Source organism: Strix uralensis, chromosome 1 (genome assembly GCF_047716275.1).
Source record: "Strix uralensis isolate ZFMK-TIS-50842 chromosome 1, bStrUra1, whole genome shotgun sequence".
In the NCBI taxonomy this organism is placed as follows: domain Eukaryota; kingdom Metazoa; phylum Chordata; class Aves; order Strigiformes; family Strigidae; genus Strix; species Strix uralensis.
In genome coordinates, this window is record NC_133972.1 from 59,615,912 (window position 1) to 59,760,090 (window position 144,179).

At 41.2% G+C, this 144,179-nt stretch overlaps 3 protein-coding genes and 2 long non-coding RNA genes across 11 annotated transcripts; 3 read left to right on the forward strand and 2 right to left on the reverse strand.

Annotated features, from left to right (window-relative positions):
• Positions 1 to 9,212: 9,212 nt before the first annotated feature.
• Positions 9,213 to 57,680, reverse strand: WDR37 (WD repeat domain 37). Of its 5 annotated transcripts, XM_074868122.1 has the most exons (15): positions 57,533 to 57,653; positions 52,070 to 52,101; positions 48,087 to 48,264; positions 44,481 to 44,577; positions 41,889 to 41,984; positions 41,655 to 41,719; positions 36,270 to 36,405; positions 34,794 to 34,865; positions 32,645 to 32,689; positions 29,328 to 29,404; positions 27,751 to 27,988; positions 27,082 to 27,223; positions 14,546 to 14,680; positions 13,768 to 13,882; positions 9,213 to 12,378 (listed from the first exon to the last, which is right to left on the reverse strand). In XM_074868122.1, exons 3-15 carry the CDS (start codon positions 48,222 to 48,224, stop codon positions 12,247 to 12,249), a joined length of 1,488 nt encoding a protein of 495 aa, XP_074724223.1. In that variant the 5' UTR covers positions 48,225 to 48,264; positions 52,070 to 52,101; positions 57,533 to 57,653; the 3' UTR covers positions 9,213 to 12,246. The 5 variants fall into 5 exon arrangements, with proteins under 5 accessions (XP_074724223.1, XP_074724242.1, XP_074724211.1 ...); XM_074868141.1 differs by lacking the exon at positions 52,070 to 52,101 and having other exon boundaries at positions 48,087 to 48,254; positions 57,533 to 57,680; XM_074868110.1 differs by lacking the exon at positions 52,070 to 52,101 and having other exon boundaries at positions 57,533 to 57,668.
• Positions 57,681 to 57,766: 86 nt separating this feature from the next.
• Positions 57,767 to 59,421, forward strand: LOC141943241 (uncharacterized). Of its 2 annotated transcripts, none has more exons than XR_012628899.1 (2): positions 57,767 to 57,893; positions 58,440 to 59,421. It is a non-coding gene; the product is annotated as an uncharacterized LOC141943241 (long non-coding RNA). The 2 variants fall into 2 exon arrangements; XR_012628898.1 differs by having other exon boundaries at positions 57,861 to 58,277.
• An 8,737-nt stretch (positions 59,422 to 68,158) lies between these two features.
• Positions 68,159 to 70,299, forward strand: LOC141943255 (uncharacterized). The gene is made up of 2 exons (XR_012628903.1): positions 68,159 to 68,210; positions 69,698 to 70,299. It is a non-coding gene; the product is annotated as an uncharacterized LOC141943255 (long non-coding RNA).
• Positions 70,300 to 71,853: 1,554 nt separating this feature from the next.
• On the forward strand, positions 71,854 to 78,227 carry LOC141943266 (isopentenyl-diphosphate Delta-isomerase 1). 2 transcript variants are annotated; one of them, XM_074868223.1, is made up of 5 exons: positions 71,854 to 72,085; positions 72,763 to 72,926; positions 73,869 to 73,961; positions 75,299 to 75,429; positions 76,338 to 78,227. In XM_074868223.1, the coding sequence occupies exons 1-5, from the start codon at positions 71,937 to 71,939 to the stop codon at positions 76,653 to 76,655; spliced, it is 855 nt and encodes a 284-aa protein (XP_074724324.1). In that variant the 5' UTR covers positions 71,854 to 71,936; the 3' UTR covers positions 76,656 to 78,227. The 2 variants fall into 2 exon arrangements, with proteins under 2 accessions (XP_074724324.1, XP_074724335.1); XM_074868234.1 differs by having other exon boundaries at positions 72,766 to 72,926.
• A 1,398-nt stretch (positions 78,228 to 79,625) lies between these two features.
• GTPBP4 (GTP binding protein 4) lies at positions 79,626 to 90,638 on the reverse strand. Its single transcript, XM_074868210.1, has 17 exons — positions 90,555 to 90,638; positions 89,650 to 89,820; positions 88,292 to 88,395; positions 88,078 to 88,214; positions 87,366 to 87,466; positions 86,895 to 86,987; positions 86,195 to 86,386; positions 86,045 to 86,110; positions 85,428 to 85,517; positions 84,871 to 84,981; positions 84,530 to 84,607; positions 84,370 to 84,421; positions 83,679 to 83,779; positions 82,589 to 82,786; positions 81,608 to 81,673; positions 80,343 to 80,477; positions 79,626 to 79,816 (listed from the first exon to the last, which is right to left on the reverse strand). Exons 1-17 carry the CDS (start codon positions 90,600 to 90,602, stop codon positions 79,664 to 79,666), a joined length of 1,896 nt encoding a protein of 631 aa, XP_074724311.1. The 5' UTR covers positions 90,603 to 90,638; the 3' UTR covers positions 79,626 to 79,663.
• Positions 90,639 to 144,179: the final 53,541 nt, after the last annotated feature.

Below are 144,179 nucleotides of genomic sequence, written 5' to 3' on the forward strand. Positions count from 1 at the left end.
TTCCTTGTTCCAATTCCCTGCGCAGCCACCTGCACCTGCTGCCACCAGCCCCAACGCTGCTGCTCCTGCAGAGCTCCTGGGGAATGTCGGACATGGTCCTCCTGCAGCACCACAGGGCCCTGTTACTGGTCTCCTTGCAAACACCACCTGAGCTCATATACTGATGGCTCATAAACCCATCTCTCTCTAGACCTCTTAGTTCTACCCAAATTCTTGTTGTCCTAATCTCTCCCAATGCTCAGCTGATGCTGAAGTAGAACAGAGCTGCTTCTCTCTAAGTTCTGCCTTGCTCTTAGTCATTACCTTTAGTTCAGAGTTTAGTTCTGGAATTTTCCTTTTTTTTTTTTTTCCCCACACCATCAATGAACCACCACCTTTCCCTGTTCAGCCAAACTAAAATGATGGTTCTGGTCACACCCCAAGTTACTGCAAATTCATTTCTTTTGGTCTCACATGATACAGCTGGAAATGTCATTCTCCTCTGACCATATCAGACATTTCCTTAAAAGCTCTGCAACATCAAAGGTTTGTGTGGTGTTTTGTTTTTTTTTTTTTTAAAGGCTGCACAACCTCACTTGTTTTCACTGCAGAGGCACTTTGCAGCTGCTTCCTCCCACCTTTCTCTCAGCTGTTTGGATGCCCACCCAATCAGTCCCTGGCAATTACAGATACTTGCTACCTTTCCAGACAAGCCATTTTTGTCCAGTGCCTCATGCTGCCAATACTGTTTGCAAATCCCTTGTTATTCTCCTCCACCTTCTTCTGTCCCCACGGCTCGTGCACAGTCTGGCACAGTGCAAAGAGCTCGTGTGAAGAGGTGGAAGGGGAAAGAGGGAACTTGTAAAGTCCTGAGGAGCCTGAAAAACATGAAGGGGAAGCCTCTGAGATCTGTGTGAGACTGTGAGCACCCTTTTACTAACTAATGGCTTCAGCTGTGGTGCAGGAGCAACCCTTGCCATGCCATGCTTGCAGGATGTTTCACCCAGTACTCCCTTACTGGCTTTAAACATTGTTAAGACTTCTATATATTATGTTTACAACAATGATATTGGGCTAAATAACCCTAATTTTCTGTACATCAGTCTCCAGAAGTACCTCTACCTACTTGTCTCTATTTCCTGCAGAGCAAAACTTAAGGATTTTGGATGGTCTGGCCTGCTGATACTCGTATTTTTCTCATGAATGCTGGCTTTATGTGGACCACAGCTGAACTCTGCAGGGATATGGCACTAACTAGCTCTTGGTCTTAAACTTTCCTTTAATGCACTGTTCATAGTTGATCTGTTTATAGCTGCTTCTTTTAAGACCCCACCAGTGTGTTTTTCAAAAGAAAATACTAGTTTGACAAAATAAATCAAGTCATTAAAAATGCTACTGCAAACACACAGCTGCATGAACATAAGGGAGACTGCAATTGCACAAGAAAAGGACAAGAAAAAATTCAGGGTTTAAAAGGTAAGATATAGGGGCCCGTTATTCTCTAACTGTAAAATCAGACTTTGCTACAAGGGCTGCCATGAAGCCCTAAGCACCAGGCACACAGCACCAAGGTTTTAATGTGGGCAAATAATGTCCAAGTATTGAGAGTTGGACTTGATAGTCTTTATGGGTCCCTTCCAACTCGAGATATTGACTGAATAGGAAAGAGACTGTAAACCCTTGAAGGCATTCTTAAAAATGCCTCTCCCAGAAAAAGAGGGACTCCTGGTCAACAGAAGTCCTAGGGAGGGATGGTGCACCACCAGCTCTGCAAACAGCTTTCCAGAGCCCATTTTCTTCCACCAATCCGGTGTAAAAACAGACTCTTTCCTCCTGATTTCTGCCACCTGAATCGTATGTTGCTGTCGAAGGCAAAGTCCTTTATCTCCATGTGGCTCCATCTCTCACTGGCACAGAAAGTTTCATTTTATGCCATTTCAGACACAGTAATTGACATCCAAGGTCAAGACCCTGTGTCTGCACCAAGGTAAATAAATGCTGTGCACTTGCTCTCTTCAAGGAAGTTGTATTTTCTGGTCAAAAACCATTTGGAGACAGAAGTCTGTATCTCCTCTCTATCACTGCCTTTTACACTTGTTTTTAGACATAGAAGATCCCCCTTGGTAGCTCATTTGCAGATGGGCTCCCAGTAGCATCCTCAGGTTAAGCACAGGAGAGATCTAACTGTAACATCACGATTTCACAGAACTATAGCATCAGTTTGAATGGTCAGAACCATATAAATACATACATTCAGTTTTGATATCCTCAGTTTTACTCGTAAGGGCAGGACTGTGGGGAATTTTATTTTATATACATAAATGTACTTTCAGCTAAACCTCCAGTTTCCTTTGCTATGGAAAACTTATGCTATGAATTCTGCATGAGTAAAAAGATTTTTGCAAGAAGAGCAATGAGCATCTGAAAGAAGGTGTTTATTCACTAATCAGTAAGTAGTTATATCTGGAACTGATGCAATGTAGCTTCAGTTTTCCAAGAGTAAACTCCGAGTAGCCTTATATAATTTGGGAGAGAAAATCATCTCTCTGGTTTTCTTATATTTCAGTAAACCATGCATCTGTATCCAAGAACTTTTCAGTACATTAATTCCGCAACAACATAAAATATATACAAAATTAGGGTATAGTTTTCAAAAACAGGCACCTAAATGAAGTTTCTAGATCCATATTTAGGCCCATGAATCTGATTTTCCAAACTACTAACCACCTGCCAGACTGCGCAGAACGCTAATAAGAGTTCAGCACTTCTGAAAGTTGCACCACTCAATGACAACATCCAACTTTTTGACAGCCTTCTGGCAGAGACAGTTTTTGCAAGCTTCATAAAACATGAAAGGCCAAAACAACATGTCCTGCAATTATCCACACTGCAAAACAATCTTAATTAATAATATCATCACTACTCCCTCTACCCTTAAACTGCTGTTGAAAAGTTTTGCTTTTCCCTTCATTTCTCCCTTTCCCCTGATGCTTTAATCCTGTACCTCAAGTTTTTATCACACTATCAACCTGATTTTAGTGGTGTTTGTTGTGTACTGTGTCAGATTTTACTCTTATTGTTGGGATTACTCACTGTACTATATACTAGCAATTACAGACTCAGAGGACACACACTGTTCCACTAAAATACTCAGGTTCAGTTCTGCATCTGTACAAGGCTGATTTTGGTGACATAACAAAGATTTAGATAAGGTTTAAAAAACTAACAAGAAAATTAAAATCAGATTTCTGCCTTTATCCAGATTAAGCACTTTGAGGAAAAAATATTCATTAGAAGTATTAAATGCTAAACCCACATAAGTTTAGAACATTAACTTGATGAAGTTAGCCAGTTGTTCTCTTTTCCATCCGGTAATGGCCTGAATGAAGGCACAAAATGCCACCTTTGTGTAAGACTGACACCATCTGTATTCTTAGGTGTGTATTTTCACCAAAAGTCATTGAGGCCTGCTGGAGTCAGAAGTTTGATTACTGAAGCCAAAAATAATCTTTTTACTTACTTGGATTTGTGAGGGAGTGTGTCAAATTTTGACATCTCAGAAAAGTGAAAATTTTAAGGAAAGGCCAGTTTCACCTTTCCCAGAACTAAGACCCTACTGAAAATATAGCAGTATGTCCATGATGTAATCTATACATTCTGATGCCTATATTTTGGCTTAGCTAAAGAGATTTTTTAGTCAATTCAGCCTAAATTGAATTAAACAGAATTAAGACGAGCATTTTGCTCTGAAGTCATGATCAAGTTTAAAATGCTGAACCTTTCTTTCTAGGCTGGCCACATATTCTCAAAAGGATCATGTAAAACAGCATCTCCTTCTTCCAAATCAGTTGTTCACTCAAGAGATTTCCAATCCAGGAGTGACTCCTAATAAACCACACACCCTGCTGTCATACCTGAAGTTTGTAGGATGGAGCTTGTTTGTATGTAACAACATACAAACAGGAGGTTCCTGGAATGTGTGGAGGATAACTTCCTCACACAGCTGGTGAGTGAGCCAACCAGGGAAGGTGCCCTCCTGGACCTGCTTCTTGTGAACAGGGAAGAGCTTGTGCGGGAGGTAAAGGTTGGAGGCTGTCTAGGGTACAGTGATCATGAGATGATCGAATTTTCGATCCTTCAAGAAACAAAGAGAGGGGTTAGTAAAACTGCCACCTTAGACTTCCGGAGGGCTAACTTCAACCTGTTCAAGAGACTGGTTAACAAAATCCCTTGGGAGACTGCCTTGAAGGATGTGGGAGTCCAGGAAGGCTGGACATACTTCAAGAGAGAAGTCTTAAAGGCACAGGAGCAGTCTGTTCCCGTGTGCCGAAAAACAAACAGGCGGGGAAGGAGACCGGCCTGGCTAAACAGGGACCTTTGGCTGGATCTCAAGAACAAAAGGAGAATCTATTGCCTTTGGAAGAGGGGCCAGGTCTCTCATGAAGACTATAAAGATGTAGTGAAGTTACGCAGGGAGAGCATTAGGAGAGCCAAAGCACAGCTAGAGCTCAACTTGGCTGCAGCTGTTAAGGATAACAAAAAATGTTTCTATAAATTCATTAACAGCAAAAGGAGGATTAGGGAAAATCTCCCTCCTTTACTGGATGCAGAGGGAAACATGGTAACTAAGGATGAGGAAAAGGCTGAGGTGCTCAACGCCTACTTTGCCTCAGTCTTTAGCAGTGGAACTGGCTGTTCCCTGGACACCCAGCCTCATGAGATGAGAGATGGGGAGAGGAAGCAGATTGAGGTCAGCACAGTTGAAGAGGAGGTGGTCAGAGACCTGCTACACCACTTGGATGCACACAAGTCTGTGGGACCAGATGGGTTACACCCAAGGGTGCTGAAAGAGTTGGCGGATGTGCTCACCAAGCTGCTGTCCATGATTTACCGGAAATCATGGCTAACTGGGGAGGTCCCATTGGACTGGAGGGTGGCAAATATGACACCCATCTACAAGAGAGGCAGAAAGGAGGATTGGGGAAACTATAGGCCTGTCAGTCTGACCTCAGTGCCAGGGAAGGTCATGGAGCAGGTCATCTCGAGTGCCATTAAAATTCATATAATGGACAACCAAGGGATCAGGCCTAGTCAGCATGGGTTTATGAAAGGCAGGTCCTGCCTGACAAACCTGATCTCCTTCTACGACAGGGCGACCTGCTTATTGGATGAGGGAAAGGCTGTGGATGTTGTCTATCTTGACTTTAGTAAGGCCTTTGACACCGTTTTCCACAACATTCTCCTGGTGAAACTGGCTGCTCGTGGCTTGGATGGGCACACGCTTCACTGAGTAAAAAACTGTCTGGATGGCCGGGCCCAGAGAGTTGTGGTGAATGGAGTTAAATCCGGTTGGCAGCCAGTCACGAGTGGTGTCCCCCAGGGCTCGATTTTGGGGCCACTCCTCTTTAATATCTTTATTGATGATCTAGACGAGGGGATCGAGTGCACCCTCAGTAAGTTTGCAGATGACACCAAGTTGGGTGGGAGTGTTGATCTGCTCGAGGGTAGGGAGGCTCTGCAGAGAGATCTGGACAGGCTGGAGCGATGGGCTGAGGCCAACTGTAGGAGTTTCAATAAGGCCAAATGCCAGGTGCTGCACTTCAGCCACAACAACCCCCAGCAGCGCTACAGGCTTGGGGAGGAGTGGCTGGAGAGCTGCCAGTCAGAGAGGGACCTGGGGGTGTTGATTGACAGCCAGCTGAACATGAGCCAGCACTGTGCCCAGGTGGCCAAGAAGGCCAATGGCATCCTGGCTTGTGTCAGAAATAGCGTGGCCAGCAGGGACAGGGAAGGGATCTTACCCCTGTACTCGGCACTGGTGAGGCCGCACCTCAATTACTGTGTTCAGTTTTGGGCCCCTCACTACAAAAAGGACATTGAATTACTCGAGCGTGTCCAGAGAAGGGCAACGAAGCTGGTGAAGGGTCTGGAGCACATGTCGTACGAGGAGCGGCTGAGGGAACTGGGGGTGTTTAGTCTGGAGAAGAGGAGGCTGAGGGGAGACCTCATCGCCCTCTACAACTACCTGAAAGGAGGTTGCAGAGGGCTGGGGATGAGTCTCTTTAACCAAGTAATAAGTGATAGGACAAGAGGTAATGGCCTCAAAATGCGCCAGGGAAGGTTTAGACTGGATATTAGGAAGTATTTTTTTACCGAATGGGTTGTTAGGCATTGGAATGGGCTGCCCAGGGCAGTGGTGGAGTCCCCATCCCTGGAGGTGTTTAAGAGTCAGGTTGACACAGCGCTGAGGGATATGGTGTAGTTGGGAACTGTCAATGTTAGGTTAATGGTTGGACTGGATGATCTTCAAGGTCTTTTCCAACCTTGATGATTCTGTGAGTGAATTCATCAGCTACTTCAGTGATCTCTGCACCATAGCACTTGAAATAGAGATTTTAATATATACAATTAAAATTGGGTCTATATAAGCAAGCACGTTTTTCCCCAAACAAGGACATTGAAACCAACAAGCCTATTCTTTTAAAAAGAATGTAAAGAAGATCTTTAACTTCCAGCCATTTCCATACCAGGCTCAGGACGTAAGCACATCCTGATATCCACATTTCCCAGTGAGCTCAGTCCCTGCTGCTCCTCCCTCTGCAGGCTGTCCCTGCCTTGTTCCCATCTCTCCTTTCCCTTCTCCTCATCAAGTCAGAGGCATCCACAAGACTCTGGCTCCCCAGGACACTTTATCCCCAGTTGACCAACAAGTTTCATCTTTTGGACATGCACCTCCTCCTTACCACTCTGCTCTCTTGTTCTACCTGGCTCCCTCAGCTGCCCCATTTTTATTCCAATTTTTCGTTCCATTTCATTATTCTTCCTGTTCCTCATCTGCAGTCCAAACACTTTATCACAGATTCACCTCTGTAGGTCTCTCATATGACCTTATTTCCTTCTCAAGTGTTGTGTCACCATTCCTGCATACACTAAGCTCCTTATCCTTAAGTTTGGATCCTTTGCCCATAACTCCTCTACAGCGTTTGAAATCATTGTCTGCTCCTCTCTGATGCCTTAAGTCACCTACAACACCACTGCAAATCTTGTTTGTCTCATCAGTTAAGGTGCACAGACTTGATTCAGCCTGCAGTAATCCCAAACCATTAATGTATGAAGCCTTCAGGAAACTTCATTATCAGAAATTTGCATTTGACCAATTAAAAAAAAAAAATCATGAAGATGACTAAAAGCACACTGACATCTAAGTCAGCTCCAAACATCAAGCCTCTGCTCCCAGCACAGGAAAGCTAGATGATCTCGTTCCATGTTGCTGTGCACAAGGATTTCTTTTCAGTGGTATTGTGCTTTGAAATAAACACGTAAGTAAAAATGTTCTACCCTGGGGAGAGGAGAGGATAACAAATACAAGTGGGAGAGGGGAACCACAAAAAAATAGTATTAAACTCTAAAGCAAACACCAAGTATGGCAAGTTTTGGTGGAAGCTGGTGGAACTGTGTAGTTATCAGCAGCTGGAAACAGGGCCTCAAGTAGTGTCAGGCAACACAGTTAATTAGCAGTGCTGTCATTTCACTGTGTAGCAGGTGCCAGAAAAAAGTTTCCATTTTCAAAATAGTTCAAGCCATAACTTTCTTTCAACTCCCTTCTATTGTACATGCTATCACAGACACTTTGCACCATTTCAGTTTTCCAGCAGAAAGTCTGAATGCTTAAATCCCAACTTCCACATGGCACGCTGAGCCACCCTTCAAAAACTCCCAAGCAGGTGCTTAAGCTGATAATTCAGGCACTTGGGTTAGATGCTGCAAATGCTCACCAGCCTCGCCTTTTCACTACTGAGAAATGGCACATCTTGGTACTAATATTTTCACTCAGAGGACACTGACAAGCAGCATCCACAGCACATCTGCAAAAAACCCCACTTCTCCAGTATGACACCTCTCCCAGTCACTGGTACATTTTGACCAGGATTTACAGTCTGAATTAAATGGGATTCCCCCTGTAAGCTCCTGCAAATTACTTATGTTCTGAAAACTATGACCTGTGGGAATTAGAAAAGGTAACAACACCACTTAAAAATAAAATATCACAAGGTTGAATAATTTTTCAGTGACATACTTTGGTCTCAGTGGAGCATTAAATAAAATTTCTACGCCAGTCTAAAGAGCAAACTGAGAGGCATGACAGAGTGGTTCCCCTGCAGCTCATCTTCACATTAGAACACAGATATCCTACCGGAACTACTTATTTCTGCACACTATTTACTCATAGGTTTTAAAAAATAATCTAGTATTCAACACATGCTCATCTTCAAATCCCCTCCCCCCAAAATACAAACAGAAATGGCCTTTGTAAAGGGTGTAGAACTTTGGTCATTAGAAGATTTAAAGAGGTTACAAGCATCAGAAGTTTAAATCAGTTGCAATAAGCCCTGACTTGATTTAAATCCCTCGGTTAAAATAACTAAAACCCAGGGTTTGATGTTCTATCTCAATCCAGCCCCTCACATCAGCTGTGCCACCTTGTAACTTTGGTCTTTTATTTCTGGTCCATATTGCCAGCGGCACTAAGTTTTCCAGAGCACTAGCTCTTGAAGATTCAAAATGTGGCAATAAGGGATCCTAAAGCACATTGAAGGAAAACATGGTATGCATAAAGCAATGTTCTGCACTCAGGTCCTGGCTAGGCAGCACTCCAGTGAGGCATCCGAAACCCGATGGCATGGCTTAATGTGACACTGAGCTTTTTTGGGATTTATTGCAACATTGCAAAGCTCTGTTTTGAATAATATGGGTGCAAGAAGCCAGCAACCTTTATTTTAACTTACAGAAAAACTGATGGTGGAGCTCCCCCACCAGAAAAGTTTTGCAATACTTCCACTGTATTCTAAACATATAAAAACTGGTTTAGATTTTATTTGAACTATAGACCATAGTGAAAAGCCACATGGACACTTTTGCACAATCTGCATAACAAAATGGAATTACAGATTTTTTTTCCACACAAAACTGGAGGACAGTATAAATGCAGGTCTGAGCACCTTTTCAGTCTATACACTTTACCGGCAGCACGACCATTTGAACTCCAGAAGTCCTACTGTACAGGACAGACTTGGCTTTCTTCCAGAAGAACTGTGCCCATCAACACCTTAGAAACAAACTTTTTAAGCAGAAAGGAATGGAACGTGGCTAGGAAGATACTCTGACTACTAACAAAGTGAAATATTAATAGCAACCTTAATGCAACAGAGAAGAACAGCAACTTGCAAAAAAAAAATTGTTGAATGTTTTAATGCATTTTGAGTCATAATGAAGAAGAACATTTTACATCTAAAACCAAATTAGCAGAATAATAAAAAGTGGTTCCACATAACTTATAAATTCTTTTTCCAAAAAGGTAGTTCTCACAGATTTAGGCAACAAATGTTTCATTCCAGATCTTTCTGACTGTATACACAAATTTTGTGGAAACTGATGTGCATTGCTTGAAAGACATAAAAGCTTGATTTTGCCCAGTGATGAGTTTTCTGTGAAATTCTGCACAATACTGAAACTGTAACTGCAACCCTCCTCCGTTTTATGAAATGCTGGACATCGTTCAGTGCTGAAAAACACTCTTTAGAACATTCAAAGCTATGAAATGTTTTCCACATGTTTAGTCAATGCAGTACTATTCACTACTACTGCTCATGTGTAATTCGCTTCACTGGGAATGGCAGCCTTGGCTTAACCTTCGGTACAGTATATAAAATTAAGCTAAGTGATAGTTAAGTGTTTTGCTGATTTAAGTATTAGCCTGCTCATAAGAACACGGCTCTAGCACCTTGTTTGGTTGATTTTTTCCAAAGTGAAAGCATATAATCTTCCCATTCCTGGTGCCAGAGGATGGTCCCTCTGGTGATATAAAAAGTTTGCAGCAATGATGATTAAACTGCATAGAGTCTAGTGGTCCTGTATTACATATGTATTAGAGAAGCTTAAACAGACAATTTAGTTTAGCAGGACCAAAAATCAGTGACCCTCTCCCCCACCTCAGGTAATAAAAGGACAGTCATTGCTCAAGATACTACATGCAGGCCATGCTGGAGAAACTGCTTCTACTGGCTGGAGAGACATTTTTCTCTTCTTTAAACAGCATCAACCTGTGTAAAGTTCTGTTACCAACTAAATGAAAAAATGAATTTTTTTTTTTTTTTAAGAATAAAACCTGCAACCCAACACCAAATGGCTTTACCCAAGAGTTAAAAACCCAGGGGGAAAAAAAAGTGAAAATAAACTTTGACACCATCCCTTAACCCTTGTTATCAGCCTTAAACCTCTGCAGCTGCCTTCTCCAACCTCACTAGTTTTGGTATCTTAAGATTACTTCAGTACAATTCTGCATCGCAAAAGAACAAAAAAAAAAAAAAGAGAAAAAAAACAGAAAAAAACAAGGGATCAAGCTACTATGATGACCTGTACTATGAAGACACTACGTAACATTCTCCATTAAATATCTTGAGCTTCCTTAATGTTACATTGCAAAACTATGTCCAGGACCTCCAGTTTCCCTATAATCACTCAATGACGCATTCATCATCCTATCCCATTGCACTCCAATGCCATCATATGCTAGTTACAGGAGAACCAGTTAACACATCTTAACGTCATTATAAACAGTGCCACAGAGGACATGAGCACAGCTATAGTTTCACAAAATCATAATCATGAGACAAAAAGTTCATAATACTTATCTTATGCCAACCCACCATAAACTCCACGACTGCCACTGTAAGAGTGCACCCTTGGCTTACCCTCACCCTTCATCTTATACTGTGATATGTCAGACAGTTAGGGGCAGTATCTCCCTTTAGCTAAAAAGAAGTGTCTGTCTGAAGCAGCCTCTGTTCTTTCAAAGACGTCAGCTGCCACCTGCATTGACATATAATCAGCAGCTGTGGTCTAACACCCCACTGCCAGTGCAAAAAAGGCTAAGCACAGTGAGGAGCAAAACCAGAGCAAAACCATTTGGGAGAAAGAAGGGAGACCTATGTTAATTACCCCCTTTTGGAACAGAATAGGGACTGCAGCAGCCCTTGCCACAGCTGAGAACAGAAAGGTGACAGATGATGTTTACTGATCGTATTGCTCCATTAACTTTAAGTGTTACTTATCTTAAGGATCACATTTAGTATGATTGTCTTTCCTCTCATGTCAGAGATAGTGCTTCAGCCAGAGACCAAAAGTGCTTTTTTCTAAGCTACAGAGAGATTCAACGCATCTTGACCAACATTCATTTTTGAGGTAGTACTCATTTACTTTGTATTGCTGGCTCAAAATAAAAATATGGGAAGTGAACACAATTAAAAGTATGCTCACTGTAGATATATTTAAAAAAAAAAAACAACAACCCAACCCCCAAAAAACCTATTTCCTTTCTGGGCAGATCACCAAAAAGAAGCAATCCTTCTTACAAAGGTCAGCTCACATTCACTGGTAAAGTCAAACTTTCATAAATGGTTTATAACAATAGCTATAAACTAAAGTGCTTCAAAATTTGCTTGACTAGATTTCAGTGATTAGAATCATAATATTCTGGACTTTTGATAGTATGAAATGCCATGAGATTTTAGAATCACTTTATATAAGAAGGGCAGAATGAGTATTTTTCTTTTAAAAAAAAAAAAAAAGTACAAAAAGCATTCCAAACAAACCTGGCAGTCTATACTCACTACAAGTTGCTTGCATTTTCCTTCTCAAATCTACTATTTCTCCAGTAACTGAAACAGAAACGGAGTTGAAGTTGCCCTATACTGCAGCACTAAAAAAAGTATTCCAAATCAGATGCAAACAGGGAAATGTTTACAATCATACAACTAGTGAAATTCACACTTCATTTCAAAGTCTTAGCCCTGCAGATTCTTTTTAACACAAGGCAGATATGTAGTCATGAAAAACGTAACAGACTGCTATACACTCTCTACATTAATTACGGAAGTTTCACATTTATGTCACAAATGTAATGCCCTACTGTGTATCTATTAAATGCTAAATAACTTATGAACATTTATGTGCTCTATGCAACAGTGAACATATTGACCAGTGGATGCCAAAATATAAAAGTTCATACACAAGACAAACTAATTTTAAAAAAATCACATTTTCTGTACAATTCATGCAAACTGTGCACAATGTGGTAACAAGAACAACATTTGCTAAAGTCTCCACTTAAGGAAGAGCTTTTACAGTGACAGCAGACCAATGTTCAGAAAAGTCTGCGAAAGTGTAGAAGTCCATGGCAACATAAAATGCAAAAATTCTTCCAGCATTTCATTTTTCTTGTAACAAAGCAGGGATGTTGATGTTCCAACCAATAGCCTGGCGATCAAATCCGCATGTGAAGAGGTTACATATTGGATGGTCCTCGCTCCATGCTGAGCAGCACACCATTCTTCTGTGGCCCTGTGACAGTTCAGGGGATAGCAGTATTACTTACAACGTATTTTGAAAGCTTCTACGTCAACTAGGTAGTGCAACTCAAAATGCAAACTTGCTAATGCTCACACTAGTTTCTATAAACAGTACTTGAGGATCTTAAAGGTCACTGTTACTTTCATCTGCAATGTAAAAATCTTTGTTATGATGAGATTCATTAATACCAGCGCCAGATCCATAATGACAATAGCACACAAACAGGGGCACCAAAACTTTTGAGTTTTCCAAGGTATGTTTGCTATCCAATTACATTTTATTTACAAAAGCAAATCAAATTTTGATTTTAGCATTTTTATTTATAAAACCAATCTTAAAATGCAGTACTTGCTGGCAACTACTTTGTTATTAACCTGCTGATTAAGCATCCATCACATTCATAACTCAGAAAGAATAATACTACAGCAAGAGGAATGTCATATTGAGGAAATGCAATGCCTTATCTATTGGTCAAATCTAACAGTAACAAAAACACCTCAAAGAGAATTCTGACCAACATGTAAGTTTAAAAAAAAAAAAAAAAAAAAAAAAGACTGCTATGATTTCAGTAATTTCAGCCTGAATGGAAATATTAAGGAAAAAAAAAAGAAAAATCAACACTAAACAATAGACTAAAAAAAACTAAGCTAGAGAAAGACTAAAAACGACTAAATGTCTTAAAACCTCTTCCTAAATTCTGGCAAGAGCTGCTGAATCCACCCAAAAAAGCCTACTGAAGTGGCATAATTCAATTAATTTTGCATAGTCTATTTGCCTCATTAGAGATGCTTGCCATGCCAAATAGCACCACAAATGCAGAAAATTTGATGGCTGCAGCAAGAATGGTTTAGTACATTGCAACAAATATCAAGAATGTACATGCATAAGCACAGAAGGAAAACAATAAAATTTATCACCAGATCATGCAAGGTGAGCTCACAAAACTGACCCCCACTTTTTCCCTTTTATGTTTCTTCATATAACAAATTAAACACTGTGTAACTGAAAATAATCCAAACATTAAACCTCATAGTGAGTCACTTTTCTGCCACAATTCATATCAAGATATTTAAACACATTTTAAATGCTCTTACACATTTTTTTCCATTTCACAGAGAACGCAAGCATTAGTTTCACTTTAAGTAAAGAGAAAAATTATTATGAAATCCACTTGAAACATCATTTCCAATTCCAATAAAAAATTCAAAATGTGTTACTTATTTCCATGTTGGTCATTTTCAATAACTAACAGCAGCATATTTGTATAGACAAGTGTATTTCAGGATTTGTTCAGCTTTTAAACTAGAGAGACCAAATCCTTCTTTTAACCTTGTATGAAAGAAGAACAAACATACTTTAAGGCTATAAATATTCAGTTACCTGTCTATTACTGCGAGGGAGGCGTGCTAATCGCACTCCTGACATGTCAAATAATCTCACTTGTCGGTTGTCATGTGGAAGGGCAATGATTCTTTGACCAACACATACATTAATCCTGCACAGAAGAGACAAAAGTAGGTTATGTACAAAACAGTGAGAGTGACAAATAGAACTTGACAATACAAGTTTAAGCTCATGGGAAGTGATACAGCTGAATTTTTCCTGAGTAGAATTCACAAGTGAAAAAAGAAAAAAGTATTAAACCATTAAGGTGTTCTCTATTGTACTAGATGCTCAAACAGCCTTAACATCTGCATCCTGTATAAAAAACATCAGAAAAGCAGTACTATGCATTTACTGAAAAATAATGACGACTACACCTACATTTTATAAAACCACTTCAGGCCTTTTTCAAAATCTGACAGATCTCAACTTTAATTTTAGTGACTAAAATTAAATGCATATTCAGTGAATTTCAGTTGGAAGGGACCTACAACGATCATCTAGTCCAACTGCCTGACCACTTCAGGGCTGACCAAAAGTTAAAGCATGTTATTAAGGGCATTGTCCAAATACCTCTTAAACACTGACAGACTTGGGGCATCAATCACCTCTCTAGGAAGCCTAGAGAGCTTGACCACTTGGTCAAGAAATGCCTCCTAATGTCCAGTCCAAACCTCCCTGGCACAGCTTTGAACCATTCCCACATGTGAAAGAAATTAAGAATTAACTAGGAAAACATGAATTAAGAAAAACAGTAACTCAGAGATCTGCTTACCTGTTGACTGCAGAATCTGTACGGATCGTTGCAATAGGAGACCTCATGTTTTTCAAATCCCAAACTTTTACAGTACGGTCATCACTACCAGAAACAACATTGTCTCCCACAGTGAAAACTGCAGATGTCACAGTGCTACACAATCAGGGGTAAAAAGAAAGACGTCAGGCTCTAAAGTTCTTTATTAAACTATCATCTAATTTAAAGGTCTATTTTCTATTCCTGTGTTTCCTTTCAAATATGTAACTTGCCTTTTTTTTTTTTTTTTTTTAACCCAAAGTAACCTGAAATATTAAAACTCCAAGTGGGTACTTTAGAATAAAAAAATATTCTTAACAGAAGCTGTGTCACTTGAGGCACACAGGGCTTGACTTGCTCAAATGCTAAGAAAAGAAGCCCAACAGTGGAGAGCCACTCTGGAGGCATGCCTCATATTCCACTGAACCTAATATGAGCTAAACATGTCCAGTCTTGAAACCTTAACTCACCTGTGAAGTTCTGTATTAATGTCCAGTAGGCTTATCAGACAACCAAAGCTGCATTAGTAGCATACAGTACAATTCTTCCTCTCAGGTGTTTTAAGACTAGTAGTCAAGTTCTTTTACTTTCCATCCAAAGACCTGTAGAACTACCTCAGGCATTTGTCATTCTCAGCACCGATGAGGTCCAAAATACCTGAGATGTAGCTAAAGCTATTTTTGTACACATACCCAAGCTTGCTGTAATATATACACAGAGCTTCCAGTATAACTCCACTAGCAATACCTACAGCAATATAATAATTTCTAATTGTGATTTCTATTCCTATTTTACAAGTAGCTAAAGTCTGAGAGTCTGATAAAAAAATGGCAAATAGTAGCAGTAAGAAGCATGACCAGACAGTTCTGAAAATTTTGCCCATTATGTCTGCAAATGTAGAAGGGCAGCCAGAGAAAGACTCCCAAGAATATTTCTAGTAATTGGAAGTGCAACATATTACTTTCAGAAGAGATTATATAAAGAATTTTATTATCTTTGTATTTCATACTTTCAGAGAACAGTACACTGCTGAGCTTAAATTACCAGTTCTCATGATGATGAGCTTTTCTTTTAAATCTTTTATGTATTATTTCATATTAACCAATTAAAGTTTTTGTACTACTATTTTCATTTCAATACTGCGTGAATTGCCAACTCAAAACCAGTTATTTTCTGCCCACACAATGTACTAACAAAGCATTTTTGCCTCTCCCTAAAATCATTAGGGAAGGCTTTTCAACACTGTTTCTACAGATTTGATTTAATGACCTATCTTGTAACTTGGGTCACGCACATCAATTTCTTAGAATCTAGTCTTTTTAATTTAAGTTGTCAGTTGTTACTGTCATTTTGGCTGTTCTGCAGAAATTTGAATTCATGTCCTATCTAAACTGCTGACTGAGATTAGTACTAGCCAGGTCACAATGGACCAGTTTATGCAAGCCTCTTAATATAAACTGACACCAAATTAAGTTTTAATTAGGATGAAGACCCACTTAATTCATGATACCAAGTTTCCTAACACATTATTAGAGTGCAGCTAAGCTACCAGGGAGATGATTATAATAAGAACCAAGAGGTCTTCACCTTATCTTCTGGACTTTATGAACCAAAAGTCAAGAAGTTAAAACATACGTGAAGGCCACAACTGATGAGTCTCTTTCATCAGGCACCATCACATTTGGGAAGAAAACTCATTCACGTAGTCACATTACTGCAGAGTAGGGTTGGTATGTTCTTTGCACCAAACTTGTCTTCTACCAGCCTGACTTCCTTTAAACTTACTATCTGCATTTCTCTCCTCACTAGTTCTTTATACAAGCTGCAAAATACCTCTGTAAAATGTTTCAAACTTTCACTGAACTCCATACTGGTATAGCTCATTTGAAACAATGTTTGCAGGTTTAAAATTCACTATTAAATCTCCATACATTGCACACACACTGGGAGACTTCCTTGTACACAACAGTGTAAGGAATTCAAGTCTTAGAAAATCGCCAGGGGAGTCAATATACAACATTTTAGTATTCTGCTACCAACACACAAATCTGATCTGTTTTCCCATCATCAATTTTATTCCTATTACAGTGGGAATATGTTGTGAAACTGTCTTAAAATAACCTTAGAATTTTGGATGCTTTTTTCCCCACAACTTTAAACAGCTTTCCAGCGTCTTTGATCTCATATTGGTTCTCCTTTATCACTTATCACTGTCAAACATAGTTAAATTTCTTTGAACGCACAAAAGTTTTTTCTTTCTTAGTTTTATCATTTTTCAAATGAAAACATTCAAAACTATCGCCATGCAAAAAGAATGCCAACTCCAGGTTTGCTAGACCCTCACTGCTCCTGTAAAAACAAGACAACTCTCAAAAGAAAACAAAATCTTCTTCTGTACTGTTTTCAGTTTAACTATTCAGATACTACTAGGTACACTAAGAAAAAGTTTGCAAAATAAAAATGTAATGAAGTTCTGCTGCAGCCCACTCTGGCAACCGGGCAAGTGATAGACAAAGGGAAGGCTGCCAGGATGTTTTCTGTGACATCTTCAAAGGTGTTTAGTGGTCTTAGTCCTCTGCCTACCCTCCTAACAGTTCATCCCTGTAAGGCACTGCAGGCAGGGATATGCACTATTTGCAAGCACATGTGACTAAGAAAACAGCCTTTTCCTAAGGAGCTTTGAATTCAAAGGCTAGATATAAAAGCGCTTTTTACTGAACCCACTGTTTATGATCAAAAATTTTGGTCGCAGTCCTAGATATTATGCTTTAAAAAAATGAAACATTACGCTTCTAGGGAAGATACACTTGATTCAGTTCTCAAAGATACCTCATTTTCCAAGTAAGATTGCAAGACTAGAAGTTTTAAGTAACTTAATACCAAGTCTAAAAAGGCCAAAAGCAGTATCATTCTCACAAACTTGACAATACTGGTGAGGGCTATCAACACTTGATTGTCATCTGAGTAAAGATCAGGTGGGGGTTTTGGTTTTGTTTTTTTTTTTTAAGTGGAACATATTAATACTTTAAAAAACACATACATTTAAATTCAAGAACATGTATAATACTACTGGCTTAAGAAAACATGAGCAAGTGCTGTGCTCATAGGTTTTCTTATGCACTATAGACCATGCTTTGTCTGTGCTGCTCCAAACTGGGCATCCCTTAAGGTGAGACAGATATATCTCTTTTCTTTAGTTCTATTTTTTACATAAGACAAAATAGCAACAGGAAGAAAGGCCACTTCCTACTTACAAACTGAAACAGGATTTCAGCCCAACTAAAGGGGGAAGGCGAGAAGAAAGGGAAGCAAGGTCTGTGTGGGAATAAAAAAATTGGCAGAGCAGCCAATACACAAATAACCTTTCGAAAGTATTGCCTCCCTAACCCCACCCATATCAGAAAAAATTAAAATATTTTTCCTGTGTTTTCATATGGCTAGTTTTACTTTCTGTTTATACTAGTCTTCAGTTTGTTCTAACCCAGCTAACACTGTGGTTAACATCCCCTTGGCTAAATTAATAAAAAGTGTCAACAAAAGATCATCAGATCCCGTGTTAATGGAATGCTAGAAGACATTAGGTTTTTAATAACTCAAAAAGATGACAGGTATTGTAGGACATTAAAAAAAAAACTGGCAAAGAAGCAGCAGTCTTATGACACTTCAAACCGTGGGTCCCACAGGGAGTTTGGTGCACTACAACTATTCTCCAGAAAAGCTTCAGCCTCCGCCAAACCCCAGTAAAACTCATTTATCTTGTCATAGGGAGCAGCCGAGCGTGAACTTCCAGCTGACAGCGTGGCACTTCCTCACCACACACCGCTGCCTGGCCTCGAACATCCTGCTCCCTCCGTGGGTCTCAATCAACAGAAATGCTGTTGTGCTAGCACTCCTCATTAGGCTGAACAGCTGTCTCCCCAGTCACACTGAGACACAAAACTGTTTTGCATAACAATCTGCTGAAATTTCACACATGGGGGGGTGGGGGTGTTGGGTGGAAGGGGTTGGGTGGAGGGGGGTGGGGGGGGAAGAGAGAGAGATGTTGAATATGTTGGACCATGAAATGCTGATGCAGAACCCTTTATGGCAATGTACCAAAAAAAAAGTTAACACTGCTCTTTCCATTTTGATTTGCAACCTATACTGGGATTTACCATTGAACACTGTGAGACAACATGTTTTCACACCTGTGAAAAGGCATCTACTCATAAGCATTAATCTGTGTGTGGGATGAAGTTCTGGAGAAAATGGACTAAAACAGAGCTTTCAGATAAATTTATTCAATGTATACCAAATTATAGTTAAGCAGAACATCTGAATGCTCAAATATGCCTCTCTCATTTTAAGTAGTAAAATTCAGGAACAAAACCTAAGGAAGCTCTATTTGGGACAGCATTTCCTGCACAAGGATTTAATTTCTTTTAGGGGAACAAAGTGTATCCCCACACAGAGCATCCTGCAGCCTGGGGGGAAGCCATGACCTGGGTTTAAAACCTCCAGATACGGACAACAGTTTGCCCTTAAAGGGCAATGGCATTGGCCACATGAGTCCCAGGGTAAGGAGCACACCAATACCTCCATGTTTGGTTGTGCATTCAGGTGTCAGAAGTGCTAAAGGCACTTGATTGCAGGAAGAGCTAGAAATTCCCAAACTCTGTTGTGGATTTATCTCCAAATATCAGTAGAGCTTTTTCCTCCAACTTGAGAAAAGGTAAGAACAAACCACGAAGGAATTAACACAGAAAGTGGAGGGGAGAATTCAGAGACAACTTAGCACTAAGAAGTCATTTTTTTAGCATTTAAATCAACAATGTCTATTCCAGAGATATGGTTTCATGACATTTAGAGAAAATTGCCAGTATCTCCTTTTCTCACTATCTGTCTTAAAATAATAAAATGACACAGAATTGAAAACAGTAACTAGCTTTTATGAGAATTATTCAATGGCAAGTTAGTAAATTAGTTAAGGTGCAGGTATTTTTAAAATCAATTCCATTACATTTATGATGGAATAAAAAAGGTCCATTTATCCCTGCAGTACTGCTGCATATGTTATGTAAGCTTTAGAACGACAACACGCTATAAAATATTATGCCCTACTCGATAGGATACAAAGAAAAGGCCTTTGGCTATGCTCTTTCGTGGGTCATTTGAAAAAATCCGAGCACTTTTTAGTGCATGCATTCAAGAATGGAATTAAGAATCTATCCATCTATTGTAGTGAAGCTTAAAGCACTCAAACAACTGGACACAGACTTACTGCCTAGATCTTTTTTGAAGTAACTGACAAAACTCTAATGGCTAACATTGAGTACAGTCAAACTTGGTATGTTAGATACCCCATTCCCCAAAATAAAATGCCTAAAGGATTTTTTTTTCTTTTAGCTTTTAATTTTAAGCACTTACTCTCACAGCTTAAGAAGTAGTTTATTCAATTTTTTATATTCCTTTATTAATTAGGAAGCAATTTTTACCATGAGGAAGTTCACCAATGACACCCGAAAATATTCAAGAACATAAAGGAAACAAAACTATCAAAGAATATTATAAACTTGCTTTTTTGGCACTTCAACAACTTCATGACAGTATTAAGTTGGGGAAAGGTTAGAACAGAAAATGGGGTATTTAAGTTGTGCAAGAGAGCTAAGACAGGTAACTTGGAGGAACTGAAGGCATGTAAAACATGCTGGTCCCAGCCTGTCCTGAAACAGATTCACAAAGAAGCTAAGAACATAGGAAGTTAGACAAATTCAAAGCTGAATGCTTGAGCTATCAGCTAATAAGGCTGCTAACAACTCTAAGAAAACTCTTGAAACCTTGACATGCTCTGTTACATCTATGTAATAAATGTAAACCAAAAGATTTTTATATATACATGTTTAAAAGCACAAAATTTTAAAAAGCTAATCCTAGAGCTTGAAGTCCATGCCATAATCTTCATTTAAAGAATATACAACACACAAGTGTGGGTCAGAACAGTGTTTGAAAGGCAAGTTTGGGGCCTTTTTCAATGAAATGCAAGAGAAAATAAAATTAAAAAAACACAGCAGACAGAACAAGGTAGGAATACTAACAGTAATACCAGAATCATCTAGTTAAGTAAGACTTGGGGAGAAAACACAATGTTTCATCAGAAAAACTTTCAAGTTCTTGGAGAAGCTGAACTGAGAGATCCACACATGTGAATGACTAAAGTATTCTTTGATTAGAAACAACAGAAAAATGGTGGACAAAGCATCACTGACGGCATGAATAGCTGAAGCAAGAACAGGACTATCTTGAAAAGAACAAAAGCTTTAAACTGGTTAAACTCCACTGACAGCATCCAACTTGTGACATTTTGTTTGGCACAAAAGACTCCCTTTCCTAGCACAGCTTTTAGTCAAAGGTGCAAAACTTACATTTTTAGAGCTAAATCTAGATATGCTTTAGCTTCACCAAGAAAACGTGGCTGAAGAAGAACACCTAACAGTAACCTTCTAATATTGGGGCTATCTAGACTAAGACTACTTTCTAACAGGGATATCTAATGACATCGCTGCCTGAAAAGGTGGCATTTCCCCCCCGCCACGACTTGGTCTTTCAAGAACAAGACAGACACGTATCATGGTATGAGAATTAAGTCTTCCTGAATAAAGAATCCAGGAAAGCCAGCTGACCTTGGCAAACACGAGTGTCCATGAAACTACAGCAATTATTAGTCTCTTGATACAAAATGCCATTTTAATACTAATTCCCAATTCGCTAAATGTCAGAATTCATCTTAGCATCCTAATCAGCTGCTGCTTAAGTATTTTTATATTTTTTAAGTCAGATTTTCCAGCAAGCATAGGAGTTTAAAGATGAAAAGTTGAAGCAGCGAGACATATTTGCAATTCTCTAGTTTGGGATGAAGCACAAGTCACCATCCAGCTGCATATTCAGAGACATACAGACAGCAAATCAGCACAATCTCCTACAGATACATAACCAGAGTGAAGAAGAAGGAATATGCTGTAGTCTGAAAGTGCTATAAGCCACTGTAGTGGTTTAGCCCCCGCCGGGGTCTGAGACCACGCGGCCGCTGCCCCTCCCCCACAAAGGGAGTGAAATACAAAGCCCCAAGACTGAAATAAGGAAAGGTTTAATACAACAGTGCAATAGCAACACAACAAACAACAACAATAACAGTAATAGTGATAGCAATGAACAGAGCAAAATAGCTACCAAATACAGCAGTTTGAAGCACGATGTACAAAACCACGAGTGCACCGAGCTCCCGCGCCAGGAAAATGTGACCTGCCAGGATGTGAGTCGGCATGGTATCTGAATAACCCGGCTAGAGCTCCCCCCCACTGCTGGGGAAACTTAACCCTATCCTGGTTAAACCAGGACAGCCACCTTGTTCAACTCTTTGTCAGAAATAATGTAAGATCCACTTTCAGCATTTCTTTCTCAGAGTTTGCCCAGAAAGTAACACAAAGACATAGATTCAACACATGCAATGCACATTCATGTTTGATGCACTGGCTCAATCTAGCTACAAAGATCAGTAAGTTTGAGAAGTCATAAAACAAACTTTGTAATTTTTTGTCTAGGTCAAAACTACCCGCTCTATTTTTATTTTTTTTTTTTAACCCAAAAACGTATTTAATCACCATGGCAAACTGGTGCATAACTATATACTGAACAATCAAGAAGCATCAAGAAAGGATATTCGCCTAAGGACAGCAACCCAAAGCTGCTTCTGAACACAACATTTTACTCTTTGAAGGATGGTATTTGCATGTCCAGACTTGGAAGTCCTGCACATTTTTTATTCGAGCATTTCAAGAGATAATGTGCCCAGCCACTGTGTACCTTTGACTATCACTAAACAAAACACTTTAATATTTACCAAGTAACTCTACAGCTACATACAAGCATCAACATACTACAAATATATAGCAAAAGCAGTATATGGTTTAAAAGATGTGTACGAATCCACTACCTAATATGCATTCTGTTGGCAATAGGATATCCATTTATTTCCAGTGCTACTAAATTGTCAGAACAAATGTATAAAAAGTACTTGACTGGACCTGTACAGACTTAAGATTTTTTTATTTAAGCTACAAATGGTAACAATTTCCAACATGAACATTTTAGAAGGCTCTGCACATCAAGACAAGCTTCAGCACATGCAGAGACACTGGAAGAGACAGAGAAACTCAAGCACATATGCAAGAGCATGTCAATGCCAGAGTTGTTCAACTAGGTCACCACACTGGAAAAAGAATGGCCTTCAGAGCCATTCAACAAGATACGGCTGTGCAGGGGTTGGCAAACAAAAGCAGAAGTGAAGCTGGAATGAAAATTGCCACATAGATGCCAGAATCATTTCACTCTTCAGAGCCAAATCTGAGCCGAACTTGGAAGAGTTCTAATCAATAACCTCTAAATTGAGTAATTTCTCAATAGGAGAACTGCTGTTGCTACACATTATCAAACATGTATTTTAAAGCAGTTTCTGCTGGGAAAAAGGTGTTGAAATTTGAGTGCCCAATATAATTTTGAAGGCTTTAACTCAGGAAGTCAATTTAATTAACATGCAACAAGGAAGAGTCTGTATGATAATATAAATGTAACCTTTTCCCAGGACTCTGTTAAACATCTCATAGAGGGATGGGACTGGGAATTAACAGCACTAGTAATATAAATTCCTACTGGCGCGCACACAAAATCAGACAATAACAAAGATTTATATTTGAGCAAAAATCAGTCTCACTTTCATACCTTTTCATTATTTTTTAATCAGTAGAGAATAAGTAAGCGAGACGAACTGGGGGCATGGCAAACCTAAAAGAAAATGTGACAAGATACGTGGGCAGGGCACAGGCAAAAAAGTCATGTACTGAACTGAAAGTTATCTCTCTGAAAATTGTAAACAAGCAATGTTTACGGATTTGGAAACTTTTCTAAGAAGATACAACTTCGAAAGAGACCTGAATGTACTTTGAAGACTCAGCCGAACGCAGGCTTGAAGTGCAAAAGTACTACCAATGTACTAAACTTGGTCTGTGGATATATAAATGTCAAAATATATTAGAAAACACACTTTGAGGCAAAATAAGTAACACAAAAAAAGAACGGGTAATTTGTAGAGAAGAAGATATAGGAAACTTTTATCATCACCTAAGTATCTATTAATATAGGAAACAAAGCTCTTCAAGATAAAATCCAGCAGCTAGAAACTGAAGCTACACCAACTCAGACTAGGAAGGCGCAAAACGTTTCAAAGGGAGGTTAACTAAACGCTGGGATGAGCAACTTACAGAATTTACCAAGGGCTAAGTCAAAATCTTTATCAGTGGAACAACCTAACATACAGCTGGCAATTCTAGTAAAATCACTTCCTACTTCAAAACAGGCATTAATGCAAAAACCTTGAGACAGATACGCTGATGACAATAGATTCCTTCTGGCCTTACTGGAGGAGAATTTATTTTCTTGGACTGTCCCGGTAGTAGACTACAAGAAATATTCTGCTTTTAATAAAGCAAGCAGTTACATGCTCAGAACACCAAAATAACAGGTGATTTCTTAGCCTACTTAAAATAATCTCTCATAACTGATATACACACTTATTTTGACAGTACATCACTTTATAGTACAAGGCAATGCACAGCAACTCCTTTCAATTTTCAGATGTCAATTAACTTTATAAAGCCATACTCTGCATATAACAAGATTCGTTAGACTCTCAACACATCAGCATCATTCTGTTGCATTTCTTACAAGATAATGTACCATTTTGGCTAAATCTTAAATCTAACTCATTAATGCCACTAAAGAGAGTTGAAATTACACTACCCACGTATGTCTTTAGTACTCAAACAGACACAAAGCATAAGTCTGCAAGGCACAAAAAACCGGCAGTTTCCGGCACATCTAAAGTCTCGATCCCCGCCCCCCAATTCCAAAACTAAAAATTGCCCTTGGCGGCTCGGCTCCCACGCCGATGCTAATTTCGCGGAGGCCGCGGCGGCCGGGCTCGGCGGAGCCCCCCGCCCAGCCTCTTATTTGCGCGGGTATCGGCGGGGGCCGCGGGGCGGTGGTGCCACCTGCTGGCGCCACCTGCCGGCGCGGGTGTGGCGGCGGCGCCGCGCGGCGGGAAGGCGGCGCCAGGCGGGCGGGAGCGCGGGCTCAGCGCAGAGCTCGGCCCTTCCGGCGCCGGGTGAGCTGCGGCGGGCGGGAGCGCTCGGCCGCGGGCTGGAGCGCTCGGCCCCGGGCGGGAGCCCCACATCCCTCCGCCGGAGGGAAGCGGCGGCCAGGCAGCGTCACCCAGGGCGCGAAGGAATGACACTCGAACGCCGAGCCACGCCTTGCAGGGGTCCGGTGGCGCTGCGGTCCCTCGTGAGGGGGAATCCCGATGGCATAAGATTTTGCGGGCTGCAGCACAATAAACACTGCGTGTCGGCCTCAGGATTGAGATGTCTGGCAACCAGTTATACTGGTTTAACACAGTAGGAGTTGATCTGGTGAAATAGACAGGAAAAAAAAAATAGCTGCTCTATGAGCTCCAGATTCAACAGGTACTACTTAGCAAGAGGCTGTTAAAACTTACAGCTGAGGACTTTAAATCATCAGTGTTAATGGCTGTAACATCCAATTTACACAACTGATTCCAAGAGCCAATCAAAATATTAAAAACTTGGCAAATTTTTCAAATAGACATTCAGGAAAGCCAAAAAATGTCTTGTGTGTATGTATTTTCCAGTCAACAGATAAAAGTTTATTCTACACTGCTTAAAGTGAGAAGATTGTTAAGAGCATCGATGAGAGAGTAATTTAAAAATATTTTGCCAATAGGCAGTACAACAATGGAGCAAAAAGAACATCCCTCAAAGTACGTCGACTGCAAAATACCAAACTCCCATCTCCGCTCTGACTGCATTCCTCAGTGAAATACTCATCTTCCGTAACAGAATCACCTCTTCAATGAAACAGAGAGCTGAACAACCTTAGCCATTAAGCAGTAAAGTCAGTTTTGAGACTCTTAATTAAGAGTGTATTCGGTGAAAAAGTCTATGTCAATACTAAAAACCCACACATTCAGAGAACAAAATGGAGACAGACGATACAACAGACAAACACCAATATGAAGACAATTAAAAAATGGAGTAAGAGTGTCCTAAAAGGTTGCTCAAGATCTATTCCATTCACAAAAAATAAAACTTTCTGACAATTTATAGGTCCCTGTGATAGAAGCCAAAATACCAGCTAACACCTTTTACAGTATGCACCATCACCCCAGATCGACATCATTTGGTCTCAGCACACATATGAAAAAACACTAATGCCAATCATGTTCCTTTCTCTGAAAAAGTGTCCTGGGACAAAGCAACTAATTAGCTCAGAAAAAAACGGAAGCACCAATAGACACAAAAGCTTCCACCTTTTACAAGTCATTCTAGAAAAAGTGATAGAAGAGTACAAAAACTGATGGCATGAAACAATTCTAGGATGCAGACCATAAAATTAAGCTTACTCTTCTATCAGGAGAAAATGGCTACTTATATGGGACAATTGTTGTGCACCAAATAATTTATCAAGCTGAGGAGTCCAGGGCAGCGGGGTTTAAAGAGGTTTTCCTTTATATATAGGTTAGCCAACAGTTGGGAAAATGAGAAAGTGGATACAGAAACTCAGTCATAATGCAAACTACATATTTGAATTAACAAAAAAATAGAAACATAAAGATTTGTGTTTATTGTTTTGAGCTAGGACTAACAATCATCTTTTATTCTGAAGATGGGATGTGAAATTTCTTTCTGAAACGATCAAGTTCAAACGTTACAAAATCTTAAAAAAAGATTCACTTCGAGTAAAGTATTTCAAAATTACTCCTGCATTTTCCATGTAACAAAGCTCTGATTAACAGAAGGGTAAGTCAACACCATAACATAGATTCTCATGACTACATCTGCCCACATTCAACAGTAGCCAGTATAAAAACTTAATTGACAACCAAAAATGTTACACCAAAACCACTGTTTTGACAGAACATAGTAATCATTGCCCTTACTTTAATTTCTAATTTTCTGTACAAATTAGACTCTTTAGCTTAAAGAGTAAAAATCAATCCTGCCTTTTTTTTTCCCCACTAGTTCCAAAGTTGTTTCACACTGAGTATCATGACAAGCAGAGGTAATCTGCCTGATCAACTACATTACAGCAATACCCCTAAACTACAGGCATAACCGATGTCAAAAACAACCTCATACCTTAAATTACCTTTAACTGTAAGGAGTTTTATCTAGACTTACCATATAAGCAATATCACACCAAGAGCCCTGGCTGCTGTTTTGGAAATTAAGTACTGCTGTGTTACATTTGAAGGAGGACAGATAGGGGTTTCTGTGAAAATCAGTCTCATAAAACAGGGGAATGAACTTAGTACCTCAAAAAGAGCACAGGAACAGTTTTGTTCAGATTAGCAACTGAATACATTTATACTTTCGGAACTTGTAAAAACCCGTGAAGGAACTGTCACTTACTCTGTGTGGCCCTGAAAGACATTCACAGAATGGATAGAAGGATCTCTGAAATCCCACAGACGGAAGGTTGTATCGCGTGATGATGTCACCACAAGACGTTGGGTGGGATGTGTACAACAATGTGTTAGCTCTTGGTCATGCCCTACAATCACAGATGAGAACATGTAAGGTAATGAATATAAGACTCTTCATTTCCACATACACTAGGAATGAAATGCTGATGATTTTTTCTTTTTTCCCCAAACAGTGTAAGAATAATAATCATTCCGAACTCTAATGTTAGTACTGCTCTAAGTGTTCAGAACTGTATTTAAAAGGCAAAAATCCCACTACTCACTTCACATCACTATTAAGTAGCAATAGGTTACTGCTACTTAGTATGCCATGAACACAGGAAAAGCATTTTACAAGAATTTGGCTACATACATTTGAAAACAAGTGCTTCATAGGATATATCACAAGGTCAGAAGAACACAAATTCATGCTCAGAGGATTAACAAGGCTGGAATTTTAGAAACCATTACAGTTTTGAGCAGCAGCTCAAGTCTTGTACACACTCAAATCGTACTCCAGAGAAACAACTTACTTTTCCCAATGTTTGGGTATCTATAAATAGTCCCACATATAAAAATAAACCACTGATTTATCTTTTTGTGAGTGAACAAATACCTGTAAGAGAATGGACAAGTTCAGAAGTCTCTACATCATACAGATTTGCTGTCCTATCCCACGATGCTGTCACAGCTTGCTTTCCCCCAACAAGCCAGTCAGCTGCTATGACCACTCCTTGATGGCTTTTGAGTGAAGTTAATGGGCCTCTGACAGTGGGACAATCACTAGAACCATCTCCGTCCCCATCAGGTTCATCTTTATCTGAGAACTCAACTTCATCTTCTCCAGACATTTGCTATACAATGCAAGAGAAGAAAGATTTAGAACAAATGGAAAGGAATGTCTCTAAGTTACATTTCACGGTGTAAATGCTTCCCAATCCCCATAATGTGAACGTGGGTAACTTAAGTCTGCAGAATCTAGCCTATTTAGGTATTCACTATCAAAAACTTAGCTGAGGGAATAATACCAGTGAGTTAAACGCAGTTTTAATGACTACTTCATTTTAAGACCTCTTCTGAACTGTTTAGCTCTGAATATCTGTCCCCTTTACTATGTGGTAAGTCTTTTATATTCCCCTCACTGTATTACCTTCAAGTTTCACTGCAGCACATGTATCGAGGGACTTTTTTTTCTTCCTTTAAATTTTTAAGAGTAGAAAGCATCCAACGGGACACTGACTAACTTAATCTTTGAGAAGGCAGTCATTTACAGCCATATTTTTATCCATTCGAATCAAAATCATGACATCAGTATTTGTCTACTGGTCAATACACTGTCATCATGCAGTGCTGATGTAAACTGGATGTAAAATAAATTCTTCTGCTAACCAGAAAGCATCGATCTCTGAACCTTATTTCACTTATGCAAGACAAATACACTTTTCTTTCATGACATTTGGATGTCAAAAAGATAACATTTATACCGCTCTTTCAAAATGGAAATGCCATTCGAATTTCCATTCAGAAATCTCTCTCATATTATACAGCCATCTCTTGCCCCAACTCAAGCTTACTGAGAAGCTCATGCTATAAACTGTGTTTCTCTTCACAATTTAGTAAGAGTGCTTTTAAGTCAAATACAGCATTTAACAGTCTGCAGTAAATACTGACTAAATAAAAGTCCGGGGACAACAACGTCTGATAGTGTGATAAGTGCTGGCAAGGGTCGATTAGAAATCAGATTTAAAGATACAATTATGTAAATGCCAAAATACAAGTCTTTACCGTCAATTTTCAGTTCATAGCAACTATAGCTAAATCAGGTGCCTCGCTAAGTTAAGCTACAAGAATTTAACTAAATTGAAAAGAACTTCATTATTATTTATGATTTATTACAAACAATTTTACTTGACAGTTCATTACTTAAACATTTATTACCTTGAACAAAAAGTCAATTAATGTACTTGCAGCTGCACATTCTATTCTGCACCACAGATCTGTGAAAACATGAAGTCTTTTTCGAAAGGCTGAAATATATCCGTTAAACTAAAACCTTAAAATCCCACCTCTTGTAATCCTGAAATCATGTAGTTTTTTAATAATGTTTAAATTTAACATTTAGTCTTATCATAAAACCTGTATCTGATGAAACTGCTGTGCAATTAGTTTGGTTGCAGTAAGTTGATATCTTACATTGCAGTCTGCAGTTGGCTGAGGTGTAGGCAACTGTACTATGTACCTCCAGATGTGAGCTGTCTGGTCTCCAGATGCTGCACAGAGGAAAGAGGAGAAAAAAGACAGAGAGAGGGAGAGACTAAATAAGAGCATTTCCATCAACCATAAACACAAGTTTAACACTAGTTTTGGCAATACTGTCCGAGTTGCATCTTTTCCTAACAGATACGGTTACGACCTTTTTGGTGAGCAAGTCTCAACATCAACAGTTGCTTTCCTGGATTCAATACAGATAAGAACATAATTCATTATACAAAATATAAGTAGCTACCAAATTAATCATTCCTACAGTGAAAACATCCACTTAAATACTACACATCAGAACATGACTATCACTGCTGGTCTAGTATGTAACATTTGAAGAAGGCATGTAATACATCAACAGATGCCATCTTTCCTTTGCTATTTCTTAAAATACTGGGGTTCCTCTTCATTCAATGATTTCTTCCATTAAATGTTTTTAGTGTGGTTTTGATGAGAAACCCAAAAGAGCAAGTGTGAAGCTACTCTGCTTCTGCCTTAAGCAACTCAGCTTAACTAGCACCAGTTTACAGCTCAGCAGGTACCATCTGATTTTAGACTTAATTTGGTTTTGAAATAGTCTCATCCATTATTAACTAAGGAGAAACTCAAGATTCTCCTTGTTGTGGACAGAACAAACATGCTCTAATACCTAGAGGTACAGTGTTGAGAGTTTTAGATTGAGAAGAAAAAGTTTGTTATGAGTATCCATAGATCTGGCAAGTGCAATGTACATGAAAGCACCAGGAAAAATATCTCAACCAAGTAAGAAGGCTAGAAGAAAGGTCAACCTTCTATTATTTCTGGTGTCAGTATTCTGGATCACGGAGGAAGATTTTTTTATTTTAAACAGTTCTAAATCAATCAAGTGACACTAAAAGAACAGGTCCCCTGAAAATGGAAATTTCAATGGAAATACTTTGCAGAACAACCTTTGAGAATAGAAGAACAAAAATCTAGCTACAGGCAGCTTTTGGTTGGTTGGTTGGTTTGGTTTTTATAAGGCAGTTTATATAGCAACATTGTTTATGGTACTGAAACAATGACTACACTTATCATATGAAAACAGAAAAATTCCAATGGCCAAACTTAAATCAGTTAAACCTAGATAAAAGGCATTCTACTCCCTACCATTTAAAGCAGTCACTGTAGATGCAGCAAGAAGCAGTGTTTTCATTTGTAACCTCATTAATAATTACCCTCATTTTACAATGGCTTACCTAATAGCAGCAAATTGAATCCAGATGTCTCTAATCCCAAAACTAGTGCCCTAGCTGCTGGACCATATGAACCACAGTATTAGCCACATTAGACAGTTTTCAAACCTGAAGCTGCACTGATGGTATTCTCAGTTCTGAAAACATCTTTACACTAACAGTCGACTTTTGAGCTGTTTTTTCCGTACACTCAATATCACAATATTCTTCTCCTTTACTTCTGGAAACATCATGTATTTCAAAAGGGTTAAGATAGAATAGAATAGACTATTACAGTTGGAAGGGACCTACAATGATCATCTAGTCCAACTGCCTGACCACTTCAGGGCTGACCAAAAGTTAGAGCATGTTATTAAGGGCATTGTCCAAATGCCTCTTAAACACAGACGGGCTTGGGGCATCAACCACCTCTCTAGGAAGCCTGTTCCAGTGCTTGACCACTCTCTCGGTCAAAAAACGCCTCCTAATGTCCAGACTAAACCTCCCTGGCACAGCTTTGAACCATTCCCACATATCCTATCAGTGGATACCAGGGAGAAGAGATCAGCACCACCCTCTCCACGTTCCCTCCTCAGGAAGCTGTAGAGAGCAATGAAGTCTCCGCTCAGCCTCCTTTTCTCCAAACTAGACAAGCCCAAAGCCCTCAGCCGCTCCTCACAGGACACACCTTCCAGCCCCTTCACCAGCTTTGTCTTCTCCTCTGGACACATTCAAGGACCTTCACATCCTTCTGAAATTGTTGGGCCCAGAGCTGCACACAGTGTTCAAGGCAAGGCCGCACCAACGCTGAATACAGCTGAATAATCACCTCTCTTGACCAGCTGGTCATACTGTGTTTGATGCACCCCAGGACACAGTTTGCCCTCTCGGATGCCAGGGCAAACTGCTGACTCATATTGAGCCTGGTGCTGACCTGCAGCCCCAGATCCCCTTCTGCAGGGCTGCTCTCCAGCCACTCCTCTCCCAGTTTATACTTGTGCCTGACATTACTCTGTCCTAGGTGCAGAATTCAGCATTTTGCCTTGTTAAATTTCATCCCATTAATCATAGCCCAATGCTCCAATCTCTCTAGATCCCTCTGGAAGACGTTCTGTCCCTCAAGACAGTCAGCAGGACCTCCCAGTTTGATATCATCATCAAACTTGCTAAGGTGCATTCAACTCCTGCATCCAGATCATTGATAAATATACTGAACAGGACTGGCCCTAGAACTGAACCCTGAGGAACAGCGCTTGACTGGTCAGCAGTCAGATGTAGCCCCCTTCACTACAACCCTCTGATCTCTGCCCTTCAACCAGTTCTTCACCCAGAGCACCGTCAACCTGCTCATCCTGCAGTTGGACTTGTCCAGAAGGAGGCTGTGAGGGACAGTATCAAAAGCCTTACTAAAATCCAGAAAAACTACATCCACCACTTTACCTTTATCCATTAGGTGGGTGACCTTATCATAGAAGGATATCAAATTAGTTAAACAGAACTTTCCTTTTGTGAACCCATGTTGACTTTGCCTGATGATTGCATTATTCTTTAAATGCCTTTCAATAGCACCCAGTATAATCTTCTCCATAATTTTTCCAGGAACTGAGGTTAGGCTAACAAGTCTGTAGTTCCCTTGGTCTTCCCTCACACCCTTCTTGTAGATTGGGATAACACTGGCTAGCTTCCAGCCAACGGGGACCTCCCCAGACTCCCGAGATGTTTGATAGATGGTCAAGAGGGGTCCTGCCACAACATCCACCAGCTCCTTCAGTACTCTGGGATGAATCCCATCATGCCCCATGGACGTGTGAACATTCAGCTGACAGATTTCTAAGTGTCTGTTTTGGAGCAGGTAAGAACAAATTACAATGATATGACAAACAAAGATGGAAAGATCTAGCTCTAATTTGTTATACCTTAAAATATAAAAATAAGTCAACAAACAAGGATACTGACAAAGCAGTAGGAAGAGGGGCTACAGTCAAAAAGATGCTAGCAAATGACACTTACTTTTCCATCATGACTAACATACTCAGCATATGAAAAAACTTTACGTACCTGTAAGAGCCACTTGCTCAGTTGGATGAAACTTTATCGAATTTACTGTATAAGACAAAGTAAAGTTTTAAGCTAGTATACCACAACAATTATTTCACAGTTTTATCATTAAAAGCACTGAAAAAAATCAAGATCTTCAGTTTCAAGTAACTTTTTGTAGTATAGCAATCTCTTAGGTGAGATAAAGCACAATGGTATTTTATTTGAGTACATAAACCCATGTAGTATCAAGGAAAGCAGCTATAGTTGATTATACAACAATACATGTTTTCTAGCAAGTTATTTCCTGAATCTAGCACAAGTCTTTCATGTTACATGGGATAAACAAACCACATTCAAATAATTGTGTGTAAGCTGACAGGAGATAATGCTCTGGACTTCCATAAAGAGAATTTAAGTATTCATAACTATTTCTAACATATTAAAACTTACTATATGTTACCATCAACTTTCTGATTATTGCTTAAGACTGCAAGAACAAATGCCTAAAAACCTAATGCAAATAATACAAATTAGATTTCAGTCATGCAACCATATGTAATCAAAACATGATTGTTTTAAAATAATCCTGCAAGAATTCTATCAGCCTACAAAACTCTTCTTCATTTTTTATTTCAGTGCATAACACTCAATTACTTTTCATTACTAAGCACTTTCATTTGCAAAATCCTTAAGCTTCTCTTCAACAGTTCTTCAAGAAAGAACTTAGAAACCATTTCCATCCATCATACAAGTAAAATAGATGCTTATATTGTCAGAAGAGTGTGGTGTAATGAGTTTAAAAAGATACTCCTTAAACTGTTCACACTGAACTAACTTAATGGTGCACCAACTGCTGGCACCCAACACATTTGCTCCATTTCAAATTAACTAGCAAATGTAAACAAGAAAAGTTTTACTAAATCAAAAATACTTTTTAAAAATATAATTTATATAAATTTATATTTTTGTATAAATTATAGTGTATATGAATTTTATATTTTAAAAATTTAGTTTACATATAACTGTTTAAATACAGGTTAGAGCTTTTATTATTTATATGGTTATCCAAATATGAATTTAAAAAAAAAATAGCTATCAGCATGAAAATACAAGTGATTGGAGATTTTAAACTGACTTTCTGAAGACTAAAGGTACCCTTCTCCATGCAGAAGGCACCTGAGATATCTGAACAAATTAAAGTGTTACCTGTTGTTTCTATGCATCTATTTATTAGTATCTTTATGCTGTAGGAGCTAGAAGTCATACAGCAGGAAAAAAAGTAGAACTCATGGATGAAGTAGCTGACCACTCTCTGGAAAACTTGTATCTTTGCCACAAAGTTCATGTGATGTGCTCTCTGAGTTACCTAACCAAACATACCAGGTCAATAACTGCGTTCCTCATTTTCTGGGTGCATGACACTACACTCCAGTGTATGATCACTCAATGTGCTCAACTCTCAACAACAAGGTAAAGCTATGGAAAACTGTTCCACCTTTGCTCTGTAAAACCCTATATTGTAATCCTTTGAGAGACAGAAAGGGATAATCAGGTGCTTGTCAAATTAGACACCAAAAATTAAGATTAACATCAAAAACACTCACGGCACCTCTCAAGCGAAGAAGGGCTTTAAAAACACTGTTTCTGAAATAGTCATAATGGTATAGAGGAGGACAAATGCCTATATTGAATTAACTGTCTTCAAAACAAGATTTTAATACTATGCAACAAATTATGTGGGATCACGTATTAAACAAAGAAGTGCAAATAGCTGTTCACCCAGCATCCATATTTTGTACCCCAAATATAACAGAGATCCTGCAATACAGCTCATTTCTGATCACATAAGCTTCTCTCGCTCTGCATATGCATGAGACCTCAGTGAGTTCTGACATTTAAATTAGAAGCGTTGTAATTGTGCCTGTAAATTTCTTTATATGGACTTGTTTATTCATTTAGCATTTACGGAACCGTCTTAATATGCCTCTCCAAGAATGAATCATATTACAAAACATTCTCTCTATGAAGATTAGTGGAACTTCACAACTGATTTGTTAATGATGTTGGCAAACCTGCAAGCGAAACCGCAACAAACATTTTTGTAGTTGTCCAAAACACATTTCCCCCCTGCACTGTTTCCAGTTTTCACAACATGCCCTTATCTTACCTGATCCAACATGCCCTACATACTTGACAAGGCACTTCCCTGTTTCTATGCTCCACAGCAAAGCAGTGTGATCTACAAAGATTAAAAAGTAGGTGTAAATATTGTTACAAACGTGTTTTTCACTTTTAACTGATTCAACAAACAAGTTATCTTTGAATGTAGAACGTACCATACGAAATAGATTTCACATGTAGAACAGACCAAATCCTCTTGATTACCACCCTATATATATAAAACGTAAAAGCTTCCTATCATTATAACTTAATAGGAATCTCCTCAAAAACGTAAAGGTGCTGTCCCAATTGGATTAATTTGCAGTAAGTATTGAAAACCAAATTCTACTTTTGATATTTTTCCTAATTTGGTTACACACTGAAGTTCAGAAAGAACACAGAAAGCATTGTGGTGAAAAAGTCAGGCAGTCGCTACAAACAAGAGTTGTGTGCACAGACTATTTACTTCCTGCACAAAAGTCCCAAATGCATTTAGGTCACTGCAGAGCACTACAAAAACTTACTTATAAAGGGAAGTACTCCAAATACCACTCCTTTATCCTGCCACACCCCAAAACAAATAATTAATATAAGTATTTGTAAGCGGGGAGAACCTTAATGTTGAATTGGAGAATGGCTGTTTCCAAGTTAAATCAGGACAAAGACAAGATGTCCCACACAAAGCAAAATGTGCTCCTCAGTGGGCACATAAAAATGGTAACAGTTCAGTTTATGATGCAGAGGTTTCTGGCCCAAAATATTTATGTTCAGTAAGTGTCTTCAGATTCTGTTCCAGCTTCAAAACACTGTCATTTCAAAATGACCAATTCTAACTGCTTATGGTTTATTTCCCTACTAATTTTCCAAAACCACACAAGCCCCTAGGTTGATTTTTGGGTCATAATAGCTTCAGTGACTTATTCATTAGTACCTGTTCCCTCTCAAGTGGGAAGAAAGGAATCTAGTAAGTTAGTACAAAATCAAAATTAAGATTTTTAGCTGCCCCTACATCCTTAGGCAAAAGCCAGATAGATGAATGTAAGGATACAAGAATATGCAAATTATGACTACATCTACAGCTTCTATAAAAAAAAAGGGTAAACAATACTATGATAAAAAGTCTGAGGGGATCTCTGTATACAGCTGTATAGCATTCCACATAAGAGACCTCTCCAAGGAAGCAGCTCCCCAACGCACCCATTTACACCATCCAACAGGCTAGAGCTGACTCTAAGGAGAGCGTGACCTGCGTGGAAGTTAACTAGCACATACTTCAGAAAGTTCAACAAGGATGCCTGAACCTTCTACAGGTTAAACACATTTCAAGGAAACTCCAATTTATGGATTCTTCAGCTACCGAACTTCTTTAAATCAACTCTTTCAGTGCGGAGCTAAGTATTCAAGTATACTTTCAATCTACCTTTGCTATAGCTTAGGGACTAAACCAGAATTTTCTAAAGATTCAAGCAACACAAAACTTTACCAGCAGATGCAGTTCCCAATACCACTGGTTGAGTTTTCGCGACACTGACATCCCAAATACCATCCCTGTGGCCAATATATTCCTTTACCAGTTGACAGATTGCCCTTGATGTTGTAGTTTTAAAACTGGATACAATCTGAAATAGCAGAAAGACCAACATATTTTTTTCCACATTGACCCAAGATTAAGTAATTATCTCACAAATACAAATAGATACTACCTTTTTCATAATGAATTTTTAGTGTTCTGACAGTTCACTGTTGCCAAAAAATTTGACGTTTGATGATAGGAAAATGAGTTTGGATGCAAACATACCTCTTATTTTCCTTTTTTTTTTAATAACATCCCCCTTTTTACAAAACACAAGATAAACTATTCTGTACTACAATAATGTAATCTTATTGGAGTAGTGAGTTGTACAAATGCAGTGTGCACTTCCCATTCAGTTTGGGTAAAGGAGTATATTTAAAAAATATCAAAACCCATAAAACCTCAAAACTTTCCTTGCCTATTCCCAAATGAGTACATCTGATAACTTAAGACGGTCCACGTTATCAGTGTAATGTCTTTGAAAAAATGTACTTATTACATAATTTAGTAAAATCCAGAAACATTCCCATTTAAAACACTCACTGCTGTTTTGCTTCAGAACTGTACAAAGCTAATCAAATCAATCATTAACCTGAGAACACATACCAGATTATTTGCATAATAAAGTGGGGTTTTTTAAAAAAAGGTATGTCAAACTCATCTAAACATCTGATATGTACATTCCCTCGAAGTCAATGCTATTAGGTGAAAACAGAAGAATTGTTAAATCCAAGTTGGTATGTGCATAAGTAATACCAAATGACAGGAAGGGAAAGTCTAGCAAAAAATGGTAAAACTACAAGGCACTACAGTACAGGAAGGCTGAAAACACTCAGTATGTACAGAAACAAACCAAATTGCAAAAATTGTACATTTTCAGTTAAAGTGGAGTGCAATATTGAAAAACCAAAAAAAAGTTTGCCTTGCTGGAATACTTCCAGAGGCAACTGAAATAGTGGTGAAAGATTACTTCAGAAAGCAAAACCACTGTTAAAAATACCTTATTGTTACCACACAAGTCTTGAAGTTCATAACTGTTCTTTGAGAAAGACTATCTGAAAAGCTTTGTTAAAACTGAAATAAAAAGACTTTGATTTATCAGTGTTTTCTTCTGCATGCAATTATGGGCAGGTATCTGACTGGTTAAGTCAACACCTTCAACACAAATCACATTAAGACTTATCTACAGCTTAGTAAAAGTTAGAAAATTAATTAAGTCTACATTTCAGATACAATAAAGTTAAAATCCCATTAGCTTTTTGGTATCAAAAAAAGAAGGTTTTAAGTATGTCATTAAAGCAAATTACTTCCAAAAAGGTTTTTAAAAGTTAAAGAATATCTGCAAGAGCATTCCAAATCCTGAGCATGTCAGCTTTCCAATGATAAAAATGAAAATGTTCTATTTTAATTCCAAAGTAACAGCTAATACGCATTTTGGTTTCATGGCAGAAGAAGGAACAATTATTATGGACGCACTGAAAAGAATATGGGTTAATGGTAAGGATTGTTAGTTCTGCAGAGTTTCATAGGCTTTGAATACAATCCTACCGATGCAGCCTTCACATTGAATGTAGTCCTTAAACTAAACGGAGTCATGTATGAGAAGTGGAACAGCAGAATTAAGTAAACAGTTAAGGACTAGTATAGTGCTCAGCTCAAATTCCAAACTTGAAGTTTTTCAACTCTCAGCCCCAAACTCAAACTATGATTGCATCCTATCTTACTAATGCTGAGTCAAATCCTCATGCAAAAGTTTTCTAGGAGAAACCATCTCCTAATCATCAACAAGCACAGATTTTCCAAAACTGCTGGAAAGTGGTTTCATTGATCGTTTAATGGCAAGGCTGTAAAACTCCTTTTGGAGTATCAGCTGTCTTGAATGAACACACAAAAGGTAAGAGTTCAAGAACACAGTCTAACACCAAATATTCAGATATAGATATTTATTTAATGCACACTTTTTCTACACATTTTTTTTTCCTTCTTTCTTTCTTTCTGTCCCTCACTTCACATACCAGTAATTGGATAAACTAGATAGTGCCTGGATTACTTCCTGCATCCTTAACCATTCATGAACAATTTTCCAAGAAAGTAAAGGAAATACTTAAATAACATGCAAGTTTCTAAAAAAAGGCCTTTGTACTGCAGGAAATTTTTAAAATAACTTCAGCAGATCTCTGATTATTATATACAAACACAAATGGGCAATCATATTTTGAGTGTTTCACCTTTCCTTCTCTTTCTTAAATCCATATAGTTTCATGTATTTCCTTCTATACAGAGATTTGTTAACACGGAAACAATTGTTTGTCATACAAAAAATTAAAATTGCAAATTGAAACACCATGAAAACAATTGTTTATCATGTAAACTATTGAAAACTGAATACAAATTGAAACAATTGTATGGCAAAGAAATTGAAACACCCTGTAAAAATGTCTCTTAAGCAGACAGGATACATAGAAGTAAGAATGAAAACGGTCAACTCAGGACCAGTCCAGCAGCATTACACTGTGACTGATGAACAGAATTTCCTGTGGAGCAACATTAAGCAGTGAAGTCAAAAACTACATCTTCCAAAAAGTTTTATTCCTTTCAACTGCTGGGTGAAGAAATACCTTGCTTTAAGAGTCCTTTTCCCGAAGGAAAACAACCAGAGATCCTGGAAGTTAGTTTACGAAAGAGCAAGTTACAACATTTCAGTCTATTTTAGGACTCTGCATAAACTGTTAATGTTTTCCTGAAGTCTTAACAACTGTCATAGCAAGGGATTGTTAACATAACATCAGCAACACGCATCTTGTTAAGATCAAAACATGAATTTCACACAGCTATTCCTGCATCTACCTGCAGTTAAATCACTAGATCTTGCCCATTAACACATACAAAAAATTATTTTCAGAATACCAAGCTCTAAATCTACTCTATCTGTTCAGGATTTTGACACTGCTAGATAATCCCTGCTGCTAAAAGCACTCTTTTCTGATATGAGTTTTGCCAACTTAATATTCAGACTCCTAACTCAGCTCAGGGATGAAAAGTATCCAGGTATGGGAATTTTCCTTGAAGGACTAATTAAGCATGTTTCCCTCAGCATTTTCCCCAAGAAAATGAACAGATTGCTTTAGTCTTAGCATGTTTTACCAATATTAAAGCAGTCAGGGATCAGCTTTCTCATTAGAACAAGCGAATATTGAAAGCTCTTTTCAGAACAAACCTGAACTCTTTATAGGTTGGCAATCAGAAAAATGTAATCATGTGCAATTACACAAAACAACTGGTTTGTAAAACTTAAGTCTCTTGTAATTTCCCACAGGGAAAAAAAAAAAACCGAAACCCAAATAATTTTAAAAAAGACTTCTGACAGGTTTTAAATGAGGCATAACAGTATAAAGGATAGGTTGAAGAGAAAAGTTGTGATCCACTACCCCACTGAGTTTGGAACACAACCCATTTTTGGTGAACGGCATTGTTCATTCAATGTTCATAAAAATATAGACAGCAGAATTTCAAAGCTGTTGAACCTTTAAAATTTGTCAAATGTCATTTTCACAGATAGGGAACTCTAACTGCATCCAGTCAGGATACAGATGAAAAGATCGTAAGTTTGTTAGAAATTTAGTTATAGTCTTTCCTGACTTTTCGCTATAGTCTCTTTGTGGGTCAAAAGACAAAGGTTACAGCTTTGACTCTTCTGTGTAGGAAGGAAGAGGTGGTCAAAATAAAGCCAATCCCATGAAGTGCAGAAAGGTTTCAAAGAACACACTGGACAGAGATGCTCTCAACTTTATCATTTCCCTCAGCTCTCCTCTCTACCCCTCCATAAATTCTGATTCAAAGTTGTAGAAAGAAACGTACCAGCACATTCAAACATCTGTTGGTTATCAATTGATATAATAGGTATGTACGATGTCTATAATAAGGTATTAAATTCTTCATGTTCCACTACTCATGACTATTTTGCTGTGCATGCACATCAGAACGCTGGGAAGCAAAGCAGTTACCCAGGAGTCTCCACCCCATACTTCCCAGCTTCCCACGCAGAAGTTGCGAGGTCCACCTGCCTTGCCTGGGAAAGAATGTGAGCGCTACATTGCAAGCAAGCAAAAGAAGACAAGCATATAACACCAGCCTTTAAAAAAACAAAACCAAAACAAAAAACCAAAACCCCCAACACTACACCAGAGAAAGTACTAATTCATAACTACATAGTAGGTGTACTAATACTACGTTGTCCCTATTAATATCATATTGTCCCTATTTAAGTGGCCTCATTAAAGAATTCGTAAATCATTAACTCTTAAGAAAAAGGAAGAGGCACCTCTATGCATCAGATTGGCAAGAATAAAAAAAAAGTTTGAAAACCAGTAAAATAAAAAGGAGACCAAATAAAACACAGTAACTTAGATCTATTTCACCACGCTACTCTTACTCTCGAACTTTCAGGCTACTTAACAGATGGTATTTCCAAGACACCTACAGTCATCCCATAACCACACATTAGCCTGCAACACAGGTCGCCACAGAGCTTCTTACATAGTTGGTTCATGTACCACATCCCACTGTGGTTTCCTCACACTTCATTTACCCTTAATAATGTATCATTAAATGACCCTGAGATAGGGCAAAAAGAGTAGCAGGTAAACAACAACAACAATTTCGAAAATTGAAAAAGGGGAAAGAAAGAGGAAAACAAAAATACCAGACAGATGCAGATGTGCAAAATGGAAAAAAAAAAAAAAATCAGAAAGGGTAGCTGTGCTGATACCAGATTAAAAAAAAAGATCAGTAGCTACTAATATGCAAGGCTTGCAATGTAAAGGAAACAAAATGTTCTAGTCTCATAGTTAAAAAACAAAAATAATTTGAAAAAAAACAACCTATAATAGTACACATATAGATGCCTACTTAAATCCCCATTTCAACTGCAATACCCAAATCTTTACTCAAAAATTCACTACCCACTCAGTTCGCTATTTCCCTCATGAAATGGAATTTTTTTTTTTAGTTCTCTTTACAAAAGAGAAATCCCACATACACACGTGTGCACACACTCTCTCCCATCCAACATTCATTTTTTTAAAAAGGTGAGCAATTATTGTAAAAACGTCATATAGTATGGTTGAAGTAATGGGTAATTGATGAATCCAAGACAAACATACTGCTCCTCATGAGGCAGATTTACTTAAAGAACAGCACTACTCAGCTTAAAGAAACCACGATTTACAACTTAAGGACAGCCATGTTAGTCTCATGAGTACACATTGATGAGTAGAGGTTTAATTTATCTCATACCTTGCTAGTAGATGCCTTGTAAGTTGTCTTTAATTTCTGAGAAAGCTGACTGGTACTATGACTGGCTGTTGAGACAAATAAATTCAAAGGAAGATATTTCAAATATAGCATTAGCTTATTTGTAGAAGTAACTGGCATTAATTCCCTTCAATAAGATTCTAAGTTTTGGGCAGCAAAAGTACAAAAAAAGTAAATTCAAAAATACTAGTTTAGGATTCTTTGTGGTTCTCTTACCTTTTGTTTTCAGTTGTCCTTTGCTCAGTTCAGCTCCATCAATTGTCTGTCCTTCAGCTGCTAAACGCTCATTCAGTGTATCAATCTCTCTACGTACTAACAAAAAAATTCACATTAATACAAAAAATTGAGTATCATTAACATACCATTTAAGAATCGTTATGGTTAGTAAGTAATCTATTTTATGCTAAGGACAGGAAAAGAGATCAACTGTGATTTTATAGAAGCAGGTCTCACCAAGACATAAACCAAGACTCATGCTGAATTTTCCAGAGATCAACCTTGACCCAGATTCCAATGAAAGTATTGGTGGCTTCTAATTACTGTTACTTTTACTAATAAATGTGGCTAAGGGTTAACAAAACAGCTTCGGTGAAATAAATGGCACCCTGTATTGAATTAAATCCAACAGAAGACAGAAAAACTGCAGCATCATAAATATTTTAGCCACAGAATTAGTATGGCATTTCTTGACAAAGATTTTATTAATCACAAAATAGTATTCTCCCCTGAAAGCCTGTCTACTTTTAAGAGTTTCAGTAAGAAAAGTAGTGCAGAAAATGTCTATTTTTTATACCTTGAAATGGATTTTAAAAAAATACAGTATGACATATACATTTTACATTCAACTGTTTTAGAAACACTAAAATATTTTCACTGCACATCACACAAAGCATGTATTTGTAACAAGAATATGCTTTTATGTCAATTATTTATAACTCTCACCAGTGCCATTTCAACTCAAGACAGAGTGATGGCATAGCTAAACCAAATCAGGTACTCGTAAATGATTTCCACTGGCTGGGCTGGTTTAAAGTTGCTCAACTTCATTTTATAAAGAACATTTTCAGAGGCTTATAGTTTTTCCTCAAAATCTGGGCTGATACTCTTTAAGTGAGAGTGAAATCTTATTGAGAGGATTTAACCAAGCAGGTTTTCACTGTTCCTGAGAATAAGTCTAGGCCTGTCTTTGCACAAATCCTTAGGACTTCTTTTAAAAAAAGTCTTTCACTCCCAGGCTTTGAAATGTTGGAGAACCTTAGAGGTACGATTCTTGCCATTTCTGAGAAATTCACTGAAGTCTCAGTTCTAAGTACTAGAAAAGTCAGTTTACTTCCATACCACATCCAAGTGCTTGAAGTGAGCAAAGCAAGGTTCTCTTTCCTGTCTATCCAGTCACATAAACCTAAACTTTTATAAAACAGACAATATGAAAGAGAAGTAAACAAAGAGACAGGCTTGTAGTAACAGATGACTGAAACAAACAAGCCAGTCAGATACAATAATTGCCTGAAACGATTAAGACTGAATCCTGGAAGGCATAAGAAAAGGAAGAAACTAGAAATAAGTTGTAATAAGGGAAAGGGAGTATATGAAAAGCCAGGGAGGAAAAACCTGACATACTCTACGTACAGTAACCGCAACACTAGCGTAGGAATTAGACCAAGAACAAAAAATAACAGACTGAGCATCAGAAAATAAAAATTTAGAATTTGTCAGGGGTGTAGAAAGATCACAAAGGCCAGGAATGAACAAGAACTGTAACGTGAAGAAAGAAGAAGAAACAGAAATGGAATGGATGGAAAATAGTCATATTCTGGAGGGTACAGACAAATTCACCACATGTTTTTTGATGAACATTTTTGAAGGTTGGGGAGGGAAACCCTACTTTTCTTGCTACCAGTCAACTTCTCAGCAGAAGGCTAAGAACTCAGTTGTGCAAACTGTCAACTCCATATATTTTTTAGTGACAATAAGCCTTTAACCAACACAATCACAGGTTTTAAGAGGATAAAAAACCAGCACAATTTCAAAAAGCACACAAGAATCTTTTTTTAACAGGAGTGTTTGGTTTAACTGTGGGAACTGATTAGGTGTGGAAAAAAATTTGATTTAGAGCAAAATCAACCCGATTCCGCAATTCAGAAGCAAAACCACGCAACACAGCTTCCAAAATCCAGCAAGGAAAAATCGAGCAGAGGCTTGACTGTATGACTGCCTGCGTTACTTTGGATGCTCTCACATCACCTTGGATCACTCACATTGCCATATGATTGCACTGTCATTAAACAAATAACATTTTTTGCAGATAACACCTCGAATTTTTATCTGAGTGCTGGACTTCAAAATTCATGAACAGTTGCAGGTGCTGGTTAGGCAAAACCACAACCACATTTTATACTTTTTCAAGTAAGACACTTTTCCAGTTGTATTTACTTATATTAGAGCATTACAATTAAGCCTGTAAATATACAACAAAGCTACAGACTTCAATGGCTGAATGGAGTTACTGCCAGATTGACATGGTATATACCAGAGCCTACAGTGATAAGAGACAGACACTTCAATTTCTTTGCCTAAGAGTCAAGGAGGATGACACACATCAGTTCTCACTGCTTGCATCAAAGAACTAAGTGATTTTTCTGAACAGGTACAAACTCCATCTTTGGCTACAGTTCAAAACAACTCTTAAACTCCTCTCAGAAAAGCTGCACTAATTACACTACAGTATTCAAGGTGAGCATCTCAATTAGCACTGCTATATTCTAAATCCAAACAATTCATAAGTTGCTGGAAAAAACAGATACTCACATTCCAAATTTTCAATATACAGGTTTTCAAACTCCCGCTCTATTTGTCCAAAAAGTTCAAGGAGTGTATTCCTGACAGAAGATGGTAGTTTAGAATCCTAGGAGGCAAAATATCAGGGTTTATATTTTTCTTTACATATATTTTAATGTAGTTATCCTTCAATCTTAAAGTGATTTTAATAGCTCTCGCCACCTCCCAGCAAGGAGAGAAATTAAAACTACTAGTAGTGTAGAACACAAAACAAAAAGCTCTATGCATCATAAAATTATTCATTTTACATACTCTATTTCAAGGGTTAGAAATCAAATCACCTGTGGTTTTTTTTTGTTTTTACTAGAGAAACATTATAAAACCAAGATATGTGTACAACCCATTAAAAAAAAAAAAAAAAAGGTGGAAAAATAGTTACAATATAATGTCAAGGCATTTCCAGTTCAAGAAGAAAGAATACCTTTGGTTGACAAAGTCATTCGGAAGTGGACTACACATTAGGTTAGGAAGGTGTCATCACAAAGCACCTCATTACTGAGCTTGAGACAAACTAACCTTTTAAACATATTTTTAACATTTACCTATTTTTGTCACTAACCATAACTAAATGCGAAGATAACTGCAATTTCTAATCCTTCCCTCCCCAGGTATTATTCAAGCATCTTCTCTTCATAGAAAGTATTTTGAAGCGAATTCACAGAGGAGGGCTGGTTTTTATTCCTCAGCATAATCAACATAGCAACTCTGAAGCAAAAAACCAAGTATGTAATAAAACCACTAACACAGGGTTTATATGATCTAAGCTCAATACACAGCTTGACCACAACTTTCTGTTGGCAAGTTATTTCAATTTTATTCATCTGTCTATAAAACAGAGATCAGCACCACATTTTCCCCAAACAAATGCATACCATACCCAAAACAAGTACTGTTTTCTTTCTGTTGGGAGTCAAGTTTCTCACTATATCGGTGATTCTGTTATCAAATACTGTTGAGCAGACAGTAAGTAAAGCAGAAGACAACTGACTGCAGTACACTGAGAATCTAGTACTCACTAGTAGAATCATAGTTGTTCACTATGTAAATAAATTCTAACTAAACCTGTTCTATTCTTCAGTTGCTGGTGGACCACAACATGTAAGTTAGCTTACTGCACTTATTATTTATCTATGTAGCCAGCTATGAACTTTTTTTAAAAGAAGCTTTCACTTACCTGAGCCTTACCCTAACAATGAAAAAAGTTCAACTACTCTTTTGTAGCATATCTAACCCATCACCTCAGAATTCAGTAAGACAACATCTTATTACTGGACAAACCTATAAATAATGCAGCTGTATTCAAAAACTGAGAAATATCTATGCAAGAAAACAAGTTACCAAATTTCAAAGTGAAATTAATATGGTATCATGCATACCATATTATCAATATATCAATGTTCATCTATCAAATATACAGGGAACGTGCCTATCAGCAAAAGCATGTAATTTCAAAATCTTGAAATCACCAGCTATGAGCAAAAAAAGAAAATTGAGTCAGCTTCTGCCACAGCACAAACCACTATTTCAAGTCTAGAAGTACAGAAGAAGCATTACTAGAATGGGAGTACAAACGTTAGCACAGGACACCACCCAAATTCGAATGAACTTCATTATTCAATGCATGTTTATGGATGATTATAGCTCGCTTTCTTCTTAAGCGTTCCAGCAAACCCAAACCAAAAGAACTCGGTTCCCTCCCTAAACTGACTGACTGGGGAGGACGCGTGTGCTCACCAGCCACCGGAGGGCACCAGCCACCGTGCGCCTGCAACCGAGTCAGCGCCCAACCACCTGAGCTGCATCTCGCTCGCATTTTGGTTCATCCAGTCAACTGATCGTCTTCAGAAACAGTTAGCCTACCATGGTCCCGATTTTGTAAATTATTTCTGAACATCAATTTTAAAGAGAAGAGCAAGAGAAACCACTAACAGCCATGACTGACACAGAGCAATCTGCTTTGTGCGTAAGTCAGTTTTACACCAGTTTCACTGCTACTTGAAGCTGTGGCGCTGTGCTGAAAGAGGTGGCACTATGCTCCTTAAGACCCCCTAGGATATTCCTTTCTGCATCTTCATCTGCCTCTCCCTTGAGACAGTACTTCTGTTCATGCATTCACAGCCAACCAGAACGTGAAACAGATCCTGATTAAAACCAACTTCAGACAAAACTGATTAAACAAGAATACAAATGAAACACTATTAAGAGAAACACTGAAGTTAGACAAATTATTTCTGATTCAATTACCCAATAACTCCATACAGCAATGTTATGAAAGAAATTAAGTTATCCTACAACTTTTCAAACAGAAAAGATGTAGGAAAGGTTTTCAATCCACTTCAGAGCCTGAAAGCATGAGCAAATCTAAACCTGTCCTAAAGTAAAAAAACACATCCACTTCCTTTACTCTCTTTAAAGTTGGCATTATTTAAATTAGCTCATTAAAATACCATGTAATAATGTTGTTTATCTGCCAAAGTACTTATCTAGATCTTATGCAGTTTACAGCTCCACTGTGAAGGGGCATTAATACTCTCTATTCCTTAAGATCTGTCACCAGTTGTTCAAGGTTAAAGGTCAACAAAATTAAGTAAGATGATACATAAAATATTTGCATACTATAGCATAATACACTTATAGTTTGATAAGAAATACTAAAACAGCTTAAAATTTTGGTTTACTACATTGAAATGACAGCATGCCTTGAACTCAGCTGCCTTTCACTCCTTTCCTGTAGGCTGTAACAGTCCAAATGCATGAACAGTTTTCTATCCAAGTACTGAATATTCTCCAACTTCTAGATGACTAGAAGCAACAACTTCAGCTCTGTTAGTGACCAGAAAACTAACGCTATAATTTACTGAATAATAGATTCAATTAAAAAAAAAAAATTCAAATGTCACAACACTGAGAAAAACACAAGGTTTTCCCTGCAGAGTCCAGAAAGCAAGGTTTCTCATAGCTAAACACTGCTAGTATTTCAAACCACCTCTCTGATAAAGATCAAGTTTTGCATCATCTTTGCCAGGCCCGCATTAACACTGTGTAGTCAATTTGACAATAAATAGTTTTCAAACTGGTATTTGCTTATCTTTGGCAGGACTATTTCAAACACTTCCTACAGTAGCCTTACCTACAGTTAATCCCAATATTGTTATCTGAAACACTCCACTTGGCTTCAGACTGCATCCACTATACAGACTGACATGATTAAGAAAATTACAGAAGTGTGTGGTAGTTGTTCCTTCCCAAATTCAAACGTATGAAATCAAGAATCAATCTTCAACTTTGGAGGGGGTGGTGCATGCAGCTAAACAAATAAGCTGTTCCTTTGTGTTTCTTCATGGTTTTATCATTCATGTAAGAATACACAAAAGCCAATAAAAAGTTCCACGGGTCTGAATACAACCTCAAACACTGTCAACATCCACGTCAGTGGTCTCCAAAGACAGTCAGCAGTTGCAAGCAAGAAAGTCTGATGTTCCTGCAGCTTTACTGGGCCTATTTCATTACTTAAGTTTATTTAATTTCCTCGCATAGAAAACACCGAAGTTACCCAAGCAGCAGTGTGTATCTTACCTGCCCTTCCAACATGTCTCTCTGCAGTCCTGCCCTTTCTTGCTCGGAACTGTTGGTTCTTCGGATTGAAAGACTGTGTGATTTACGTTTCTGCTTTGCTTGACGAGCAGATGCACAACTTCCACTTTCTATTGGCATTACTTCAAAAAAACAGCTTCACAGAGGCTCCTATGATAAACTGAGGACAAGCATTACACATTACAAATTGCTTTGCCAAAGTTTAAATATTTTTCTTAAAATAGAAATATTTAGTTCTATTAAATTTTGGAGTTATTTGGGTTGTTATTAAAAAGAAGGGAACCCTATAACTTACAGCTATTCTTCAAACAACATTAAGTTCAAAAACACATATGCATGTATGTAAATAAAGTGGAATCACTTCTGCATTACTTATTCATCAGCTAACAAACCTCCACAAAAGGAAAATAAATTCCACTACCTTGCTCATTTTGGAGAACACTAGCAGAGACAGCCCCAAAATGCTTCAGGAAACAACTATTATGCATACTGTATTTCACCGAAATGCATGCAAAATTAAAACCCAGCTGGAAAATGAAAGCAAACAGACATGATAATTTAGGGACACTGTCAGGTTAAAAATATATTATGCAACATTAAGTGTTAGTATACAAAATTTAATAGATGTGCCTATTCACACATAAGCAGAAATTAATTTTAATGACAGAAGTTCTGACAACTACTTTCCACCATTTTCAACAGCTCACAGTTTCACTTTCTTGATAGTAAAAGTGCCCATGAACTTATGAGAAGAGTGAAAGTGCACCTGACTTACCAGGCTGTTGTTGTTAATTTCTGTCATCTTGTTAAAGCCAAATATGCATTTTAATATCCCTAAAAACCCCTGACAGTATCACCAATTAATATTACCATGCATGATCTACTGCTTTCCCCTGTTTAAGAAAAATCAAATTATGTTTGATTTATTGCATAAAGGTGAGGAATATGTTCTTTACTGTGAAAATCTTGGTTTTTAGAAACATTTAATTACTGGAATTTTTTTTTAATTTAAACCTGATATTCAACAGAAATTGATTTCAGTTTCATAGGGTACCAGTTGTTAAACATTTCAAATGTTTTAGGATTGATTACTCAAATTTTTCAGTCACGAACATTGAGAACAAAATAAAAATTCATTCTCCAGCATAAACAATTTCTGAAACAATTACAACATAAAATAGCTGCAATAGTCTGCAGAGAAATAGGAGAGCAGAGTTGGCAAAGCTAACAAGGCAACTGAGCTTCCTTTTAAATAAGTTGATCAGAGAAAATTTAAACCAAACCCAGGGCCACTTCCAATTTAAGATCCGCCAACACACTAGATCTCAAGCTAGGAATGAGCACCATCGTTATGAACAAGACTAGGCATTAACCAGTTAGGTGGTTTTGAAATGGTATTTTCAGCTTTTTAACATATCATAAAGCCAAGGAAAAGCATACCTTACCAAAAACACACGAATAAGAACAGCTTTAAATCTGCTTTGGCTTTTATATCACAAAATAAAAATATATAAAGATATATAAATTTATATCAAGACTAGATATAGTTACGGTTTTGATGTCCATCCATCCTCAAATTTTCTCATTAAAAGACTTGATATTTTAATTAGCTTTTGGAACACCCATGTTCCAGTAACCTGACACCAATTCCATAGTAAATCTGAAATAAAACTCAGGCACCAGTATCTTGTACTGCACTGAGATGATTTTGTTCATCTCCTCTGGACTCTGCACCGTCCTTCCCTGCACCTAATCCCATCAGAGCTTTTTATGTGTGATTAATCAGTAGTAACTATTTAGCTATATTCACAAATTAAAGAAGAAAGAAGAAAAAGAACTACCATTGGGCAGTTTCTTATTTGACTAGATTTCTTTTTTCACTGTGGCTAGATTCCTCTACCATAGAAAGACAGGACTGAAATTAAAAAAGCCCATGCCATAAACAAGTTACTGCCAATTTTCTGGGCTTCACTAAGTATCTTCCTGTTCTTGGACATATGGTCAAGAATTAGGAACAGGTTTTCAATGCTCATCACATTTCTATTTCTTTTCAAAACATGATCAGATCCCAAACACAATCCCCAATCCCATCTCCCTTGGGAACAACTCTTTCAATGGCTTTCAGTTTACTGGTTTCTGCAGTGTTCGGGATTGCTTTTTAAGGCCCAAAGAACCAAACTCTGTGCACACACATAGATGTGTTAAACGGTTTTATATCTATACATACACATAGTTACATATAATCACATAAATCAATTAACAGTTTCACTTAAGCTCTGTGAAAAAAAATATAACTTCCAATTCCTGCCAGATATGGCCCCTGAGCTGTAGTTATGCACAGAGATGTTAATATGGTTTATGCCTTACCAGGCATTGTTTTAAATATATTAACTTCCATTTGCCCTCTACTGCCAAACTACTTTATTTTAGAGGACTTTACCAAGAAATACCCTTTTCTGGATTGCTTCATAAAATCATAGAATGCTTTGGGTTGGAAGGGACCTTTACAGGTCATGTAGTCCTTCCCTCCCTGTAATAAGCAGGGACATCTTCAACTGCCTCAGGTTGCTCAGAGCCCTGTTCAGCCTGGCCTTGAATGTTTCCAGGGATGAGGCATCTACCACCTCTCTGGGCAACCTGTTCCAGTATTTCACCACCCTCACTGTAAAAAAAATCTTCCTTATATCTAATCTAAACCTACCATCTTTTAGTTTAAAACCATGACCCCTTGTCCTGTCAGTAAAGGCCCTGATAAAAAGTCTCTCTCCGTCTTTCCTGTAAGCCCGCTTTAAGTATTGAAAGGCCACAATAAAGTCTCCCCAAAGACTCCTCTTTTCCAGGCTAAACCACCCCAACTCTCTCAACCTTTCTTCATAGGAGAGGTGTTCCAGCCCACTGATCATTTTTGTGGCCCTCCTCTGGACCCACTCTAACAGGTCCACGTCTTTCTTCTACCATTGGTTACAGCTGGCTTTCTGGGCTGCAAGCGCACGTTGCCGCCTCATGTCTGGTTTTTCATCCACCAGTATCCCAAAGTCCTTCTCCACAGGGCAGCTCTCAATCCCTTCATCCCCCAGTCTGTATTGATATTGGGGATTGCCCCAACCCCGGTACAGGACCTTGCACCTGGGCTTGTTGAACTTCATGAGCTTCGCATGAGCCCACTCCTCAAGAATGTCTAGGTCCCTCTGGATGGCATCCCTTCCCCTGCAGTCAATCAACTGCACCACTCAGTATCAGTACGTACAGATTTGGCAGCTATACATGGTAGCATGTAGAATTTAAAGGGACACAGTCAAATGCATGAGATTACATTTTTACATAGAGAAATTCTCACATTAACTACACAAAAGTTTCTATGTTCACAGCTCATAAGCAAACAGAAACGATTAGGTAAGGAACATCTCCACTATAGTATCCATTTGTTAGCAACACTGCACCTGCAGCCAGTGTCACTGACAGTAACGGCACTCTCCTCATGCACCAGCATGACCACATCACTCATGCACTGTTCTGGAGAGAGTAAGCATGCACACTCTTCCCCAGGCTCTGCGAGGGGGTGCCTACAGCCATAGCAAAGCTGCAACCCAAGAGGCAACAAGCAGGCATGTGCATACAGAGGAGAAGCTGAAGGGGGACTAGAGTCACTGCCTTTAACGTTGTTCTGAATTACACCAAATAACCTTACAAACTTTCAGTAAGAAGGAAGAGTTTTTAGAACCAGGATGTAAATCCAGTTTTAAAGAGTGACAGTGTCCCTTTAAATATTAACTTCACTTTGACAATTTCAAAACTATTTTGATGCTAATTGCAACAGTAAGAACCTATAGGTTTTTCAAGAGTAGATTTCACAAAACAGATCCTTGGCAATATGAGGCTAAAAAAAAATAAATAAATAAGGTGCTCATTTCTAGCAGTTACCTGATTCCCCTTATTATGTAAGGTTTTCAAACAATGAGAATTACCTGTCCAGAATATCAGTGTCATGTTACATATCCTATGAAAACCATATTAAATATTGATTAGTGAAACAGTCAGTAGTATACAAACCAGTCAAAGTCTTTCACATTTTTGAATAGTGAAAACTAACTTCCGTAGTTAGAACACACCAGACAACAGGAAAGAGGCGTGAGGGAAAACATCAACACAAGTGAAGGCTAAGCACCAAATCCCAGTCAAATGAAGTAAGAAAAAAAGGCTTCAAAAACAACCCATTATATACTGTTAGTCAGATGTAGTTAATCATAACTTTTGAGTGTTACAAATGGGTTCTGAAAAGATAAATTCACTAAATTCACTTTCTTTCTACTTAGTCATACTACAAGTAGGATGAAAAAAACACCAAGTATGGGACTTGCTTCCTAAACCAAATAAAGCTGAATTCACAAAAGCTAAAAATTAGCAGTCGAGAGTTAAAAGCTGAACAAAAGTACTAAGAAAAAAAAAAAAACAAACAAACAAAAAAACAAAACACCACAACAGAAAAAGAAGAGTGTTGTATTACTAAACTGTATTCATTAAGGATGGCAGTTCTCAAGTACCATATTATTAAAAAGTGAGCTTATGAGACATATTGAGCTATTCTGCTCAATCGCTTTGGAAAATGCTACATTTGCATAGTGTTCTTCACCCAGTGATCTGTCAAAGCCTCCAGAGAATGGCACCAAATGAATTTCTGACAGTCAATCAGCAGGAGTAGGAGAGAAAAGTATGTCCTAGAAAACATCTAGACCACAGGTGATTACTACTTTTTGAACACAAAGATACTTCAGTATTTCAGTTACACTGTTTAATTAAACTCAGAGCATATTTTACAGCGTGTTAAATTAAAGTTCTGCCACCTACCTTTCTGTAACAGATGTTACCATGTATTCGGTCGCAGGAAATATTTCATCAGAGTAACAGTAAAGAACAGATGTGTAACCAATTATTGTTCTATTTGCTACAACGGAGAAATGGCACCAAACAGAAGTGCACACACTGGTCTTACTAGACTTCAAAATTCACTGCAGCAATCAACTAATTCTACTTGCCTACTTCTACTCTTGAACACGGAACAAGCAGACTGCTGAAAGGAGAATTCCAGAGGTATGTATGCTGCTGAAGCCAGGGAGAAAAATCTCTTTTAAGAAGTGTCAGAGCAGACAGAATAGCTACAGTATTGCATTTCCTTTTTTGTTCATTCAGGACAACACACAAGTCTGTAAAGGGAAAGCATCTGGAAGTTTCAGCCACACATCTTACCCGCGATCTCCCTGCTCCATTTTGTTTAGAGTTTAGCAACAGTAATACTTACTATTTAAAGGATTGTGTCAAAACAAAAAAAAACCCACAGAAATAATTTTACTGTATTTCTGTGTGCTCTTAAATCTCTTAAACAGTCTTGGGTCTCATTTTCAAACATGCTTTAGAACAAAATTTCAGTGTATACTACATAAGAAACAAAGGCTTTTTACAACAGTAATTATTGTCCTGTGCAACATTAAAACCTTAAGATACAAAGATGCCAATTAACACGGGTTGGTTTTGTTCCACAAAGCAGGGAGGAAAAGGGGAAAGAGAGGAGAATGATTACAGTTATTAAGTTCTTAATTACATGTAACTCAGTTTGACAGCATTACTCATGAGTTAAGGGAATTTAAGTATCAACGTATGCCACTACAATCTTTATTAATATGCAAAGAAATCAAATTTAAAGGAGTAAAACTTCCATTTTGAGGTCTTCAGTGAACAATTTGTTTGAAGGATGCTGTACATTCGAGTGCCATTAATTCAATGCAAGCGCCAAGAATACAGCACACCTGAGAAGGATCAGGCTAAACAGACTTCTTCATAAGACTAGTTGTTGCTAAAGATAAATATTTAGGAAACAAAACCATTCCAGATCATCACAGATGATGCTAGAACCACTGATAAGTGTGCTCAAACCTTATGAAATACACTCAAACATTACAACTTTTTTTTTTTTTCCTAAATTTAGTGCAGTATACTTTCAAACAAAACTGGATGTTCCTCGAAATGTAAAAGGAGAAAGCATCCACCACTGAAAAGGTGACAATCTTCCTTCTACAGAAAGCATCCTAAAGAAGCTGCCCCAATGAATTCTAAGTATGTTATACATCTGGAAATCAGTGATAAAAGCTTGAATACATTAGTAAGTACCTACTCCGAGCAATCTTCTAACACAAACATCCACGTGTAAACCAGCCCAGTTTTGCCACTAGCAAGCTCTGATCTCACTAATTCAACTATGTCAGCAAATGCTGCAATCACACCAAAATGCAGTGCAGACCTAGCCTGCCAAAGTCTACTAAAGCAAGAAACGATACTCTCAGCCATACAGATTTATTTTAACTAATATTAAACAACAATAATTATCAAACTTGGATTTTTATTTATTTAGAATATAGAAGAAACCTGCCTAGGTGCACTAATAATTGTGAGACCAAGACCTGTTAAGTGAAATCGCCCATGTCCTGAAAGCATTAAACCTTCCTTTGAGATCTGTGCCACCTGTGCTCGCTGAGTGTGCTTACTGTTTTAATAGTCTAAATGGAACTGGGTACAATATAATCTTACATTTAACGCTAGTTAGTTACCTATAAGTATATACCGTACCTTGTTTTATTAATAGGTATTGATTAGATGGCTTTATTGAAGAGTTCAACAGACAGCATCAGGTCCTGCTAAATTAATTACTGCTGGTTAAATCCTAAAATATGTTTGAAGGCTACTCTATTTCCTTAGCTGTTTCACAGACGTTCTAGCTCCCATTCCTGTATTAGCAAATCCCTAATAGCCTAGAAGTAGTCTACATGCATGCACAGGTATGCAAATACAAGACCTGAGGGTGAGGAATCCTAAGGAAGTTCAAGAGCAAAGGTGGTTTAACCAGGTATTTGTTTAAGGAAGCACTGCACCACATTCAGAGGCCAGAATCTTATTGTGCTAGTCTCTAAGCAAACAATATTTAGCAATTTATCTAGTACATTGGTAGTAAGTACCTATTAGGCTTTTACGCAAGCAGAGTGACCTCTAAGATCATTGCTCTTCATTTAGGAATATATTACTTGCTAGTAAATTAGAATCTTGTACTGCTTAAGACATCAACAAAAGTAAGTAACGTTGACACTAACTATAAGCTTTAACAAGCTTTTCTGAAGCACCAGTAAATCACCTTTGTACAGCACATTCTTGAAGCATTTCCTCATATGGCCTACCACAGAGAACTACCAAATCTTCCAACGGTATGTGGAGCAGCACTCAAGTACCCAGTCCTACCATCCTGAAATGCTAAGTCTCAAAAATAGTGAGTAGGCATTACTCGAGGATAAGAAAATAACAAATCACTGGCTTGTAAGGAGAGCATCCCAATTCTTGTCTATTCCTCAGCGGTCACGCGTAGAGTACTAGCAAACTCTTCCCACAGATGTCTGAAGCGGTGGCCTCTGCAACAAGGCCCTCACCCTGGCCTTTACCTCACAAGACAAGCTACTAGTCTTAGCTCCAAGGCTTAAGAATTCCATGACATAAAATGATCCCAATCTCATCTCAAACATATAACATGCAATATCACTTAACTTCTCCTCACTTGACACATACTAGTCCTGGCTTGCAATTTCTGGATTTTGTAGAAGTAAGCTCTTCTTTTAAGACACTATCACCACAGTCACAGTACTTCTCCCATGACCATACCAACACTCTCAAGCATTTTAGTCCATAGAAGAGACTGCATCCTTTAAACAACCTTTAGATTTAAAACATCCTTTAAATTTAAAGAAAGATGGTGGAAGGGCATGCCTACATTAGAAAGACAGTCTCAGTTTGGAAAGAGTTACCTTTAGATTTAACGTGATAAACCTACTTTAGGGACAAATGTACACAACAACTGGCATTAAAAAAAACCCCACCAAATATTACAGTGGCCTCTGACTTAAATTCTAATATTTAGCACAGTCACCTTTTCTTAAAATAACTGCCCAAGTCCACAACACACAAAACTACATCTAAAGTTATTACAAGAAAACACGTTAGGGCTGACACATGCACACACAAGATCTTATCTAATGTAAACTACTCATTAGAAAACATACTTGAGCATTCTTGAGGTTACCAGCTCGCTTTCAAAAATATCACATAAGAAATGCCAACAGCAGGCTTGCTTGGAAAACAGTTTCAGAAATTTGTTTAAAGGGAACGATACCGCTGGGATGTTGCAAAATGGGTGCCTGAACAATAGACGTTTGTATAATTTCAAGGTGTACTCAATGACACTGAATCACTTTAAAGAAGCAGTTCCACCGGTTCTTTACATAAATCTTCCACAAATTACTGTTATAGAAAGCATACTTTAAAATGCTATAATGAAACAAACTTTGAAAGCTAGAAGATGTAACAAGAGGGATAAAAACACACGCAGAAGTTTCTCCTTTCTCACAAACACCAAGATGTCCTTGGACAACAGTTCAAGGCTTAACTTGAAAAAGTTTTCGTTGTCTTTGCCTAAGCACGATCTTTTTATTTATTTAATTTCCTCCTACAACTGGAACCTAAGACCTACTCAACCTCTGAATACGTTAAGAGTATTAATTCTCCCCTCAAATTTGTTTTCACCGGTTTTGCTCAGGGAAAGAGAAATACTGCAAATGGCCCTTTACAGGTGTAACTTTTACCCATCTCGGGGGCTTTCAAGTCATCCTCCCGCTGCCAAAGGCCAGACCTACCCCGTCCCACCACAAACAGCACTTCCCCTCCTCATGCAGTTGTGCCCCACTTCAGGGAATCTGGGCATTTCGTTTTTACTCCATTTGTACGTGTGTCAGAGGATCTGAACTCGATCTGTAAGCTAAGGAGGTACTACACTGGGCTCGTCCTTAGGATATGCAGTAGCACACAAAGTTAGCGAGCAGCCTCCTCAGCGAGCACCCTCGGCTTCACTGTCTGCAGACCTGAAACCATCCCCACAGCCTCAGGCTGGAAGCGTTAAAAAAAAAAAAAAAAAAAAAAAAAAAAGAAAACAACACACAGAAGAGGAAGAAGGGCTTATTTTCGGTTATTTCAGTTTTTCAGAAAGAGCGTGCAAGTCATTTCACGCGGAAATAAACCGGAATAGGGCGGGCTGGGGGGGGGTGCCGATGCAGCAGCCCCGCTTTGCGCCACGGGCCTGGCGAGGCGGCAGCACTGCACAAGTAGCGCGCGCTGCCCGCGCTCCCGCCGAGACCCCTGCCCCGGCCCCCTCGCCCTGCGCCCCTGCCCTGCCCTGCCCCCGCGGCTCCCCCCGCGTCGCGCCCGCAGCCCCTTGGGGGAGTCGCAGCCAGCGCCGGCGGGGCGGGGGCTCGCCGGGCGGGAAGATGGCGGAGGGTCTGCGCCCCGCTGAGGGGAGCGGGAAGGGGCGGGGGGGCGCCGGCGCCGCGGCCCCCCGCACTCACCTGTCAGCCACAGCCGGGGCGGCGGGCGGGAAGGGGCAGGGCCGTAGACGGCGGGGGGGAAGGAGGAGGAAGAGGAGGAGGAGGAAGGCGGGAGGGGCAGGGGCGGCAGCGACGAGCCCAGCGACGCGCCTCCCTGCCGAGGAGCGCTGGCGGCCACATCCGGCGGCGGGCGGAAGCCGCGCGCAGCCCCCGCTCGCCGCTATGGCGACGGGCCGCGACGGGCCGGGCCGCCGTCGGCCGCTCCTGCCCGCAGGCTCGGAAACGCCGCCGGAACAGGGCGCGACCCGCCACCGGCCGGCTGGTTTGGGGCGGGCACCGTCAGCCCTGGCCGAGGGGTGTCGCCCCGGACCCGCGGCGCGGTGTAAGCCAAAACGTCTTGCTAACATTTTTTTTTTGTCTTGGTTTTTCGTCTTTTACGGTAACAGCGGCCGCGGGCGCGGCGATGAGCCCCCCGGAGCGTTGGCAGGGGCTGCGCTCCCGCCGCCCGCCGCCAACCCTGCGCTTCCGAGGTGGCCGTTCAGTGCCGGTATTTAAAAAGCGGAGTTGTGTTTCCTCCTGACTGTTGCCCGAGCGGACCACCGTGGACTGACTGACAAGCGACATGAAACTTTTCCTGAAACGCCGCTGGAATTCCTTATTTTTTAATTTAGAATGGCTGGGAAATACCGAATCTGGACGTTTTCTAGTGCACAGGCAGACGATATGACAGAAACAGTGAATCAAAGCTAACTGCTCCATTCTGCAAGTAGGCTGTTCACTTTGAAGCTTACAACACATAATTGAAATGTGATTAATTCCTTTGCTGATTAACACTTGGAAGAAACCTTCACCTAAAATTCTTATTCATTGTAGCAGATTGTGAAAGTCAAAAGAGGCCTTTGCCTAATTATTTTCTCTCTTCCTGCAGATTATCTAGCTGCCTCAGAAGAGGGCTGTGGAAAGGCCAGAAGAATATGTGCCTCAGAGCGAGGGCTGAAAATATTACATTTTCTTTTCATGTGCTTCCCAGCTACAAGTATGCCTGCTGTTCTCTTTCATCATCTTTTTCCTTTCTACCTCCTTCTGTGCAGTCATGTCTTAATTGCAGCTGTACTAACACTGACAAAAATACTGTGTTTTACCTATTTACTAGCACCTTTCTCATCACCGCAGGTCATTCTACAAGATAACCAGCCTAACTGGTTTGAGAACTTACCATAATTTTAGCCTATTCCCTTCTTTAAAGCCACCAAAAGGAGAAAGGAAGGGAGCAAAACGAATAACTAAATGGCTTTTAGGAGAGGAAAATGAGGGAGACAGGACAGGCAAAAGAAGGTGGGCAAGAGGTAGAACAGAGTTGCCCGGGAGGAAGCCTGAACACAACCTGACCAAATGCCACTCTTTATAGTTGGTGCAGTTATCTCAGTCATCTGCCTGGTTTTGGCTGGGATAGAGCTATTTTTTCATCTTAGTAGCTAGAATAGTGCTGTGTTTTGAATTCAGTATGGGATTTGCTATGAGAAAAATGTTGATAATGCACTGATGTTTTTAGTTGCTGCTGAGAAATCAAGGACTTCTCAACTGCCCATGTCCTGCTAGTGTGCAGATGCACAAGAAGCTGGGAGGGGGCAGAGCCAGAGCACCGGACCCAAACTGGCCAATGGAATATTCCATATCATACAACGTCATGCTCAATGTATAGATGAGGGTTGGCCTGGAAGCTTGTTCTCTCTTCTGGGATTGCGGTTTCAGGATTTTCTTTCTTCTGGGATCACTAGCTGGGAACGGGCTGGGCATCGGTGGGTGGTGAGCAATAGCATTGTGCATCACTCATTTGTATATTCTATTATTACTATCATTATTATCATTATTTTAATTTTATTTCAATTATTAAATTGTTTTTATCTCAACCTACAAGTCTCCTTAGCTTTACCACTCCAATTCTCTCCCCAGCTGGCTGGGCAGGAGAGGGTGAGCGAGCGGCTATGTGGTGTTTGGCTGCCGGCCAGGTTTAAACCACAACACCATCTTAGCCAAGTCACAACTTGAGTGCTCAGCTATTCAGTTCCTAACTAATCTTTTTTTAAGCCTCATTATTCCTACCAAAATTACTTCATCCTAATATAACTCTACTGTACCATAACAGTTTTAGATATGAGTATGAAGGAAAAAAATGTCCAATGAGAGCACAAGGATCCACATTTGAGATTTCTCTGGGAAAGCACTTGGCAACTTTCTTATCCTCTGGAGCAGCTCACTCTCTAGCAGCAGGGGCAATACAGAGATGGCCATTTTTTCCTGAAGAAATGCAAAATACTGCAGTAAGGAAAGACAGGGGCTTAACTTTTTCCTTGATACAGGGTGACTCTGAACTGAAAATTAACAGGCCCTGTACAGATGCATTTGGTTTTTTCACAAAAAAAAGAATGGCAAGTGGGCTGTTGTCACTCTAGCCCTATTACTGGCTTGGTTTTGTCGTGGCACTACAAGAGTACCAGGCACTGTGTAACGTATAGGAGAAAGTGCGGAACTAAAGTCTGCACCTGCTTTTCACACACTAATTGTTTTAAAACAACAGACATGAATAGCAATACAGAATCCTAGGGAAATGGGGCAGTATTAGTTATCATCTTACCAACAGCTAAGAAGCTTTTTAATAGGCATTGCAGTAAACAGAGCGGCAAAACTTAGGTTGTCCTAGACATCACCTTCCAGACATACTTCTGCACCCATGGCTGGACTTGAGAAGGTAAGATACAAGGCTTGGGAAACCAGCAACAGAACAGAATAATAGTTGAATCTCCCAAATTAAGATTTTCCAAACCTGTAAAAGCAGCAGGAAAAGGCAGAACCTCCTGTCCAGAGCTCAAACCAAAAGAAAGAAGAAAGAAAAACAGATCTAAGGGAGAAAAGGACTCAAGGGTTATTTCTTCCTTCATATAGGAAACCTCCTAAATAACTCCTTCCTAAAAGAGAGGTTTCCTGTATCATTAATCATCATCTCAGGCTGTACAAAAACATTTGGAAGCTGTCCATCATAGCACTCATAGCACCACGCTTGAGATAGCAAAACTAAATGCAAATATAACATCCTACTTATATATTTAGCATACGTGTATTGCATTGTTACTACAAAGCCATCTGTCTTCTCTGAAGCAAGCTGAAGCCAACCCCCTTTCCTGAAATAGACCCTTTAAGAAAGAAGGGTCAAGTGAACAACAGCAGGTAAGTTAGGACTGGGAGGTATTTACCTCCCAGTTCAGATAAAACTCAGGCTGTTGTTTGTTCTGCACATAAGTGGATCACTTAGACAAATGTTTTCTGAAGAGCTATGACCCCAGGGCAGGAGCAGACTTCCAAGAGGGATTCTTCAGGAAGGCCAGGAACAAGGACAGCTTGATAGCTGAGAAGGGTGAACTGTAAGTGTTAAACGTCAGAATGAGTGAACAGGAAGCTTAAAAAGAGGCAGGTTGGATGTGAAGGGTGGGAAAAAAATCCTTAATTTTCCTTGTCTGAAAACTGAGGAGAGACATGTCTCAAGAGTCTCTCCTTTCTAGGCTGGGGTCAAATGCCAGGTTTGTTCAGCATTTACTTCATCCTGTGTTTTACCATCTTCTTGTTTAATTTGCTGGAGAATTGAGATGCTTTCCTCCAGTTTCATGGGGGTTGCATTTCCCTTTATCTTAGTAGATAGCAAAATTCTGTTAGTGATTTGCAGCTGGTTGGATTTTCGGGTGAAATGAGAGACTTCCCAGTGGTGACAAGAAACTGCTTTTCCCTTGTTAGTAGAATGTTTGGAAACAGTCAGCGGGCTTCAGGAGATGCATAAATTAAGTCTCAACAGCATGTATATGTCACTTCAGGCATGCTTCTGTTTACACAGGATGGAGTAAAAGTTCTGAGGTGTCAGCGAAATGCATACCACTCCAGAAATGAGGATGTTTTATTTTCAACACAAATAGCTTCTTTGAAAGTACAGGGCAAGTCTGGAGGGGAGCAAGAGGAATAATACAGGTGACATAAAACACCTGATCCTGGAAGTGTCTTTGGTTAAAGACTTGGGAGGTGTCTCCCTTGTCTGTTTTGTGAAAAGGGTTTATTTTGTTTGTCTCTCTCATCCTTTTTGGCTGCTTTTTTAACCTCTTATTATTCACCAGGACTTGTTGTCAGACATGGTGCTCACCAAGATTGCTCCAGGTAACGTGTTTTGTTTGTCTGCACAAGATGGGAATTATAGTTGCTTCTGACAGTCAGGTTCTAGAGTGCCTGTGCAGAAGTTCTCAATAGTTAATTTCAGGGGAAAAAAAATGTCTTTTCTCCATTACCTATGTCGCTGTAGAGACGGACAAAGCGACACACGCACACACACACACTCACATGGGTGAATAAGCAGCTAGTTTTTAGGTTTTTTTATTACTAAAAGCATGCATTTTTGTATATTTCAGGTGCCAGAGTGTCACAATATAATTGGTCAAAAAGTTGTTTTTAACATTCTCATTGGATAACCTTTATCAGTTTTCTCCCTGCTTACTTCATCCTGCTGTGTAGTCTGCAGCTCCTTGAAAGTTATTTGCTCAAAGCAAAGCCTCCCTATCTCAAGGGTACACCGGAATCTTGTCAAGGTCAAACTCCTCTTCAATCAGGTTGTTGGCAGACCAGCTGCCTTCCCCGACAATTCCCCTTTTTTGTATGTGTGCTAAAAATATTGCATGAACAGCTTTTTGTAGGGCCCTTTGCAAGAAACTGACAAAGCAAGGCAACATCAGTAACACAACCACAACTATCAAGATAATTAGTCCCAAAGTCTTGACCAAAGATGTTAACTATCCAGATAGTCCCCAGCCTTTGAACATTTTTGTCAACCAGTCTAGATTATCATCCACCTGTAAATGTTTTACTCCTCTTTTAGCTGCTGTATGGATCGACTCAGAATGATCCGATAAATTCATACAACACATTCCTTCAAAATCTTCGCACCCATGTCCTTGTGCTAAAAGCAAGAAATCTATGGCAGCTCTATTCTGCAAAGTAGCATGTCCAACGCTATCTACATCAGTTAGTAACCCACTAAGTGCCAGTGATGTCGCCCTGTCCTGCTTACTCAGCCAACAACCCAAATTAGTCAATTTCTTTAGTGCAGCCGCAGCTTCGACTCCTGGTGCAAAAAAGGAGGATGCAATAATTTGACCAGGATTCCAAAATGTTACTCTGTCATCACAGCCCTCAGTGAACTGATGTGTATTCCTTTTATGTCGCAATTTTTTGTGTATCATTGTAATACTAGGTGTTAGCAAAGTAAGACGACCAAGGCTACATGGGCCACCATTAAGTTTTGAGGGCAGTCCTCCCCATGCTCTATCCCCACATATCAAGAATATTCCAGGGGGTAGAGCAACGGGAATACCAAATGACTGAGATACCTTCAGAGTGGTATAGGAACACCAAGCTGTTGCATTGCGATAAATCGGTAAATTGGCATTTACGGTCTGTCCTTTACGTTTTGTACTACTTGTATAATTAAAAAACACACAGGCATCCATGATTACTGATCCTAGTAGTTCCAGTTCTTGTGGTTCCTGTATCACTTGAGGTAAGTGAGCATACACCAAATCCCAATTGTCCGTACAGCTTTTTGGAGAGTGCAGAGATCTACATTGCGCAGTGCGTTCGGCCATGTGTCTACTGGCAATCCCACCAAGCATGTGGAGAATGGGTTTTCAGGGCTTGCAGTAGAGAGACACAAAGTTTCCTGATGTGTCATGTTTGCCAGAGTTACCCAGATACTCTGCTTGGGTTGTGGAACTACCCATTCTTCACCCAGATGTAGGTTCCAGCACAGGCTGAACACACTGAGCAGGAACCCAGCGAGGGCTGGCATCTGCAGAGACACAAGCATAGCCCCTGCCCCAGGATAATAATTCACATGGTCCACTCCACTGGCCAGTAACCAAATCTTTAACATGTACTTTGATGCCCTTTTGCAAATTCTGAAGAAAGAGAGGAAAAATGTTGAAAAAGAGGAGGTAGAGAAGAATTATCCCCATAATGGAGAAAGTTAAGAACATAAACTGCTTTATCTAAACATGCCCGGGGTGGTTCCCCAATCATTCCCCCTTTTTGTTTTTGAAGTTGTCGCTTCAACGTGCCATGCGCATGTTCAACAATTGCTTGCGCTGTTGGGGAATGGGGAATACCTGTAATATGAGTAACACCCCACAAATTGAAAAACGTTTGAACTTTCTTTGAAACATATGCTGGGCCACTGTCTGTTTTGATCTGGCGCGGCACCCCAAGCATAGAAAAGGCCTTCTGCAAATGTCAAACTACATCTTTTCCTGTTTCTCCATTATGTGCTGTTGCTACCAAGGCATGAGAATAAGTATCAATAGAAACATGAACATATTTCTGTCGGCCAAATTCATCTATATGAGTAACATCAGCTTGCCAAATTTGTTGAGCCTGCATACCTCTGGGGTTGGTACCAAAATACACTGGAGTGTGAGTTCCTTGACAATCAGGACAGGCAGCTACTGTAGAGTGAGCTTCAGTATGAGATAGACCAAACTGCTGTCGTAAAGCTCGAAAGCCTTGATGAAAAAATTGATGCGATAATACAGCTTGTTGCTTCATGTTAGGAACAGGACCCAGAGCCATAGCTGAAACAAGAGCATCCGCTCTAGCATTGCCTTCCCTGTAAAACCCTGGCAAAGTAGTATGACTATGGACATGCATGACAAAATAAGGTTCTTTTCGTTGTTGAATACTCTTCCAGAGTTCCAAAAGCACATGAAATAATAATTGATTGTCTGACATACTCAGGACCACTTTATCCAATCGAGCAACCAAGTTGGCTACATATGCTGAATCCGTTACAATATTCACAGGAGAAGTAAAAATCGAGAAGGCAACAGCCATGGCACGTAGCTCCACTACCTGTGGGGAACCTTTTTGATGTACTACCTTGTTTTTCCAATCATGGTTTTCATACCATACTACTGCTGCCTTACCTGTTTTTCCTGAGCCATCTGTAAAAAGAGTGAGGCCTTTCACAGGTTCTGGTTCGCTTATATTTTTCTGACCAAATGGTACTTCCCGAGCAAATTTCAGCAGCAGGTGTGATGGCAGGTGATATGATATCCGTCCTTGAAAACCTGCCATGGTTGCCTGCAGCTCGTAATTATTTGCCAGGCACCATTCAAAATACCAATTTTGCACAGGTAAAACAACCGTAGCCGGATCACGCCCTGTTAGTTCTAAACATCGCTTTCTCGCTTTTATGATTATGTCAGCAATAAGCTCAAACAGTCCAGGAGCAGATTTTTGTGGTCGGAACGACAGAAACATCCACTCTAGAATATGCAAGGGGTCATCCCATTCAGGGTCCCATTGTACTAGAGCACCAAATGGTACAGTTTTGTCAATTAGTACAAAGAATTGTACTACCTGAGACAGATCTATTCGAGAGACAAATTTCTCATGTATAGATTGTTCTACCATATGAATTACTCTTAATGCTTCCTTGTTTAGTATTCTGGGTTCTGCTGGGTCATTAGAATGTTTTAGTAACTCCAGTAATGGTTGAAACTGAGAATTGGTAAATCCAAAATAGGGCCTTATCCAATTTAAGGATCCCATCAGTTTCTGTACATCATTGAGAGTTTTAATTTCAAGGTCGAGTTTCACAGGTTGGGGCATAACCTGCTTGCTTGTAACTGTCATTCCCAGATATTTCCATGGTTCTACCTTTTGTACCTTTTCAGGAGCAATAACCAATCCATATTGTTGCAGGGACTCTCTGGCTAAATGCTCCATGCTGTTCAACTGCTCCTCGCTGTTTGATGCTAACAGGATATCATCCATATAATGGTAGCAATAGCTAGTAGGGAACTTTTCTCTCACAGGTGACAAAGCCTGGGCTACAAACCATTGACAAATTGTTGGCGAATTTTTCATGCCTTGTGGCAAAACTTTCCAATGGTACCTTTTCAAAGGTTCTGCATGATTTACAGAAGGCACAGAAAATGCAAATTTTTCTTTATCTTGGGATGCCAATGGAATAGTAAAGAAGCAGTCCTTTAAATCCATTACAATGATTTCCCAATCTATAGGAATCATGGCAGGTGAGGGTAGGCCCAGTTGTAGGGCCCCCATTGTGGTCATAACAGCATTTATTTGCCGTAGGTCATGCAAAAATCGCCATTTTCCTGATTTCTTTTTAATTACAAACACTGAAGTATTCACACTGGCTGTGAGAAGGCTCAATATGTCCAGCACCTAGCTGTTCCATCACCAACTTCTGCAGGGCCTTTAATTTCTGAATTGGTAGGGGCCACTGATCCACCCACACAGGGTTATTTGTTAACCAGGTCAACACAAGTGTGGGTTGCTTTACACCCTGCAGCACAGTGGCCCCTGTCAAAAATCCGTAGTGATCTTCACTCCCCATTGGGACAAACAGTCCCTCCCCCATAGGTTCAGGGGGGCTGTCGTCACATAGGGCTTGACGGTCGCCTGTTGACCCTCAGGATTGGTTATCAGAATAGGCGTAGCTGCTACTCCTGCTTGTGTTGACCCTCCCAGTCCTACCACTCCCATTCCCGTATTTACAATTGGCCAGGTGGGTGGCCACGAGTATATGAGATATAATAGTTACGTCAGCTCCTGTGTCCTAAGTCCCCGTAAGTTTTACTGATGTCGGCGAGTGCCCTCTGCTGGATAGTGTACAAGCCATCTGCAGTCTTTGTGATGAGACAGTCTGTGACCAGAAGACCTGCGGGGGTCCTGTGGAGCCAAATCCTCCGTCACATCGCTGCCGACATTCTGTTTTGGGAACACAGGTCAAAAATGGTACAAGTTGAGCAATTTGAGTTCCTTTGGGAATGGCTACAGGTGGATAGGGAGTAGAAATCATAGCACAAATTTGCCCAGTATAATCAGCATCAATAATTCCCACATGCACAATTAATCCACTTAAGGTACTGCTAGATCTCCCAATCAATAAAGCACTTAGCTCTCGCCCTGTAGGTCCTTTTGCATCTAACGGTACTTTAATGATGTCTGTCATTGTAATGGTTACTGTGTCGGCAGTGGATACATCCAGTCCTGCTGACCCCACAGTTTCGGCTGTGAGCCGCTCACAGAGAGGTGGCAAGCCCGTGACGTGCGGGAGGGATTTTGTATCATCGCGCACTCCCTGGCGCTTGCTTTCCTGTTTCCCTGGAGAGGCTGTCCACTGGCATGAAATTTAGACCGACACTGTTTAGCAAAATGACCACGTTTCCTGCAACGGTTGCAGGTTATTCCGGCAGAATTGATTATAGCACTTTTTGAGGGCTTATTAAGAGGGCAACTGGCTTTAACATGGCCTGTCTCGTTACATCCAAAACATTTACGTGGTCTATCTTTGAGCGCTGTAGCGAGGGCGTCAACCTTGTGCTCCACAGTGCCAACTTTAGAACATGCAGCAACCATATCAGGTACAGAGGGGTCTCCAGGCATGGCTTCAATAATTTTTTGGCAGTCCTCATTAGCATTATCTCTTGCCAATTGCTTACACAATATCTGCCGCAGTCCATCATCGTCTACTTGTTTCTCTAAAGTGGCAGAAATTTTTTCAACAAACTGCAAAAACAGTTCTCTGGGTCCCTGCCGGATAGCAACATATTTCTGCTTTGGGACCGCTAGCTCCATGGTTCTTTTTAAGGCATTAATTCCTAATTGTTTGGATTGTTCTAAAATAAGAGGGTGCCATGTCACCTGTAATTGAGGATTACTAAACAGTCCCACTCCTAGTAAAGCATCTTCACCAACACCAAGCCGTGGATCGTTCAGCGGCAGTCCCCTATTATCAATCGCAACGGCTTGAGCCATTTGCCTCCAGGTAGCCTGAAAGACCGTAAGCTGTATAGGCTGAAACAACACTTGTGCAAGATGAGTAATATCATAAGGACATAACAAGTCGGTACTGATGATTCTAATTAACTGCATAACCTCAGGAGAGTTAATACCGAACTGTGCTGATTTTGTTTGTAAAGCTTGCACCACCTTCCACAAGATGGGGCTGTGCTCGTCATGTTGGTTAGTGCCAGCCACTGCCTTATAAACAGGACGTGCTCCCGGGGCACCGGTATCATTTTAAGTTTGCAGACGACAGGGGTTGAGTTTCTCAACTAGATCCCAGTTTCCCACTTCGGCCGCTTGCTTTCTAACCTGCGCCCAAAACCGAGCAGGGTGACGAGGTGTAACAGTCACAGTAGCAGGGGGCAAAGTCCATGGGAGGGTGGATTCGGTGACACAGTCAGGGTCTGCAATCTGTGACGCTGCAGTTGCATTTATTACTGCGCCTGCTCCTCCCTCCTCCTCATCATCCTCAGCAGTACTGTCCCCCAAGAAAGACAAAGGGATCTGAGAGGGATTCACTGTTGATTCTGTTTCTATCTCTTCTTCCACAGGGGGTGCAGTAGGTTCTATGAAGTTAGAGCTTTGTTTCATCATCTGTAACTGCTGACTAGGGATTTGATATTGACTACGTGGAGGTGGAGGAGGTGGTTGTGAACGACGTTGACAGAGCATGTACAGGGTATTTTGCCAGCTACAGAGGACAGAGCGGAACAGTATTTAACTTGAGCAGGCTGCGTCGAGCATTTGCCCTCATCATTTGGCAAAGGAACATGTGTATGAGTGACGGAAGAGGAGTGAGGTAACTGGAACTCCTTTTTTCCCACAGGGGGGGCACCGGGTACAGTAGGTTTGCCTTTATTAGCAAATTCTTCTAGCTGCTGAGCAGGGGTTTTATAATTAAACCCATAGGAACAGTCTTTTGAGGACTTCCAGGTGTTCCCAACTTTAATCTGATCAACAGATGATGGATGACTAGAGGATTTGTTTAGTTTCTTATTTAGATCTTTAGTTGAAGAATTAGGCAAATCAGGCTCCGCAGGGAGTTGTAACACTCCCAGTTTCTCTGTTACAGTTTCTATGTCATAGTCTTGATCGGAGCATTTTTTGTTAACAGAGCATGTTTCGTTTGTCTCAGGAGTTGCTCCCTCTAGGTCCCTTTCCTTACTGTCCCGTTCTGCTTCCCATTCTTTTAGAGTCTCACCCAGCAGATCCCAAATAATAACCAATTCTACTGCTTCTTTTGACCCTTTAGAAACTGCATCCCATAATTTTTGCCCTACTGCCTGCCACGCTGATATACTAAACACCGTGGCAGCTGTTGCTTCAAATTTGTGTATTTTACTCCAAACGAGCATCTGCCTTAGCCCGTATTCACTAATCTCAACACCCTTATGTTTAAGTAATGCTTTCCATGTGGACACTATTTTTCCTTCTTCTTCCGTTAAATGCTGTGCCACGGCTATGGTCCCATTCCCGGTGGCTCACCTTATTAGGTGTCGAAGTTCAGGTCCGGACCAAGCAGATTCTCACTGCTCTCAGCTTCACCGGGCTCCGTCTCTGCTGCACGTCGTCCTGCAGCCCACTTTCGCTAAGTTGCAAAACCCGAATCACGTCCTTGCCAAGTCGCGATCTCGGCCTTGTTGCACGTCGTCGTCGCGCGTCGGGGTCACCAGATGTCGCTGTAGAGACGGACAAAGCGACACACACACACACACACACTCACATGGGTGAATAAGCGGCTAGTTTTTAGGTTGTTTTATTACTAAAAGCATGCATTTTTGTATATTTCAGGTGCCAGAGTGTCACAATATAATTGGTCAAAAAGTTGTTTTTAACATTCTCATTGGATAACCTTTATCAGTTTTCTCCCTGCTTACTTCATCCTGCTGTGTAGTCTGCAGCTCCTTGAAAGTTATTTGCTCAAAGCAAAGCCTCCCTATCTCAAGGGTACACCGGAATCTTGTCAAGGTCAAACTTCTCTTCAATCAGGTTGTTGACAGACCAGCTGCCTTCCCCAACATACCTATAGGGACATTTTTCTGGTATCCCTCAGCTGTGTAGCCTGAACGTCACTGTGTACATCTGCTCACTGGTGTATGTCATCTGCCCTACGCACAGAGCCGATCTCTGTCTTTTAGGGTAGAAGCTTCTATTGCAACAGAGCTTCACACTCAGGAGGGTTGGTTGTTAACTCTATTGTCTTCATACGAAATGCTGGTTTGTATGTCCATCTCCATAGTTAAGAGTATTTTTGATAGACATGTAGCTTGTATTTGGTTACATTAGGAAAATGATAGAAGAAAAATTTGACAGTTTTTCATCTGGAACAATGAAACTAGCAAGTGACTGATATGGTGAAGGATGTTCTCAGTATTTCTACAAAGCTCGATCTCCAGCTACTGTGTTTTCATGCTAAACAGTGATTCAGGATAAAAAGTAATCCATGTACACTTCAGTCCTTTCTGAGAGTTGTGGTGGTTTAGCCCCTGCCGGGGTCTGAGACCACGCAGCCGCTGCCCCTCCCCCACAAAGGGAGTGAAATACAAAGCCCTGGGGCTGAGATAAGGAAAGGTTTAATACAACAGTGCAACAGCAACACAACAAACAACAACAATAACAGTGATAACAATGAACAGAGCAAGATATCTACCAATACAGCAGTGAGAGGACCGGCTGCGCTCACCGATTCTTCCCGCGCTCTGGCGCCCGGACGTGACATCAGCATGGTATATGAATAACCCGGCTAGAGCTTCCCCCCACTGATGGGGAAACTTAACCCTATCCTGGTTAAACCAGGACAAGAGTGGATATTAATTTCTATTAATATTCTTGTGACACTGAATATTACATTCGTAATATATTAATAGATAACACAATATTAACATTCATATTATGTTGTGTTTTATATAGTTAAAGGCACATGCGTCAGCTGTCACACTTTTTCTTTTAACTTTTGATGCTCTCTGCTGGTTTCAAGTGGCTTTCACTCTGAGCAACTCCTGCCCTTACTCTCCCTTCATCAGGTTCTCCACAGGGAGAACATAACCCCCTTGTAAGGTATTAACTGACAGTTTGAACATCTTGTTCTGCTAATCGTATCTCTAAATGAAAGGCCATCTGTCCTGTTCACAGAAAAAAATCAAACCAAACCAGACTGAAATGATGTAATATGAGCGGAGAGGCAATTAGAAAGAGTGATGCCTCCAAGACAACATGTGAAATGTCATTTCTAGGCCTTTTATGGAATCCAACCATGACTCTAAATCTGTGGACAGGCAATAAAACAAGTCTTGCTCAGAAGGTACTCAACTATGGTGGTGTGAAGTTTCTACAGAGGCTGGTATCAAGGTTCCTCTGCCTTTAAATTGGGTATCTGAGCATATCTAGAACTAGCCTGTCTGAGCAGTTCATCTTGACATCTTGCCTACATGACTCCTATCTAGAAACTAGGTGTTTCTTTCTCTGTCCCTTAAGAACTTAACGGGTTAGGCAATTTCAGAGCTTGACTAACACAGCAACTGTTTCTACAAACTGTAGCTGTCAGTGAAGGAGCAGAGACAACTAGCCCAGTATTCCCCAGAAAGTGCCACCAGCTGCAGTCTGTATGGCACACACTTAACCTCTTTAACTCAAGGGATGTTACTGGGGAGCAAAATAAAATGTCCAAGATGAAATGTGCAACAGAGACTGCCAAAAAGCCCTGCCACTCTGTAGTCTTGTGGTTATGGCATCTACCCGAAAGAATGCTCCCAGAGCTCAGCAGAAATTCAATCCAGGAACTGTTCGCCACAAACGCAGGCACTGTCGTAGGAGCTGGCACTTCGGTGCAGTGCCTTGGTTTTCATGGATGGGTGAAAAGCCAAGGAGCAGTGCTTAACGCTAGAAATACTCAAACCTCCCGATTACTAAGAGAAGATAAAGGCGCCTTTCAACCTTACAAGTCACAGCAGCAGTACATACAGTAACAGTACGCAGTTTGCTCCCCAGATGAAGGCCTGGAGGCCGCTCTCCTGCCCTGCCGCGCCCTGCCCGTCCAGAACCGATCCACATCCAGCCCCACCCCAGCCTGGGGAGCCCGCCCGTCTGCCTTGGCGCAGGCTCCGCTGTATGGCTCCTTGCCCCACCACATCCCCGCAGCCACCGGACCTTGGTGCCGCCTGAGCGGCGGCTGGTGACGGCAGGCAGGCAGCCCAAACCCGGGCGCCGGCGCCGGCGCCCGCGCCCCGGCTGCCACTCAGCAGCCCAGGCCACCGCCCATCCTGCCAGAAATGGCTGTGCCCCGCTGGGCGGGGCTGCAGCCTGACCCGCCTTCCCCGCTCCCATTGGCTAGCTCGCCGCTATCCCCTCTCCGTACTGGTCCGCGCCTCTCCCCAGACGCCTTGCGGTTGGCTGCGCCCGCTGCCTTTCGTGTCTGTCACTGTCAGTCTCTCCTCTGGGGCAGCGCCTGCCGCAGTGGAACGATCGGGCGATGCGGTGACGTCGGTGCTTGGGGCCGCAGCCATTGGCGGCAGCGGGGAGACGGGCGATGTGGCGCGTGTTGCGCCGGGCCGCTTCTGTGGGCCGCCGCGGAGCCGCCGTCCTTCAGGGGCGTTGCTGCCGCCATTGCGTGTGGGGCTGTCGCCAGCCGCTCGCGTCCGCCGCCGGCCTCTGCGGGGGGAAGGCCCGGGCCGAGAGGTGAGGGGGGGAGCGGAGCGGAGGGGCGCCGGCCGCCCCCCACCCCACAGGGGAAGGGGGCTGCGGGGGGACGGGGCTCCAGCGTGCTGAGGAGCGGGCTTGGCGGGGAAGGGGCTGCAGAGGGAGGGGGCGGCGGGAGCTGACTGGAGCGCACCCACAGCAGGCGGACGGTTAGGCGCGGCAAAGACGGGGTTTGGGGGTGCCAAAGCCAAGTGCCTCGGGCTGCGCGTCTTGGTCAGGGGAGCCTTGTTACTTAGTTCTTACTGATGGGGGAGGCAAAAACCTTGTGCCCGTCATGCCTGGCGTGCATGAGTCTGAAATGTCCCCCAGAGGTAGTGTGCAGGACTGGGGGGACTGGGCGGTCAGACAAGGTGAAATTTGGAATTGGATTTCATATACTGCCAGTCTATCCAAATGTTACTTTTGGCGCGACTGTCCTGCAGCGGCACAGGCTTTCAGAGAAACAGAAAGGAAATGTTTTAAGCGCCTACCAAATGTTGCATGTGATTTGTGTCGTGGATAGGAAATTTCAGAAATCTAAAACCATGCAAACCCCCAAAGTACACAATTTATGCCATGTCAGAAAACCTAGCTGTTGGGTTATTTCTCGTGCTCTGCCCAGAACCTCATAGATCTTATTATTACTGAATGACTCTTCTTTTTGTTGTTTTTTTCAGTAGAACCTGTGCTACCATCACAATGCCTGAAGTAAACACAGATCACCTGGATGAGCAGCAGGTGCAGCTCTTGGCAGAGATGTGCATTCTTATTGATGAAAATGATAATAAGATTGGAGCGGATACCAAGAAAAACTGTCATTTGAATGAAAACATTGATAAAGGTACAGCTTGCTTACCTTCTAATTGAACCATTACGTTGATTGAATATTTTCAGAAATATAGTCATGATGAAATTAAAGTCTTAATCTCAGGCAAGTGTTGATCAAACCAGAGCAACTACTTCCCCACATCCCCCTCCTACCCCAGTTTACAATATCTGATTTTAAAACTACTACAAAAACAGACGATTGGAGGCAGTAGCAAAGGAGAGCAATGTGTGATTGCACATGTAAGCTGTATGTAGCTTTTTCTAAATGCCACTTGCTTCTTTGCTGAGTTCTTTTGAAAGAGAAGAGATTTTGATTTTTAAGTAGTTCACACAGAGTTCTACTTCAAATACTGCTAATAGGAAAGGTTTTTTTGTTGTTGCCATTCCGAGTGATTGTGGGTTTTATTTGAGGTTGGTCAGGTTCATGAATTCTCTTAGTGGTTTGTGACCTCCTTTTCTGTACTCAGGGGAAACATCTTCCCAAAGAGTGAGAAATAACCAACTCAAAAGGTGCAGAAAACAGCAATTGTACTGTTTTTAAGGGAGCCTATTTTCCATTGTACTTTTGCAATTCCTAAAGCGTCTTGAAAGTCCATGCAGTTTTTTAGTAATTTTTGAGTCATTTCTTTTCAGTAGTAAATTTATGGATGCTGAGCCCTCCTTTAGAAGCTTGCCTGAACGTGCATCTTCAGAATGGTGAACTGACCAAGTTTAGTAGAACTCAGTTCTCTGTTGCATTGTTGTTCTTAGCACTTTTCTAATTTCATAATGTTTTGTATAAGCTGAAATAGAAACCTAAATAGTAACTCCGAGATTTTTATCAAGTCCTTGTTTTTTGATATATATGAATTTTAAATTAGATTACCCAAAAATGAGGCCGTTCTAAGCCCTTAAACCGTGTTCATATGTTTTCTTCTGCTCTGTTTAATAGCTCTCTGTGGTTTTTTATTTTTAGGTTTACTGCACCGAGCTTTCAGTGTTTTCTTATTTGATACAGAAAATAAACTGTTGCTGCAGCAGCGGTCAAATGCAAAAATTACATTTCCAGGTTAGTACTGAAACACACTGTATTTATTGAAATGTTTTATTTCATATTTAAAAAAATATGCCGGTCTAATCTTACAGTGTAACTCATTCTGAGGTTTTACAATTTACCTTTGGAGAGGAGAGAATTCTAAATACTTCAGAGTTGACGATGTGCTTATCTTGTGGATGAAATAAGACAGTGGGAATTCTAGCTTATTGTTATATATGTTCTTGTGAAATGGTTGTCCCCTGACGTGCTTGATCCTGTTTATGCAAGTGCTGAGTGTGTGTTGTTTACCTCCTCTGCTGCAAGACATATTTAGTGAAGTTGAAGCAATTGCTCTGGTAGCTGTGGAGAGTGTTCTCGTTCCACTGGTAAAGACACCTAGTGGGTGTATAGCAGAGCCTTGCAGCTTGGAAGCGGTTGCGTTGTGCTTCAGTGAGATCTGCAGACCTTTATTGGTGTACCTCTTAACAAACGCTTTTTTAATGATAGAAGAAGTGAGACTATGTGGCCAAACTATATATACATGATTTTTGAAGATTCCTAAACTGTTGCTATCAAATGCCAATGGAGAGGCATAAAAATAAGAAGTGGAATGAAAGAAAAATAGCTTACACGAGGCATGTTGGAGGAAACGTAAAGCTCTCTGTTTCAGAATTTCAGATGGAAAACAGATTGAAGTGTTTCTAACCCTCTTCAACTTGAGGAAGAATGACTTTTTTTTTCCTTCCCAGGGAATCTTTAGAGATTTTCATTTTTTCCTTGACTGGCTAACTAATCAAAATGCTCCAGTGTAGTTTGTAGGTAATCTGACTCTATTTTAGCTACTTTTGAGCTAGACTTTTACAGATTAAAATTTGGCCACAGTTATTCTTCATACCTGAGAAGTAATTTTTAATATACTTAAAAGAGAGTATAGAGGGTCTGTCCTTCAATCATAAGCATAAACTATTTACTTCTACTTACTGTCAGCTGGTCTTGAAGCTCCAGGAATATTTTCAATATTCTGTTGCATATGAACTCCCAGAAGTAATTTTAATTGGCATTTGCAGGACAAACAAGGTCTTCATAAACTGGCTCTCTAAGTAGATGCAATCTTGGGTATGAGAATGCATGTCTTCATGTGCATCAAACACTAACCTGCAAAGTAATACTTGGTAGAGGCAAATCCCAGTACGAAATATGTGAAGAAAAATAAGAGCTGAAAATATCCTCCTTCCTCTCTGACCCTTCTCTGCAAGAGAAACAAAGCTGTGATGTGTTGAATGTCCTATGTCTCTGGGTTTGTTTTGTTTTGTTTTTTTTTTCCAGTGCTTTATACGTGTCAAAAATGTACTGATACAAACTTCTTGCAGATTGTTTTACCAATACTTGTTGCAGTCACCCTCTAAGCCATCCACTAGAACTGGAAGAAAATAACGCTATTGGTGTTCGGAGAGCAGCGCAGAGACGACTGAAAGCAGAGTTAGGAATTCCCATGGAGCAGGTAAAGGAAGGAGGGAGAAATGGGAGTTCTTGCCAATGTTTGCTAATTTACACCCTAACTGCATCTGGCAGACAGGGTCTGCCTGAAACCTAAGAATGAACTTACTCAGGCCGATGGCAGAGTGCCATACGCATTCTGTGTGACTGGGGCTCCTGGAGGGCGTCACTGTGAGCTGCTGCCAGCGTCCCCGTGCAAGGCCTTCTGCAATCCCAAGTTCCCTATGGGAAGTAGGCAGCCTGGGTGCTTGGTGTTCCTTCCACAACAATCACCCAGCCCGTTTCTGGTACCTTCCTTTCCGATGGCAGTTTGGGAGCGCACAGAGCGGGGTGAAGCTGCCCAGGTTACGCTTGTGGTCGAAAAATCTCTTTCCACGTTTTGTAACTAATTACATTTGTGTTGTGGGACATGAGAGAAGCAGTGTGCTGCTGGGAAACATGGTGGGTAGGTTGTCTCCAGGATTAATTACCCCATCTGCAACTTGACAGATCCCTGGTAGATAGGGGTTATGTGTGGTCTGTCAGTATGCAGGTCTGACCTTGGCTGTAAGTAGCCGTCAAGTTGTTTCTTGGGGAGATGAGGGGCAGGTGCAAGTGTCTGTGTTCATCAGTGCTTCAGTGAGTGTGCCTTAAGGTCTGGTAAACATTATTTAAAACTTACTGGATAGAAGAAATCCACTCCAAATATTATAGGGTGAGTCTGACTAGAGAAATGCTGTGCAATTCATGTCATCAAAATGCAATAAAAATTAGTTTTCATAGTAATTCTTTGTGACAAAGTACGTTGCAATTGTACACTTGGGGGAAAAGTAATTTTTAAGGAAGAGGATAATAGCTGATATTTCTTCTGTAAAGCCTGGCAGTGCAGTCGTTCTGGTTTGGCACCGGCTCTGACAAGCGTTTTGGTCACAGGTAACTCCAGAAGAGATCTCCTATCTGACACGAATTCACTACAAGGCCAAGTCTGATGGGATCTGGGGTGAACATGAGATAGACTATATCTTATTTGTGCAGAAGGATGTAACGCTGAACCCTGACCCTAATGAGATCCAAAGCTACTGCTACGTGACGCAGAAAGAACTGAAGCAGCTCTTGGACAAAGCCTCTAAGAATGAAGTGAAGATTACTCCATGGTTTAAACTAATTGCAGAGACCTTTCTTTTTAAATGGTGGGATAACTTACCTAACTTGAACAAGTTTGTTGATCATGAAAAAATACACCGAATGTAAATAGCTGGGGTAGAAGATGCTGAAGGCTGGCAGTGATGGGTGGTCTCAGTAACACTGTGGTAACTCATGATTCTTGAGTGCAGAGAATTGGTCCACCTGGAGCATGTTTAACAAATAACTTTATACAGAGATGGTTATAGCCAATGTTTTTTTGTTCTCTTTTCACCTCCTCTTCCCCCCAGCCTTGCTTCCCTTGGGTGAATTAAGCTGGATCTCACATAAAATGGGTAACGGTAACATAAGAAACCCCCTGGGTTCATCTTTCTCCATTACCTGGTTTGATACGAAAGATCCTTGGCAGGTGTGTGCCCAGTTTGCTCTTACTTCCTTGTGTAACTAACTGCACATGCTGGCAAGGGAGTCTGGGCGCCTCCTGCCCAGCTCGTTTGCTAGAACTGGTGTGTCCCCAGCTGTCTGTGACTACGCCTGCTGGCACAGTGACTGCAAAAGAATTTGAGTTCTGCATTGATGTGGTAAGACTAGTTGCCCGAAGAAAAAAACAGTTCGTTCCAAGTAATCAGGATGATTTTAACTGCAGAAAGCAAATCTCTTCAGCTACTGTTATATTTAACGTGTAATAAACCAAACACATAAAAGCTTAAGTAATGCGACTAGTGGTGCGGACCGAGTTTCACTTTGAAGTGCTGCAATATGTGTCCTAGCTTTAGAGAATAAACATTGGGGGGTTGGTTTGGGCTTTTTCCCCACCACCCTTTTCTGGTTAGTTGATGACCAAGTACTGGACATCTCTAAATAAAAAATAATGATTAATTATACCAAATATAAGTGGTATATGCATTAGTGGCTCTTCTCTATCTTCTGGAAAACAAAGGTATCTTGATACAAGTTTTTTTCCCTGCAACATCTACTGTAATAGTCTTTCCAAAGTCTTAGAAAACTCAAAAACCCCTTGAACTCCAAAATTGACTGACAATTTATGGGCTTACACTAATTCTTCAGTTAATCAGAAGTTCATCCAGACTGTAAGAGCTGATCCTTTTTGATCCTGTAGTCAGTTGCTAGAAGAGTTTTAATAAGATAAATTAAGTGTATCTCAATTTGAATTAAAGTACTCTGCCCCCACCCCCCCATCTCATGATTTCTTCTGTTAGCAGACTACTCAACCTGGATTTCTTAAGGTAACTTCTCCCAGAGGTGTCTTGATCAAAGAGGAGGTTTTTCATACTACTTCTTGCATGTAAACTGCAGTGGTTTTAATGAGTCTGTGTCTGGTATCAAGGTTAAACTAAATTTTTCCCATGGTCAACACGTTCCTCTCTCTCATCCCAGTTGTGACTGCAGCACTGAAGCACCTGTGTCAGCATCTCCAGTGGTTCAACACTTGCGGGTTTTAGAGCCAAGTTTGTTGTATGTTGACCTGAATTGATGTATTGTCCTGAAGCAAATAATAGTGGGTGAGGGAACACTGATGCAATGTAACAGCTCTCTTGAATTCAGTGCCATCAGCCACATTACCCAAGTAACACATTAGAATACTTTGCAAATACATAAAACACTTTAAAGAAATACTATCTTAAAGGTAAGATTATGATTAAAATACCTAACCTAAAACCTTGGATTGCTGTTTTCTTTCCAGACTTTGAGCCACATGGAGAATAATCTCTGACATTACTACACTGTAAACAACAGCATAAGTATTAAACATCACTGAAGCAGTATGATGGGGGGTAGCAGGGCAGACATTTATTTTAACAAAGTTCTACCTTTCTAGTTCAAATGGCCAGCTTAGAGCCAGAGCTGACAAAGCACATCCTGAAGTAGAAATAATGTGCATAGGGAAGCTGAAAGCAAAGTTTTGCTAAACAGTTCTTCAATATCCCTTAAAAGCTTTGACATAAAAGTTCTTGACATTGAATGTTTTTGCAGCCTTACAGTATGCTTTCAATACCAAATCTATTACATGAAGTGGATGAGGGAAACTGGATTTACACATAATGCTCCAATATTCTGAAGTTGACATCTGAACACTCTTACCCTGTTGTATTTAAAAAGCAGTAAGAATAATTTTAAGGATTCTTCCCCCTTACCCTTTTGGGGTTTTGTTTGTTTTTAACCTGCATCTTTCATTGGATTCCTGTTTCATCTTTTAAAACTGCATTTTAAGTGTATTGTTCAGGCAACACATAGCACGTAATTTTACCAACCTCTAGATAATTCGTACCTTGTTCCTGACCACTAGGGACAAAAATGGACTATTTCACATTTGACAATGTATTTTGCCTTGACCAGATACAGAATTTTTGTCTATCAGTTTCTGAAGAGAAAATGTCTTCCTAAGCAGAGGGTGACAGTAGCATAACTAACATACACTCAGGACAAAACTTCAGTCTGACCCTCATTTTCTACATATCTGAAATATTAAAAGTTGTAAGTTGTAACCTTTGCTGCCCATTCTGTTTTAGGTTATTGCAGATGGCAAGTCAGTACTGAAACTGCAATTACTCCTCCAGCTTCAGTCACCGTTCAGCTCAGAAACTGGCAGTATTTCTCCCATTCGTTCCAAACTGGTTCAGCGCACGAACGCTAACTTTGGGTGGCACTTGCCCACCAATCTCTTACCATACATCAAAGAATTAACTTGCTCACAGAAAACCGAACCTTACTGATGCAGGACCTTACGAAGCTGTGCATTTTTAATTCTGATGGTAGCTTCATTAACAAATACTTCACGTTTCTAGATTTAACCTCATTTTAAATCTAGTTTTACACAGAACTTTAAATGCTTTATTGCTACGTGAAAGTAAGAAAATGGCATGCAGTATTTTTTATGTCTATTTAGAAGCAGTTTCTGCCCCTGGTATTGACAAATTTCTCATTATATTACTTAAACCAGCAAGATCAAGGTCTCAGAACTTTCTGTCTCTGAGCTTCCAAGTATCTTAACCACTAACACAAACCATGTACTGTTTAAACACTCTATATGACTAAAAAGAAAGACACGACTAGAAATTAGTTCTAATAAACTTAGTTTTAATTCAGATGACTGCTTATCTTCTCTGTGTTTTACCAGATTTTCTCTTTCCAGCCAGCAGATGTTTTGGCTTCAAGTCAAATATATGTCTGTCCGACTCTCCTTTCCTGCCCAGGCGATTCATTTTCTTCTGAGCTTTCTTTGCCATAGTCTTGACCTTCTTCACCATCTATTTAAAAATAAACAAACATGCAGAGAAACTTCCTCACTAACTAGGGTAACTAGCTCTACTCACCTTTTAAAAAAACACCGAGCGAGATGATTTTAACAAGGACATTAACTGACACCCAACATATGCCACCATCTGCAACTCTGGAAGAGCAGCACTCAAGCGACACTATTTCTCCTTAGCGAAACTCTTCTTTTTCCAGTACACTAACAGTATGATCGCGCTACCCCTGGAATTCCTAACTTATTAAAGGTGGAATTCCAGTTTGTAGAACTCTTACTTCGTGCTTGCGTTTAGAAACAAAAATTTAAAATGCACTTTCTTTGTATTATTACATCTTATTTGTGAGAATGAACTAGGCATTTTTGAAGTATAGAGAGTTCAAATGAACAGAAGCTGAAGCTGCAAAGACAAGAAAGATGACCTCTGGACAAACCTAACCAGCCTAGTGTGAAGTTTCCCAGAAGCTGGTTTAAGTACAACCATGCTGGTGTGATTGCTATAAAGGTAAATAACTTTAACAAACCTTTTCATCACGAAGACCAGAAACATCCCGTGGTGTGCGAGAGGAGCTGCGACTGCGTGCCACAGATTTAGGGGTTTCAGACTCATCACGTTTACGTTTCCTTGTAACGCTACGGGACCTTCTCGCATAATGTGCCTGGAATTCAAAACATCACTTTAATGATTAAAACCAGGAACAATCAGCCCAGACATGCTCTGTTTCTCATTAAGCTAATAGGAAAGAACAGGAAGTGGACTGCTGGGATACATTACATTGGCTGTTCCATAGTAACATAAAGACTTTGTCAACTGTTGGTCACTGCCTCTGTCCTACAGTAATATTCAAATTTTGGTGAATATTAGCACATTCTTTTCGTAATTATTAACTCCAGTTCTCTGCTTTTTTTCTGAGTAGATTCTAAGTAATGGGTAAAAAGACACAGACAAATTAATGCATAGGAACACTGAAGCAATTTTGCAACAGCAAAAAAGCGATGAAGAAACCTACACTGATTAGCGTCCTGTTTACAGGACAAAGCCCTAATGAATTTCAGACATGAAGACTTACCCTCCTACAGCATAAATTCCTCCACAGAGATCACTCCTAAATCAACATGGTATTTCAGCTCTGATAAGCATAAATGCTTGCTTCAGATGTGTAGTGTTGACATTGCTTGTTTCCCAACTCCCTGCTTAGTGAAAGAACTTGAGGTCTCAAGATCTAGATAGCCATAGTACTGCTGGAGTTGCTGTACAAAATGGATTTTTTTCCATTTCTGATAAAATGAAATGTCTCCTGAAGGCAAATCTATGTTTGAAGTACTTTGGCTCCCTTACATCTAAAGATGCCAGTTGCCCTCAAAATCTTCAATTACAACTCTCAGAATTAATGACCTGTAAAAAGATAAACCTGATCTGTCATTATTGCTGTTTCTGACATAAGCAGTGTCTCATCCAACAAAGCAGACTTGAAAATTAAGAAGTACATTTAGCCAAACTGTTCTTGAATCCTACAAAAATTCCAAAATAATTCCTAATAAAAAGCAGTGCATATATTCTTGATAAATGATAGCTTATTTTTTCAGCCTTCCCAACGTGTTTTGATCACGTCACTCAAAATTGCCAGTATCAACTGCCTCATCTGAGTTTCCTATTTTCTCCTTAACAGATCCCACCTCTCTCTTGTGCCAACTGTAATACGCATTTCAAACGTGCTCAGAGGAATTTAGCATGTGATGAAATTGATCCCTTTTAGATAAACATTGTGTTTAATTAGCAAAAACTTACATCATCTTTATTAGTCATGTCAAGTCCAAGATCAGTCATTTCTTTCTCTAGCACCTTCCGTTGGACCTGGAAAAAAGACAGTTAAGAAAACATGTTTCTTTCCAAAAAGCATGGTTCTATCTTACTTTTTGTCTTAATATAGCACCATAAATCCATTATATTCACGACATATTTATTCCTTTGGCACACGCCACAAACAGATGATGGAAGTCATAGCTTCACATTTCATTTATGCAATTTAATTCTCTTCACCCACAAATCCTTCTTCACAGGATTGCAATGTTGTAGCATTCCCTAAAGATCTTTCAAATAGTTTTGCCTTTTGGGGGGAAGATGTCAAAGACAGGCATTTCAGTCAGAAATGTTTTCTTCTCTCCCAAAAGGCACACGCTTTGGGGAAGGTAAGAAACACTGGGTGTAAGATCAGCTAGATTCATTTTCTCAAAATGTCTAGTTATCAGTTTCTTACTTTGCAATTGTCCTGGACTGGTCAAAAGAGATTCTGACATTAAAAAGAGTGATACCTAGGTTCCAAAGAGAAACATACAATCTTTTCCAGCATAGGGAGGGCCCCATAACAAATTTTACATGATCATGATTTGAAGTAACTATATAATTCCCCTAATTATTTGAATTTAAAGTAAGCAAACAAACAACAACAGTAACAACATACAATGCAGCAACCCAATTAAATGAACTGTATTCTTCAAAACTTTTTTTGCAATATATATATATATACAGAATTTTACAAAAGACTCACTTGTGCACCATGAAACAAAAAGGGCTACTGTCACTCACTTGGTTTGGCCTCCGCAACTAAGTAGTGACGAGAATTCCTAGGAGCACAGAAGGAAGCACGCAGCAAGGGAGAGGGCCAAACATGAGAAAAGTGCTAAGTTCCACTACCCGATACTGTTTTATGTCTTCATAAAGTTATTATACATCAGCAAGATTCTACTGCAGAGTATGTTCTATACTTGCCTTTTTCGCTGTTCTAGGCATCCTTGGACCTCGAGTATCTTTTTCCTTTGACTGCAGGATTTTCAGTTTCTTCTTTTCTCGGATCTGTTTTGCCAACTGTCGGATTTCCATCATTTCTTCATCTTCACTTTCCGGTTCGCTGTCATATTCTCCAGCAGCTTCTCTCAGCTCTTCCTCTTTCTCTAATTCTTCCAATTTCTTAGATTTTGAAGAGATGAAATGAAAATCAAGAAGATGCTCATCAAATCCTTGACTTACAATCCTCAACATTACATTTTGGCATGGCTCAGGGCCATGACAGCATGCAGACCCTTCAAAGAAGGAACTACATTACTTGATAATGACCCCTCCGGCCACACTTAATGCAGTTGGTGATACAGATTACTGTGAACCTATGGGGCACACTACTGTGCAGACTTATTTGGTCGCATCGCATTATAGCTTGGCTGTATTTGTGTGACTGCCCCGAAGCCGCCCACTGCATGAATGCAGATGTACTATCCTGTGAACTGGATCCATTTCTGGAAACACACTAAAAAAACCTTCTCTTTCTACATTTAGCATGAGTCTGGAACACCAGCAATTCAGATGAACCCAACTGCATAACTGGCAGGCTCCACAGTCTGCACTCATTACTTCTCCTTGACAACCAGCAAGAAATAAGAACAGTGCTTTTTATTAAATAAAAATGTTATAAATTGAGAATTCAGTCCATTTCCTTTAACATAATATTCCAGTAGACATAAATTTGATGGGTGAATTTCATATTATTAATAATACATAAGGTTTGATAGCTACATTCCTTCTGGCTATAGTCAGAGAATGAAAAAATGTAACTTCTCCTGCAAACCTTGTATTTTAGGATGGAAAAGATAAGATCACCATCATTCTGACAAGGTAAAGCAATTTTCCATTCTTCTGGAATTCTGTTCTCGATCATTCAGAAAACAGTATCTTTTCCCATGGCAAGCACAGACAATGTAAAAGAACTTGTTCTCATGACATATTGTTTTAAATCTACAAATACAGTAATTTACACTAAGCAAATCAATAACCAAGAAAAGTGTAAAAAGAATAATGGAAAACTCACTCTCATTATATCTGGATCAATGTAGTCAAGTATATTATGACCTTCCCATATCTCTGGTATCTTATCATATTTTTCAGATGAATTCATTAAGTCCCAGTATTCTTAAAAATATAACAAAAGTTAATAGAGACAAAAATAATTTCAAAGAATGTTCAATGACAGAAAACAACACTCAGATCGTAATTTTTTTTTTTAAAAAGTGCCATATCCCTAAGTAGCAAGAGTTTGGTAGCATCTCTGACATATTCACAAATACCTCTGATCTCCTTCCTACCGCCAAATATTGTTCAACAATGACACGACCCACTGCCAAGCCATAATAAGCAACAGATACCCAGCTGAAACAGAATACATGCGGTCTCTCTCATATCGATACTTTCTTAATAAAGAGAGCATCAAGAATTAATGAGGTAGTACAATATAAAATGGAAGGGAAAAAAACACTTGAATTGTCAGACCAGTCACTGTATGTCTGTGACTCTAAAATGGGAAACAACTGAGTGACATTACAAAACAAGGAACAGTCACTGAAGACTGTCACTGAACAGTTCTGGAACAGAAGTAAAGGACAGTATGCAATAAAATGGTGGCAGTGCTACTCAGTTGAAAGGAGTCAGGTTTAGCTATTCTCCCTTGGAACTAGCAAAACTTTACTGCCTCATAATAATACTGATTCTTATAGAATACTTACTCTGCAGATCCAAAACATAATCATCGCCCATTTCAAGTTCAAGATCTCTCTCCTGCAAAGACACATGTGGCTTTATATACCATCTAATTTAAAATCTGTGGGCTAATATAGCAAACTTAAAATCCACCTGCTGATTTCCTAATTAAGAGATGTCACTTACCAATTTCCTCCTGGGTGTGTCTACTTCCATGCGTTTCTTACGTGCTACTGCTCCCTCAGGTATAAAAGGCAGCCGCTCCTGAAATTAATGCCATGATCCACCCCAATAAGAAAGGGGAAAAAAGTTTGCATTGATTTTTTTATAATGCTATAAATCACCATTGCAGAGTAATGTATTTCTGAAGATTCCAAAATCCCAAGCTGACTCTCCCACCAGCAAAAGCAGTTACAGATAAAAAATAAGCAAATTTCACCATATGAATCTGTTCACGTCAAGACGAGAGAATTCTTATCTTAAGAAGTACTGGGAAATACACTAGAAAGTGTACACATGTAGCCTACCTTGTTATCTCTTCTGGTTGGCATGGCCAAGTGTAATCTATTCAGTACTTCATTCACTTTATTTCCTTTCATTTTAGTATCAACACGATGGGCCAGCAGTCTGTCACAGGCCTGAAAGCACACATGGCAACATTAGGTAAGGAATGAAGCCTTCCTGATACAACATGTGACACAACAGACTTTCAATCCCAAATATCTAGCTCATCTTCTGTCTAATCTCTTACCTCTCTAGCTCTCAAGAAAGCACTGAATTATTTTAATTATTTTATAAAAAAAGTATTATGGGAAGATGCATATGATCTTTTTTTTTTTTTTTACAATGAGCTGACAGTAAGAGAAAGCAACAGGACTCAGAAAAAACTCACCAAATTTTTTTAAAACTATACTTTGTATTAGACATAATTTTCCCTTTGCACCTACTGAGGCTCAACAGACTGTAAAGGATAACATGCTTGAAGTTTATCACTATAATGCAGTTTAACTGAGATTAAATTCATAGAAATGAGGCAAAATGTTAGCTGTTCATTTGGAATTAAATTGAGAGAGAAGAGACCTACCTCTGTTTTAACTTGGATTACACCTTCTTCTGTCAGAGTACTTGTCTCTATCACAGAAAATCCTTCTGCTTCAAAAGTTTCAAATATTTTCTAAAATAGAAACATTATCCCAAAGAATGACATTTGGATCACTTCTTAACGTACCAATACATTAAGAACAGAGATCTTAATCCAATACCAATACATGCAACTTGTTACTATTTTATTAGAATATGTTTCTAAAAAGATGACAGAAACTTTACACCTCTCAGTCTAGTCTTCACTGTCTCTGAACTCTTACTGAAACGATTATTGCACAAAGCTGTTCAGTCTTACTTCCAACTACAGTAGTAACTGAAAGTTCGCACAGTGTCAGAGATTTCTGAAACCACTAAGGACTTGCTTTCTGTTTGGCATTTACGATATTCAGTCAAGGATATACATCAGACAGTACTTAAGAAAGATATGGGTCAAGACCTGGAAAGCTACTTTCCATTACACTATTAAACAGTTAGAGATAAAGAAATGATCATGTAGAAGTTTTTGCCCAACACAAATGATAGCTGTCCACGACACCTGCACATAATATTTCTGTATCCATCAGAAGACAGAGGGAGAGGTGGGAGAAGTCGACTAACCTGACTCTCTTCGGGAAGTTCTGCAATCCTCTTCACATCACATTTGTTTGCAACAATTATAAGTGGCTAATAAAACGAAAAAAAGAATCATAATTCAACTTACCATGTTATAAAAACCTGGGGCTTATTAATAATGTAAACCAAACCTACCTTGTTAGCAAACAGTGGCTTAATATTCCTGAAGAGCTCTACTTGCTCCTCCAGGCTATGCCCACACTGCTCAGACACATCCATCATGTAAAGCACAGCAGCACGAAGATGTGCAAGTGCAGTTATAGCCTGCATCTCGATGGTGTTCCTATCCTCCAAAGGGTGATCCAAAATGCCAGGAGTATCTACTACCTAAAATTAACATAATTAAATCAGGCCTTAGCACAGGATAATTGATACATGTTTCAGGACATGTGCTTGATTTCTGGTCAATACTGCCTTTTTTAAGACAGCAATGTTCTTTCCTTTCAGTCATAAATAAGACTGTAAACTCAGCCAAATTGAGAATGTGAAAATGGAGTAATGGGAGAAGAATGAGGTTTCAGAATAACCAACGCTCCAAGTATTGAGCAAGCAGAGGAAGCCCTGGCCCAGAATTCGACAGTGATAAAACGTGAGCTGACTTTAGTCAGTAATTCCATTTCCATTCTTCCCTCAAATTGAAAACACACCCATCATGTGTATTTTTAGAAGAGATTTTGACTACTGCCCTCATTTGGCACACTGGACCTTGCACAGCAACTCTCAGACACAGCACGTCTCATCAAGTCGCAAAAACGCAACTCACATTGCAAAATGGCAAACAAGATTATAAGCAGTTAATTCTTTAAAGAAAATGCAATACAGTAACAGTTCTTACCTGCCAACGCAGATACCTGTAATCCATATGTCCCACAAAGAGAGATTTTGTGGTAAAGGCATAAGGCTGCACTTCTACATCTGCTCTTGTAACCTTCAAACAAGATTTATACACATTTACTGAAAATCTCCTGAAGCTGCAAGCAGTGTATCATAATTATAATACACTTCCTTTGCTACAAAAAAAAATCTTAAAAAGATTATTCTGGCTTCTCTGCAAGAATTTATCTATCAGAAAATACGTTAATGGGATACATGCTATTGTGGGGAAAAAAAAAAAAATTTCTAAGAGTGAAATCTATTGTAATTTTCTATTTATCCCTCCAGGAATTTCATTCAACCTCTACTCACACATTTGAATTTGATACTGCTCACATCAGACAGTGCCATAATGATATCAATTTTTTAAAATGTGACCTTATCTTAATTAAGTGGTATCTCAGTATTATGTTTGACAAAAACATTTACATACCTTATTTATAAAGCTGGATTTTCCAACATTCGGGTAACCACACAACAGAAGAGTTCGTGTATTGGGATCGATGGTTGGCAAACGAGACAAATGTTGTCGCACTGAAATATTAAGAAGATTTTTTAAATATTTGCAATAATTTTTTTACTGAAATGGAATAGGAATTCATATGCTGAATTGTTTATATACAAATTAGTAACTTTTCTGACATTATAATTTGATTGACCATTTATAAAAATGTGTAGTAGTTTGTAAACTCCACAAGTATCTACATACAACAAAAAAAGAAACTTAATAAACAATTAAAAAATTAAGACTGCTGTCTTTTAGCTAGAATGACTCCATCAAATCAGGCAACATAACCTGAAGGAATAATAAGCCTGGAGGAAGAAGTAATGTTTGGAAAACGTTTAGCACTATTTTTCAAATATATGTTAGTGAAAATAATGATAAGTAAAAAGCATGGTTGTGACTCTTAAGCAAAGAAAAACGTTTTATAACTGCTAAGTAATACCATAAAATTTAAAGGCTTTTCAAAGAGAAAACTAATTAGTTAAAAAATAAATTCTAAGTGTTTGGGGATTTTGAAACTATTTGTTTCCTGTGTCTACATTCCGATCAAACACATTCTTCTAACCATTATTAAGCGTAAGAATAAATTTTGCATCCAATTCAATCACACACCTTACTTTAGCTTATTTATAACACAAACCTTGCTCCAAATATTCCAGGCTCTGTTTCTGTCTTTTGATAATTGTGCACATCCGTCCCAGAGCGGCACGTTTCAGCTGTTTGCAGCGGTAAAGGGAATCACCGTATTTCATCAGCCGCACATAGTCTTTACCAACACTGTGGAGACAAGAAATAAGTAGTTAGCCAACAATCAACCAGGCAGGTACAAAATTGAAGAAATTAATTTCCCTTACTTGTCAATCAGATTCTTGGCAATATTAATCTGTCCCAAAGCCAGCTTGTAGTGATCTTTGTCATAGAGAACATTCATCAAATCTGCATAAAAAGGATGAATATCCTAAAACAAAACCACAAAATAAAATTAAGCCTAACATTTTCCTTAAGATGAGTATTTCTTGGCAACTACGCAAGTTCTTTTTTTTCCTCCAGTACAGCCACACAAATGACAGTACAAGCCAAACAGTTTTCATTACTATCTTATATAAGAAAAATAATCTGCTTGGTCATTAAATGCATAAATCTTATTCACTTTGAATTTCTTCTGCAAACACATCTTGGACTGATTCGTATGGAGTTTCCATTTCATCTTTTGCTTTGTACAATACTTCGTATTACAATTCTGAGGGCTCTTTTTAAAAAAGAAAGTAACTTCAAGAAGCCTGCAATAGTTTCTAAAAGCAAATTCATACTATACCACCCACACAGCACCAACATCAATTCCTCCCTTTTCTGAGTGCTAGATTAAATTCTGTGTAAGACTGGATAAGAAGGGTTTCTTCAATGCCCAAACAAATACTTCAGCTTTTCAAGGAAGCAGCATCTTTGGATCAAATCTTTTAAACAAAATATTTCAGCTACTTATGTACTTATCTGCGGAAATTTCATCACGTGATGATAAACAAAATGCAGAAGGTATCTGTGGGAATTCTGCAGTAACAGTGGATATGAAAACATCAGCAAAAAATACGGTTGCAGGTCAACAATTTAAGCATGAGCAGAAAACTGCCTATAAAAAATCTCACTTGGACACATGGATCCAGGTGCAGTTGTCGGGAAGTTAAGACTATGTGCATCTTGTCAGTGTATTTCCAACACTATCCTTCATGGGGGCAAGAACAATGTTTATGTTGTCAAAGTAACTTCTGAAGAACTGAAGATGGGAAGCAGTGTGATATATTTGGCTATTTCTTACTGCAAATATTTTGCAGGGAGGACTAACCATAAGCACAATTTACGTACACATACACAAAGAAGAAATAAGCAACATACTTCAAAAACCCCACTTTCTCTTCATTCAACAGCAACTTCTGACAAACATTTGATCAGTTAAAACCCTGTAAAACCCACCCTTCAATAAACATCCATGGGCACAATTTAGACTTATTTTTGTAGTAGGAATATACTATTTTTGCAGAACAAGTCTTCCTAAGATTACTCCCCGTAAAACCTACTGGGAATCAGTCAAAATCGTCTAACAATGAATGAGCAAGATGTTGCTCAGGCCAAAATAAACTCGAATAAAACCAATACGCTGCTGAAGAAGTATTCCTGAAAGCAAAGTTCCTTTATGATCAAATGGCAAAACACTTACATCTAATTTGGGGAAATCCATTAAGATCTGAGTGAGCCTATCATGGTAATTTTGTTGAGTATATTTGACTTTTCGCATGTAAAAATGTCGAATCCGATGGATTTGATAATGTTTATGAATGACGGTTGGAGTCTTCCGCTGAGTCTTTGACAACGTTAAATCTATGAAGTCCTGCAATCAAGGAAACATGATTAACTATACAAATTGTCAAGTTCTTATAAAGCCATAGATTTCATTTTGGTGGAGCATGGAAACCCGTTAAGCACATCCACACCATGCATGATTTGCAATGTATGTTTTAGGATAGGATCTCACCTCTGGGCAATAACAAGCAGTTCGCACATTCCCTCTCCGGTTTTCACTTCCATTAGCAGAGGGCTGGCCTCCCGCGACCCCGGCTCCCCCAGAGCCCGGAGTCCGAGGGGGCAGCAGGCCCAAACCCCGCCAGGAGCTCTCCGCCCACCACACTTGTAACTAAAGCTCCCTCGTCAGACTAGGAGAGAACTTTATTGCGAATGAGGGCGCAGCGATGAGGCGAAGTATGACACGGTTTTGGAAAACAGGACGGATTTTTGTGGCGGCCATCCCGCCACCCCCGCGGGGCCGAGGGGACGCGCAGCCCCAGGACCCCTCCTCAGGCCGCTGCACCCCTCCCTGACAGGACCCCCGCTCCCCGCCGTGGTACAGGCCGCCAGGCCCAGGAGCACTGACCCAGGGCGGGTCCACGGGCCCCGCGGGAGGGGGAGGAGGCGAACGCGAAGGCCGAGGCCACGCCGACAGCGCGAGTGGGTGCGGGGGTGAGAGTAGCGCTCTCCTGAAGCGCGGCAGAGCCGCCGCCTGGCGGGAAGGGCCCGCCCCACGCTGAGGGGTGCTGAGGGACAAGGAGTGGGGAACGACGCCCGTACCTTAGCGGACGGCACCACCGTAATCTTCTTGAAGTTGTAGAGCGCCATGGCAGCCGCCCGAGCCGCGCCGCACGCCGCCGGAAGAGGGAGAGAGGCAGCTCCTCTCGCGAGAGCCCCGCGCTTCCGCCCCGGGCAGGCGGGGAGGCCGGGCCGGGCTCAGGGCGGCCCACCTGCGGGCTCTAGGGCTGGGGAAACCCGGTCCCGCTCCGCTTGGGGCCCTCCTGGCCTGCGTGAGCTCGGGGTGCTGGGCAGCCTGCGGTGGGCCCCGGGGGGCTCGGAGGGCCCCGCTGTCGGGAGCGACACGGCCGATTAAGCTGGGGTCTTGCCGGAGAAAGACCAAACCGTGAGCAGAGGTTCAAGCAATAGCCCTTTGGTATGATTTAGAGCAGTGATGTTTTGTGCCCTGTAGGACAATGAAGGCAAAACACATCCTCACCCTGTTCGGTTATGTGATTAAAGGCAAATTTCCATCAGTGCAAAAGAGCCGAGAAAAAGGATGGGGGAAGGGACCCCGGTAACCTGAGCAGTGCCAAGGGACCCCTGACCCGTCTCCTCCCCGGGCCCTCAGCGCGAACCATCGGCCCTGTGGCCCAGGAGTGCCCCCACCAGGCGGGTCACTGGAGAATCTCTCTGGATCACCCCGAAGATCGTGCGAGTTACTGCCTGCAGGGATGTGGGACACCTTACAGGATGCTGGAAGGAGCATTTTAGGATTGTACAAGATATATGGGATGTTTAGAGAAGGGACCAAAGCTGGGAATAGGGAGGGGTTAAGGTGCGTAAGGGAGGAAAAAGTGTGGGAAAATGGAGAGAAAGGGGGGATAAAAGACACCAGTAGCATGTTTGACAGGCTGGTCAGTACACGTGTCTGACCATGACCTGCACACCCAATCGCTACAGTCTGTCCTGCCTTACTAAACTCCGTTTCTAACCATTTTTGTGGTTGAGGGAGCGGTCTATTCTGCACCTGTGTGTATGGAGCCAAGTGCCTGCTGCAGGAAAAGGAGCAAAGATTCACAGCAGCCACGTATCTGGGGTGCCAGGAGCTGGAGGGACCGTGGTGCATGCATGCTGTATGTCAGTGTATGTATATGTGCATACATTGTGTGTGTGTGTGTGTGTGTGCAACTGGGAGAGCAGGGGCTCACGGGGCCAGCTACTGGCTACTCTGCATGTCGAGGGTCTGCGTGGCTGGCCGTATGCACAAGCAGATCTGTAGTGTGTGGGCGTGCTCCCGCGGGGGGTATGTGCTCGGCCTCCCTTCCAGCTGGGCCTGGGGCTGCGGAGCTGCAGCAGCCTCACCTCTGTCAGGCTACTGGATTCCTAACCCCAAACACACACACTCTTACTTCCCTTTTTCTTAGCCCCGCCCCCCCCCCCTTTATTTTTTTAGTAACAATTTTCAGTTACTTGTCTCATACCAAATTGTAAACCTTTTCAGATAAAGGCAAAGCCTGAGTGAATTCTGGAGCAGTTTATGATCTTGACTATACCCTGTGCTCTGTTCTTTTTTACGTATCTCCAGCAAAGATGAGATCCAAACAGAGACCTCAGACATAAACTTGAAAGATACCTGAATGCAGGCATGTACTGCAGTCTGCATGTCTATCCCCGTTTTCTGCTTGGCACTAATATTAAGTGGTCATGCACTGAAATACATCAGTTTTAAATAAATTACAAATTACACTTTGCAAGGCAAGTTAGATTAAAAATTAAGAATTCCTTTGGCTTCCACACTTCTTTTTTCTCTTTCCACACAAAGCATGACATTTTCCACTTGAGAACGTTTAGTCATGTATTACTCTGTCGTTGCACATTTTTCTACAGTACTAGAAATTTAAATGCTTAACCCCTTTCACGTTTCCTTTATTTCATTGTGCTCCCAATTTTGCTGAAATGCTCCAAACAGCTGTCTGACGCACTGGAAATTTGTAAGGTATTTGAAAAGTAAGAATTCATCTAACCAGCAAGCCAGTAGCTAATCCTTTCCAGAAACTGATTTCAGTAATGACTATATGAGCACTATTCAGTGATAAGCATGCTGTTAGTGCCACCCCTGTTTCTGTAGTCTCTGGAGGGTGCTGCAGCTGCCCTGTTACGAAGGGGTGTGCTGCTTCAGAAATGTTTTGATAAGACCACTTCAATCTTCTGCCTTGAAGTGTTCTTTGACTTCGCACTTTATTTATATTGTGTTTTGCCTACAAGAGCTCTTCTCTAAACGTATCCCCACACCTCCCCAGTTTCTGGAAGGATCCCTCCAGTAGCCGGTCTGGGATGCTCAGGCTGCCCAGCAGCTGCGACCAGCACCTCCAGCCCCCCGGTCTCTGGTAGGAGCCTCTGAGGCCCACAGCCCCACACCTGTTGTTGGTACTCCAAACTCTCTCACAGGCAGACGTGCCCTGTGCACCCCTCCAGGTCACTGACCCTCAACACTCAGGTTGTCCAGTAGCTGGCCCCTGGGGCCCCCAGTCCCACACTGCAGATACAGTACTACTTTCTTGAGCAGTTTTCAAGAGAACTACTTCCTTCTGAGACAAAATTTGGGTTCTGTTCTGGATATCGTGTCCTCTGGAGACTTATTCCAGGAGCCAGGAGAGGTAAAACCATGTCAAGTTACGTTTCTTTTGGTCCACACAGTTCCTTATCCCAGGTGGCTTTCTGCACTCAGACATCCTCATTCATATTTATGACAGACCCCAGGCATGTAACACTTACTCTCCATTTCATGTTTTAAAAACACCGCTCCAGTAGACTATAGCTCATATCACTTTGAAACTAAAAACAGCATAAAATGTTTCTTGTGCCTTGTACAACCAATGGCACCCAGCGAGACTCAGACCATGTGCTCTGCTGATTGTCCAGAGGGGTACTCGGAAAAATGGATGCAGGGATGGACATGGCGTGGGGAGCCACCCAAGCATTCCTCTGTAACAAATGCTTCTGCAGGGGTACCTGTGGCATTGTATTATGCCTGGATATGGCAGTGGCTTAACAGCCAGTTTCTGTAAAGCGTTAGCTGAAAATTCCCCAACCCTCAGATTAGGGGTATCCAGTCTGAATCTGGTTTGTGCAAGGGTTGATGGAGTTGGACATACCTAGCAAATTGATGTATTTCAATTAGATAGACAAAATCGTTGCTGCCTACTCCCACCAAATGAAAAGACCTGTTCATCTAGGATTTGTCCATCTGTGAGTGCATTCATTCTGTAGAATCTCATCCAAATTCGGCTAAAGTCTAAATCAAGATGGTCTGCCATTTTGACAATCTGCTATTGTAAAGATGTTTTCACTATCAGTCCTTATGTATACATGTGCTGAAGTTTTAAGGCTAATTTGTCAAGTAAACATTGCTGTTGTGGTTTAAGCACAGAGGGGAACTGAGCACCACACAGCTGCTCACTCACTCCTGCCCCAGTGAGATGGGGAGGAGAAAAGAAAAAGCTCTGGCGTTGAGACAAGGACAGGGAAGGATGTGTCACCAGTTATGGTCATGGGCAAAAGACAGACTCAATTTGGGAAGTAAGAACATCAATTTAGTTTGAACACCACCACCACTAATTTACCAATCAAAACAGAGTAGGACACTTCTTCCCAGGCTCTGCTTTGCTCACAGTTTCTCTCCCTCCTCCCTGCCAGTGGCACAGGGGGCAGGGGATGGGGGTTGCGATCAGTTCATCACCTGTTGTCTCTGCTGCTCCTTACTCCTCAGAGGGAGGACTCGTCACACTCTTCTCCTGCTCCAGCATGGGGTCCCTCTCACGGGAGACAGTCCTCCATGAACTTCCTCTGACATAAGTCCTTCCCACAGGCTGCAGCTCTTCATGAGCTGCTCCAGCGTGGGTGCCTGCCATGGGTTGCAGTCCTCCCAGCAATGAACTGCTCCAGCGGGGGCTTCCCTCAGAGTCTTGTCCTTTTTCAGGCACAGCCACCTGCTCCGGCATGGGGACCTCCACGGGCTCCAGGTGGGCATCGGCTCCGCCAGTGACCTCTGTGGGTGCAGGGGCACGGCCTGCCCTCTCACCACGGGCTGCAGGGGAGTCTCTGCTCTGGCACACCTCCCTCCCCACCTCCCTCTTCCTCCTTTCTTCCTCCTTTCTTCCACTGACCTCATTGTCTCCCTCACAATTCCTCCTCCTCCTCGTGTTCCCCTTCTTAAATACATTATCACAGAGGTGCAGCCACCATCACTAATTGGCCCAGCCTGGCGCAAAGGTGGGTCTGACTTGGAGCCGGGGGAGCTTTGAGAAGTTTCTCACAGGGGCCACTGCTGTAGCCCCCTCCCCCACTACCACCCCCCCCCCCCCCCAAACCCAACACAGCTGCACACAGTGAACCTTGCCTAAGTGGAAAGCTCAGCCTCCTATTTCCTTAACAGAAAATGCTTTTGAGGGGGTTTATTTGATAACCTGTTGGTTTGGCAGCAGTATACAGTCCCTCTCAGCTTTTGATTTCAGCAGCTTAAGTCCAACAGGCTGGTCAGAAAATCTTATTTCTGAAGGCAATTTTGCTTCAGTTTGGTTTCTTGGGTTTAAAAAGCTGCTCCATGTCAGTAGCCAAGTTGTAGAAAAACAGTCAGTCCCATTCTGGTCATCACAATGAAAAGACACGGGCCTGAACAGACCTGGCAGCTTCACTAACCTTCCTCTATAGGCTGGATGCAAAAGGTCAGGCCCAAGGGACACTGGTAGATGGCAGTCACGGAAACTGCTACTTCTTCTCTAGCAACTCCTCTGGACTTCATCAGAGAACTCAATCTCCAAAGTGCCAACCCGGTAGTGTCACATTAATTAAATACAGAAAATAAAGCTATGAACAGGCAATAATGCTTACACGTGTCTGCAGTATCTGAAATATCGAGAGCATGATTTTGTTTTGAAACGGTGCCATTTCATATCAGCACACAAAAGGCTGATAAGGGGAAGTTCAAAAATTGAATTATTAAGTATCAGACTCTCTTACTAAATTATCATTACAAAGGGCATGCACAGTGATGGATCAAAGAGCTTTGGAGCACAACAATACTGCTACAGATGAGTAATGCCTTCTAATCTGTCTTGGTAACGTGGCTCTCAATAACACTCTCAGAAATGCAATACATACATGTTAATAGTTGTAGCTGCCGTGTAATCCTGAGAAAACTTTCAAGTTGTTAAAGGAAGTACAATAGGGACATACTGTGTTATGTCTTTCCCAGCTGCTCTTCTTTATGGTGGTTTGAGGAAGGAGACAGCTTTACCAAAATGGAGATGGGGGCGTATGTCCTTTTGTACCATAATTTGCCATTGTAGCATTACAGAGAACAGCAATGGCAAGTGGAGGATTTGCTCTGTGTCTGGCAGCTGCCCCAGCTGATGGAATCTAGGGAGAGTGACCTTATGGAAGCCCCTCACCCTCAGCAGCAGGGTAAGAAGGGGCTCAGGTCAGAGTCACACAGGCAGGGAAGCGCTCATGAAGAACTGCCTTCTCCTGTGTCCCATCCTCTGTGGGCATTCAACCAAGAATACAGGCTGGAGAGTTCTCTAAAAGCTTTAGAGTCCCAAGTGGATCCTCTGAAACATCTTGTCTCACCCACCTTCCCCAAGGAGTCAACAGCCAAAGTGAAAGAGCAGAGAGCCTCAGCAGATCACTTACTGACACCTACTACACCATACATGCCTGATATTAAAAAAAAATCCTCAGGAACCATCTGACATCTGGTGATTATTATGGCCAGGAAAGAGTTGCTTTGCTAATCTTTCTGAATATGGACGCTCAGTCTTAGGGCTGCAGAGTTTTGTCATGTTAATGATGAATAGGTACCAAATAGGTAATTCCTCTGCAAACATAGTGCCTCATGTCAGCCCTGTCAACGCTCTGGCTCCTGCAGAGTGGCATTGGTGGGTTACGTTTTCAAAAGGAGCCGCATCCAGCCTTCCTTTCCTGGAAGAAGGTGCTCACCATGTGCAGTGCAACACAGTGTGCCCTGGGCAGCTCTCCAACACACCTGAAGGGCATGGTAGGCTATTGCCCATCTCTTGGGTCCAAAAGATGTTTTTTTATGCTCCACTAGCTCACTTTCTAATATTGAATTATCATCCTAATTTTAAATTACTTTGCATCCTAGGTTGCTGACCTATCCGTGACTCACTGTAGCTCCATGTGAAATGGAATGTTGGCAGAGACCTTGCTGAGATGGCTTGGGATCAGAGAGGCTCTTGACAGAGAGGCCCAAGGTGTGGAATTCATTGGTACTACTGATTAAACTGCACTCACAAAATGCTAATCACTTCTGCAAGCCTTCCCTGAATAGTGACGGGAGGAATCAGCCCAGGAAAATTTTCCATGTGAAAGAGAGAGGAAAAGAAGAGAAAAGGAAAGAGAATAAAAAAGAATAAACAGTAGCAGCAGTGTTGGGAAGTAACACAGAGGAGGGCCATATTACTATTTTATTTAATTATGATTTTATTTGTCATCATAGAATCATAGAATGGTTTGGGTTAGAAGGGACCTTAAAGATCATCTAGTTCCATCCCCCCCGCCATGGGCAGGGACACCTTCCACTAGACCAGGTTGCTCAAAGCCCCGTCCAACCTGGCCTTGAACACTTCCAGGGAGGGGACAGCCACAACCTCTCTGGGCAACCTGTTCCAGTGCCTCATCACTCTCACAGTAAATAATTTCTTCATTATATCTAATCTAAATCTACTCTCTTTCAGCTTAAAGCCAATACCCCTTGTCCTATCACTACACGCCCTTGTAAAACATCCCTCCCCATCTTTCCTGTAGGCCCCCTTTAAGTACTGGAAGGCTGCTACAAGGTCTCCCCGGAGCCTTCTCTTCCCCAGGCTGAACAACTCCAACTCTCTCAGACTGTCTTCCTAGAAGAGGAGCTCCAGCCCTCTGCTCATCTTCATGGCTCTCCTCTAGACCCACTCGAGTCCATGTCCTTCTTATGTCCTTGTTTAAAACTTAAAAGCCTTTTAGATCCAGAAGTGTAAATATCAGAAGGATTTGAGATTACGGAGTGGATATACCTTAAAGTGCAAAAGCAGGATGTGCTTTGTACTCGCAATAGTTATTCATGTTCTACTTTTTTCAAACTTCACGTTTGGAAATTATTTCAAGTGCTCTTAAATTTTTGCACTTGACAACATCTGCAGGTGTAATTTTTGCTGGCGCATGTAATTGCAGGCACATTTTATTTTACTTAGATTCCTATTTTGTTTTGTCTGGAAAGCGAGCAACTTGAAATCTAAATACTCCTGCAATCAGCTATGACATAAACTCTATCTACAGATGCATTTTTGACATAAAATTGGAAATTAAGTTGATGTCCTTTCCGAAAGTAATGCTTTCATCCTCACATCACTAGACTGAAGATAGTAGGTTTCAGGTTTTATAATAATATTAAATCTTTGTCAGCATATAGTTAAAAGGTATTAGCTATGACATTTTAAAAATATCGCCCTGATATTGCTGAACCCATTGAAATAGCCAAGTAATTGCAAGTAGATAAAACAGTATTTGATGAGGATGGCAGTTGGGAAAGCTCTGCTACTGCGCGGAGTCAGCAGGTGGTGCTTTTGAGTCACAGCACGGTCACACTGACAAAAGAAACACCGAGCAATTCTTCTAGTTTCAAAGAAGATTTATGGCATTCTGCATTGGTTGTAGTCTAAGGCACAGTAGTAATATTTTTGCCAAGTACTGTATTTTGAGCTATTGATATTGTTACAATTCGCCCTAATCACTCTCTCTGCATGCACCTAACTTCTGTAGGTGGCCCCAGGATCTCATGTGCTTGTAACCTCTGTGTGTCTGGGTAGCAATTTCTGGTTACCCAAGTACCTAACAAGTTGCGTTCCCTGGTGTAGATCCCACCAAAGGATCATCAGAGTGTCTACCGGCACCACTGTTGTTTGGCCCTGCAAGTCACTCCACCATGTCAGGCCATCAGTGGTCTGAAGACCAAGCTTAGCTGCTATAATCAAGAACATGAAAAGATTGGTTGCGGCCTGGTTTTTATCTAGCCAGCAATATTTCTGCAGTTCCCTATTCTTGCACCCACAGAGGTAAGAGAAAAGACAGAACATTTCTCCTGAGATGAAACAGAGACTTCCTCAGATATCAGGAGCTTTCCCTCCTCTGAACACAGGCCACCAAAGCAGTCCTTGTTCCACAATATGAATTTCGTATTTTCTTAACTTTCTGCTCGCTGACCTTCCTCTCCCACAGCCCTTCAGCTGTCAGTCTCTCCACCCATCACAAACCCTTTCTTTCCACATCTTTCATTCCTGGCTATACAGATCCATATATCATTCACACCAACATTGTCCTTGTCAATCACATGAATGCTGACTGGCATTCTTTTTGAGGAAAAAATAAATACACCTGCTAATTATGTGGCTGTAGAATCACTCCTTGCTTTATGAATTAATTTCTTTTTCAATGTTTTTTAACCTTTCATTGATTCTTGCTCAATGAGAATGTCCTTGCAGTATTTTTTCTTAGCCATTAAATCAACAAAACTCCGAGACATAAATGTGAATTTGTACTGAGCATTTTGGGCTTTCCTTTGCTGTTGCTTTTCCTGTATTTGCATATGGCACACAAACACACTGTACTGTGAAAAGATGGCATTTGTATCACAGTGGGATGGAGGAAAGAAAAAACCCCTCCTTACCAGTTTCTGTCTGGATTTTTACAAGGTCACCTTGCCACTGTGCTGTTAGAGAGCCTTTCAAAAGTACCTGAATGTCCTCACAGTTTCTTTAAATAATAGTGGGCTAAATCCAGGAGGGTCCTTGGTAGCAAACTGTGATGATGACTGATTTAATGTGTATAATTTACTATATAATCTCATATTTGCTATGAATCATTGCTGCTAAGGTACTGTCAGAAACACAGGAGTTGTGGACCTAAAGGGACCTGCATATTATTCCTGGGGGAATGTATTACCACAGCACCATCTGTGAAGAATTACTGAAACTTCCCTTTATCATATTCTTCCTATACATACATACATACATATCTGTTTGTAATACGTACATATGTGAGTGTATATATATGTATGCACTCATAAATACATATTTTATATGTTATATAATGTATAATATATTTATACAATGACAAAACAGTCCTTGTCTTTAGAATTTACTTCACACATTTTTTGGGAATCATCATTTGGCACATGGTATACTGGACTGTTACTGGTAATTGAAATCTGTGTGGCACAAGATACAAAGTTAAAGCTGCAAAGAAATATCAGAAAAAAACTGAGGTTGTGAACCATTGCTCTATAATACTTGATAATACTTAGGAACACTTATATAGCACTTCTCACCTTTCCAGCTTTAAAAAAACCTAATTATTCTAATTATTTAATCTTTGCAACATTCCTGCATAGTAAGTTCTATTTTCAAATTACAGCACATACCCAAACAGCCCAAACTGAGATACAACAGAGGGCTCCAGAGACAGGGTCATTTTAGATGGAGCTGTAGGAGTTGCACAGCAATGCTGCTGTTTGCCTGTGATCTGACCCACAGCATGTGCTCCCCTAAACTACAAAGTGTAGACAGAAGGGTAATTAGTGTTCAATTACTTCTATTTCCAATGTATTAACACTAATGATTGTGAAGGATCCTGTGCCTGTGACGCAGAGAAATGATCCTGAAACATTCAGTCACTGGCATTTTGCTGGAAATGAGACAATTGATGTGCAAGTTATTGATACAGAGGAACTCTTCTCCTTAGTCTGTAGGTGAGTGCCATGCCACTGATTCCAGACCTGCTGCTCTGCGAGCAAGGTTACAAAGCCTGGGTTGCCATCTGCTCCCACTTAATTTCCTATGACCTCTCACTCCCCACACCATTTCCAGTCATCTTCCACGTGCCTTGTCCTCCACACTCCAGGCACAGGGTCCTTTTCTCACTCTCACCCCCCAGCTTTGGCTGTGTGAGAGGCAGAAGGTGCTGTGGCTCCTTCTGAGCTCCATGGGACACTGGTGGTGTGGAGCCAGCCGGCAGGCCAAGCTCAACAGGTAGGTGTTGGAGCTCACACTGTGTTAGCAGAACCTCGCTCCTCCTTTTACCCACTGCTTTTTTTTGCTTGTAGAAAATTAGCTTTCTGTAGGAGCAGAGCCCTCTGGCAAATTCACTTTAAGTCCACCAACAGAACTCATTCATTGGAGGGTCTGGAAGAGACAGATAGGCAGCAGTATGGTTGCAAAGCCCTTCTATCTTTGTGAAAAGGGGCTAAAAAGTGCCTCAGTGTCCACTTTGTTCTCCTCAGCAGAAAAAGGACAATCCTACTAGCTGCTAATATTGCACGCTCAAGCCAGACACCAGCCACCACACCAGGGAAGGTGCAGTAGATGGATGATATCACAGTCAGAGTAACAGCATCTTCAAACACTCAAGGTGACAAGCAGGAACTTAGGGCCTCATCTACACTGTACTTTGAGAGCAGTCTCAAGCCCTTGTGTGAGGCCCTTGTTCTCTGAGCCATTCCATGTACTTTCAGGAACTGGTGCTACAATTAGGGCAAAACCAGACAGGATACACAAAAGGCAAACGGTGTGCTTTAGGGTGTGTGTATAGCCACATTACCTGCATATGTTCAAGCTTTGGAGCACTGTGTTGGGTCCATCTGCTTTCTGGGCAAACTGGAAGGCCTGCAGTCACTTCCAGAAGGGCTCTGACAGCACGTGCAAGCACAGCCTTATGGTGATTCAGGCTGCCTCTGAGTCCTTCTGTCAGTCTCAGGGTGAGCTCTGGTACCTTGAAGACGGCTTCTGGTGCTGCAAACAGAAAGCCACAACCTCAAAGGGAAGCACATGAAGCAGGGTTCAGCAGCTTTGTCCCCAAAAAGCCCAGGTGTGGGATGCTCCTTCAAAGTTCAGTGCTTTTTCAGAGCTCCCAAAGAGTCAGTCAGGCTGTAACAATGTAATTTAACGTCTAGTGTGAGCAACAAGATGTGGCAGACAACTAAAAGTCAGTTGACATCTCCATTAACCATAGCAGTTTGCAGGTGACACAAAAGCTAGTGGGATCATAATTAATAAGGTCAGCTCCCATGAGTGATGTGGTGATCATGGAAATTAAGGCTCACCTGAACAGGCGCTGTAAAAAAGTTAAAGGCAAGGTCATATATGTATGAAACAAAAATGTAGGTCATAGTTACAGATTGGTACTTGCAAAAGAATGATTTAGAAAATAATTGTGAAGGCCTGATGAGTCACTAAGAGCACATGAGCTCCCAGTGTGTTGCTGCAGCCAAAAAGCAAAATGTGAGGTATAAACAATCTCGTTTCCACTGAAAGCAACAGTACTGATTGGAATATTGGCTCCTCACTTCTCATTTCCATTTCTTAAAAGAATGTTGGCAAGTGTAAAAGGGTTCAGAAATAATTATTTGAGACCCGGATAATTTCTTCCAATGAGAAATCAAAGGAACCCAATCTCAACAAAGAAAACATCCTATAAATACCTGTACAATGAGACACCTGGCAGTAGACAACTCTAAGCTAATAGGAAAAAGGCTAGAAGCTGAAAGTGTCAAATTCAGACTAAAAGTAGAGCTCATTGAGGATATGTAATTACAGATTTCTAGTTGGGGAATTCTCTCCAAATGTAATGAGTAATGAGCAACTTTTCATGAGATATAGTTTTCTCTGGAAGAAGCTGCAAGCCTGAGGAAGTACATACTTGATGAAATGGTATGGTCCATGCTATCACAGAATCACAGAATCATCTAGGTTGGAAAGGACCTTGAAGATCATCTGGTCCAACCATTAACCTAAAACTGACAGTTCCCAACTACACCATATCCCTCAGCGCCATGTCAACCCGACTCTTAAACACCTCCAGGGATGGGGACTCCACCACTGCCCTGGGCAGCCCATTCCAATGCCTAACAACCCGTTCTGTAAAGAAATACTTTCTAATATCTAGTCTAAACCTTTCCTGGCGCAACTTGAGGCCATTACCTCTTGTCCTGTCACTTGTTACTTGGTTGAAGAGACTCATCCCCAGCTCTCTGCAACCTCCTTTCAGGTAGTTGTAGAGGGCGATGAGGTCTCCCCTCAGCCTCCTCTTCTCCAGACTAAACACCCCCAGTTCCCTCAGCCGCTCCTCGTACGACATGTGCTCCAGACCCTTCACCAGCTTCGTTGCCCTTCTTTGGACACACTCGAGTAATTCAATGTCCTTTTTGTAGTGAGGGGCCCAAAACTGAACACAGTAATCGAGGTGCGGCCTCACCAGCGCCGAGTACAGGGGTAAGATCACTTCCCTGTCCCTGCTGGCCACGCTATTTCTGATACAAGCCAGGATACCATTGGCCTTCTTGGCCACCTGGGCACACTGCTGGCTCATGTTCAGCTGACTGTCAATCCACACCCCCAGGTCCCTCTCTGACTGTCCTATGCAGGACATCAGAGCAAATCATTGCAATGTCTTGCTGGGGCATTTCCATCTCATGCCGAGTGTCAGCTTGCCGGATTGTCTAAACTGCACATATACTAGTTCACATCTAGTCTTTCTCTGAAGAGAAATAAGTTGTCTCCTGGCCAGGGAAACTCGGACATAGACCAGAGAGCACAAAAATCCCATCCTTGGAGTATATGTCCAGCTCAAAATAGCTTCCATTGACCTTTCCTACCTACTATATGCCATCTGAAGCAAGCCTTATAGTGTCCCATGTCTCTCCCTAATCTCATATATGCTATGCCATTATCTACATGCTTCACATTCAGAGTTACATTGCAAAAAGCCACATCTGGCTGGCTGGAAAGCAGTTGTGCCTGCAGTCAACATCTGCAAGGACCATGCTTGCACCCACAGCTTCTTTGGCAAGAAGATTTACCAGCAGCAATATGAAGAAATAGCAGACATGTGAAGTACAGACAGCTTTTTCCAACTGAGTGGTGCTGGTTTGCATTAAAGATGTTGGAAGCTGTATACAGGCATGGAAACGTCAGAAACCAGTCCTTGGCTGCAGCCAAGAATGGCCACCTTTTGCACCAAACTGCATGTGGTACTTGGGAGACTGTGTTGGTACCTCACATGGTCAGCAACCTTTTGCAGTTAGAGGTGCATGCTAGAGCTTGACAAATGACAGACATCTTCCGTTTCAGTATCTTCACTCACTATAGCAGCTGAAGAGAGAAAGAGAAAGAGAGAGAGGGAGAGGAAGAGAGAGGAACAGGCAGGCCTTATCTCCCTCCTCCCACTATCCTTGAAAGCAGACTTGGAGACATCAGCAAAGAGAACATGTCCAGCTCATGGGGCAGAAACCTAGCTTCAGCACATTGTTGATGAGGATATCCATATTACTGTAGGATAAAGAGGGATTGAACTGTGCTTAATGAGACTATCCTGATGGATAGTCTGCAGCTCCTGGCAGCCAGAGAATGAGAATTGGCTGCATCTGGTGCCCCGAGGGTACCTTCCACAAGTACTTCACCTTCTCCTGAACTTGTCATCACACACAGAAGAGGAACTGCTCTCTGTTCACAGGGGTGGTCTCCCGCCTTGTTTGTTTGAAAAACAGTGGTAATGATTTAATGGCCTGCTCTTTGTTGTCTTGCTCATTTTTAACAACTTTTCTTCATAGTAAACGGAATTGAATGGTTGTATCCTCCACCCTGGTCTTGCATCTCATGGCTACCACCAAATGAGAATAGACTTGCCGTAATCTATAGGATGACTTCTACCCTCTGGGATATAGGACATGAGGTCCTCTATTGGAAGTGTTAACCTTCCAGGAAGATGGTTGTTGGAAGTGGGTACTTCTTGCTCCAGCCACAGACTTGGCAGATATTTGGCAGCATCCTGGAAGGGACAGATCTTAGTTTCCTTAATGTTCAGCATGAGAGAGTGGTTTGTAATCCAAAGCAGCTCCTCACCCACCACAGATCACTGTGTGCTACCCTGTATTACAGGATCACACTAACTAAGCTGACCTTCACCGCAGTGATCAGCAGCACTAAGAGTTGGTATGATGTGCAAGCAGGTGCAGAGGAGAGGCTGAAGAGTTCCCTCAAGTCTTGATTTTATGTTGATCATGTTGGCCATGATCATTATCATGACAAGACGGATGTCAAGGAAACAGGGCAAACATCCTTGTGTTTTCAAAGTGCAATGTGCATAGAGAGCTTTTTCAGCACAGAGTACTCCTGCCACAGAGACTATAGCTGTACTATTAAACTGAACATGCCCATCACCCTTCTCAGGCATGGCCTGGCCCATATCCTTGTGATTAAAAGCTCCTTAATCCCCAGAACATGGGCAGTCACATGCAGGTCACCTCTTTGTCTTGTCCCTTACTTGCTTCTGAACTACACCTGGGAATTGATTGGGAAAGGACTGCTTTGCATGTCTAAAAGCATTGTTTGGGCCATCCACCATAAGCAATGTAGGTGCAGTCCCTGGGTATGTTCTCTGGCACTGTTCAATGTACAGATGTACCCAACATGTGTCACCAGCAGGCCTCAGAATTTCAACGCTACGACCACAGCCAGGTCCATACGTGGTCCAGCACATGGCCTTGGCACTGCAGGATGCATGTCAGGGGCACTCTAACAATATGGGCACAGCCAAGGAATTCCTCCTGTTGGCCCAGGCTCTCTGTAAGTGCACAGGTGGGAACCAGAACACTGGTTTTAGCTCCCAAAACACTATTGGCTTTGGGTTTGGTTACCTGGGAAATGTCCTTCTATGTGTGAGCAGGAGTACTGTGCAAGGAAGGCACTGCTGATGGGTTGTGCTGTCCAAGTGGCTTGAACATGAGGGTTCCCTGTCCTTTATCACCTCCTCGGAGTTTCCAGAGCCCAGACATGTAATTCTGACTGCTTCAATATTTCTTCCTTTTCCCACACAAGCTGGGGAGTGGGCAGGACAGGGGCTCATCTTTGTGAGACCCAGCACAGAAAATGCACTCAGGAAACCAGGCTCTCTCATTAACCCTGGACAAGTCCATTTATGTGTCTGCACTCTATCCTACACTGCAGTAAAGCTACTGGGCAGGAGGTGTTTCCATGTCTGCTAGTACAGAGCTCAGCTTGGTTGGGCCCTCAGGTGTTGCACGGTGCAAGTAATCATAGCTTAGAAATGAGCTACCCAGTGCTAGTGGCTGTATCAAGGGTTAGATGCCTACTGGTGGTCTTTGTACCTTTGGAGACATAAATAAAATAAAGCTACCTAAGGATAAAATTACAGGGCATAAAATCTCCTTGAGTTTGTGATGGATCAGACTGCGTTCCCAAGGTCTGAAGGGATCCAATATGTCACATCGGTGGCAGCAGCAGTCCCCAAGGCAGACAGTTGCATGGTCCTGTCTATGAGGGATGATGGAGTCTGTTGTATAACAATGCTATGTAAGACAGGCTTTGAAGAGCTGCTCTAGCAAACTGTATGCAATTTTATTTTCTTTTAAATAAAGGCACTTTAGAATTGCGCAAGTGCAGAGGAAACATCTGATGTTAATTGTTTCTTTGTATCATCAACATTGAAAAAAGAAATTAAACTTCACTAGCAAACAACTGAAATACAGCAAAGATTATTATATGTCAAGATACGACTTGCAGTAATCCTTCATCTCCACATTATGAATTCATAAAAGCAATTGCAGCATGTTTTTAAATATTAACTACCCCATAATGGAGTAGGCAATACAATATACTAGAGTTTTTCTTTTTTTTCCCATATAGAAGATCTGAATTTAGATTCTGCATATGGCTACAAGTTAAAGCAAATTCTCAAATTTCCATCTCACCTTTCACTATCCACACAACAAAAGCCCAATTAAAAGGAATTTCTCTGGGAACGATTACAGCAATGCTGATGCTATACATTTTCAAATGCAGATCACCAGATCCATGTGAAGGGATCTTTCACAATGCTTGCATATTAATGTCAGCAACAACACATTGCTCATCCAGAAAAAATATAAGGAAATCTGATGACATCATTCATCTTCCCTGTCAAGTGACCCGCAATGCCTAAATAAATGGATATTTCATAACACGTATTTGTAACTAGCAATCAGAAACAGCTGGAGTGACGAGTACTGTATCTTCCAGTCAACAACACTGGAGTCTAGTAGCTTTTTATTTTAAATTCTGTGCAGGTTGAATATATCCCCTGCTCAATTACCTCTAAGTGAGATGGACATTGGATGGGTGTGACTATCAGTTAAGCTAAGGTGCTTTTTTATGACGCTTGATTAGTCTAAAGCAATCTGGGAGGAATGGAAATGGAAATGGAGATGATGCTCCCATGATGCTCTCTGCTCCGAGGACATCCTGCAGTGCAGCGAGGACCTACACCATCTATGCCAGCTTGTCCAGCAGAGCTTGGGTGCAGTTCAGGAGTGTGGTGCAACTGTCCAAGCACACACTGTGAACAAGGCACAGTCCTCCACCCCTTAAAGCCAGTCCTTTGCTCCACACAGTGAAACGCTGGGTTAACCATGCATCAGATGACAGCGGTATATCTGGTAATTTCTATATTGGAAAAGAAAGAAATACTTATTTTCCTACTGTTTGTTTCTAGGTAAAATCCAGTTTAAGTGTTTTAGATCAGTGGTGCTCAGTGTCTTTTGACATGTTACAACAGCAGAAAGGTGGAGATTGTCTCTACTGAAAAACAGAGAATGGAGCAAGAGTAACCCAGCCTGCCCTCACCCCCCTGACCTTCAACCACTGCGATCTACCATCTGTAGGTGGAGGACTAATATCTAATAATTACATCTCCTTTAAACAAAGAGCTGTATTCAGTTCATATCCTTTTTGTGAGCCCAGGTTTAGTAAGCTGGGCTGGGCACTTCAGCCCCAGCGCTGAAAAACAGCAACCCACAGGACTGCCTCTGGACCAAATATGAGCCTGGTTCTTCTGTCAGGAACCCACTGAGTGGAAACACAACTCAAGCCAAGAATGGAGAAAGAAATACAGCCAAAGTACCATGAGTAAAAATTGTTACTTAACACTTTAGGTCTTATGATGTATTTACTACCTTTTACATAGAAAGACAAGTTTCTGGCTTACAGGTGTGTGCAGATAGGATGAGATCAGCTGTATGGACCATGACAACTTGAGTGGAGTTCCCTTTGAACATACAACCTGTATCAGAAGATTATTTTCAACAGAAACAAAATAAATGACAAAACAACCCATGCTGGTAACTAGATGAATCTTCAGAGATACCATACTAGTGTCCTCACAGCAGTCTCACAAATCCTACAGGTTAACCATCAACATTCATTGATTTTTGCACACTAGGAAATAGATTTTAGGAGGACATTGCCTTGAGCTACCCTATCCCTTGGCCCTGACAAAACCAGCATGGTTAAAAGCTGTATTCTCAAGATTTAGGTAAAACATAAACCAAGAGAAACTCATAGAGCACTACAACTTAAGTTGAAATCCTGGTTCTACTGAATTTAAGGGCTAGGTCCTCTGTATATCTACATACATGATTAGGAACTCTATATATCCACATACGTGATTAGGGACTCCTGAGCACTCTGGTAATAATAAATAAACAAATTTACTGTTTTCAGCTGTTTTCAACAGAGGAAGGATTTTACCTGACCTTCTATATGCATTCATACACTCATGAATATATCAACATATATTGTAGAGTGGCACTGAGATATCAATACAATTTTTCTAGGAGTCTCCCTGAAAAAAAAAAAAATTTCAGTAACAGAGCTAGTCCCTATCTGTAGACCCCACTTCTGTGGTAAAAAAGGAATTAAAGATCTATTTTTAAAGTCTGACATTAGAAATGGAAGAGGTATATGCCCTTGGGCACACAAGGGAAATTCTCATTGCAGGTGTTTTAGAACTTTGTCACGTGCAGCTGTAAGTGGTGCATAGAAAAGGTCTCCCATGCATGCCCAATGTTCCTTCACAGTCCTACTGATCTCAATGTAAGAAAACCTTCCTGGATATCCCTCTGTTACTCTCCTGCTTTGTCCTACCTCCTACATATCTTATAATGGAAATTTTGTCATTCATTTTTGCCACTTCACTGCTGTGAGTACCAGCCAAAGGGCTAATAGACAGGGGGTCTCTCACAGAGTGTCTGGCTATGGGTCTGTCCCCTTCAGAGAACAGATGCCCCGCTAGCTCCAGGTGCTCCCCTTTTCTTCACTTTGTGGAGACCAGGACTTGATTTAGGAAAGAAATGAAGTTTGCTGGCTGGGCTTAGCATAGCTGTGATTTATCTCTGCTATTTCTGAGGAAGGTGTCTGAGAACACTAAATTCTGTATTAAATTTCCAGAGAACTGACACATCTCAAGGGCACAAGTGTGAATCCCTCCAGTCATTTTCACTGTAGTTTATCAAGAAAGAGTTTTCCTTAATGAATTTTTGCTTGTGAACTTGTTATGCTCTGATATAGCTAGTGAATTATTACCCCTCTTAATGGTAATTCTTGAGGGCTAAGTTTTGAGATATTAGAGATTATGCCCAGGATCAATTTTTTAAAAGGTGCTATGGTATTACAGTGTACTACCATTTCTTTACTCCAATTTTCTTGTACATACTGTATTTTATATGATTTCTGAAGCATTAAGATGTGTTGTACAGTTTTAAACCTGCCTAAAGATGCAGTCTAGCGCATAGTCAAGCCATTGGGTTTTTTTATACAGGAAATGTATTTGTTACCTAAACAGCTGAAATCTTACCCCATGCTTTAGAAGTTAGCTCGATGGGAAAGAGAAGCTCCCCTATACTCAGACTAAGCTCCTCAGAAGACCTTCTTCAATATGGTATTAGCATGCTGCAAAGACCATCACGGTAGGACCTAAGCACATGTACGATTTAAGACCTGGGGGTATGGACTTCTATCCCCTCCGTGCATGCTGAAATCCACCCAGCACATTGTTAGTTCAAACCAGAAACATGTGCTACTCCTTTCAGTATGAGGAAAGTCTTTTGTATCCCCCTGACCACGCTTCCTTGCATGCTCAGAGACCAGATACTGCCAGGTATGAAGGGGTCAGAGAACAGAGGGCAGGACTGGGCCATAACACATACAGGACCTCCACGTACAGCGTTAAACTTAGTAAAAGCAGCACATCTAGAGTGGGTCCTTATAGTTATTTTTCTTTTTTTTTAAAAAAAAAGAAAACTGCCAGGCAAAGAAATAAAGAACATTTCCTGTCTTTACAAATTAATGTGATGGCAGTGGCTCGGCTGTGCTGACGTTCAGCTGGTGGTACAACAGGCTGGCTAGAATTCACCTCTCCAGGGTAGGAAGTTACCGGTGCTCCCCTGCTTCATCCAGCCTTCCCCCTCAGAGGGACTGCTAGGTTCTGCAGCTCCCATCGGCAGGGCAGAGGCTAATGGAGGAATTTACTTCCTTTAAAATAGAGTGCTGTCAAAATTCAAAATTTAGTGGGAGAGCCTAATGCTGGGAGAAGAGGAAAAGTGTCATTGTATCACTCCTGTTCTCGGAAGAACCATCTGTTGGGGAGGGCAAAGGGGAAGGGAGGCGAGGCTGCAGGGGTAGCCTCCCAGGTCTGATTTTGCACAAATAATCAGGAGTTCCAGGAATAGACCGGACACACTAGCCCAAGATGGGCAGAAATGTTTAATTCAGTTTTGTTCCTTTTGAATTTTCTGAAGCTGAGAATCCCTGAGTCTTGCTCCTATAAATGTCAGAGCAGCTGATACTCAGACACAGTGTTGCACGGGATGGTATTTATTTGGGATTTCCAGGGCTTGCAGGCTTCTCTGGAAGTGCAGCTGAAGAGTTGGAATATGGACAATCCAGCTTTGTACAATCTGTGATGCTAAACCTACACGAGGTGGGTTGCTGGTCTCCCAGGGACCAGCATTTGCACTAATGTTCCAGCATCACCACACCGCTGGCCTGCCAATTGGTGTAAAAACAAATCGGTGTAAAATCAGTGCACCGATATCCCAGACCTGAGCTGTGCATGAAACCAGAGGAGTGCAAATTAACCAACAATAATTTGCTCAGTCAGAAATAATTACCTTTCATTGCACTGTTGCTCGGAAGGAGGGCAGGCGCCAGAGGTGGTGGGGTCAAGGCGGGTGCACGCAGAGGGGCTCTGTCGCAGGTGGGCTGCAGCTAGCTCGGCACGAGGTGGCCTCTGCAGCCTGCACCACTGCCCCGCCAGATGCCAGGGACAGGCAGGGTACCCTGTGCCTTAAAATGGCACTGGTAGCAAACTGCCTCCACACACCCCTTTTTTCTACATTACATGCTGCTTCATTCGATGCCGCGATTAGTAGAAACACTACACTACAGTGTCACTGCTATCAGTGAAAAGCCCATCCATCCTAGCAGCCGGAAGCAATTTTTGTAGGAAATACAGATTGGTCGCTCTCCTGATAGAAAATATTCAAAGAAAGGAAGATATGCAGGGTGCAGGGCTTATCAGCAAAGGCTGCTACGCTTCACAGCGCCAGCCAGTACTGCCAAGCTCAGAGGAGAGCAGAATATAAGGAAGTCTTCAGAGAGGTGAGATCCTTGGTAAAAAGAGAGTTTCTTCTCATCAACCCAAAATGAAATCAGCTGGGAGGGGCTTCTCACCAAGGGAAGAGACAACCAGGTTCTCTCGCCAGCACTAAGGTCTCTTCTGTCTCTCAGAGGAAACTGGGTTCACCAGAATCAGAGCTCACTATGAAAGGAAAGTACTTCCCTAGGGAAGAGCTTGGGTTGTGGGCTTTCACCTTCCCACCTGGGAAGTGAGAAGGGCACTCCATGTTTCCCTGAGGTGGTGGAAACCAGAAATCAGCACAATCAGAGGTCCTTTTCTTTTAAGTTAAAGACTGTTTTAATGTTAGAGTGAGTGAGAGGCTTGGCCTGCATAGACGCAAGGAGGGTAAGACCTCTGCACAGACTGAGTAGTGGGAGGTTGGTCTGATCTTGCCAGGTACCCAGACTTTTTGTTAACTGCGTTGTTGATCTTTTCTCAACGAAAGAGGGCACTTCCCCTGACGCCGCTCTGCAACCTCTCCTTTCTATTTCTGTTTGCTCCACATCCTCCCACTGTGACCCCTGTATGAAGGATGTGCTGAGAGCTTGCCCAGCCAGATCAAACTAACAAGGAGTAGCTGTTACTGTTTTACTCAGAAAGATGCCATGCTAACTTCACAGGCTAAATGGTGCAATGTGTGCTTACGTGTATTGCTGTTGGCAGCCTGTTCCTCACCCACTGTGGGCAACCTGAGTTTTACACCATGGATCCTGGCACTATGCCTAAAATTCTTCACTCTAAGTCCAGTCTAATGAAGTCAATAGAGCAATGTTTCCAGTTTAGTACAAAATTCAATTTAGCTCCTAATTTGTCTTGTGGGATGATACTAAGAGTAGATACTGAAGCTATACTTAACTGGACGAGCACCATGGCTAAGCTCAGCTGCGGTACAAGTGTGTACAGCCCCAGTGACTCATGCTGATAATTATGGTGCATCAGCAACTGCATCTCTGTGTGCCTCCGAGGAATGTCACCTTGCATATGCCTCAGTAGTGGGCTTCACCCTGCTCCTCTGCAGAAACGATGATAAGGAGGGAGCTATTAAAGCTCATGAGGTTGGTCAGCAGAGAAGATTGAGAAAGCAAAACCATGAGCTTTCCTCTGCCAGGTAATATGAAGTAACACTTCTGCCCATCAACCTTTTGAGCAGCTGGATTCCCACAGTGGCTCTGAGTGTTGGAGCCTGCAAAATATTGCAGATGGGCAAGTCTGTCTTAGTTTACACTCTCATTTTTTGCACTCATTGCCTAGACACAACTGTGACAGAGAAGGAAATGATCTTCAGCATGAACCAAAAGTTAGGAGTGAGGAGTAATTACCCCTTGGCAGACAGGGACAACCCTCTCTAAAGCTGATCTCCCTCCATTGACACTGTTAATTCACTGCCTTGATTCCTCTCAGCTGTCCTTACTCTGTGGCACTCAGGGTTATGGCTGGAACTTCATCATGCTGAAATGTCCCCACAGTTTGAGGAGTTTTATATTTAAAACTTGTTCCTTCTGTCTCAGTTTGGCACACAGCAATGATAAATTCGGAGATGTTTCTGGGAAGGCAGCCAGTGCTGTCGAAGCCCAAGAAAAATCAATCTTCAATGAAGAAATAAATTATATTCTGTCACTATCTATCAATATTTGCCTCTGACTCCACATAACAATTATATGAAAATGGACCATTTGCTTTAAATATGGAGAAGAAGAGAACTACACACAGATACGTTTTGGGGAAAAAAGAGATCTTTGCAGCACAGAGCTATTCCCAACATACCGTATGATCTCCTCATAATGGGCACTGCAGGAATAAACACAAAGTCAGTCCTAAAGAAATATAGTACTGTCACCTTCAAAGTCTTCCCACCTACAGAAATAATCCTCTCAATTTTTCAGTGCTGCATTTTATAAAAATTTCATATTGACTTTATAGCCCAGATAAAGTGAAAATATATCACATCCCACTTAACCAGGACAGCAACACCAGCGGGGCATCTCTTAGTGAGTTGGCACAGCTGCACATCAGTGAATAGCGTGGATTCATGCTCCATGAGAACAGACTCAGCCGGGTGCTAAATGTAAAGATACTACCTCTGGCTCAGAAAGTCCCTGAGCCACAGATTGCTGGAGGCTGGGCCACAGTATATTCAATTCAGGGAGGTAAAACTACACATTGTCTTGTTCTCACACGCTTTTCTGGAGACCTGCTGTAAGAGTAAAAGAGGCAGAGCACAAGGCTAGACAGAGCTTCAGTGTGACCCAGGTGCCCACGCTCATGTTCCTCATAGAGATGCTGCACTTGAAGAGGTGATCACTCCTGTACCAGCCCAGCCAGGGGGAAACTATGTTTTACAGATGCACCCAACTTCTGAGGGTTTCCCACTGCCTATGCATGTATTACTTCTACTACTGTTCATATTTGCATGTTTAAATTAGATTTCCCCCATTAAAATATGTATCTAAATTATTTCAAAACTTCTTCCTTTTTAAGCATTTTGGGGTATATGTTTCATCACTCATTTGATCTTCAAACAGAAAAATACGTTGTTCCTCAGGAGAAGATTAGCAGATGCATTCTCTGCTTTTCCTGGGCCTTTTTGTCATTCTTGATGGAAAAGGGGAGGGTCTTGTCTTTTTTTTGGGGGGGGGGGCTGTTCTTGTTGAAAATTCTGGTGTCCTCTTGCTTCCTGCTTCTCTTGCTTCTGGTGACACTGTGCTCCTCAGCCCTGTCTGTCCATAGAGATGACATAGTGCTGGGGTCAAGGGTGCCTACGGATGGATGCTTATTGAGGCTTAACAGAAGAGCGTTGGGTCTGAAGCACAAATGTTCTGTGTGGGCTGTAAAAGGTCTGCTTCCACAGAACCTATGTTGGATCTACAACAGAACATGCAGATGTAATGGGGAGCACAGATACATTTGTTTGACCATAAACCCAGTAACTTATCCTGCTCCTGGAACAAATACAAATGCTCTCCTGAGCTGTTATATGATTTCACCATAAGAACCAGATATACCTTTAATACAGTTCAATTACTAAACACTTCAGCTGTTGGGAGAGAGAGGGATGGAGAGGGAACTGGTAGAGGTCTCATATCTCGCACCTGTAACAGGTTCTGGCTTGTGTGAATTTCTTCTTCACAGGACATCTGACAAAACACAGCCTAAGGTAATTCTCATCCCCTTTCTGTATTTTGTAGCACCAGTCGGCATTTTCAGTAAGATGGCTTTCCGTAACACCAGTCAGCATTACATCCAAGGCTTCTCTCTGTTGTGTTATATAGTCTGGGCGAGAGTGCAGAGCTAGATATGTCTCTCCTGTTCCTCCCAGTTCCCTGTTTATTGTATTATCATGGTTAAATGGGAAGTCTAGATATAAAAATAAATAATTTCTCACTGTCCAAAAATAGGTCAGGAAAACCACTGGGCGTGCATAAGAGAGCCAGCTTTAAAGCACTGACTAAAATGATGAGGCTCCAAATTCATGTGGTTGTAATTCTTGATGCAAGCAATGGTGACAGTAATTATAACCACAGTCCTTCAAATGCAGTCAGGTCTCCAGGCTAGCCTGCCAGCAAGCTCAGTCACTGGGTCTGCTTTTGTGCAGAATATTTATTCAAATTTTACCATGAAAATTCACAGTGTCCTCTGACATGCCCGCATTCCTCCTCCTGAGGGTAGCCCCCCCCAGATGGGGGGACGCTGGCTTCTCTGTACCCCAGAGGGGAGTTGTGCCTTTAAAAAAATGAATCCTAGGTGGGCTTGCTTAAGGGACATGAACTGGCTCAAATCATAATTCAGCTGCTTTCCTTTATTATTTGACTATATGTGTTACCCCCTCCATCAGTAAGCTTTTCAGCTGTGTTATTCCAGTTTTCCTTCTGGAGCTGAATGTGCACAGCTGAATCACAGCAGCACACACCAGGTATAGCCCCTTAGTAAGCTGTGCCACTGCAGCCCCCCAGCCTCCTGTGGTGTTGAAGGCCACTGTTATCGACAGCCAACGATTAGCAAAACATTAACGATGCAACAGTCAAATGTGGTGGCCATTAGTATTTGTGACAGATACAACAGGAGGCTGGGTGGTTTGGGTTGAAGGCTCCAGGCTCCATTGCTCTATACAGAAAACGCATGGCTACTCATCCAAATGAAGATGAGTGCTAATCGCTAATAACCACATCCGTGCGTATTGAGCTTGGTGTGATCAGCCACCAGGAGGAGCCAGTGTAATTTATTTCCAGGCTAATTAAGGCAGGAGCGTTCAGGTCACATAATTAGTTTGAAGGGGGTGGAGCAGGGGGAGATGCTGTCTGGCTTCTACCTCCTTTTCCCTTGGAGTACCTCGCAGACTGGTTTTGTTTTAAGCACTGGCTGAGGGTTTCATGTTAGAGACCTGTCATTCTCTGAGGGCAACGCTTCCCAGCTTCCTAAACGAGGGTGCATCAGTTCTTGGGTACTGACTGTGGTCTGGGCATTCAGAAGTATTCGTTACACACAGTGATGATGGCGCATAGCAAGTTCAGGAGCTAGTGTTGGGTGATGAATCAAGGCCACCTAAATGAAGGTGTCTCATCCTTTTCCTTTTTGTACTCAAAAAAATGCATCCCTAAATCCAGGTCTTGGCTTAACCTCATTACCTTCATACTCTCCCAAAGAAAATGAATATAAAATTCTAGTGTACGAGAACAGGATACTGTTATTTTAAATAAATTGAGCATTCTAGAGATGACTTTTGACATTTTGGGGGCTACCAGAAACCAGCTGAGCAGGAGAATATGAACAGCAGGTTTTATGCACTTGAAGATTCAGTTAACACAGTATTTGAGGTCCAGCCATGCCTCTGCGCCTCCTTTAAACTTTTGGTTGAAGAGGGAAAAATATGTAACACTAATGAAGACAATTTCCCCACTTCGTGTTACTCGTTGCCAGCTACAGAGCAAGTTTTCTTGGCTGCAGGCACAGTGTTACAGCAGGGATGGCTCCGGTCCCCCAGCAGTGCTTCTGGTGTTTGCTCTGAGCCCTGTGCTGATGCACTGCTCCTCTGCTGGCACACATGGGACTTCCACCAAGGATCTCATTTTTGGAGAAGAATCAGATTTTTACCAGTTTAGTTGTTTTCAGGTTTTGAGTTTGTGAGGGAAAACAGCCGCGAGTGAGAGCTGGGCACAGGCTGAATTGTACGCGGGCTGGTGGGGTGCCCATGGCTCTGGCCACATGTGGCCACTGGGCACCAAGGAGTGCCCAGAACTTCCCCATCCTCATCCAGAGCCTTCAGTGCTTTCTGAAACAACGTGATTTAGGTACGTGCTTTAAGGAGTGAGAGGTTGTGTTTGGTTTTAAATATTTTGCTCTAGGGAAATTTTTGGATGTTTTTCTTTCTCAAAATGTGTTTTATGACACTGCGGAGTAGCTGGAATGGTTGAAATGCTGAAGAACAAGAGAACATATGAGTCCATGGGATTATTTTTAGATGCTGAGTTACATTAATTGTTTTAAAGACAAAGATGCCACTTGTGGTTTAAGGAGACCTAAACTTCAGACAGCTTAAGGCTGGGATATTGTATAGGAATGCTGCTGTTGGGAAGCTCTTCCATATATCTGCTATTGGCCACTGTCAGGAAGGATACCAAAAAGCCACTGATGTGTATTTGTACACCTTTGTGTGTCAGGAATACCATCCTATAAGGACCTTCCTTTTCCCTGTGCTGTTGGATTGCCCTCTTGACACACTAGACAGGCTGGTCCTCCAAAACCTATTTTTATTGTGTTCCATTTCTCTTTAATGAGAGTTCTGTATTTGGAAATCACACAGGACCTAAATTCAACACTGAAGTGACTAGCCACAGATCTCAACTGAGACAGCTCCTGAGAACGTCGCCAGGAAGGAGGTGGAAATTATGCCTGGAGTGGGCATGGCCTAGCTCACCACGGATGGTGAAGAAGTTGCAGAGCAGAGCAGTCTCTGGCCACAAATCTGCCTAAATACATCATGGACTGTTACACTGTTGTCCCGGGTCTCGATTTGGGAGGATGTGGAAAAAGAAGTTTTGTGATTAAATGCAAACAGAAGACAGATTTTGCAGAAATTACACATTTATATCCTTGGCTGTGAAAAGCTGGTGTGGTGCCTCAGCTCCCCGCATGGAAGTAGGGCCAGGGGGGGCAGTGGGGGCAGCCCCAGCCCTGGGCATCAGGAACCTCCCTGGGGATGGGACCAGGCGGAGGCCAGGCCAGGACATCATCCCTAACACCTGCAGGACCTAGTTGTTGCTGTGGCAGAGACACCACAACAGACTCAGTTGGCATCCCCAATCTCTTCATAGCTGCCAGGATTTTATTAATTTAGTTGCTGTGTCTCTTTTATTTCATAGTGGCAACTAACACATGTCTATATATGTTTATTTGTGTAAATGCAATAAGATGCTCTGTGAATCACATCAGAGGAGAGCTGAGGAGTTATTAATATTGTACCCCCAAGAAATAGTGCTCTGGGGATATGTAGATAAATGGCTGGGTCATTCTGCGCAGTGCAAGGTTTCTCCCCGAAGCATCACCTTGCAGAGTACCTGAGAGGCAGAGAAACGTGGTGCCTGGAGCTTGCCTCCCTCCTGGCCTGCCTCGGGGTGGGACCAGTGCTGGCTGCTGCAGCTCTTTAAAGGAAAGAACAGGATTTCCTCAACTCTCAGCTGAGAGAAACCCCATCTGCCCTGTCCTAATCATGTTGTCTTAATCATATTGCCCTCTTTGCCTTCTCCAATGCAGCAAAGGTTTTAATGAGCTAAAGTGGAGTTAAGTGAATACTAAATGAAATGTTTAGCTTGTTCAGGTTTAAAATAGCATAGTGCTTATTATTTGAAAGCTGTGTGGAGGAGCAATCATTAAATGAAACATAGAGTGGTTTTGGTCTATTACGCTGAGTTGAAAAAGTAGGTCTGCCTCTCTGGAAACAGTAACTCACAGGGTCACTTCCCAGTATTAGACACCTGTATGGTGCATCCAAGAGTGTAAGAGAGAAATCATCCTGGCTTTACAGTGAGGTGGAAAAGGAGTTTATTACACTGTGTCATCTTTACAAGCACTGCGTACAGCCCTGGTAGGAGTCTCCCCAGAGAAGCAGCAGGACGTACTCTGAGGTATAAAGTGACGCCGTTTGCTCCAATGCCACAAATACTCCTGTGTGAGTGTGGCTGCAATGCACGTACTCACAATTTAGGAAGTCCCTGTTGCAGGCCAGTTCTGACACATATTCCTTTGCGAATGCAGAGTGCTCCAGCACAGCTGGCAGCTGGATGCCAGTTCTGGATCCTCCTTGCAAACCATCTGGGCATGGTGGTGACCCTTGGCCCTAAGCAGCCTATTGTGTGCAGCTGTTGGGGAGTCAGTAGCTGGGGTTCACATGCTGTTCCAGCAGACGTTTCCATAAGCTGCTTCCTCTGTGTGAATGTATTGATGTCTAAGTCCTTGGCTGGGCTTGGCTGTGCAAAGGTTCAGCAGGTTTCAGTAGCTAAGGCTACTGCCCTAGTTGTGCTTTAATAAGAGCCACTCTCTATCTCCTCATAGACCACAACATAAAAAGAAATGGGTTCTTATTTGCATAATATTTTATTTGTGACCAACAGGGTTTAGTGATGGACTATGACAGAGTGGTCTGCCTGGAGCAGGGTCTTCCTGCTGCCAGCACAGAGTGAGAACATTCCCCGTGTTGAAGGGGACACAGTGCAGGACCACCATGTCTTTGCACAAGACACCTTCTTGTATGCTGGTCCATCACTCCGACTCCCTTAGACTTCTCACATTTATGGTTTATCTAGGTTTGCAGATGTTAACTGTCAAATAGTGAAGGTGAACAAAACAGATGAAAAAGAGTGGAGCAAATCAAAGGTTTTTAGGAGCTAGTACAGAAGCCTGGTCTACTTGGTCTCAATATCCACTGTCTTTGAAGAAGTCATACACAGCTTTGAGAGCTGTGCTGCAGAAGTTCTGACATTCTTAAAAATAGAATAAAGATGATACAGTAATTAAAATACAATCATTTTAAATTGTCCTCCTCAACAAATTAACATTCTTTTATGGCTGGAAGATAGTTATCTTATGTAATTACCCTGTTATCCTAGTGACAGACTGATGGTGACCTTTATACTGCAAGTGAAATATGCAAATTGGTATTTTCATTAAACATTAAATAACTCCCTTGGGAGAAAAAAAAGTTACTTACTGTTCATTGGCTATTAAAGTCTAACAGTATGATTTACCACAACTTTGTTTTCCACCTCCAAGGGCTCTGCAGGAGAAGGGATTAAAGCTTGGTTTGGAATTTGAGGCTTAGACATGTGTAGACAGGTCAAATGTAGTAAAAAAAAAACCCAAAACCAAACCAAATCCCCGTTACTTCATCCCTTGTTCAAAGTGTTCATTCTCTCTGACAGAACATTGGTATGCCAGTAAAATGCCTCCAATCCCGCACATTCTAGTCCTCTGAGCACCTCCAAGCCAAGAGGTAACCTTCCCATTAACTTAGCCTAATTCTCACCACTGACCCTCACTTCACACCAACTTATCAGCAAGCCCCAAACTTTAAACCATGGCTAGTTCTTTTGCTTTCAGCAGCTCACGTGGACCATGCATGCTCTCAAAACCAGCCTTGTGCCACTCAGGCTGAATCAGGCTCAGAGGCAACAAAATGCTGATAAGTGAAGCCTACAGGAAAATTAAATTCACCTGATGGGCAGATGCAATGTGAACACTGGAGAGCATGCTTCCAGCACAGTGGGAGTGATGAAAGTTTACGGAGTTATATCAAAAGTCATTAGGAATAAGGCAAATAATACGGGCTTTAGGAATAAGAATTACTCTGTTTATTTTTAATAACTCCTGTTGTACAAAATGACCCTCAGTAACAGCACAAGCTATATGGAAAGTGAAGCAGACTTTCTTGCCAGTGGGACAGTAGACAAGCTTGGTCCTTAAGTGTTGCCACTCCTACAGATTTCTACAGTTTAAATGTCTTTTTGGAAACTTCTGCCATTGCATTAAAAGGCATCTCAGTAGGAATGCACTTTATTAAAGATGTCCTGACATCTGTACTGAGAAAAGCAAGAGTATGCAGGCTTCCAGGAAGCACCATGAACTACACACAATGAGGAATGCAATTGTAATTGCATCCCGAAAGAGCTAACTTACTCCTCCCAGCACCAGTCTTGGGATGTGTGGGGCCATATTGCAGTGCTTCACATGCAGAAACAAAATGCTGCCTCCATATTATTTGGTGGTTTGTGCTGAAGATAAATCAGTAAATAGATTTCTCTGAAATCTTTCTATTAACACATTAATGGTGTCATCCAAAATAAGAGAGTCTGGGTGCCTGTGCATATGTGTAATGTATATTAACAATTGAAAGTTTATTTAATTTGCTTTTCAAAATATTAAAATGTAAGATCAACAATCTGAACAGTGGATGTTGATGCAACAGCTTTAGAAAGCATACCCAACTGTTAATCACTTTTTATTTTGAAACAGCAGTTTCCTGGCCCGTTAAACTATAGTTAATATGTTCTTTAAATAAATAGTTACACACACATTATTTAAATTGCTTAATACCTATCTAGGCACTGTGAGAAAATTCCACTTTTAAAAACTTTGTGACAGTTACTACAACCCACCATTTAAAAAGTTTATTTTAAATGTATCAGGCTGTTAGTACAGCATTACTGTTGTGTGCAGCCCCTTTAGAAGACCGAAGTAAGCATAGGGGAGCTGCACCTTCATCCATTGAATCGAAGGGAGAAATACTGAAGCCTTGGTCACCAAAAGGGTATTTATATTACAGTGGGATCCACTCTGCTTAATTTAGGGAAGTTCTTGTGGACACGACATCTCTGAAAAACTGTTAGCCATATAAGTTAATTTAAATTATTACTTGTTTTCCTTTTAGAGCCAATGGAGAGAGATAATTGCCTGATGGTGTTAGGAGAAGAGGAAAATTTGGTGTTCTGTTCTTTGGCCCAGGGCAGGTGTCCCCCAGATCTCCCTCAGCCTGACGGAGTGGTCCAGCTACAAGACTATTACAGAAAAGGTCATTATCACCTTGACATTCAAGTGCCTGTTTTGAAGACAAAGAGTAATGGAGAAGGCACCATTTTCATTGGGTAATCTGTTCTAATCTTATTTACACATGTTGTTCAGGTAGTATTCATTGCTAATACGGCTTCAACTCTTAGCTTTTCTTCCAGGTTATTCTTGTCTCTGCTAGATTAAACAGCTCTTAGTTTCCAGTGTTTTGTTCCTATGATAATGCTTATATACTGTAATCAAGTCATCCCTCAAAGTAGGGATAAACTAAACAGATTCCTGTAAATCTCAGTATACTGAAATAGCTTGTAAGGCAGGAACAAATGATGCACCAGAAACTCATGTTTGTCATACAAAGAAAAAAGAGTAAACATAAAACTGAACTTTTCCCACTTTTTCAGGTTTATTCAGAATTAAGAAAAGTTGTTTATTATTATTATTACTACTACTACTACTACTACTACTATTATTATTATATTTGTTGTTGTTAAGCATATAGACTGGTAGTTTCTTGATTGATCCTATCACCCAGAACTGTAATAGCTCATTGCAGAATAAACATATTCTAGAAAATATTCAGTCTGGAAATGCTAAAAAGTAGTCATAAAATACAAATACACATTTTCCAAATAAATGTTAATTCATGATGTATTCATGTAATGAAGCTGTGCTTTAAATAAATAAGATTGATTTTTTCTAAATAACCTCATTTAACTTCTGCTTTCAAGAAAAGCTATATTAGTCCTTTGTCGTTATCATGTGCCCAAAATTCTTAATAGAGACAGAAGATTCCCATCGCTGCTTGGCACTTTGTCATAATAGAGTCAGTGTAAACTTAAACTCCAGAAACCAGAAAATGAAAGGAGAATATTCCTCCCAGGGCTACGTTGTTCCCACCAGACAGGTAATATCCCCTTGTCCAGACAGGTGGCACAAAATGAGCAGAGGGGACCTGCGCAGTGGCCACTGGGTTCTGCGAACAGCAGCCAAGTTTCAGGTAGTTCATTAGCAGAGAAAAAGGGCTGGCCCATGAAACCAGCCACTGTACCTACGATACTCCATTTCCAGTGTGGTGCACATCTCTATCCTTCCATTTCATGTTGCAGGAGGCTTCCTTTGCTCCAAGATCCGGGCAATCTATTGTTCAGATTCAAGAGAGAGAATTAATTTTAAAATTAAGTAATTTTGACTTAAATTTCTATAGTTTAAATGTCTTTCTGGAAACTTCCAACATTGCATTTAAAGAAATATCAGTAGGAATATATTTTGTTAAAGATATCCCAACATCTGTACTGAGAATAGCAAGTGTACTCAGGCTTCTGGGAAGCACCATGAACTACACACAACGAGGAAGCTACAGCAATTGCACTTGAGTAACATTTGATTTAAGTAATTTTAACTTAAATCTACAGGTGGGCCATGCTTTTAACTGGAAGTAATGTAAAGGACTAATTAGGCAGAGGTAAGGTAAAAGCATTTGCCTTGCATGGTAGCATACCTCATGTATGACCCATGGGCTTCATCCACTCCATGAACGGAGGCACTTCAGGTGGACAAAGGGAGGGAGCATCGTGTCAGGAGATGAGGTTCACGGTGGGCTCATGGTCAGAGCTTCCCTGCTGCCAGTCTAACGCTGCCTTCCCATTCCTGTTTTCCACTCAGTCCTGCCCCCACCTCATGCTTCCCTTAAGCATGCCAATTCAGCTGACATGGCTGGGTTTCCAAATACCACTTTTTTTGTGAACCACTTTCCATTTTTTAAAGGATAGCATTTCACAGTATGTTACACCCAACAAAGCCAGCAAGGTGGAGCAGGCCTGGAAGCAGGGTCCTCGGCTGCAGCTGGTGATAGTATGAGTGGCTGTACTAATATAACCTGGTAGCAAAGTGCCTAAGACCTGGCCACATGCCCTATAAAAGCTTAGGATTGCAGAGGAGAAACAAATAGATACAAAAACGAAACTAGGAAAAAGTCAGAAAGGCAGTATTCCTCACATGGCCTTGTGGCTGTCTGAACCCTTCAGATGCCAGCTACTGGAAGAGGTACTGGCTAGCAGGAATCTCTTCTTTCTCCACAGTGGCTTTATCTGGGACAGCGGTTCAGTCATCAGCATCGGGTATTCCCTCTTCTTCACCAGCTGTGATAGCCTCCAGGGATCAAAATGTCCAGCCATGGAGTATCTGCTACGCTCTAGAATAAGGCAGACATACCAGCTTGTGATGTCACCAACCCATTCTAGGACAGACCTTACTGTCCCTACAGTGCATACTGCTGTGCTTGGCCTTCTTACAGATACTTTTCAGCATTTTAGGTCCCTTTGGTGTCTGTGCTAAAACACCAATATAGAAATGGGACACAGGCTGTGTCACTACGTGTACTGCCACTGTGGAAACTGCTACAGAGTGGCTTTTCCCCATAAAACCAGTAGGCCCAGTACCTCCACCCAGCTCCAGTTTGGATGACAGTAAAAAGAATGAGGCAAACCCAAACAATGTGTAAATGAGCTATCGTGAATGTGACTCTGACCTGTGGCCCTTGTTAGGCAACTGCATTTTTTGAACAAATATAATCTGACAGCAGGGCTTTATCCCAGATCAACATGTGTGTAGTGGAGCGCTTGTGTATTTTTTTTTACCTGGTGCATTTAAGGTGAACAAGCAACTAAGGATACCCTGAAATCTGCTCTGCTGCAGATGAAAAAGCAAAATCCCTCCTGCTCACGCCAGGAGACATCCAGGGCTTGATTCAGTTGCTTAAACACAAGTGTGTTGTGCTGTTGGAGACACCACCGGACACCTGAGATATTCACATAGATATGACACAGAACCTATGATAAATACATGTCCTTCTGAAGTGACATCCGAAGGGCAGGTCAGATACACTGGGTTATCCCCAAAGGCGCTGGTGAATTGTCAAACAGCTAGTTCATCTAGTAGCTGGTCAGCTGCATCACTCTTCATTAATTGTTTTGACCAGGGGGCATGATTCAGTTCCATCATGTAAATATGTGGAGCCATTTGAGATGCTCTGGAATAGCTGCCTTGAGTTGCTGATTCAGAGAAGTGTAGGTCTTCTATGGACTCTAGAAATGTTGATTGGAAGGGAACTTGAGATGTCATCTGGTCCAGCCACATCCTAAGCCACAATTCATGGTCACTGTCTCTTGTTATATTATCTGATGCTAGTGAAGCTAAGAGAGGAAGAGCAACAATTATCCTACAATGCCACTTCTCCCTGGAGCAATGGCATAACAGCACAGCCTCTATCAGACAGATTGTGAAATGCTATGTAACTCTTTTAGAACAGAGCACATGGACATTATATGTTGTCTAAACCGTTTTTGATGTGGTAAAAACAGATTTAGTTTAGGTACAGCAAATACAGCTATCTAAGCTATGTTTAAACACTGCACCTACAGTAACCATAAACCTCACAAACTGCTGTCCTCCCTTCTGCTTTGCCAGAAAGATTAAGGATTTATTCAGTAATATTTTCTTCCCATACCTATTACTACCCCCTGGAGACCAATGACATGAACCCCTTACGCTGCTGGAAATCCCCATGTCACCTATACTGTCATAAAGGATAACAGTCAGTGCTGCAGAGGCCTAAGAACATAAAAATGGCCACACAGCTCAGGCCAAGATCTGGTGCAGTATTTTGTCTCTGATATGTGGCCAAAAATGGATGCCTAGGGAAAAATTTACAGAATATAGAAAAATAATAACTAGTGGTATTTTCTCAGAATAAACAGTCTGCCATCACTGGTGGCCCGGGAACTTCCTGAGCCAGAGGAGATACTTTTGGATTTAATAGTAGCACATTATCCTTTATGGACAGTTTACACCTAAATCCATGCACATCTAGATACCTCTGACCCAGGTTGGTCAGAACTGAAAAGTGTGATCTTGCAAGTCCCTGCCAAACTACTCCAAGTAATCTCTTCATCATTCTAAATGAACATTGAACCAGGGATCATACAGAGATGTTACGGTTCAAAGCTCTAGGAAAAATGAAAGCAGTGGCACGTTCTTTAAACCCTACCTCATATCTATTCAACGTACATTCACAGATATTGAGGCCAGATAAATCTGTAAATCATCTAATCTGATTTTCACTCTAAAAAATAGCTATCCAATTATTAAACCCATTATTTGGAATGTGGAGTGAGCTTGCAGATTAAAACCCTTTAATGCAGATTTTTACACCTGAACTGAGTATCCAAATTCATGTTATAGTCATTGCCAACGCAGCTAGTATACTCCAGGAATACGGCAGCTCTTCAGCTCACCCTGATGTAGAGACCTACATCTGCTGAGCTGAGCAGCTCTCCCAGCCCCACCAGTGATACAGATGATATTGCCACTGCCAGGAATGGAAGCTTGGAAAACTCGCCCATGTTTGGGAGTCTTGACGTGCAAGGTGAACCACACTCCTTATGATGGATAAAATCAGCTCCCAGAATGACATTTGAAACTGCCTGGAAGTTCATGTGTTTTTATCACTGGGTATCACTCAGCCTAAAGTTTTAAACTCTACAGTTATTAACTTTTGAAAGACTGCTTTCCAAAAGGGTTAATGAGTCACATCACTAGCTGATAGAAATGCCAATCAACAGGGATCAGCTGTAGAATAATTAGATGCAGAATGTGAGCATTAGGTATGCACAGAAGTTACAAAACCCAAGAGGATAGTGTAAAATTTCAGTTCCTAGGGAGCTGAATCTCTAGAAATGCTTGGTGAAATTACCCCAAATTTGGATCCCTTTTCTCTACTTTCACAACAAATAGCAATTTTCAATATAATTCAAATTAGCTTATATATTTTTAAGTATTTAGATCCTTAAATAAGCATTTGACTTTATTGTAACACAGAATCACTCAATGGAAAATTATTTGATGACTACATCTGGAAAATGCATGTATTTTAGTGGCTGATAACATCTGCAGTCACTTAGCAACACATTTGTGACAGTGACTTGGCAAATGTTGAATGATATTTTTAACTGTTCAGCCACTAGGCTGAATAGGTTTTTCCCATTTCAGTCAGACCCAGTATTATATTGCACATACGGGGGAAAAGGGAATTAGACATATAAATGCACTGAGAGTGAATATTATAATATTAGAAAAGGCATTGTAATTTCAGGAAAGTATTCGTGTGATTCCAAGGAAGTAATGCTGAGTTTTTCCCACCTTCCTTTTTTCTCATTCACAGACAAAAATGATTATGGCCATGGATCTGCAAACACCTCACAACAGAACAGCCTTCATTTGCCTTGGTAGCTTAAGCTATGTCAGGTATATTGATTATTGGACTTTAAGGACACAATAAATCAAATAAAACATATACTTTAGTTTTACATGCATTTTCTGTGCCTTAGAGAACAGTATTTATTGCTTGTATTTTGGCTAAATAATACTAACAGAAAGCATATTAGCATGTAACATTATCTATTAATAGGTAACTATTAATATATAGGGATACAGTGTGTGGCTCTTTTTGCGTGCCTTTATGCTGCATCACTTCAACGTTTTCATATTACATACAGAATAAATTAAATGATGCACTAATCCTGGAAACAGGCATATGAAAAATTCACAAGGTATTGTACCTTCCAAGGCTTAGCTATAGCAGGTCTGCGCCTTTCATCCTAAACACAGGGAAATGACCTTTCAGTTATACACAACATGATTTTCAGCTTTTTATGACCTATGAGTTTGCTTCTTCATAGCCTTGTTACAGTGAGCTCAGCAGCAGCAGAGATAAAACTTCCATAATCACACTTTCTCTGACCTGCTGACAACACACAATGTCTAACGCACAGTTTCAGTTCAGCTCATATGCAGCTGTATCACTGAACACATATGTTCACCAGCTTACTAGATAGGGTAGGATTCAGCTCTCCCCAGACTAGACACCACTATTGGTCAGCCAACTCATGCTTTGTGGTCTACTGCCTATATTGATTAAAATTCCATTGACTAGAGTGAGATAAGACACCCATGGAATCTTTAGCAAAGGGAAAAGAATAATGAATGCTGAATCATGCATGAATAATTGAACTCATATCCCTCCCCTGGTCTCTTTTAGGTTTCGTATAACATACAAAAGGCAAATGTCCCTTCCAGGTCAATGTCTTAAGGGATTGTTAAATCACAAGTTCCAAGTTGGCTCACTGCACATTTCAACCCACTGCAACTTGTGCATGAATGTTCATTCCTTGTTGGAAAAGGCATTCACCCATGAAAAATTATGAATGAACACATAGAGATTGCAACGTGAAAAACTACCCCCAAAATCTAGCTCACTACTTAGTGGCAATGAATGTAAAGCAGACATGGGTAGTTGAGATGTTCTAGAAACCACTGTGAGAAATTTGGATGGACCTTCCCAGAACATCTCAATGAGGATTTGGATTTAAAAAAACAAAAGTTGGCTTGTGAATGGAAGGTAATTCCATTGGCTAAAACTCTCCTCTCACAATATAATTTATCCAGTGCCTGAATTTTCTAGATTTAGAAAGACCAGGTTTAATTTTGTTTCAGTCTTGTACTGCATGTAAAAAGGTATAAATGGGGATGAGTATACTGAATCTGAGCACAGGCATCAGGGCCTTATTAAGGCATTAGGTGGACATTAGATGGGAGATGGCAGCACTCCATAAACAGGCAGCACACAGTTTGGGTATATCCCAGTTAATCGGTGTTGCTCTATATTTCATTTCATTCTACCTCCTATAAACCTGCAATCATGAGTGGAAGAAGCTTGTCCTGAAAATAGTCACTACTTAATACCCCTGTCATTTTTCTTTACAATCATGCTGTTGCTGTAATGCCCATAAAATTACCTGACAATGGTTAGGCAGCTGGTGTCATCTGATTGATCCTCATTACACTAATTAAAAGTGTCTCACCAGTGTCTTCTACTTCCCTGCCATTAGCTGGGCCACAGTCTTCTTTTGTCTCTGGAAGTTCTTTGGGGCAGGAACTAAGTTCTGGGAAAAATATTTGTCTTACACAACAGGACCTTGACCTTTGACTGAAATCTCTGGATACTGCAACTTATTGTTTAAGAGCACAAACAGCCTGCATACGCCTGGACAAAGCCTTCTGGAAAGAGAGAATGCGAAGGAAAAAGATGTCCTTCCTATGTGTCTGAAACCACCCATGGTAAGAACAAACCATAAAGGATCTATGAACATGCAAGACTTGCACTCCTGCTGTTCATTGACATTTTTGGATGAATTTATCAAAAAGACAGGAAATCTTTACCCAATAAAGTTAAAATTCACCTAGAAGAGAGGCTTATTGCCCTTCTCCAAAATGAAGAAATTGGAGAGGAGGATATTTCAGACAAATCCTCTTCAATTTTGGTGTTTCCTATCCACATATCTTGACCTTTCTAGCAGCCATCTCTCCTACTCTGCCCTCACCACCCCTTCCCTCCTCCAGCACCACTTATATGCTTTCAGGTGTATATCGGCCATGGCAGCTTTTGCCCATCCACTTGCTGAAACCTCTTCAGGATCCTCTCACAACCACCACAACACAAGAGCTTCCAGCATTCCACCCCCCACGGCAGGCCTGAGCCACAGCTCTTCAGGAGAGTCATATCCCAGTATGATTCATAAAAGGATGTTTTGGTGGGCTGCCATAACGTCCGTGAGCCACGAGCGACGGAGCTGCCTCTGTGCTCAGAGCAGGCAGCTGTGCGCGGGCCTGCCCATGCGCCATGCGGCTGGAGAACAACCTGGCTGCACGTAAGAAGCTTTGCAGAAGTGACAGGTGACAACCTGCAGGGTCGTGACTCTGAAGGGACATGGTACCAAATGACACTGCAGCTATTAGGCACTAATACTACCTGTAGTGCTAGTAGTACTACCTGTAATACCAGTCATGTCCTACTCGGCATTGCTGAGTGTGGCCCCGCTCTGAGCCACCTCGATGGCATGGTTCCTCCCTCTTACGCTCCTCTGTGGGAACACGCAAACTGTCTTTCCCTCCAACCCTTCCTGCTTCCTTACCAGCAGCATTCTTTTCTTTCTTTAATACACAGGAGGCATCAGAGGAGCCCAAAATGGTCCTGGGTCAGGATGACTGATGGATTCGAGTCCCCACAGAAGGAAGTGGAGAGGGCCAGAAGGCAAGCGGTTCCTCCTGTCCCCCATGATATTCTGTACTATGGCTTCCTGTGATAAAGTCTCCAAAGAATAGATTGTGTGTCCCGGCAAGAGGAGATTAGCTGATGAGTGGAGGGTTTGGTGAGGAAAGAAAGCTTTCCATTTATGACCCCAAGCCCCAAAGGCTTACTAGCATTTACCACTACTAATAGCCCTATAATTAAAGATGCATGAACATATATCTGCAACAGCAGCAGCAACCATGCGGTGCTATTGAGTTCAACCAAAAAGCAGGATGAGCGCAGGCACAGTGACAATGCAACAATGTCCCAGTTCTCCAGAGCACGAACAGAGCTAGAGCATGACTACACAAAATACACGTGGCCCACGTCTGCTCCTGGTTCAGTTCTGCAGAGGATTTTATACATCTGTCTAGGTGAACTGGAGCCAAACCTGAGCCAAAAAACCACTGAACTGAACATTCCCAAACTCTGAGAGGTCCAGATGAATTTGCCCAGCCCAGAAATACCAAATCCAATCTTTTGTGCATTTTGGATCTAGAGATCAGGTCACAGCTGTACTTCATGGCTTGGTCCCATCTTTAACACACAGAGAAAAAAAAATATGTCAACCCTTAAAGCAATTCTTTTTTGTCTTGCATGACTGCCTTTCTGATTTCAGAACTTCAGTGATGACTAAAGACATTACTGACTTGACCTCTCCCAGCAGAGGCATCTTCTTACCTACGTGTTTCTTGGGAGGCAATTATTTTCTTCCTGCTTCTAAGGTTTGCAATTTTGGAGCTAGTGCTTTCTTTCATGCTCCCACAACCCTCTCAGGAACCTCTCCAGGTAAAAGCAAATGTTATCTCAATGGGGTACTGAGGCTTTTATTACATCCTGACTTTGCTTCTGTAATTTGTTATTTGCGGATCTGCCTGCCATTTCCCTGAGGCATTTGCAGCTCATGTTGAACTTCACTGTTGAAATCTGGATTTCGGAGCATTTTGCTTCTTTCCTGAGAGAACTTCTTTGATTTCATCCCAGTAAAGTGGTAGTTTCAGGCTGAAATTAATTTTCTACTTATCAGCTTTCAATAGGTCCTTTCCACTTCTCATTATTTTATTTTCCTGTTATTTTATTTTCCTGTTATTTCATTTGCTGTGTCTCATCTAGCTTTGTCCTCCTGAGTTGCTTTTCATCTCCTTCTTCTTTCAGAATCAGTTTTACAGGTGAACATCTAGAAAACTGCCAAAGCCCCATACTGTGTGCAGGCCTCACAGTGACTGAGTGCCCTTGCTTACCAGTTCAGATTACCCAACGTAGAACTTGGTAAAGAGGGGGACTGACCAGGACTGGTTCCAGCCTCGCCTTCAATTCTTCTGACAGGTTCTTCTTGCCTTTTTCCTCCTTTCTCTCTTTGTCCATGATGAACATCTGTACAAAAGCCAAGCACATACTTGACACATGACTGGTATGATGGACAATTTCTGCTTTGGTTGTCTCCAAAAGCATATATATAACAGCCTGTGAAAGACATAAATGCAAAGTCCATCATATAGATTCTCTAGCAATAGCTGGAGAACCTAAGAAGCCTCATCTAGGGCGACAATACTTGCATAAGGATAGCTGCTTTGGTGCACACTGAGATTTGCTACAAACTAATGAGCAAAGTTTAAATCCCTTTAAAAGACTGTAGGTTTCTGTGTAAGCTACATGCATAAAATCAAAGCCTGCCCCCAGTTCCATCTCTGCAGAGGTCCTCTCAAAAATGCAAAAGGAAAAGAGAACTTTTTTTGGCTTCTCTAGGGGGTCAGGCGGCACAAAACTGGTGTTGCTTGCCTAGCCCCTCAGTCATGCTGAAAAGGTGGGTGCATTTGGTGGGGACCCTTGGCTGGGAGATCCTCCCACCTGGTGACCAAGGCTGTTCCGAAATTTCTTCTACTCTGCCCCTAGGGGTGAATGGTGATGGGAAATCAGCTGTGTCCTACTTTTTGAGCATGCTGAATTCACTTCAGCAGTGCTTACGGATGATTTAGATTCTGGAAGGCATTCAAACACTCCAGATATGTCTGCTCCCGCATGTCTTCACCTGAGAAGCAGAGTAACTGCACTGGCATGGAGCCAGACACACACTACCCCTGTTGAACAACTTGGGGCTTGTGAGCTCACCCACCACGACCCAGTGGGGCGTCCCCAGCCTGTGGCACCAGCACTGGGCACACGTTCCAGAGTGCCAAGCACAGTGTAAAACGTAGACGGAGGCAGTGGAAGGGAGCAGGAAATCCCAGGATGCCATTCCTTAAGCAGGCATATCTACACCACTCTTCAAAGAGGCCTGAAGGGTTTCCAGCCACTGCCCAGAAATGAGGCCCAGGGTAGTCAGACCTACCATCTGCTCCAACTTGCTAGAATGATAAATATGAGCATTTGGAAACCACAACAGTTTGCTTCTAACTCTACAGGCATCTGCTTCCCAAGCACAGATCAAAACCACCCGGGCCACTGATTGCGCCTCCCCAGTGCAAACCCATCCTGCACTTTCTTCACGCTTGGTTGTGTCTTCATGCATGCAGATGCCCACACCCTCCCTCAGGACTGCACAAGCATCTACCTCTGTCTGGTTTGTTTTGCCTTCACCTCCTGATAGATCTTGTCCGCCTCTCCCTTTCCTCACAGAATCCCAGACATCTGATTTCCTTCCTCCTGTCTCATTCTTGTTGCCAGCACTGCTGAGTTCTGCCTTTTCCCATACTTGCTCCACAAATACAGGGGCAGCCTGACCACAGAGACTGCACTAAACCCACCTCCAGATCACAGGCCCAATGGCACAAACAGGGGCATCTGGCTGCTCCCTAAGAAAAGTGAGGACCACAGCACACCACAAGCATCTACCCTGGCATGCCCTGACAGCCAAGCAGAGAAACTATGCGAGATGATCATTCTGCACCAGGGGACTGGCAGGATTCCTTAGCTGCATTTCCAGATTTTGTAACATTTGGATGGCTTAGTGAAGACAGTGAAAGTCTGATTCCAAAAGCTGGCTGGATTCCACAGGAAAACACTTTTAAAATTAGGTATTTTTAAACTGCGCTTTCACATTTCAATAGCTGCTGTAGTGGTAGCAACTGGGTTTAGCACCTAACTCCTGACTTGGTATGAATAAACAGAATGCTTACTGATCAGTCCACCTTCTGTCTTTACATGCAAGCAAAATGAATGGTAAAAGGAATGTAGAAAAGCTTTTGGGGCTTTGCCTTGATGACAGCAATGAGATAATCCACTTTCATTAATATTTTCAATTTTTAGCACTTAGGCATAACATTTAAAAAAATATGCATCACAGAATCACAGAATCATCTAGGTTGGAAAAGACCTTGAAGATCATCTAGTCCAACCATTAACGTAACATTGACAGTTCCCAACTACACCATATCCCTAAGCGCTATGTCGACCCGACTCTTGAACACCTCCAGGGATGGGGACTCCACCACTGGGCAGCCCATTCCAACACCTAACAACCCGTTCTGTAAAGAAATACTTTCTAATATCTAGTCTAAACCTTCCCTGGTGCAACTTGAGGCCATTACCTCTTGTCCTGTCACTTGTTACTTGCTTAAAGAGACTCATCCCCAGCTCTCTGCAACCTCCTTTCAGGTAGTTGTAGAGGGCGATGAGGTCTCCCCTCAGCCTCCTCTTCTCCAGACTAAACACCCCCAGTTCCCTCAGCCGCTCCTCGTACGACATATGCTCCAGACCCTTCACCAGCTTCGTTGCCCTTCTCTGGACACGCTCGAGTCATTCAATGTCCTTTTTGTAGTGAGGGGCCCAAAACTGAACACAGTAATCGAGGTGCGGCCTCACCAGTGCCAAGTACAGGGGTAAGATCACTTCCCTGTCCCTGCTGGCCACGCTATTTCTGATACAAGCCAGGATGCCATTGGCCTTCTTGGCTACCTGGGCACACTGCTGGCTCATGTTCAGCCGGCTGTCAATCAACACCCCCAGGTCCCTCTCTGACTGGCAGCTCTCCAGCCACTCCTCCCCAAGCCTGTAGCACTGCTGGGGGTTGTTGTGGCTGAAGTGCAGCACCCGGCATTTGGCCTTATTGAAACTCCTACAGTTGACCTCAGCCCATCGCTCCAGCCTGTCCAGGTCTCTCTGCAGACCCTCCCTACCCTCGAGCAGATCAAAACTCCCACCCAGCTTGGTGTCATCTGCAAACTTACTGAGGGTACACTCGATCCCCTCGTCTAGATCATCAATAAAGATGTTAAACAGGAGTGGCCCCAAAACTGAGCCCTGGGGGACACCACTCGTGACCGGCCGCCAACTGGATTTAACTCCGTTCACCACAACTCTCTGGGCCCGGCCATCCAGACAGTTTTTTACCCAGCAAAGCGTGTGCCCATCCAAGCCATGAGCAGCCAGTTTCGCCAGGAGAATGCTGTGGGAAACGGTGTCAAAGGCCTTACTAAAGTCAAGATAGACAACATCCACAGCCTTTCCCTCATCCAATAAGCAGTTGCCCTGTTGTAGGTCAGATGTAGGTCAGATCTGGGTCTCACTTAAAGCCAGGAGCAGCTTTTCCACTATTTTCAATGAAATTAAAGCTCAATGCATTATCACTGTTGTATCAGTATCTTCCAACTTGTATCTAATAATTTTATGGTGAATGTTATGATCTATAAAAGGATTTTTATATTCAAATTATTACCAGAATATGACATTTTAAAATGTTTTTAGCTGATACATGTACAGATGAGATCTTGAAAGTGTGAAACCTTCATATTTAAATGCAGAATATAAATAACAACCCAAAGGTATTATTTGCATATTTCACTCCTTAGCCCAGTCTTGGCCTATTTTGGGGTTCCATGCACAATTTTTCGAAGCCCATATTTGCAGAACAGCTGATCTTTGTTACGAACAATTGAAATCATTATTCCAACACCAGGAAGCGTCATTCATTAGTTCAGACTTCTTTAGTTGATTTTCATTTTTATTTCACAGATCCCTGATATAAACAGCCTTGATGACATATTGTTAGTATCCTAAATTTTAGGCAGGCCTGCTGTTCTCCCCCAAAAACAGGCAGTTCAGGACGTCAGACAATCTTGCCCTCCGCTTCTCTTTTCCTTTTGCCACTAGAGGCCACTTGCACAGCCGACATCTGTGCGTGGTACCTACAGTACTAGGGCACCCCTGTGCGCTCTGAGCCAGGCAAGATCCTGGAGGGGTCTGACCCAGGCATGTATATCATAGAGCAGATTACTAATCCCAGCTACCAACAAAGAAAGAAGAAAGCAAACAAGAAATGCAGCCTGGGAAGGAAGCCCCTTGTAATGCTGCAGTTTCTACACCTATTTATGGACCATCTGTTGGTCAGGGTTGTGCCTACAAGTACAGACCAGCATTCAGTTTCAGTGGGCCTGGAAAAGTATCACAGAGGGATAGTAAAGCAGCAGTGGAGAACACAGGCATCATTTTTTGCAGTGTGATGGAACAGCCACTTGATACTTTACTGCATTTATTCATTCATTCACTGTAAGGGGAATTCTTCGCTGTCTTTTCCTTCCTCTCTGCAGTGTGAACCGCAGCACCGTTCCACAGCCATCTAACGAAAGCTACGCAGATCTCACCATGGATACCCATTTAAACAGAGAAGTCACAGGACAGTTGCTGTTTGTGTGCCTGAATGGAAGCCTGTTGTGGTTTTTTTCTTTGCTCCAGTGAAGCAGAACAAAACCTTCTTTTTCTTTGTTTATATGAGGTGAAGAAACATACTGGTACTGACTTCCAGATCAAAACTCTTAGTGGTAGTCAGTTCCTGCTCACTTTGAGAACATCTGGTAATACAGAGACAGTCAGTCCATCTGTTCTGCTATTACACTTAGGCAACATACCTGTGATGTTAAATGCCCTTCTCATTTCCTTTGTCTGATTACACCTCATGCTGCAGTCCCTTGAGGTCACAGACTGTTTCTTTTCTTCATTTGTCTCCATCTAGAACAAACAGCAACCTTTGGGCACTACCCAAATACCAATTTTTGATATATAATATAAAGCATGAAAATGAATATGGGTATTTTTATAGCTGAAGTATTGAATCAAAACTCAGAAGACCTCAGCCTTGTCTCAGAGGGCCTGTGTTATCTTTGGTGCATAACCTCTCTCTGCACTTTGCCTTTTTACCTGTATTTTTATTTTTTTTTTCCACAATGTCCTTGTCAGAGATGGGATGCTCCTTGTGTTTGAGTTGTATAAACACAGAAACTCAAGATAGTTCTTGCTGCAATACGTTCACATACTCAGACGGAAATGCTTTCTGAGAAAAAAAAAGTAAAATTAAGGAGAAGGAAAAAAAGTCTGGGGATGTATAACACCTTTTCAGTAACATCTGAGAAGATGTGTTCTCCTTACAGCCTTCTGCGCCAAGTCCGTGCACAATGCAAGACCGGTGGTTCTTCACTGGAGCTAACTCTGCCCTGCCTCTCAGCACAAATGGTTAGCCTGCCTGGTGTTACACTACCATCAGCAGACTGCTGCTGGTGCTGAGCCAGCTCAGGTGTCTCTACACAATGTGTGCTGGCTTTATTCATGTGTTCAGAGGGGGCATGCTTACTCAGAGCAGATCTGAAACCTCCATTGCCACATGCAACTTGGGCTCATTTTAAGACCTCCGATTTTTAAAAGGAGGTTAAAGCTCTTTCACAATGTTAATATCAATCAATTTTTTATACATTACCTTAAAGAACACTAAGATAAGTCTTGTTTTGGGGCACATCTTAAAGGACACTAAGATTCACCTTGCAGATTAAGACAGCTGGTAGGTATTCACATGTGAATTGGATGTCCAAGCTTTTCTTACAGTCAGTAGAGCCCAGAGATCTGCCCACCTCACCCTAAAGTAGCCCTTTTGGCACACAAACCTGTTGGGTAAGCTTAGATGCCAGCTTCACCTGCGGTAACCAAGACATTTACGCAGAATTGCCAAATATTAAACATGACCTTTCTCCCTCCGAAGTGGCAGTTAGAAGCTGGGGCCTATTACAGGGCATCTCAAATGGCATTAGACAAATATATGTGGGCAACTGAACCAGTCAGCTGGACAGCTCTCCAGGTTTCACTGCCTGTGATGGGAGTTTGGATATATCTCATGCACAGACACTTAATCCATGAGATAAATGCCACCCTGAATGTCACATAAGAGGGCTGTCTGTGAATTTTTTTCCTTCCCAAAGGGTGGGAATTTTGGCTCCAAGTTCCAAATTAGCTTCTCCCCAGAGCATCTTTCTTCCCAGAGGACATCATGGGGCTCACCCAGCTCTTCATGACTTTCTGTACCTCCAAGCAGTATCCAGCCTGCCTTTAGCCAACGCGCTGACATGGTTTTGTGTACTGTTAGAATTAATTTAACTATAATGTAAGTTGCTGGAAAGGAACAGTGTTTATCCAGGACTCACCACCTCTCAGGCTTTCTCATTATTTACATAGTGTTTATATTGCTTAGTGGTGCCAATCAGGGTGAGTATTTATTGCTGCAGGGTGTTTACTGCTCCATATCTGAATATAGCTTCTGCCCTGAAGAGCTTACAATTTAATTATAAAACAAGATGCCAGGAGTTTAAAAGAATAAAGTTGATGAGCAAAAGAGGTAACAGTACTAGTCATGAAGTCAGGAGAAGCAAAATATTTTTTATCCCACTCCGTTTATTTTTAAAAATTACATGCTTTTCAATTAAAAAAAAAAACAACCCTGCACTCTTCATTTCTCTTTTTCCCCTTCCTGGTTCTCAATACAATTGATATTTCTTAGTAGAAAGATTGCACTTCAAGTAACTTTAAGTTTCCGTTTAATTCTATTTAAGATGCTTTTCCATGTTTGTAACTTCCATCTACTTACATACCATTGGTTCAGATCTGTCTCTCACAAGCTTGGGGCCAGATTATCAGCAGGGACATACAAGGCCTTTCTTTCCTTGGTGGTCTATGAAGCAAGGCAGGTCACATTCATCCATTTTGCCTCAGTTCCTCTTGGTTTATCTGCCTGCCTGTGATCCAGCCTCCAGGTTGGACTGTGTATCAACATGTAGGTTTCCTACTGGCCTCTCAGCAAGACCTCCTCTGGATTTCCTGGGAGGAGGTCCCATCCTCGGACATCACCCACCGTTATCCCACACACTCCTCCCCAGGAAGTTCCAGCTCACCTCTATCTGCTACCCAACTCACTCTATAGGATCCAAGAACACACTTCCTCAGACACAAGATCACTTTTACCATTCATTTAAAAAGATAATTTGCATTATTTTGACAGGATACCCCCCATTATTACTCAATTTGATGAAAATCAGAAACATATTGAGAATATCAGAAACATATTGCAGAAACTGCAAATATTATCCATATTACAGCAGACTCCAAAATGTGCTACTACTGTGCAACGTATAGGAGAAGAGGTGCTAGAAGTGCAAAAGGCATTAAAGACAGCATTGAGCTTTTTTAAAAATCACTGTGTATTGAAAATCAGGGTTTAGATGTACACTACATGCATTTGCACAGTTCATGTCCTATTCAAAATTCACAGCCCTACTCTCAGAGCTGGACTCTCTCCCGACACAGAAGAGGCACAGAAGGTTGAAGGGAAACACTTTGCTTCTGTGCCAGAAAGGTGGTTGTGAAGAAAATGTCTCTTAGATGTGTAGGTCATACAGCATTTGTCTCACCTGGGCTCATCTTTTTGCTACCAGGCACTGGCCTTTGCCAGACAGCCCAGCAGTAAGACAGAATATTTTCTGATGCACATATTTGTCCAGTAAACACTGAACCACTCGCACATTTCACAGAAGCTACCTGATTTAGTGGAAGGTGTCCCTGCCATGGGGACAGGGAACTAGATGATCTTTAAGGTCCCTTCCAACCCAAACCACTCTGTGATTCTATGATATGCTAACTCAGAACTGACCTAGCCTAGAGGAGAGAAAAAAGAGTATTTTTCACTACTGGGTAGTTCTCATGGTGAATTTACCCATCTACAGTAATACCAAAAGGATGAATGATATTAAGTTTGTGTCCAAAGTCAGTGTTAGCTGACCATGCCAGTAACAACAGTCATGGCTGCCTGCCACGGGGAGAGAAAAATTGTGTTATTTCCCTGACGCACTGAATTTTCCATGTTGCATTTAGCTTAGTAAACAGCCAGCTGGAGCTTGCTATTCATGTTTCTTATAGTAAACTGGTTTTGCTCTTGCTTTTTAAAACAGATTTCTATTTCCTCTCTTACACTGAACAAAAACTCTGCATAAATGATACCATCTTTATGTGTACCTTGAGGTGCACAGTGATTTCCACACTGACCTAAGTATACTCATTTTAGATGTCTAACAAATGCATGTGTCAGTAGGTTACAATGAGACATCTCTAACAGTCATGATTTGTGGGGGTTTCCTTCGCTCCTTTTACAGGTCATTCCACTTCCAAAGTCTGGCACATATGACCCACTCTGGGGTGGCCACAGCTCTCAGCCCGCTACATCCAGACAGATGTACTTTCATCTCAGTGTATCTTTTCTGATTTACTGTAGTTCAGTTTTGGTTTATCTTGATGCACTGGGCTGAAAACTGTAGCGATACAGAAACTCATTCTCTTATAAGCAGATCTGACGTCCTCGTTTCATGGGCAGGAATGACTGTTAGGGCAGTCTGGGCATCAGCATAGCTTCAGCTCCAGAGTTAATCCATCGCCATCAAATGCTTGGCCCTGCTCAACCTGTGGATGATTTAAAAACCTGCATATCTCAGCCTGGGTGATTCCACTAACCGGACAAGAGCTACAAATACTAATCAAACAGCAAACACTCCTTTCCACCTGCTTGGAGCCATGTACCCTGATAAAGCATGACAGAGACTTAGCACAGAGAAGTAAGGCATAGATTAAAGAAAGGACCCATCAATATGATTGGAAGAAAACCACAAGATCCTAGGACATGGGAAACTTCTAAACTGGAAGAAAGATAGCAAGTTTTCAAGTAAGCCAGATGCCACAATTTGGAAAAGGAAAGAGTTCATGTTGATGCCGGCATCACAGCTGAGTCAGGGAAGCACTAAGAAGACAGAAGGCATAAACTCTAACCCCCTGCCTCCTTAGAGACAGTTGCTTTAGCAAGAGCTCTCTTCAGGAGTCTTGAAGCAGCCATCAGCCTGAGCAGAAGGCTCTGTTGTACATGAGGAAACATATCAGTCAGAAATTTTTATGAGAGCAACACCAATTTATGTAAGAAAATGCTGCTTCTGAAAAAATATCCTGAGGTTCAAGACCCTCTGGTTAGGCACATGTATGAGATGCCAAGACCGCTACCTGAAGCTTAAACTGAGAAGAAAGCATTGTGACTTCTCAAATAAGATTTAACTGTGTGTTTTTCTGAGCATTAGAAAACAACAGGTGTGGAAACTCTCCCTCTTACTGGAATCTTTCTGCTGGCTGAAAACCAGAAATGAATCCCCATGTCATGGAAAAGGGCTCTGCAACAGGGAAAAGGAGTCATAAGGCTGTATTGAATATATCATCTCAACAATTTCTAGGATTCAGCAGCATGAATTGATATTTTTACAGGCCTCCAGAGTGTAGTCGTCTTCTCCGACTGAGGGGGAAGAGGTGTAAAGAACAATCAGATGTGACTTTACAGAATATCAACAGCTAATGGTCTTTACTTGTAGAATCATTGTTTCTTTCTCTGAGGGCCTGCCTGCTTTGGCAGAGCGCAAGAGACACATCGAAGAACCTAATTAGAGTGTGTATATGTTATGCTGTATCTGTAAATTATGGGCATAAAATACCTGAAGACAGGGCAGAGGTTTCTTTAACATAGATAAACCCTAAATAACTACGATATATGGCAATTTAGAAGTATTTACAAGCAAAGCTAGCCAAGTGCAAGACATGAAGCTGCTCTGCCCTGCCACCCCAAGTGCAAGGGTAAGGATCCTCTCAAAAAGGAGTTCAGACAACCAGCTCTGCTTTTTTTCCCCCTTTCCTCTAGAATTATAGGGAACTTGGAATTGGTTTATCAGAGAGCAGGCAGAGGCTAGTGGGCATCTCTGGACAAAAAAAAAAAAAAAAAAAGTCAAACAACTGTCTTGAAATGTATATGCAAGTGCAGGTAAAAATCACAGTAAATTTTAATTAATTAATTAATTAATTAAAAGTATTCAAGAATGATTTGCAGATTTTCAGGACTGGATGTTATTGACTTCCACTGACTACAGACCTGCTTTCATGTGATTCATATTTGTGATGTATAAGCTGCCACTATCTATTTTTATTTATATAGCAGAGTACAAGTGATCTACAACAGAATTAGCTTTTAGACATTTCAGCATGTGAGAAATGACACTTCTTTTTTGACTTATCTAATAATCACCTTGAGCTCCGCAGCTTCAGGAGCAGTAAGCCTATAATTCAAAAGGACATGTGAAAAGAAACAAAGCAAAAAGGCCTCCAGTTCTAACTGATGAACACAGCAACTGAGGTTTTCCTGTCACCTTTGCTGCTATCCTCCCTAATCAGCTCTTCTAGCAAAAGTACTTTTTGCATCACTAAGAAAGATGTAACCTCATAGTCCAGCCATAAGGTGTAAAACTCCCAAAAGAACCCCTTTTGTTGGATATGTTTAACTATAAGCAGTAGGGTGGGTCAGTTCTTGAAGCTGTGAAAAAAGCCATCAAGGTGAGGAACAATCAACTCAGGGGAAGCTGAAATGAAGTGTCAGGCACTGTACATTCAGTACTTTGAAAAAAAGGATACATGGTCTCCTTGTTCGGACTGAGCAGTTTTAGTGCATCTGTAGAAGAGGGTAGCACAGGTGCCTGAAGCCAATTTTGCAATTCCATTGTTCTTGGCATGGTCTGGGCAGCCCCTTCGCAACTACACCAGCTGCTGGTGGTCTGTGATAGCAGCTGGGAATCACTAGCACTGAAAGGGTGTTTTGGATACACTCCTTTCTATCCTGAGCTGCAACGACCCTAAAAAGCAGTAACGTCAAAGAGATTACTGCAACCCACTATGCACTTAGGAACTCCTGATGAAAAGGACTATCCAGCACGCTGACATTAAAGCATCTCTCACACCCTACAACTAGCCCACAGTATTTCAAAGTATTTTTTAAACTAATGATAGTCACTGGTTTATGGCATTTGAAATACTAAACCATGTCTGAATTTCCTGCACATTTACCAGTCTCCATCAAATGCTCTTTATTATAAACCTGAAACTTTTACCCACTTCACTATAGATAACCTGTCTTGTATCCAATACACATATGAAATAGCATTCCACAGCAGTTTTCTTCTGTTCAGAGTAAATTAACACCCTCAGCATCCCGCTATTGTAGGCATTTGATAGGGAAGGAGAAGAACAACCCTGAAGCTGCCCAGTTGAAGCAACATCACTCAGACCATGCAGGTTACAAGAAATTGACTCTGAAGAGCAAAAGACAATGTACCTCTTCCCTTCCTCTGTCAGTACAGTCTTGCCTGTCCCCCAATGAACCAGACTGCACTGTCACCATGCTGCAAGTATGACCTCTTAGAAATACCAGAGTCCCACCCTTACAGCTCTATTACAAGAATTACACTATCCCAGCTTCATAATCCATTCACAGCCCAATTTGATAGGAAAAAAATCCCTTTCTCCCCTATATTAAATCAGGCACACCCTGTGTAAATACAGGTCTGAGCAGAATGCACAGCCAGCACAGATTTAATGTTGTACCTATCATATGAAAATATCAATTGATATGAAAACATCAATTTCTGTAAAAGACAAGGTGAAGACTTCAATCTCCTTGTCCTTCGACACTGTACAGTTATTTATACAAGGAGAATGGTATGTCTCTATAACCAATTAGCAATACAGTTTTCAAGTTCAGATGGAACATTCAAGAAAAGTGAGCAGAGAATCTACTAACTCTTCATTATTAAGTTTTACCATTTCAGATTTGCTTCTTTATCCATTGAGGAATATGTGCCCATGAACAAGAGCTAAAGGATCTTCATTATTGCTATAATTGAACAGATAGACTTCTGATGAATTGTCTTTTAAAAACTTCTGCATTTCTGTGTCACAAAGAGATATTTGATGCAGAGTTAAACCAGAAAACCACATTTCTCTAAGTAAATTGAAAATTTAGGAGAGCTCTGTGATTTAAATTATGTTCTATATTAATAACACACGCCATAATATTTAGTGATATGACTAACACTAGATTCAGGGAAAAGTGTTGCTTTAGAACCACAATTTTTGTAATTAATGTTTCATTTGGCCTGAATAAACTTCAAAAAAGAGATACTTTCTGAGTTCTACATTTGGTCTTTTTTTTACATAATACTCTGTTATGATAGGCGGGTCACATTAAAAAGTCTATCTGATGCTACATTGACTAATGGCCAAACAAAATTTTAATTTCAGTTGAGGACTATATTTTTCCTGAATGACTGGAAACAAAGGTGCCACAAATATGTTTCAATAGAGGGCATTTGCTTATTTTTCAAGTCTTCAACATCTAAGTTATCATCTTTCAAAGTTTTATCCCAGCTCACTATTATGCTTTATACAATATTTGCCTTGTATAACTACAAACATTTGATATCCATAGCTTTGAAAATTATTCATCTAATGGCCTGAAAGTTTGCATGCAATTTCTTCACAGATCTCCAACATAATTGAGAACGAGAGAATCGAAATTGCATCCAAAAGAAAAAAAAAGAAAAAGAAAATCTTTTTATCATCTATGACAACAAGAGCAGGAAATACAATTAAAGATGCTCGTGTTTGAAATGGGAAGTTTGGGAAATAAAAATATATGCATATATGGTCCCCACTGAATCTTAGTATAGGGCTCAAGAGGACAGAAATACAAAAGTATAATCATTTTTCAGAGCAGACACAACTTTTGCACAGGACCAGTTACAACACTGAACTCAAACATCTTCATGCCTTAGTTTGCCACCTGTTGATTGGGAATAAATACACTCATACTTCACACAGTTATTACAATGATATTTAAAGAATGTTGTGAAGTACTCAGAAACAATAGTGCTAGAATAACAAAAATAAGTACAAAGGCAAAAAGTTGCTAACATGCTTACTGGTAAGAAAATCTGGGTGGATTTCAGAACCCTTCAGAAAATTCTTACTCAGCCACAAAATTTACATAAATGATTTCTCATTAAGGTTTAATTAGCTTTAAAAAATGGGTTCAAGCTAAAGAAACAAATATTGTCACTGACGAACAATAACTAAACTGAAGACAGTATATTGCTCAAACCTGGAACAGAAGAGATTAGGTTTCATGACCTGACTCTCCTACAGACCGGCTACATATAGACAGAGTAAGGCCTGTACACCAGTCAGTCCGATGGTAGTGTAAAGTCCATGAAATAGAACGGTAATTTTCAGACTTGTGATTATGCCCAATTAACAGCAATTATTACTGTTAAACCATCTCCTGAATGTTTGTAATCAGCTGCTGTTAACAATGGTTTAAGTATTTATGATACCATCTACAGCTTAGGCTTTTTTATACTGCATTAATGAAAACCAAGGTTTAACGATGGTTGGCACCTACACCACAACCTTATTTTAAAATGGTCTCTATGCCTTAAAGAAATATGACTAACCTGCCAAAGGGACAAGGCTAGAGGGAAAAATCTGCTAAGTGTAGTTTTGTTTGTACTAGTTCTATGGCAGCACTTTACAAGGTTTGTTACCAAACATAGCAGCTGATCCAAGAAAGTCAGAAAGTGCACATGTTCATGTTGTCAATCACGTGTAGGTACTCAGCACTGCTATCTGTGTATTGGAATATCACTGCAGTCAAACTGAATTGTGGCACTGGATATAATTACGAAATTCTCTCACGATAGCCCCACCACTATGCTACAAACGATTCTTCA

What these genes read in the sequence shown, in the direction of transcription:
- WDR37 (XM_074868141.1), bottom strand. Translation starts at nt 48,224, where the DNA reads ATGCCAATAGAAAGTGGAAGTTGTGCATCTGCTCGTCAAGCAAAGCAG. An exon ending in GAGACATGTTGGAAGGGCAG is followed by an intron (nt 44,578 to 48,086) that starts GTAAGATACACA and finishes TTTGCCTCCTAG; the next exon opens with GATTCTAAACTACCATCTTC. An exon ending in TGTAGGGCATGTTGGATCAG is followed by an intron (nt 32,690 to 34,793) that starts GTAAGATAAGGG and finishes TGTCTTATACAG; the next exon opens with TAAATTCGATAAAGTTTCAT.
- LOC141943266 (XM_074868223.1), top strand. Translation starts at nt 71,937, where the DNA reads ATGTGGCGCGTGTTGCGCCGGGCCGCTTCTGTGGGCCGCCGCGGAGCC. An exon ending in GGGAAGGCCCGGGCCGAGAG is followed by an intron (nt 72,086 to 72,762) that starts GTGAGGGGGGGA and finishes TGTTTTTTTCAG; the next exon opens with TAGAACCTGTGCTACCATCA. An exon ending in GAATGAAAACATTGATAAAG is followed by an intron (nt 72,927 to 73,868) that starts GTACAGCTTGCT and finishes TTTTATTTTTAG; the next exon opens with GTTTACTGCACCGAGCTTTC.
- GTPBP4 (XM_074868210.1), bottom strand. Translation starts at nt 90,602, where the DNA reads ATGGCGCTCTACAACTTCAAGAAGATTACGGTGGTGCCGTCCGCTAAG. An exon ending in TAATCCAAGTTAAAACAGAG is followed by an intron (nt 84,982 to 85,427) that starts GTAGGTCTCTTC and finishes GTGTGCTTTCAG; the next exon opens with GCCTGTGACAGACTGCTGGC. An exon ending in CTGGTCTTCGTGATGAAAAG is followed by an intron (nt 79,817 to 80,342) that starts GTTTGTTAAAGT and finishes ATTTTTAAATAG; the next exon opens with ATGGTGAAGAAGGTCAAGAC.